Source organism: Suncus etruscus, chromosome 14 (assembly GCF_024139225.1).
Source record: "Suncus etruscus isolate mSunEtr1 chromosome 14, mSunEtr1.pri.cur, whole genome shotgun sequence".
Taxonomy (NCBI): Eukaryota; Metazoa; Chordata; class Mammalia; order Eulipotyphla; family Soricidae; genus Suncus; species Suncus etruscus.
In genome coordinates this window covers 93,124,377-93,262,007 of record NC_064861.1, presented here as the reverse complement: position 1 = coordinate 93,262,007, position 137,631 = coordinate 93,124,377, and the positions used below count along the sequence as shown (strand labels likewise).

General features: G+C 57.2%; 5 protein-coding genes and 1 non-coding gene across 10 annotated transcripts in view; 3 read left to right on the top strand and 3 right to left on the bottom strand.

Moving 5' to 3' along the window:
• Positions 1–13,694, bottom strand: part of POLD1 (DNA polymerase delta 1, catalytic subunit) — a 13,801-nt gene extending 107 nt beyond the window's left edge. The window contains exons 1-27 of the mRNA XM_049787121.1: positions 13,653–13,694; positions 8,444–8,643; positions 8,231–8,344; positions 7,562–7,708; positions 7,362–7,487; positions 7,117–7,285; positions 6,875–6,956; positions 6,662–6,791; positions 6,395–6,561; positions 6,072–6,176; positions 5,229–5,369; positions 5,024–5,134; positions 4,346–4,537; positions 4,176–4,264; positions 3,978–4,094; positions 3,771–3,884; positions 3,495–3,642; positions 2,798–2,893; positions 2,585–2,722; positions 2,207–2,382; positions 1,644–1,796; positions 1,457–1,559; positions 958–1,090; positions 754–867; positions 499–551; positions 322–419; positions 1–39 (exon numbers count right to left, since the gene is read on the bottom strand). The exon at positions 1–39 is cut by the window's left edge and continues 107 nt beyond it. Of these exons, the coding sequence (XP_049643078.1) occupies positions 1–39; positions 322–419; positions 499–551; positions 754–867; positions 958–1,090; positions 1,457–1,559; positions 1,644–1,796; positions 2,207–2,382; positions 2,585–2,722; positions 2,798–2,893; positions 3,495–3,642; positions 3,771–3,884; positions 3,978–4,094; positions 4,176–4,264; positions 4,346–4,537; positions 5,024–5,134; positions 5,229–5,369; positions 6,072–6,176; positions 6,395–6,561; positions 6,662–6,791; positions 6,875–6,956; positions 7,117–7,285; positions 7,362–7,487; positions 7,562–7,708; positions 8,231–8,344; positions 8,444–8,642 (3,254 nt within the window). The 5' untranslated portion in view covers position 8,643; positions 13,653–13,694. The remainder of the gene's footprint in view (positions 40–321; positions 420–498; positions 552–753; positions 868–957; positions 1,091–1,456; positions 1,560–1,643; positions 1,797–2,206; positions 2,383–2,584; positions 2,723–2,797; positions 2,894–3,494; positions 3,643–3,770; positions 3,885–3,977; positions 4,095–4,175; positions 4,265–4,345; positions 4,538–5,023; positions 5,135–5,228; positions 5,370–6,071; positions 6,177–6,394; positions 6,562–6,661; positions 6,792–6,874; positions 6,957–7,116; positions 7,286–7,361; positions 7,488–7,561; positions 7,709–8,230; positions 8,345–8,443; positions 8,644–13,652) is intronic.
• A 917-nt stretch (positions 13,695–14,611) lies between these two features.
• On the bottom strand, positions 14,612–20,264 carry NR1H2 (nuclear receptor subfamily 1 group H member 2). Its single transcript, XM_049787039.1, has 9 exons — positions 20,130–20,264; positions 19,212–19,272; positions 18,884–19,018; positions 18,383–18,676; positions 17,960–18,288; positions 17,622–17,801; positions 16,912–17,011; positions 15,272–15,480; positions 14,612–15,163 (listed from the first exon to the last, which is right to left on the bottom strand). The coding sequence occupies exons 2-9, from the start codon at positions 19,252–19,254 to the stop codon at positions 15,017–15,019; spliced, it is 1,437 nt and encodes a 478-aa protein (XP_049642996.1). The 5' UTR covers positions 19,255–19,272; positions 20,130–20,264; the 3' UTR covers positions 14,612–15,016.
• Positions 20,265–23,789: 3,525 nt separating this feature from the next.
• NAPSA (napsin A aspartic peptidase) lies at positions 23,790–32,268 on the top strand. The gene is made up of 11 exons (XM_049787572.1): positions 23,790–23,860; positions 26,110–26,251; positions 26,330–26,453; positions 27,021–27,139; positions 28,147–28,346; positions 29,143–29,265; positions 29,657–29,801; positions 31,314–31,412; positions 31,613–31,835; positions 32,023–32,146; positions 32,205–32,268. The coding sequence occupies exons 1-11, from the start codon at positions 23,790–23,792 to the stop codon at positions 32,266–32,268; spliced, it is 1,434 nt and encodes a 477-aa protein (XP_049643529.1).
• Positions 32,269–36,716: 4,448 nt separating this feature from the next.
• Positions 36,717–51,066, top strand: KCNC3 (potassium voltage-gated channel subfamily C member 3). Its single transcript, XM_049787007.1, is given in 7 exon segments — positions 36,717–37,427; positions 41,926–43,057; positions 44,126–44,317; positions 44,529–44,548; positions 44,550–44,654; positions 47,121–47,180; positions 48,275–51,066. Coding segments are annotated over 7 exon segments (2,190 nt in total). The 5' UTR covers positions 36,717–36,770; the 3' UTR covers positions 48,299–51,066.
• Positions 51,067–52,067: 1,001 nt separating this feature from the next.
• MYH14 (myosin heavy chain 14) lies at positions 52,068–109,023 on the bottom strand. 5 transcript variants are annotated; one of them, XM_049786995.1, is made up of 43 exons: positions 108,976–109,023; positions 102,506–102,889; positions 96,490–96,646; positions 95,900–95,927; positions 95,649–95,751; positions 95,323–95,346; positions 94,209–94,301; positions 93,644–93,707; positions 92,187–92,285; positions 90,710–90,850; positions 87,350–87,445; positions 83,984–84,102; positions 83,306–83,458; positions 82,367–82,540; positions 82,044–82,217; positions 81,277–81,391; positions 80,382–80,477; positions 78,897–79,084; positions 78,326–78,447; positions 77,123–77,192; positions 76,869–77,029; positions 76,414–76,522; positions 75,227–75,358; positions 73,759–73,965; positions 72,101–72,238; positions 71,580–71,703; positions 70,108–70,279; positions 69,143–69,355; positions 68,722–68,866; positions 67,602–67,808; positions 66,449–66,553; positions 66,213–66,365; positions 64,768–65,016; positions 63,261–63,473; positions 62,876–63,088; positions 61,471–61,632; positions 60,903–61,031; positions 59,794–59,882; positions 59,524–59,647; positions 56,884–57,092; positions 55,203–55,311; positions 52,940–53,112; positions 52,068–52,740 (listed from the first exon to the last, which is right to left on the bottom strand). In XM_049786995.1, exons 2-43 carry the CDS (start codon positions 102,884–102,886, stop codon positions 52,587–52,589), a joined length of 6,087 nt encoding a protein of 2,028 aa, XP_049642952.1. In that variant the 5' UTR covers positions 102,887–102,889; positions 108,976–109,023; the 3' UTR covers positions 52,068–52,586. The 5 variants fall into 5 exon arrangements, with proteins under 5 accessions (XP_049642952.1, XP_049642953.1, XP_049642955.1 ...); XM_049786996.1 differs by lacking the exon at positions 108,976–109,023 and adding an exon at positions 107,025–107,105; XM_049786998.1 differs by lacking the exon at positions 80,382–80,477.
• On the top strand, positions 70,907–71,009 carry LOC126029222 (U6 spliceosomal RNA). Its single transcript, XR_007502866.1, has one exon. It is a non-coding gene; the product is annotated as a U6 spliceosomal RNA (small nuclear RNA).
• Positions 109,024–137,631: the final 28,608 nt, after the last annotated feature.

Here is a 137,631-nt window from a genome sequence, read left to right as displayed (position 1 = left end):
CGGACCTTCTTGCGCATGTAGAAGATGGGGCAGTCGCGGCTGCGGGCGCAGGGCCGGGCGGGTCAGCGGGACTTTCCCAGGACTTTGGCCCCCATGGCCGGCGCCCACTCGAGCCCCTCCCGGGGCGGCTGTTTGCTCACGGGGCACTGGGGGGGGGGCGAGGCTGGGGTGCCACCGCCTCTCACCTGTCACCTGGCGTGGGAACCCGCCCCGCCCGCCCGTTCCCTGGGGAAAGGCCACCGCCCTGGGGCAGCGCGCAGTACCAGAGGAGGCCGGGTGGGCGGGCAGGGCCAGGGGTGCTACAGGGCAAGGGGGGGTCACCTGGTGCAGATGACGTCCTCGTGCAGGCTGCCCTGGCAGCGCTGGCACTGGGTCCAGAGGCGCGAAAAGCGCTCCTCCAGGGCGTTCAGGTGAGACACCTGTAGATAGCGGGATAGCGGGTCAGCGCCGGGCGAGGCACCCGGGGCCCCCCAGTATCTCTTCCCGGCACCCCCTCACCTCCTTCTGGTACAGTTCCGACTCCCGGGGCTGGCAGAAGCGGCACACGGCGCCTGCGGGTGGTCAAAGAGGGCATAGGGCGTAGGGTCAAGGCTAGAGTGGGGCTCACTGCCCCTCTGCTGGCCCTTTCCGCTTGCTGCCTGACTCCCCCTGGCCTGAAAAGTCCCGGGAGGCTGAGAACAAGGGATCGAGTGTGCACACGCGGGGAACCCCCGGCCCGGGACTCCCGCAGCCCCTGCCCTGCCCGGGGCTCACCCTGGTGGTTCAGGACCGTGCGGCAGCCGATGCAGCAGCTGCGGCGCTGGGCAAAGGCCAGCAGGCCGCCCACCTTGCCCGTGAGCACCGTCTTGCATCGCGTGTGGTCCCCGCCTGCAGGAGAGGACAGGCCGGTGGGCTGCGTGTCCCAGGTGTCTGGGGGTCCCCTGCCCCTGCACCCATATGGTCCCCCCCACTCCATACGCAGCAGTACGGCCTCGGCGCGGCCTTCACCCAGGATGGGCTCAAAGATGCGCAGGAGCGGCTTGGCCAGCTGCTGCTCGAGGTAATACTGCGTGTCGATGGGCAGGCTGTGCTCCAGCACGAAAAGAGGGTCCTGCAAGTCAGGGGGTACAAGCGTCATCCTCTAAGTGGGGCCCAGCAAGAAATGCAGCAGGACAGATGGGCACCTGCCTTGTAGGGTTCCCTCCCCGGCATCGCATGGGGTCCTCCGTGCCCTGCTAGCAGGGACCCCTGAGCACCAGCCGGTGTGGCCAGCAGAGGGCAAATGCTGCAGGACGGGACACCCAGGCGAGGGCCCGGGTAGGGTCCTGGGTGCAGGGAGGCCGGGGCTGCCTCACCTCACCTAGTGGGCTCCCAGCCAGGGCCGTGTTGGGGGTGGGGGCCTCCCCCCCAAGGGAAACACCCTCCCAGGGCTGGAAAGCAGAAGTGAGAGTGGGGACGGCGGCGCAGCTGCCCTGACCTCGGACTTCATGTAGGCGGCCACACCCTTGGCGGCACCGATAATCACGTAGGGGACCCGGTCGCCCAGGCTGGGGGCGCTCCCGGGGTCCCGCTTCCTCATCCTGTGGGGACACCGCAGGCAGGTCAGAACTGGGGGGCATGAGGGCCGGGCACAAGGCCCCCTGTCCCGCCTCCTGCTCCCCCACCTCTCGGCCAGCTCCACATGGGCCTGCTTGCCCGCGTAGTCGGCGGCCGCCCGGGTCAGCTCTTTGGTGATGACCAGCTGGGAGATGTCGATGCGGTTGCACAGCAGGTCCGAGATGACATCCTGAGCGTGGGCCACGGCGCCCGCGGGGTCCCTGCAGGCCGGCCAGGGGATTGGGGGAAAAGCGCTCAGCCAGGCGGGCCCCACGTGGGAAGGCCCAGGGCCCAGCTGGGCGAACCCACTTTCCACCCTGGGACCACAGTGGAAGGGCGGCCGACACCTGCCTCCCCAAGGGGGCGGGGTCTTTGCTCTGGGGCCAGAAGGAGGATTGGGGGTCTGATCTGGTCAGAGGGAGGAGGGCCAGAATCTAAGGGAGGAGGGTTGAGGAAAAGAAGCTGATCCAAGTCAGAGGGTGGAGGGACAGGGGTCTGAACTGGGTGAGAGAGAGGAGGGCTGGGGGCCTGATCAGGGTCTGAGGGAGGAGGGCCAGGAGTTAGGAATTGATCCGAGTCAGAGGTAGGAGGGTCAGGGGTCTGATCCAGGTCTGAGGGCGGAGGGCCACACCTGTCAATGAGCAGGCGGCGCAGCGAGGCGGTGACCAGGTTGGCCACCAGGGGACAGTTGTCCCTGCGCACGGCCTCCAGGCCTTTGCAGTCCATTCGGTCGTGGGCGTCAGGCCTCGAGGAGAAGAGGAGCCCTGCGTAGCGCTTCTTGCTGATGAGCAGGTACGGGAAGTAGACCTGGCCAGGGGGCACCCCTGAGTCTTAGGCCATCCCGAGCCTGGCACCCCAAAACAGGACCCGAGCCTGGCATCCCAGAACAGAAATGCGGAAAACTCCACACCAACTCTCCACCCTTGTAGGGGATGCGACGGGCTCCATGGGGTCCCCAGGATGAATTCCGAGCCAAGCCTGGGGGTGTCTGCATAGACCCCCCACTTACCTTCTCAAACTCCAGCCGGATGGGTGGTGGGAAGTGTCCGGACACCCAGTCTGCGGCCTCGCGGCCCAGAGCCATGGCCTCTGCCACTGAGGAGACGCCGAAGCGGCACATGACGGAGTCGGTGTCCCCGTACACCACCTGTGGGGGCGACCATGAGCTGGGGTGCAGGACCCCCCCCAGTCTGCCTCAGGCCCCCGAACGCATGGGACCCACCTTGGCATCTGCACAGTAGCCGTTTTCCCGCGTGTACTTGGTCTCCACCAGCTGCTTCGTCTTCTCGATCATCTGGCGCCCGAAGCCAGTGACGCTCTGGGGATACAAGGGTGGGGTGGGAGGCAGAGTGAAGACCTGGGGCCATCTTGAGGGGGGACATGAATCCCCCAATCAACCACTGTTTCCACAGCTGTGAAACGGGTTGAACCAGGCTGCCCTGAGTCTAGGTACTGGGGAGCAGATTGGGGTCAGGGCTCCCATGCAGAGGCTATTTATGTGACGTAGTCCTGGACGAACAGCCGGTATGCATTGGCGCATTTGGGGGTGCTAGGGGGAGATCCCTGGGGTCTGTGAGCACCCAAGGAGTCAATGTTGGGAGATTTGGGGGCATAGCACCCGATTTCAGAGTACTCCCATCCCTTCTTGTTTGCTGCCTCTGTCCTCACTATAATAAACTGCGACTGAGTTCACGCCCTTCTGGAGTTCTGAGTCCTTCTATGAAGCTGAGGATGGGGGGTCCCCAGAGCTGGGTGGGGGTGACTCCGTCTGGACTGGGCTCCCTCAGTCACACCCGGAGCTGCAGAGCACCCCTGGACTTATCCCTGAGGGACGTTGGGAGGGTGAAGGGCCCCTCAGCGGGGGCCGTGTGGGAGTGGGCATCCGACAGTGGTGATGGGTCGGGGCCCCCCCCATGCACCTGTGAGATCTCCAGGCAGGGCAGCCGGCCCACTTGGGCACCCGTGAATCCGTACACGGAGTTGGCGCTCACTTTCAGCGCCAGCTGTCTCCCGTCCAGCACCTGGCGACGCAGGGGGTCCTTCTCTTTTGCCAGCTCAGCCTTGGCCCTGTGGGGGAGAGGGGGTGGTGGTCAGAGGGAGGAGGTCGGCTAGTCAGAGGGAGAAGATTGGGTTGTAAGAGGGATGGGGTTGGCTAGTCAGAGGGAGGCAGCCAGGGGCCCCATGCACCCACCTACCTCTTGCGGGCGCTGAGCAGGTTCTCCAGGATCTGGGGGAGCAGCCCCTTGCGCACGGACGCCTTCACAAACTCGTCCCCGGTGGGTGTTCGGATGAACTGCTCGTCTGTCAGGCTGGGAGGGGGAGGGGAATCGGTCAGGCCAGCCCTCCTGCCACAGCCCCGACAACCCCCCCAGGGCCTCTTCTCACGCCCTGGGCACCCTCACCCCAGCTTCTGGGCAGCGCCAGGCCGCAGCAGGGTGGTGTAGCAGAGGTTGTGCGCCATCATAATGGACGGGTACAGTGACGAAAAGTCCAGGGTGGCAATGGGCACGTCGTAGTACCTGAGGGAGGGGCATGGTGGAGTCACACCCGGGACCCCCACCCCAGGGGCTCCTCTCGGGCCTCCCCTGGTCCACGCTCACCCTTTGAGGGGCTCAATGACGGTGGCACCCGTGTAGTCTTCGCCACCGTCCGTCTTCACCACGGGCATCAGCAGCCCTTGGCGCATGGCCTGGGGGCAGCAGAGGGTCAGGCGGGGCAGATGGGGGGGTCCGGGGGGGGGCACCCATCAGGCCCCAGTGCTGCCACTGACCTGCCGCAGCAGCTGTGACACCACCTTGACCTGCTGCCCGCGGCTGAGCAGGTAGCCCAGGGGCACGCCAGTGACGCGCGCCATCTCCACCGCATTCACCAGCACCATGAGCCGCTCCAGCAGGCGAAGTGGCAGGAAGGCGTCCTTGAGGCAGTAGACGGCCAGGCGGCGCCGTGTCTGTGCATTCCCGTTCTGGGGAGAGTCCAACGGAGGAGGCCAGGATCTGAGAATCCCAGTGGGGATCGGGAAGAGGTAGAGGGAGGAGGTCGACAGAGTTGGAGGCAGGAGGTGGACAGAGTCAGGGAGGAGGTCGAGAAAGTCAGCAAGAGGTTAGGAGCTGGAGGCAAGAGGTCAGGGAGAGGGGCTGGACAGATAGTATGGAGGTAAGGCATTGGCCTTGCATGCAGAAGGACAGTGGCTTGAATCCCGGCATTCCATAGGGTCCCCTGAGCCTGCCAGGAGCGATTTTTGAGCATAGAGCCAGGAGTAGCCCCTGAACGCTGCTGGGTATGACCCAAAAGCCAAAAAAGAAAAAAAAAAAAAAGAAAAAAAAAAGCCAGGGAAGAGTCAGAGTCTGAGAGTGGAGGCCAGGAGAGCCAGAGGGAGGAAGTCAAGAGAGCCAGAGGGAAAGAGTTGGGAGAGTCTGAGGGGGAGGCCGGCCTGAGGGCGGTGGCGTACCTGCAGGTCAGTGATGATGCTGTGTTGCACATCCTCCTTCTGCTCGCCCAGGAAGTGGAAGCTGACAGCGTTGAGCGTGTAGGAGCGGAGCTTGTGCTCCCGCAGGAGCACCTGGGTGGGCGGAAGGGCAGGTAGGCAGGAGCTGGTGGGGCAGGGGGACTGGGGGGACAGGGCGGGGACAGGGCAGCGCTGGGCTGGCTCGCACCTGCAGCATGTCCATCTGTACGCGGCCCACCATGCTGACCACTTTGCTGTCCCGCCGGCCTGTCTGCTTCGACTGGAACGACGAGTCCCGGATGTTGGAGCGAAGGTTGGTCACACGGCCCAGGAAGGGGAAACGGGTTACCTGGGCAGGGATGGGGGGGGGGGAGTGAGGCTGCGGCGGGGACCACGGGGAGGTGGATGGGAGCTGGGAGTGAGTGGCTCGGGGTACCAGGGAGTCAGAGGGAGGAGGCCCGAGGCTGGCAGGCACACAGGGGATTGCAATGAGCTGGGTTGATTTTCCACGCCCTTGTATCTGCTGCACCAGAAGGAAGGGGAATCATCTGTGGCGATGGTCAGAAGCCAGACCGAACTGTGGCCCCCAGCGCCACCCACTTGGGAAGCCCGAGTCCCTGCCCCAGAGGGGGACCATGTTTGTAAAAGGCTTCGCAAGTGATGGGGTGAAGACGAGTACATTGTGGGAAGTCCAAGGGCTCTGCGGCCCTCCAGAAGGAACCATGGGGGGCTGAGACAGGTGTGATGACCCAGGACTATGGGGGAGGAGACAGGCTGTGGCTGGAGGTTTTGAACTGTTCCCGGGGGCCCGGAGAGATAGCACAGCGGCGTTTGCCTTGCAAGCAGCCGATCCAGGACCAAAGGTGGTTGGTTCGAATCCCGGTGTCCCATATGGTTCCCCCGTGCCTGCCAGGAGCTATTTCTGAGCAGACAGCCAGGACTGACCCCTGAGCACCGCCGGGTGTGGCCCAAAAACCAAAAAAAAAAAAAAAAAGTTCCCGGATGAAGGAGGGCAAAGGTGCGGAGCCCCCTGAAGAACCCCGTGACCCACCTTGAGGGTCTCGGCCCGAGAGATGAGGTAGGGGAGGTCAAAGTTCTGGATGTTGTAGCCGGTGATCACATCGGGGTCTAGGGCACGGATGAAGTTGGACCAGGCCTAGAGGGGTGTAAGGGGTACAGGACAAGACCACCATTGGTACCTCCATACCAGATTCCCACTCCCAGAAGTTTCTAGAAGCCCAAGAACCTTCCTGCCCATGGAAACCGCACAGGGGTGCTCCAGACCAGAAACCACCAGATGCGGAGGGAGCCAGTGGTCTGCCCTGGATGTGGGGTGCCGGGGCGTTGTGTGTGTGAGGGGGAAGGGGGGCTCACCTGCAGTAGCTCCTCTTCCCGCTCGTAGCTCTGGACCCGAGCGCCCAGGATGGGGGCGCAGGACTGCAGTGTGAGTGCCAGGCGCAGGAAGGGCTCGGGTTCGCCCCAGCGCAGGCCCAGCGAGCAGATCTGGATAACGGGATCCCGCTCGGGCTCGGGGAAGATGCCTGGAGGGCCGGGATGGGGTGGTGGAGGACGAAGTCCAGGCACCGGCTTCAAGGCACCCCTGCCCACCCCTTACCCTTCCCTGCTCCAATGGGGACCCACCTTTGCGCCCGGCACACTCAATGTCAAAGCTGAGCACTCGCAGAGGAGCAATGCGCTGCCACTGGCCCTCTGGTGGGTGGCTGACCACATGGGACCACAGCACGTCGGCCTCCAGCTGGCACGATGTTGCCTACAGGGGGTGCCCGTGAGTCCGCCTGCCTAGGCCTGAGGCTCCCCCACATCCCGGCGCCCCCAGCTCCTCATGCTCCCCACCTTCCCCTCCGTTCTCAGGATATATTTCCCCGCAGGCAACTCCAGCCAGTTGCAGCCCACGATGTCCGTGTCCACCATGAACCTGCGGGCAGTCAGAGGGCAGAGTCAGAGGGTAGAGAATTGAAAAGTGAGACGAGGGCAGAATATGAGACGAGTCAGACTAGAGTCTGGGGCAGTGGGTGGAGAGTCTGAGGGCAGAGGCATAGAGGCTACAGGGGGTTCAGGGGCAAGCGGGGCCTTACCGGATCTCAAAGTCCACGTTGGCCTCGTAGGGGGCGAGGCTGACGGTGCCCAGCACCCCCACACGGATGCCCTGCTCCAACAGGCGGCGGGCTGGGGCCACAAGGCGCGGCAGGGCCAGGGTGATGCGCAGGAATGGGGCCGGGCCATGCCCGTGGTACCCAAACATGCCTGCAGGCAGAGGGAGCTGGCACCGGCTGGACAGGAGAGGGGGACGGCCCTTGTCCCCCACCCCAGTGCCACTCACTCTCCCGCTGGCAGAGCTCCACGCCCAGCACTGCCGGCCCCTTCAGCTCCTTCCCGCGCCGCTGGTCCCGGATCACGGCCGCGTTCAGCTCCCGCTGCAGCTCTGCCAGGTGCTCAGGCCCAAAACCTGGAAGGCAGGGGCGCTCAGAGGCGAACCCACTGACCCCTCGCCCCGGCCCGGTGTTGGGGTGCGGCACTCACCGGGAGGCGCCGGCGTGTAGAAGTAGGGTGCGAAGCCATGGATGTGGCAGCAGATGGATACGCCCTCGTCTGTGACCCCAAAGGCGCGGAGCACGGGCACTGAGTCCTGAGAAGCCGGGGGCGCCCCGGGTACTGGCTGGGCAGCACCTGGGGCGGGAATGTCGCGGGGGACAGATCAGTTGGGCCAGGGCCTCGAGCTTCCCCAGGGCACTTGGGTCACAGCCCTCAGTGCTCATATGCTCCACTTTTATTTTACACAGTAAACAAAAATTTCTGCCTTGGGTGGTGAGTGATTGGCCATCCAGACAGAGCTGGGGACTCAGGGTTCAGTCCTGGGGTACCAGGGCTCAAAGGTGGGGCCACCCCTGACCCCAGCCCTGTGCCATTCCTGCACACTGTTGTGAAGAGCAAAAGGTCCCGTGTCATTAAGAGGCACTATGGAGTGTGGCCTACAGCCCTGCCCAGGCCATTGGGGGTACACCCTGGTTTTCATTTGTAACCCCCCCCACTTCCATTGCCTCACCACCTTCCATGCGCCTGCTAATGTCCCTGGTGTCTTCTACCATCACCTACCACCTGCCGCCTCTCTGTTCTCATCTTCCCCTTAGCAGGAAGATGGCCCTCTCCTCCAGGAAGCCCTCCAAGACACTACCCATGCCCCACACTCACCTACATAATGGTCAATCTCCAGCTGCTGGAAGATGAGGGGCTCCAGCTGGGGGTCCAGGGGGCGTGGGGTGGGCCGGAGCCAGCGGGAGTCAATGGCAGACGGGGAGAAGGGACCTAGAAGTAGGGTCGGGGAGCACTGCTACATGGAGCACCACTGTGAGCCACTCAAGAACCGTCTCCCTACCCACCCACCCACCCATCCAGCCACCTCACCATCGGCATTGTCAGGGGCCGACTGCAGCATCTCATCCTCCTGTTCCTGCAGCCGCCGCTCAGCCTCCAGTTCCTCCATCAGAGCCAGTTCAGCCTCGAACTGTGAAGGCCGCGGCCCCTCATCGTCATCCCATAAGCCCCCGCGGGCCCGCTTCTGGGGACCCCCAAGATCGGAGGCTGGCCGCCGCTTGAACTCCATCCTGTGCGAGAGCGTGGGGGCAGAGTGAGGAACGCCAGGAACCACCTCCCGAGACCCCCCAAAGAGCCCCAGGCCGACCAGTCCCTGGACCGACAGAGCACAGCAGACAGGCCGAGAGACCCCAAGGTTTCATTTCCCATCTGTTTTGGGGGGGCCACATCTGGCCAGGAGCCAGTCTCGTGCTGTGCCCAGAGATCAACCCTTGAGGGGTTTGGGGGACCCCGAAGTGGTGCTGGAAATAAAATTTGGGGGCTGTGGTGTGCCAGGCAAGTGCTTCAACCTTTCTATATCCCCCAACCGGTGACCGGGTTTGGTTTGGTTTTGGGGCCACAAACCCAGCGGTGCTTTGGGGTCCCTCTGGGGTGCCAGGGTCGAAACCCAGGTCAGCAGCAGACAAGGCGAGCATTCTCCTGCCGCACCACCTCTGGCTGACCTTGTGCCCTGATAAAGCACCTCACAAGTCTGGAGCACTAGCACAGTGGGGAGGGTGTTTGCCTTCCACACAGCCAACCTGGGTTCAATCCCCGGCATCCCATAAGATCCCCGGAACACTGCCAGGAGATTCCAGAGCGCAGAGCCAGGAGTAACTAACTACTTAACACCACCATCATGACCCCTCCAAAAAACACCTCACTCTGGGGCCGTCCAGCAGAGAAGGCGCTAGTCTTGCATGGGGCTGACCTGGGTTCCATCCCTGGCACCACACAGGGTCCCTGAGCACTGAGCTGGGAGTCAGCTGGCGGTGCTGAGCCTTGAACCCAACCAACGCATGGGCTAGGGTCCTGCTGGAAGGTGACAGCTGTGGGGGAACGGGGAAAGGGGACTTGCCTGTAGTGTGTAGGAGGCACCCGGGATGAAAGAGCCAGGACATGCCAAAGTAGCCAGATGCTGGGAATCAGAGTGAAGGATGTAGATATGTGCGCCCTTGTGTTGGTGCAGGAATGGCAGCCACACAAAACCAAGGCTGCAGAGCTGTGCCTTCCTAGAGGAGACCCTGCCCTCCAAAAAAAAACCCATCTGGAGTGTTTGCCTCCCCCCCCCCCCCCCCGCAAAAAAAAAGCTCAAAATAAGGACATCAGGTTCCAGGCTGCTTCTGGCCAGATGGGAGAGACAGACGGGGGTGGGAGAGGGTGCTGAAGGGAAATCTCAGGGTGAGGGAAGGTGCAGTGGGTCCACCTGCCGGGCCCCCTCCTTTCCCTGAAATCCCGGGCTGACAGCCTGTCTAGCGGGCAAAGCTGTGCTCAGGTGATTTCCGGAAACACTGTTTGCTGTGTCCAAAGGCTGGAAACCACCTAACTGTCCTCCCCAGGGGACTGTGCCAACAGAGCGCACCAACTCCTGCCACCCCCCTGAAGTAGTATACAGCTGTGTAAAGGAATGAGGAAGCTTCTGGGTAGACTGATAGGAAGGGCCCTCAAAGGCTCATTGTTGGGCAGAGAAAGGAGAAAGGGAGAAGGAAAAATTTCCCCTGATCCCACCCTTAGAGACCAAACAAGCACAAGTCAGGGGGAGGAAGGGGGCAGAAAAGGGCCATAAACCTAACCTGGGATGAAAGGATGAAAGGCCACCTGAGCTCCCAGTTCAGTTCTGAATGGCACCACAGGGTTGAGCAGGAGCACAGCGGGGAGGGTTCCGGCCTTGCACGCATGCAGCCAACCCGAGTTTGATCCCCGGCATCCTATAGGATCCCCTGGGCCCTGTTGGGAGTGAACCCTGAGCACAGAGCCAGGAGTAAGTCCTGACACTGCTGGGTGTGAGCCCCCCAAAATACCCTGACAAAGCCAGAGAAAGTATATAGGACAGGACAGCAAGTGACCCCAATTTGATCTGTAGCTTCGTGTGGTCCCTTGAGCACTGAGCGAGGAGCAGCTCCCAAATGCTGTCGGAGTGATACTGTAGCAGGGAGGGCGCTTGCCTTGCACAAAGACGATCCGGGTTCGATCCCCGACATCCCATAGGGTCCAACTGAACCCTACCAGGAGTGATCCCAAGCACTGCTAGGTGTGGCCCCAAAACAAATCAGAGCATAACAAATAATAATAAAAAAAAAGGACTGGAGGGGCCGGCAAGGTGGCGCTAGAGGTAAGGTGTCTGCCTTGCAAGCGCTAGCTGAGGAAGGACCGCGGTTCGATCCCCCGGCGTCCCATATGGTCCCCCCCAAGCCAGGGGCATTTTCTGAGTGCTTAACCAGGAGTAACCCCTGAGCATCAAACAGGTGTGGCCTGAAAAACCAAAAAAAAAAAAAAAAAAAAAAAAAAAGGACTGGAAGTAGCTGTTCAACAGGACAACCTAGAGTGGGAGACCAGCTGTACCGGGGTGACAGTGCTCTGCTCACAGTGCTCAGCTGAAGGTGAGCCCCAATGAGCTAAGCTTTGTGTTCAATAGCTCTAAGTAGCCTTTTCCTCCAGGCACTAAGGACAGAGGCCGGAGCCCAGTGTGGGTTCCGCAGACGTCCCAGCACCGAGCAAGCCCCCCCCATTGTCATCTTCATTCTTTGCAGTGCTGGGGGTTGAACCTGCGGTCTCGCACACTCCAGGTGGGAGCCCGACTGGTGCCTCATCTCTCCCCAAAAGTCACCCTTCCGTTTGGGGAATAAACTCCCTCTCCTAGGCTGCTGCTTCCCCCTGCTGGAACATGGGCATTTTGCACCCCACTAAGGCCAGGTATAAAATGAAGGGCCATCTGTAGGAGGATAGGCAGCTTTCCTAGGGCTCCTTGCACTAGGCCTTGCCTGCACCCTGATTTTTTCTCCACTCAGAGACCAGGCCCCATGGCCAGCACGGTGGGTATGAAGTGTGCTCTGCATGCAGGGAGCCTAGGCTTACCTCCTCTCATAGCCAGGATTGTCTTATCAGCTCCTGCACCCCAAAGGCCTCTGCTTGATAAACACATTTTTGGGGGACCACATCCAGTGGTTACTTCTGGCTCTGTGCTCAGATATCCCTCCTTCTAGGGCTGCGGAGACCAGACAGGGGTGCTGGGGATAGAACCCAGGTCGCCTGCTGTACTGTCCGTTACTCAGGTACCTCGATACACCCTTTTTTTTTTTTTGAGGCCACACCCATTTGATGCTCAGGGGTTACTCCTGGCTAAATGCTCAGAAATTGCCCCTGGCTTCAGGGGACCATATGGGACACCGGGGGATAGAACTGTGGTCCTTCCTTGACTAGCGCTTACAAGGCAGACACCTTACCTCTAGCGCCACCTCACCAGCCCCCATACACCCTTTCTTAAGGGTGCAGGTCTTGGGGCTCACGACTAGGACCCCAGCCACTGTCGCTCAGCCAGTGAAGGTGGGCACAGTCGGTGGTGGTTCAGGACAGGCCAGCACAGGGTAAGTAGGTAATGGGGGCATGATGGGGGAAGGGAGAGACTGTGAAGACCCACATCTGCCTCTGGCCCCCAAAGCCAGAAGTTCCAAAGTTCGGAGGGAACCACAGTTAACAACCGCAGCTTCAGTCCCTGCAGCACCTAGAAAATGACACGCTCACCCCCTCTCAGGTCTCCACCCCCAAACTGGGCCCTAATCCTGGGCTAGGGACTCTTGTCTGGAATTGCTTGCTACATTCTGGGTTCCCTGCATTGCCCCACACAGGACCTGGGATGGGTCCTCTGGTTTCCTCACATCCCTATCTTTTACTTCTTTTCTTCTTTTTGTTTTTTTGGGCTATACCTGGGGTGGCTCAGGGTTTACTTCTAATTACACTCAGTAATTACTCCTGCAGGCTAGGGGACCCTATGCGATGCCAGGGGTGTAACCTGGGTCAGTCGCTTGCAAGGCAAACACCCTCCCCACTGTGCTATGGCTTTGGCCCCTCATGTACCTTTCTCTCATGAATTTGGTATATCCCTTTAGGGTCCTCAGAGGCACCAACAACCCGACCACTCTTCCTGGCACCTCCAGTTCTGTACTGTCCTCCCTAAGTTTGCCCTGTCCCAGTATCAGTGGTTGGAGTTCAGATCTTTCACCTCCATCCCACCTCACGACCAGAATCATCACCGGAGGAAAGAGGAGGACACCAGCGAGACAAGAAGGGCTTTTTAGGATGGGAGAGGCAGAGAAATAGTTGTTCCTCGAGGAGCCAGAGCAAGGCCTCTCTATTCTAGCCCTATTCACTCAGTGCTCCAAAGTGCATAAGGGGACGGGGGATAGCACAGTGGGATGGGCGCTTGCCTTGCACACACTGACCCAGGTTCCATCTCCGGCACCCCACAAGTCCCTGAGCACCACCAGGAGGGATTCCTGAGCGCAGATCCAGGAGTAACCCCTGAGCACCATGGGGTGACCCCAAATTTAAAAAAAATCCTCTGTGGGCCCGGAGAGATAGCACAGCGGCGTTTGCCTTGCAAGCAGCCGATCCAGGACCAAAGGTGGTTGGTTCGAATCCCGATGTCCCATATGGTCCCCCGTGCCTGCTAGGAGCTATTTCTGAGCAGACAGCCAGGAGTAACCCCTGAGCACCGCCGGGTGTGACCCAAAAACAAACAAACAAAAATCCTCTGCATCACAGGTCACCCCAAACTTAGACTCTTTCCCCTTCTCCATTGAGCTCCAGCTGCTAACCCAACTCTTCCTCCCAAACAAACTGACCCTGAAGCTCGCTCCACCCGCACCCCGACTCCCAGCCCCTGCCACTAGGGCTCCCCAGTTCCATCTGGACTCCACTACAACTTCCCCAAGGCTGCCAGCGGGGGTCCCCCGGGCTCCCCATTGAAGCCAGAAAGCCCGGTTCCACCTTCTGGTGCTGGGCTGTCCCGGATTCGCTTCCTTCCGCGTGAACCTGCCTGCCGGCCGCCCCAACTTCAGTCTACTCTGCTGAACCCCCAGAGGCCTCCCAAGATACCCAGAGGCCGCCCCCGACCCCCATCCGGGGGTGGAACGTGCGGCCTCCAGGCCCCGCAGCCGCTCCCCCACCAAGTCTAGTGCCCGGCGCCCCGAGATCAGATCCCGCTTCCCTCCGGGCTGGGGGACCTCCAGGCGCCCCGCAAGACCCCGCAACACCCACAAACCTGCTTCAAACAGCGTTTCCCGCCACTCGACGGCGCCGCGACCCCTGACCCCGGCGCGCGCAGGCGCAGAGCCTTGTCGCGCCGGCTCGGTCCCGCCTCCTGTGCCCATATATGGATCTAGCCCCTCCCACAATGCAGGCACTGGACCGCCCCGTGCGGAAATAAGATCCCGCCGCCTCTTCCTAATTTGGAAGAGGCCACGCCCCAGCGGGTAAATCCCAGCGAATCCCGCCCTCTCCGGATGAAGTCGCCGCGCTAAGGCCCGCCCCTTTCTGGAGGCTCCGCCCTCCGCCTCGCCTCGGCTGCGCGCAGCTCCCGGGGGGCGAGGTTTCTACTGTCTTGGTGTTGCGCGCGCATCCGCCCGCTGTCCTGGCACTTCTGATTGATGCTTAAGCATCGGCAGAGGGGCCGGAGAGACAGCCCAGCGGTTAGGGCGTTTGAAGGACAGGGGTTCGAATCCCGGCATCCCATATGATCCCCCGAGCCTGCCAGGAGCGATTTCTGAGCGTAGAGCCAGGAGGAACCCCTGAGCACCATCAGGGAATGACCCAAAAACAAAAACAAAAAAAAGAAGCATTGGCAGAAGCTGCTTGGTAGCGGCCTGGCCTTTTTTTGTTTGTTTGTTCTCTCAGCCTCAGTTTCCCCAGATGTCAACTGGAGCTTTGCAGGCGTATTTACGCCCGGGAAGGCGATTATGATCTTTTGTCATCCAGTGTCCTGCCACCCTCCCTTCCTGGCTTAACCCATCCCTCCCCACACTGCCTGGACCCTCTAGCCGGGCACTGGACCCTTGGGCACCCCGAAGGGCAGGCAGCCCCCTACCCGAGTCTCTTTGACCGTCCCCGAGGGGCTCTCGCTTCTGCCCCCGAGATTCTGCTCCGCACCAGACCAGGCCTCCCTCCCTCTCTCTCCCTGCCCAGCCAGGTTGCTCAGGTTGCAATGCTATTTTTCTGTTCTGGTTATTTTTTTTTTCCTTTTAGTTTTTATTAAATAAAAGGTGCAGAAGGAGAGGGGGGCCTGTGGTCTCTCGGGCTGTAGGGGAGAGCCAGGGGCCAGCCCCTCCATCTGCTCAAGGTGCAATGCGCGGAGGTTGGAGGTGTAAGCTGGGCTGGCGGGAGGGCAGGCAGCTGGGGTTGCTAGGCAAGGCCAGAACTCGGGGTCCTAGGAGCCATTCACCCTTTCCAGGAAGACTTAGTGGGCAGGAGGGGGCGCCTCCTGGACCCCGGCTGGGGGTGCTCCTCCTTAGAGCCACCCGCCTACCAGGGCCTGCTCAGGCCCCTTCCCGCGTCTCAGGAGGCCTGGGCTGCAGTGTCCGTGGGAAAGAGGGTGGGTGGGTGGGTGGCGGGGTCCCTGCCTGCCCACCCTCACTCGTGCACGTCCCAGATCTCGGAGAGCAGCGGCGGCAGCTTCTTGTCCTGGAGCCGCAGGGCGAAGACCTGCTCGGAGTGGACGGAGCTGAGCGTGCGAAGGCTCACGAGCTTCATCAGCATGCGCGGGAAACGCAGTTGGTCCTGCAGAGGGGCAGGGAGCAGGCAGGGCTGTGGGCTCCCCAGGGATCCTGGGGAGGTGAGGAGGGTGCACCCTCCTTCCCAGGCCCCTTTTCGCCTCCCGGCCAGTACCTGGGGCCGCTTGATGCGCGTGTAGGACAGCAGCGCCTCCACATAGGGCTGCTGCAGCGCTTCCACACGTCCAGGGTCCTGCACATTGGGCCGGTCGGCCGAGAAGATATTGATGGCGATGAGCAGCGCGTACTCGGCGTCGTCCAGGCCCAGGCGCCGCATGGCCCGCGAGAACTCAAAGATGGGGTTGATGAATTCCACCTGCAGGCCTGGGTTGGGGGTACGGAACAGTAGGGCAAGGCGTCAGCTCACCCCACCCACCTGCTGCAAAGGGGGCCTGACCCCATGACCACTACCCAGTGCCTGATGGGCCGAGGGTGGCACTTTTCCCCCCAAGTCTTCCCTCAGCTCCAGGCTCCTTGATCCCTCCCTGTGGGTGCCCAGCTCCGTGTCCCAGAGCCAATCCTGCGACCACTGGCAAATCTGAGCTGCAGCAGAGCACAGAGCTGTCTCTGAACCCCCCCCCATCTTAGGTTTGGGGGTGATAATTGGGAGATCTGTGCAGGCAAGTCAGTAACAGCAGGACAGGATGGGAGAAAGGTGCCATCTGCCCAGGAAGTCTCTTAAGGGGGCACTGGACCAAGCCAGGAGAAGGGCAGTGAAGTGAGCCCACGGTGTCAGGCTCAGAGCTGGGCTCCCCTAGTTGTTTTTGTTTTTGGGGCCCACACCTGGCGGTGCTCAGGGTTTATTCCTGACTCTGTGCTTAGGAGTTCCTCCTGTTGGTGCTCAGAGAGCCATAGTGGGTGCGGGAGATGGAATCCAGGTCAGCCACATGAAAGGCAAAAGCCTTCCCTACTGTCCTATCTCTCTGGCCCCAGTCACTGCTATTTCTGGGCAGAGAGAGCAATAGGCTGGATCTGGAGGGTTCTCTGGGGTACATGAGGTGTGGAGTTGTTGGCCTGCTGTAGCCTCAGATGCTGTGGGCACAACCCTGTCCCCAAAAGCCCATCGAGAATGAGGAGGCCAAAGTGGCCTCCAGCAGGGCCACCCAAATATTCTGGGAAGATGAGGCCTAGACATGGCAGCGGTGGTGGTGGTGATGTGGCAAAAGCATGACCCTGGGGAGGGCAGGGATGAGGGGCCCCTGGGAAATATGAGGCCAGAGTAGAAAGAAAGAGGAAACCCCAAGGCCAGAAGCATCCCCCACCCCATTCCTGCACCCTACAGGGCCCATATCAGGATTCACTCCTGCAGCCTGTGAACCTTTGCACTTCACCAGAGGGCCCCCCCCCCCCCCCGAGTGCAGATCATATCCTCCTCCTGGGCACAACATGTGCTGTCTGAGGTTCCCCCTTCCTGGGACTGGGCTCAACCCTCACCCCTGCTTTGGAGATATTCAAAATGCAGGCTCAGGGCAGGAAATACAGGTTAGAGGGAGTGGAGGGACCCCAGCTCTGCACACGGCTGGCTCGGGCTCAACCCCCAGCACCATAACAGAGTCCCCTGAGCATTCTCAGGAGGGGGACCCAGACCCAGGTCAGTTCATCGACTGATCAACTAGAGAAAAAGGCAAAGATGGTAAAGAAGAGAGGTTTTGGGATTCAGGGTGTGGCTCAGCACTGGAGAATGTGCTCAGCCCACAGTAGGCAGGGAGATATCGAGGTGCCCCCACAAGATGGGGAAGGGGCAGGGGGGCACACCTGCACGGTGGAAGTCATCCTTGCTGTAGGTGAAGTCCTTCAGGAAGGTGATGCACTCTGTCTCATGGTTGTAGCGCCTGGCGGTCTCCAGCAGCATGATCTGGGGGGGGCAGCCCAGGCGCTCACACATACGCCCCTTTCAGGCTCTGCCTCCCCAAGGAACCCACAGTGTGAAGAAAGCCAAGGGGCGAGTGCAGACTCCTGCATCTGCCCAAAGCTAGGCTGAGGCTCATAGCCCTGAGAATCACCCATCGTCCTACCCAATCTTCCCTCCAGAAGCACCTAGAAGAACATTCCTGGCTCTGCGCTCAGAAATCACTCCTGGCAGACTGGGGCTGGGGGAAGCATATGGGATGGGATGCTGGGGATCAGACTCAGGTTAGCTGCGTGCAAGACAGACGCCCTCCCCGCTGTGCTCTCACTCTGGTCCTAGCAGCACTTATTTTTTGTTTAATTTTTTGGGCCACACCTGGTGATGCTCAGGGGTTACTCCTATGTGCTCAGAAATCGCTCCTGGCTTGGAGACCATATGGGATGCTGGGGATCGAACCAAGGTCTGTCCTGGGTCAGCAGCGTGCAAGGCAAATGTCCTACCGCTGTGCTATGGCTCCAGCCCCTTAGTGCATTTCTGACCCACATCGCCTCTCTGGAGGGCACGTAGGGTTGGACATATGCTCATCACCACACCTCGATCTTGGGGAGCCCCTTACTTCAATGGTGGACGCCTTGAGGAGGGCGATCTGGTCCTCACGGCCCAGCTGCAGGAACCCGGGCACCTGCTTGGCGAAATCCACTATCTCCTGGACTGAGATGATGGCGAGTTCCGTAAAGTGGGCGAAGCGCTGTTGCCGGGCATCACGGGACTGGGGGTCTGCACCCAGTGGCCAGGGCTGCGGACATGACACGACACGACACGGTGCACTGCGTCATGCCCAAGGCCTGGTGGAGGGGGACAACCCCAGGAGACCCTCATCCCCAGCCTGACCCAACTGCCTTTGCACCCTGAGCCTTGGGAGTGCGGCCCAGCCCGGTCTCCCAGGCAAGGTACCGTGACTTTGGGCTGGTCGGAGAAGGAGCGCTTGTTACACTGCAGCTGGGCGGCCACGAGCTGTTGGATCATCAGTTCCTGGGCAGCGGTTAACTGCACCCCCTCGCCTTCCCCCGAGCCCTGGCTGCTGCCCTCGGACCCGCCAGGGGAGGCTCCGGGCACGGAGGTGGATCCACCCCCAACGCTGCTGCTGGTGCTGCTGCTGGTGCTGTTGCTACTGCTGGTGCTGCCACCGCCGCTGCCACTGGCCCCTGGGACCCCGGGGGACTGTGCCTGCTGCTCCTGCCTTCGGATCTTCTTCTTGCGGATCTGTTCTTCTGAGAGAACGCCTGGGGGTCCACACAGAGGACAGCACAGGCCTCAGTCGAGCTCAGGCTAGGCCGGGCCAGGCGGGCACTGCCACCCCAGGTCCCGGGCACTCACACTGCTCCTTCATGCCGGCCTCCTTGCATTTGCGCAGGCGACACTGCTGGCACTTGCGCCGCATGAAGGCGTCCATCTGGCAGGTGCCACCCCCACGGCAGGTATAGCGGCCGGCCCCGCCGCGCACCACGCTGCGCCGAAAGAATCCCTTGCAGCCTTCGCAGCTCAGCACATTGTAGTGGAAGCCGGAGGCCTTGTCCCCGCACACGCGGCACAGCTCGTGGCCCAGCATCTTGGGGGCCGGGCCCTTCTTGCGCTTGCGTTCCGGCTCCTCGTCGCAGGGTTCTGCAACGGCTGGGGAGAGGGGACAGAAGCCATGAGGGGCGACAGGTGACCCTGAGAAATGGGGATTCCAAGGGAAAGATGCGGGTGCCACTGGACTGACTCCAAAGAATGAGGCCACACTGGAGGTGTCCGGAGAAGGAAAAATCAAGACCTCTCTTTCTCCATCCCTAGATCCCACCCTGAGTCCCCCAACCCTGGTCCTGGGTTGAGTCTCACCCATGCTGGAGGCAGAGCTGGCCCCATCTGTGCCTGGAACATCGGGGTCCGGACCCCCAGGCACCGGCTCTGGCCCTTCCTCCTCCTTTACAACGGGTGAAGAAGAGGGGGCGCTAGGTGAAGGCGGATCATCTCCTGGGAGAGGGAAGGAAAGGGTCACAGTGAATTTCTGCTGCGTATTAGGATGAAGGAGAGGGGGTCACTGTGCTGGATATCGGGATGACTGGCTATAGGGGGTCACTGTGTGATGTCAAGAGGGGCTAAGCTTAGGGGGGGTCAATCATTGTGCAATGACATGGGGGCCTGGGCTGAAGGGGATGTCACTCACCAGGCAAGGGAGTATCTGGGGATTTCTTGGTGGGGGTGGACATGGTGGGTCACGGGTCAGCCTGCAGGACACAGGGGAACCGATTGAACCTTGGAGAACCCCAGCACTCACGACTCTCATCTCTCCCTAGCCCCCACTCCATCCACATGCGGGCAGCACCCCCACTTCCTCCCCTCCTCCAACTTAACTCATCTCCCAGCCTCACTCTCTCCCTCCACTGCTCACCCCACCTCCCCCTCACCCCAAACTAAGAAGCACCATTAGGACCCAGCTCCAGTCAGGTTCCACCCCCAGCCTCGCCTCAGCCCGCCCACTCAGACATCGTCCAATCACCGCCTCCATAAACCCACCCCTAGACTCCGCCCCAACCATGTCTAGAACTTCTCCGCCCACTCCCCATCCCAGCCTATCACCTCCTGCTATATTATGCACGCCCCACCCACTGCATCAGACCACGCCCACCCCAAATCCAGGCCTATTCCCTTAACAATCACACCGAACAGGCCCCTTCCTCTAACCTCACCTAAGCTCCGCCCACAGACACCGTCCAATCACGCCTCCAGAAGCCAAGCACCACCCCCAGACTCCGCCCCCAACTTAACCTCATCTATCACGCACGCTCCGCCCACTCCCCACTCCAAGCCTATCACCTCTTACCTATCAAGCATGCCCCACCCACTCCCCATTAGGCCACGCCCACTCCAAGTCCCGGTCGGTTTCCTCCTGTCAATCACACAAACCACGCCCCTTCCAAGAAGCCCCGCCCCATACACCGCCCATCCCCTCCTACCTGTCAGGCACGCCCCACCCACTTCCCAGAAGGCCACGCCCACCCCAAGTCCACGCCACCCTCCTGTCAATCACGTCTGTCACGCCCCTTCGCACGACCACGCCCCTTCCCTCAGGCCCCGCCCACACCTCGCTCCAGGTCCCGCCCCTCTCCGAACACCAGCGGGGCGCGGGGCTCATGGCTGCGCGCGAGGGTCTCGGGGTGTCTGGCTGCTCTCGGGGGGTCTCCTCGTCCCGGGGCTCTGGAGACAGGCGAGGGCGGCGCGAGCTGCAGAGGGACGGGGGTGGCAGGGGAGAAGTTGGGGGGGGTCGCTGAGCCGAGCGGCGCGGGGCATGCCGGGAAACCCTGAGCCCAGGACTCCCCCTGCGGGTCTCCCCACGATCAGTGCACCTGCCTCGAGCCCCTCGCTCTGCTTCTCCTCCCGGGCTTCTGCCTGTCCCAGCGCCTCTGGACCGCGGCTCGGGTCCCCTCAAAAGTAACTTCGCCACTTCTTCCGGCAACCCCGCGGGCGCGTCACTTCCAGTGGGCGGAGTCTTTACGTGACGTACTTCCGGTCATACGGCGCGACCGGGCGGAAGTGCGCCGGAAGTGGCTGATGTCAGGGGCGTCCGCGGGGACCTGGCATGCCGCTCTGGGCCCGGGAGGTCCGAAGCGAACTCGACTGCTCCTCGCCCGGTGCTCTGACACCATAGTTCATTCCTGCGCCTCCTGATTTTTCTTTTTTGTGTGCATGGTTTTTGGGTCACACCCGGCAGTGCTCAAGGGTTATTCCTGGCTCCAGGCTTAGAAATTGCTCCTGGCAGGCACGGGGGACCATATGGGACGCCGGGATTCGAACCGATGACCTCCTGCATGAAAGGCAAACGCCCTACCTCCATGCTATCTCTCCAGCCCCGCGCCTCCTGATTTACTTGGGATCTCTATGAGTGATCTCAGAGTCTGAACACAAGCTGGGTGTGCCTCCCCAAGCCAAGGGGAAGAGTCTAAACACTTATTGGGGTGCAGCTGTCAATCAGCTCGAGAGCTTGCATTGCAGGTGTACCTACTTTGCTTTGGGACCCAGGGCCATTTGGACAGGGAAGAATTCAAGCTTCAGGCCTGGAGACACAGGACAGTTTAAGGTTCTGGGCCTAACTTGCAGCCCATAGGGTCCCCTGAATGCTGCCAAGAGTGATCCCTAAGCACAGAGACTAGGGGTGATCCCCGAGCACACCTGAAAACAGCTCAAAAATCTAAATGGAAAAAGAAAAGAATTCAACCTCCGGTCAGAGAAATCAAGTCTAGATAAACGTTTATGAGAGCAAGTATCCGTTTGAGAAATAGGACCCTTGGCATACAACAAGAAGATATTAAAAGAGTGCTAACTGTGGGGGCGAGAGCAATAATACAGATGGGAGGGTGTTTGCTTTGCATGGGTTCGATCCTCAACATTCCAAAAGAGCCCCCAATCTTGTCAGCATTGACCCTGAGCACGGCCAGATGTGACCCCAAAAGAACAAAAAGACTGCTTGCTCAGGCAAAGCCTGGGCAAAGTCCAGAGAGAGAAGTGGCATTTCTACACAAATTCCTGGTGTATTTATACATAGAAATGGATTAATTAACTAACAGTCATGAAGTTTCAGAGAAGACGGAGGACTTGGAGCTAATTGTTTCCTAGCATAAAGGTGCCACCCTAATCCAAACCATAGTTGTTTTCTTCATGGGGTGCCCAGGGCAACTGTAAACCATAAATTGTCACGGGGCAGGCAGATGTGGCTTTTGACTTTATAGATGTTTTATTTGTTTGGTTTGGTTTGGGAACCACACTCAGCAGCTCTCAGGGGTTACTATTGACTCTGCTCAGAAATTACTCTTGGCAGGTGCAGGAGACCATATGGGATGGCAGAAATCCAACCTGGGTTTGCCTTGTGCAAGTCAAAATCTCTCCCTGCTGTGCTATAGCTCCAGCCCCCCCATTGCAGAACATTTCTGAAAGTCTACTACCAGAATTCCTGTAAAATAGGCTGATCCAAAAATACATTTCCCTTTTCCTGGATGCAGAGTAGTCAGTGGGAAGTCGGATTTCTACTTGCCAGGAATGTGGCTGAAAGAGTCTGCATCTCTGAAATGACAATTAATTTGTCAATTAATATGTCGACTAAATGTTTTATGATTTAGGGGCCGGAGAGATAGCATGAAGGTAAGGCATTTGCCTTTCATGCAGAAGGACGGCGGTTCGAATCCCAGCATTCCATAGGGTCCCCTGAGCCTGCCAGGGGCGATTTCTGAGCATGGAGCCAGGAGTAACCCTTGAATGCTGCTGGATGTGACCCAAAAAAAAACAAACAAAAAAAAGTTTTATGATTTAAAAAAAAAAAACAACAAAATCTGCATCTCTTAGATTTTCTAAACCACAGCGGACTGGGAAAAGCACTGACCCAGGCCTGGGCGAACAGCCCCAGGCTGCCACTGCATGGCCATCTGAGGATCTGCAAAGACCTTGCACAGGGGGCATTCTGGAGGGTCAAGAGGAAGCCTTTGGGGTGCAGAGAGAAGAGGGGGAGATGTGCGGGGAATGGATGATGAGGTCGAGCACGGTATAAGGGAAACCACCAAGAAAAATGGGTGTTTCAGGGCCTGGAGAGATAGCACAGCGGCGTTTGCCTTGCAAGCAGCCGATCTAGGACCAAAGGTGGTTGGTTCGAATCCCGGTGTCCCATATGGTCCCCCGTGCCTGCCAGGAGTTATTTTGAGCAGACAGCCAGGAGTAACCCCTGTGCACTGCCGGGTGTGGCCCAAAAACCAAACCAAAACAAAAAAAAATGGGTGCTTCATGTGGAATGTTATCCATGAGACAGCTAGCAGAAACTGTTGGGGAAGTGGGGGTAAGGGGCCCCTGAAACAGATCAAGATCTCTGCCGTGGTGTTTCTCACAGTGGAAAGAGGAAACCGGTACTGCAGTGACAGTTGCGGAATGAGCAGACGAGGCACGCAGGTGATTCCCTGGGAGACTGAGGTGCTGGCTGTGAGTGTAGCCCACACACCAGGGTCCATACAGCAGGGATGGAGCTTCTGACCTGGGTTCGAGTCCCAGCATCTCATAAGGTCCCTTGAGCTCCGCCACGAGCGATGCCTGAGTGCAGAACCAGAAGAGTAACCCCTGAACATTGCTGGATGTGAACCCACCAAAATAAACAGTGACCCCTGAGTGCAGAGCCAAGGGTAAGCCCTGAGCACCTTTGGGTGTGATTCCCCCAAAATTAGTAGGGGCCTGGAGGGACAGTACAATGGGAAAGGTGCTTGTCTTGCATGCAGCTAACGTGGATTTGATCCTTGGTATCAATGGATAAATAGGATCCCCCAAACACCACCCCCCACAAAAAAGAGTGCTGTGCATGATGTATGTCAACAGTTGTGTGTTCCAGTACTTGGAGTGTTCCAGGATTGGAGTGAGGTTGGAGTGGGATCTCTTCCCCGTCAGACTGCCCACCTCCCCCCGCCTCAGACTTCCTGCCCATCCCTCTGTTTGCCCCAGGAAATCCTTGTGGTTAATGAGTCCCAGAAAGTAAGTGGAAGAAAACTAGAGGTGCTGAAGAAGGGGGACAAGGGGTGTGGCCGAGCACCTCCTGATACCACCCCCAAACTGGGGGATGTGGAGAGCCGGAGATGATTGATGCTGACCACAAGACCAGCCCAAGACCAGCCTCCTCCAGTTCCCCATTTAGAAATGGGGAGGAAGTGAGCAGGGGGGGGGCACCTGGGGGAATAAATGAGGCCCCTGAACCCCGCACCCACTCCTGCGCCCAGACATGTGGCTGCTCTCGCCTCTGCTGCTGCTGTCTCTGCTCACTCTGGACCCTGCCCAGGCGGCGCTGATCCGGTACCGGGAACCCCCAAACTTAGGATGGACTCCCCATATCTGGGGCTGCCCGAAACCTTGATTCTTGTCTCAGGTTCTCAGGAAGCTTCGAAGAGTGGGCTCACTCGAAAGGAACCCCCCAAAATCCCCAGACTCAGACAATTTTTTTTTGCATTTTGATATTGGGGACACATCCAGCGGTGCTCAGGGCTGACTCCTGGTCTTGTGCTCAGGGAACACTCCTGGAGGGAATTGGGGGACAGGATACAGTACTGGGGTGCTGTGTGCAAGGCAAGTTCTTTGACACTGCACTCTCCCCAGCCTTAATCCTGAAACTGTCTTTTGTTGTTCTTTGGTTGGTTTGTTTTGGGGCACACCCAGCAATGCTCAGGTATGACTCCTTGCTCTGCACTCAGGTGTAGCATACACCACACTCAGGAATCACCCCAACAGGAATCACCCCAACAGTGCTCAGACCAGATGGGGGGTACTGGAGATCGAACCCGGGATGAGCATTGGCAAGGCAATCGCTCTCTCCACCATACTATTATGGCCCAGATGTGTGGCCTTAAACCACTCTAAATATTATCTTTTGGTCTCAAGAAGTCCAGTTTGGTAGGTTTTTTTTTGGGGGGGGAGGCAGGATGCCAGTGAAAACTGACAGCCTGAGTTTGATCGAAGGCACCACATCAGCTCCCCCAAGCACCACCCAGGGGTCCCTCCTGAGCACAGAGGCAGGAACAATCCCCTAGCACCTCTAGATGTGACCCTAATGCCCCAATATCCAGCTTGGGGGAATTCCATGCTCTCCCCCTCATCTGACCTCTAAAGCCTTCCCATCTACTCCTTCTTCCCATCTTCCTTCTCTCCACTCCCCTCCTCCTGCCCAGAACTGTCCTTGAGATGAAAGGGGTGCAAAGAGGAAACGACTCCCCCACTTCACATTCCTGAGTCTCCTGAGCCTGAGGAGGGGAGAGGCGGCTCTGAGTCAGGACTGGGATGTAAGGGGGGGGGGGTGGCAGGTCACTGCAGGCAGGAGCACATGACCAGCCCGGGCTCTCTGCCCACCAGCCTCCAGCGCAAGAGAGTGGCACTGCTTCCTAAACAATGCCAACGGTGGTGATTTTTCTGGCATTGGCTCCAAAGCAGCCGCTGACCGAAGCTGCAAATTCTTCACCGCCAGTAAGGCCGGTGAAGCATTTGCCTAACAAAGCCGATCTGGGTTTGATTCCTGGCACTGCTAGGAGTGAGCCCTGAGTCCAGCTGGAGGTGCCCCGCCAACCAAAGGAAGAAGAGAAAATTCTAGAGTTCTTCATTAAGATTCAAGCCACACTTCTACCCACTTCTGCCATCGCTAGATCTCAGACTTAGTAAAACTTTTTTTTCCCCAGGTTGCTTAAATATTTAAGCAACTTCTCACACTCTGCAGTTTAGGGTGTCCTTGATTTATCCGGAAGGCATTTCACTGTGTAGAGTAAACTTGGGGTTTGCTCCTTGCAGAGGGAAAGGTCTCCGGCAAGAATTGAAAGATGCAAAGCTATTTATTTTTTGCTTTTGCTTTTGGAGTCACACCCAGTGGTGCTCAGGGGTTACTTGTGGCTCTGCACTCAAGGATCATTCCTGGTGCTGCTCAGGGAACCCTATGGGATGCTGGGGCTCCAAACTAGTCAGCCCTGTGCAAAGCAAGAGCTCTACTCACTGTGTTAACCACCACCACCACCACCCCGGCCCTCAGATGCAAAGCTCTTTTGGCAGAAGCTAAATTTCATCTGAGGGTTCTTGGAAAGCTTTGTGAATCTTTGTGGGGTCCCCCCCCCCGAGGGGACAGATTTGGGGGGGAAGGTCTATGTAGGGAGGGTGGCTCATTCTTGAGCAAAATTGTCATCAAGATGCAGGGCGGGAGCAGGGGGCGACTGGAGCAATAGCACAGCAGTATGGCGTTTGCCTTGCACGCAGCCGACCCAGGACGGACCTGGGTTCGATTCCCAGCATCCCATATGGTCCCCCGAGCCTAGCCTGCCAGTAGCGACTTCTGAGTACAGAGCCAGGAGAAACACCTGAGCAACACTGGGTGTGAACCAAAAACAAACAAACAAAAATAGATGCCAGATGGGGTCCCCTGGGATCACTGCTGGGTTTCCAGCCCTGACTATTTATTATTGGGGTGACAGGTCCTGGGATTTACTTTAGTGAGTCTTTTTAGGGCAGGTCTGTTAGTGTCATGTCCACACAGAGCCACGTCTTGGGTACCATCAACTTCCTCCCCTCAGGGTCCCTCTTCGCCGACTCCACACTGGACACAGGGCCTTGAGTTCACTGAGGAGCTGGGGGAAGCCAGCAGTCCCTCCCAGATGGGGGGACCCATCCCCTGGAGACAAATCTTTCTCTGTGCCTCTCTCCAACTACATAAATGTGAGTTTCATACCCCAAAACCCCACCACGACTGCAGTTGGACACCACATTCATATTCTGTCCTGATGTTGCTTCCAGGCCCAGTATTTTGGGGTCGTTGGCCTGGGTACACCCCCACAAAACTTCTCCGTTGTCTTTGACACCGGCTCCTCCAACTTCTGGGTCCCATCCAAGAAGTGCTACTTATTCAGCTTGCCCTGCTGTGAGGTTACAGGGGGACTGGCGGGGGTTGGAGGGACAGAGGGAAGGAAACTACATAGAGGGGAAGGAGAAGGGGGGAAAAATCTTGCCTTCCCATCTTTTTTGGGGGGTTTTGAGACACACCTTGGCGGTGCTCAGGGATTACTCCTGGTTCTGCGCTCAGAAATTGGTCCTGGCAGGTTTGGGGGACCATGTGGGATGCCGGGGTTCGAACCCACGTCTGTCCTGGGCTGGTGACATGCAAAGCCAACGCCCTGCCCTACCGCTGTGCTTTCGCTCAGGCCCCCTTCCCACCTGTTTTTGTTCTGCTGGACGGTTGGCAGTGGTGCTTGGAGCTGGTGTTGGGGGTGCTTTAACTGGGTGCTCACACACGCTGGGCCTGCAGCAGTGCTCATGGGGCAGCCCTTGGGTCCAACCTGCAGTCTTAGGCGGCTAACAGGAGCTTTCAGCACTGAGCGACTCCCCTTTTGGGGGAAATGGTCGGGTCGGAGGGGCGTCAGGAGGAGGAGGTATCTGGGAGCACCCTCCGCCCAGTGGCCCAGTGACTCAGGCCCATCCTGCTCACTAGGGTTTCACAAACGATTCAACGCCGAAGCGTCCAGCTCCTTCCAGCCCAATGGGACCAAGTTTTCCATTCAGTATGGAACTGGGAGTCTGAAGGGAATCCTGAGCGAGGACAAGCTGACCGTGAGTGACCTTGGACCCCGGGAATGCGGGAGCCAAGGAGCACCCCGAAGTCTAAAAGATGAGCTGCAGGAGGGAGAAGACTGAGGAGCTGGAATTTGCAGGGCAGGGGAAGAAATGTCAGAGTGGCAGGGCCTGGGAGGGGAGGAGCTTCTCGCGAGGGCGGGGCCTATTACAAAGGGCGGGGCCTCTCGTGAGGGGCGGGGTTTCCCTGGATAGGGCCTGGGAGGGTGGGGCTTCTGCTAAAGGGGTGGGGCTTCTGTGAGCAGGGCGAGAGGGGAGGGGCTTCTTGTAGGGGCGGGGCTTCTTGATAAAGGGGTGGCCCTTCCCTGACAGGACCTAGGGGTGGAGCCTCTCATTATGGGGGCCCGAGAGGGGAGGGGCTTCTTGTGTGGGCGGGGCTTCCCTGAGCAGGGTTTGGGAGGGAGGAGCTTCTTGGAGGGGCGGGGCTTCTTAATAAAGGGGCGGGCCTTCCCTGACAGGGCCTGGGGGTGGAGCCTCTCATAATGGGGTGGGGCTTCCTGGGGAAGGGCCCGAGAGGGGAGGAGCTTATTGCGTGGGCGGGGCTTCTTGGTAAAGGGGTGAAGCTACCCTGGACATGGTCTGGAGGGAGGAGCTTCTTGTAGGGGCGGGGCTTTCCTGGGCAGGACCCGGAAGGGAGGCGCTTCGTGTATGGGCGGGGTCTCTTAATGAAGGGGTGGGGCTTCCGGTGCAGGGCCTAAGAGGGAGGAGCTTAAGAAGTGAGGGCGTGGCATACTGACAAAGGGCGTGGCATGGGAGGGAGGAGCTTCTTGCATGCTGGGCGGAGCCTGAAAAGATCCAGCTTCTTGTAGGGGCGGGGCTCCCTGACAGGGGCGGAGCTTGTAGGAAAGGGGCGTGGCTTTATAGAGTGGGCGGTGTTAGGGCGGGGCTCTCGGCCCATAAGCAAAGCTGTCCCAACACAGGTAGCTTCCAAAGGGCCCTGCATCCTGCCCTTCTGGAGTAACCTGCCGCCCTTGACTCTGCCCTAGATTGGGGGGATTCAGGGCGCCCCGGTGATGTTCGGGGAGGCCCTGTGGCAGCCCAGCCTGGTCTTTCTTTTCGCACACTTTGATGGGATATTGGGGCTCGGTTTTCCGGCTCTGGCGGTGGATGGAGTTCGGCCCCCATTGGATGCGCTGGTGGACCAGGGGCTTCTGGATAAGCCGGTCTTCTCCTTCTACCTCAACAGGTATTGGGGTGTGGGGGGTTCTACCTTCCCTAGTCCCATGGAGGAGATCCTTTTCCTTATAAAGAAAGTTCCGGCATCCGTTCACAAAGTTACTTGGTGTAGGGACTCAGCTGTCTACACAGGCGGGTGCTACCTCCATTCAGAAAGTGACTCCCTCAAAACGAGACGCACCCGGGCTTTTCCCACTTCCCGTGTGATCTGCTGAGCACTGCCAGGAATAAATCCTGAGTGCAGAGCCAGGAGTTAGGTGTAGCCCCCAAACAAAAAATTAACAAACGTAAAATGTTGGCCTCTCCCAGGTACCTTCTCCCACTCTTTCAGACCCAATTCACAAACCCCAATTCTTCACATAAATTTACCCCCAAATGTCTATCTTGATGGCCAAGTCAGCACATGGTGCAGGAAACCCCCCTGCACCATGAAATCCTGAACCCCACCAAAGAGCCCCTCCTTTCTCCTTATTTTTGTTTTGGACCTATACCTGGCAGCACTCAGGACTTATTCCTGGCTCTGTGCTCAGGGGTCACTCCTAGCAGGGCTCAGGGGTCCCTATGGGATGACGGGGATCAAACCTGGGTCAGCCGCATGCAAGGCAAACGCCCTCCTAAGTGTCTTATCTCTCTCTCTAGCTCCCTCCTTTCTCTTTGTTTCTGGCCTTGTGTTCAAGTCCGTGCATCAAGACTCTGTCTACACCCTTTGACCTCACCTAGCACCCCCAAAACCACTCTCCTCACAGGGGTTCCCTTTGCTGGATGTTCCCAGTGAAACCATAATGATCACAGTCTGCTTTTCCCAGGAACCCTGAAGCAGCCGACGGAGGAGAGCTAGTTCTGGGGGGTTCAGACCCCACGCACTACATCCCACCCCTCACCTTTCTCCCAGTCACTGTCCCTGCCTACTGGCAGGTCCACATGGAGCGGTGAGAAGGGGCCCCATCCGGGAGGTATATGGGGGTCGGGCACCCCAAATTCTAGTTGATGAAGAAGTGAGGGACCACCCTCTAGGCCTGAGTGACAAGGCTCAGAGAACGACCTTTGGGTCTGATGGAGGAGGCTGGAGGTTGGACTCCTGGGCCTAATGGGGGCCTGGATATTGACCCCTGGTTCTGAGGCAGGGGACGAGGGGCTAGACTCCTGAACCTGAGGGAGGAGGGCTGGGGGCTACATCCCAGGTTCTAGTGGAGGAGTTTTACAGGCTGGACCCCTGGGTCTGAAGGAGGAGGCTGGGTGCTGGATCTTGGGTCTGAGGGAGGAGGCTGGGACTGGACCCTAGGTCTGAGGCCGGGCCTGCTGAAGTCCTCTCACCTGCAGGGTCCAGCTGGGCTCAGGGCTGATCCTGTGTGCCCGGGGCTGTGCCGCCATCCTGGACACAGGCACTTCGCTCATCACAGGACCTACAGAGGAGATCCAGGCCCTGAACGAGGCCATCGGGGGCTTCCCCCTGGTGGCTGGGGAGGTGAGGCCCCATCGTCTGGAGGGGGAATGTGTGTGGGGCGCTGGAGGGCCTGAAGGTGGGTGACAGGCTCTGTGGGGACAAGGTCACTGTGTCCCCAATGCAGTTCCCTCAGGACCTCAGGGTCTTCCAGCTGGGATCTCAGGCACTAAGGCATACTCATTCTCGGGAGCTTCCCAGAGCCTGGTGGTGCCACAAGATACCAGGTGTTGGTGGGGTGGCCCCCAAGTGGTGCTCAAGGCTCAGTGATTTCCAGGGACTGGAGGTTGTATTGCTACTTGGCCACCCCAGTGCTGCTCAGGAGGTTGTGTGATGTAAGAGGGCCAGATGGACTCAGCTTGCACTAGCCACTCTATGATGAACCCTGGGGCCACACCTTGCGTGATCAGGGGGATCCAGTAATCCAACCGGGCCACCTGCAGGCAAAACTTGTCCAAAGCTCTCTCCTGCCCTCTGCTGGTCGTTGGCTTTTTCTTTTTTTCTTTTCTTTTTTTGTTTTTTGGTTTTTGGGTCACACCCAGCACCGCTCAGGGGTTCCTCCTGGCTCTACGCTCAGGAATCGCTCCTGGCAGGCTCGGGGAGACCATATGGGATGCTGGGATTCAAACCGCCATTCTTCTGCAGGCAAGGCAAACACCTTACTGCCATGCTATCTTTCTGGCCCCTGTTTCTTTAACAGCTTAGCGTGAGACAAGGGAAAGACACCAGGGGCACCCATTTTTTGGGTGGGTTTTTGTTTTGTTTTGTTTTGTTTTGTTTTGTTTTTGGTTTTTGGGCCACACCCAGCATTGCTCAGGGGTTTCTCCTGGCTGTCTGCTCAGAAATAGCTCCTGGCAGGCTCGGGGGACCCTATGGGACACCGGAATTCGAACCAACCACCTTTGGTCCTGGATCGGCTGCTTGCAAGGCAAACACCGCTGTGCTATCTCTCCGGGCCCTTTTGGAAAGTGGGTTTTTGTGCCACTCAAGGACATGGCCAGTGCTCTGTGCTCACGGATCACTCCTGGAGGTGCTCAGAGAACCTATAATGGAACCTGGGTCAGCTGCGTGCAAGTCAAACACTACCTACTCCCTATATACAATTGCTCCAGCCCCCAATTTTTATGCTTTTGGTGTATATTTTTTGGGGAGGAGTATATATTTTGGGGGAGGAGGGGATTTAGGTCACACCCAGTGATGCTCAGAACTTGCTCCTTTTGTTTGTTTTTATGCCACACACGGCAGCGCTCAGGAATCACTGCTGGTGGTACTCAGGGGGACATATGGGGTGCCGGGAATCGAACCTGTAAACCCACTTCTGTCAGTCAGCAAGTGCCCTACAGGCTGCACTATAGCTTTGGACCCCCAGGCCATCAATTTTGATCAACAATTAGAGGAAACAAGTCTGATCTCGGGGACAATTATAGTGGGGTGAGGAGAGTTAGACTAGAGGAGCCTCAATACACCAGGCCTTGGGAATCCCTCACCCCCCCAGCATTGGGGACCCCCAGGAATCTCTCCTCCTTGTCCCCCCAGTACCTCATCCAGTGCTCGGTCCTCTCCACACTGCCTCCGGTCTCCTTCCTGCTGGGCGGGGTGTGGTTCAACCTGACGGCCCAGGATTATGTCATCCAGGTTGGTGGCGGTGTGTCCCCCAGGGGGGCTCGGCAAGGTGAAGCCTGGTGGGGCTCATCCTCAGGGTGGAGGTGGTGGGGGAGCCTGGGAACCTTCCTGGAGAGCCAGGGACAGCGGGGTACCTGGGGGTGCAAAATCCGAACTCCAGGGTCCAGAGTGGGCCTGGTGGGCGTGACACCCCGGTTCTGGTCGCCTTGCAGATCACGCGTGGGGGCGTCCGCCTCTGCCTGTCCGGCTTCCAGGCCCTGGACATGCCACCCCCGGCAGGTCCCCTTTGGATCCTTGGCGACGTCTTCCTGGGTGCCTACGTTGCAGTCTTCGACCGTGGCAGCCACCAGGACGGGGCCCGAGTGGGTCTGGCTCGGGCCCGTCCCCGCCCAGCTGGACCGCAGCGGGGTGGGCTGGCGCAGGCGCAATCCCCCGGTGGGCGCCCCAATTAATCAGGCGAGGTTCGCTCCTTGGTTCCGATATGCTAAAATAAGAACCCCGACACCGGCCCGGCTCGCTTCCTTTGGTCGCTCTGTTTGCTCTGAGCTCACACCGTACGATGCTCAGGGGCTGCTCCATGCATTCGGTATTGGGGGGTCGCCCTCCATCTGGGTCCAAGCAGGTTCTAGCAATAGAATCGAACCGCTTGCAAAGCCTCTCCGAGCTCGCCGGGGCTTTGTGGAGCGGAAATTTCGTGCCCGGATTTCTGCGATCGAAGAAAAGAGGGAGGAGGAGACAGACGCCTGGTACCTCTTTTCTTTCTGGGCTCACACGTGTGCGGGCGAGAACTACGACTCCCATAAGGTCTCTCGCCTCAGAACTGCAGTCGGGACGCATCGGCTGCCGAAGAGCATCATGGGAGTTGTAGTCCACGGCGCGTTGACGTTTGCGCCGGGGGCGGGCACAGCCCAAACAAGCGTGGGAGGCGACAGGTCGCGACGGCAGCGACAGGTGGCCGAGGGGGGTGGGCAGGTGGGTGGGTGGGGTGTATGGTTTGGGACCGTGAAGGCTTTTCCAAGCCCGGTTTCCGCGGGTTCTCTTGCACCCCGCTGCCTCGATCTCCCCTGGGAATCTGCGGACGCCCCCCCCACAACTGGGTCCGCCATCAAGGCGGGGCCTGAAGCCCCCGATTTGGGGGGAGCCGGGCTGCCCCTCCTCTGGCGATGATGTCACTCCCCGCGCCCCCCTCGCGGCCTCCCTCTTGCTGCCCAGAGCTGTTGGGGCTGGGTCCCCCCGCCCCCCATCGCCAGCCCCGGATCCCCCCATCCCTGCCCCGCCTCGACTTGGGGTGAGTACGAGGGAGGGGAAAGCCCCCCCAAGGCTCGGGGCTGGTTCAGGGGGTGGGCAAAAGAGATCAAATACCAGCTTGGGAGGCGGGGGGAATCTTGGGGGAATAGGGGAACCCCGAGATGACAGCGGAGAGCACCCCCCAATAAGGAGCCATATGTGGTGGGTGGGCCGGGGTCAGATGCGGTGTTCAGGGGGGGATGGAGAGCCCCAGGATCTCGGGAAGGTCCCCCTATTTTCAGATCTGTGTCGGAGGGATTCCCCTTTACCGGGTTTGGAATTGCTAGGAATGGGGGTAGATGGACCAGGAATTGGGGAGTCAGAGTTTAGAAGGCAGGAAATAGGAAAGACCCTTCCTCAGTGCTCACCTTGGGGGGACAGGGACGGGGGCCTTGGGGCACTGAAGACCCTGACTTGAAGGGGACAGTTGTCTGTCAGGAATTCTGTGACTTCGGGATCTGTGCAAGGACAGATTGGGGGAGGAAGGGGAGGAGAAAGAAGGGGCCCTCTCTCCCACCATCTTCTGGTGTTCATCTCAGAAAATCAAGTCCATTTTTACAGGTCAGTGGGTGGGGGGAGCAGATGGACCTTTAACCCGGTCCCTGTCAGGTTGCACGAATCCCCTCCCCAACCCTGCTCCTGACTGGAATATTAAGTAAGGTTCAAAGATCCCCCCATAGGAGGCCATAGAAGGGATAGCACAGCGGGGAGGTGCTCTCCTTGAACAAGGCTGACCTGGGTTCAATCCCTGGCACCCACACAGTCCCGCCCCCTCCCCACTACCATCAGTAGTGATTCCTGAGTGCAGAGCCAGGAGTAAGCTCTGAGCACAGCCTGTGGCCTCTTTCTGTCTCTGTCTTTGTCTCTGTCTGACTCTCTCTGTCTCTCTGTCTCTGTCTCTTTCTCTCTCTGTCTCTCTCTCTGTCTGACTCTCTCTCTGTCTCTGTCTCTTTCTCTCTCTGTCTCTCTGTCTCTTTCTCTCTCTGTCTCTCTCTCTGTCTCTCTCTGTCTCTGTCTCTCTGTCTCTCTGTCTCTCTGTCTCTCTCTCTCTCTCTCTCTCTCTCTCTCTCTCACACACACACACACACACACACACACACACACACCCCTCTCTTCTGCCTGCCTCCTTCCTCCCAAGATCTCAGATCTTCAGGAGTCTCCAAATCTCCTCCCCATCACCCCCATTCTCAGCCTCCTCTTCCCAGCCCCCACATTCTGCAAAGTGGCTGATTGGTCCTTTGAGCCCCAGCTCGGCAGCTGTCAATGCAGAAAAGAAATGAGTATTAGGGGGGTAGATTTGGTGGAGGGTCACAGATTGGGAGGCTGTTCCCTTCCTACTGGGGGTGGGATCCTGCAGAACCAGACACGCCCCTCCTATCCTAGAACGACCCTCATAACCCAGACCCACTCTCCCAGCCTGCACTTGCACAGAATCTCACTCCATTCCTCTCCATTCCCCTTAGCTCAACATTTAATGCTTTATGCGGGGAGGCATCAGAATTGGGGTCGAGGGTGCAGGAAGCCGGGATATCCTTTTCTCTACCCTTTAGGGTTCTGGGGGGTCTTTAGAGGCAACTGAAGCCAGGGGTAGTATAGGAGCCTAGCGCCTGGGGAAAGGGGGGGGACACTACCTCCCCATGCTGCAGGACAGGTCCCCAGCTGCAACTCTGCAGTGACGCAGCCTTAGTCCTGGCCAGGATGAGGGTTAGAGGGGTGATGTGGGGGTGGGGTGCGGGGAGCAGAAGTGCAGAGATGAAGGACAATGGGGGACAGGGACTCTGCAAAGGGGATCACAGGGATTCAGGGGGAATGTGGTGTGTGTGAGAGAGAGGAGAGAGAGACAGACAGAGAGAGAGAGAGAGAGAGAGAGAGAGAGAGAGAGAGAGAGAGACAGAGACAGAGACAGAGACAGAGAGAGAGAGAGAGCAGAGTAAAACCTGGGAAGGGAGGTCATTTTAGCCTCGAATGGATGGGTAGGTATAGAGAGAAGGAAATAGGAGCTCCTGGTGGTGAAAGGGGGTGCAGAATGGACACCCAGGAGAAGGGCACAGAGATCAGGAGTGGGGGAGAGGTGTGTAGAGGTGGAGGGAACCTAGACACAGAGGAGAGGAGAAAAGTGGGACAAAAACTCATACAGAAGAGAATAGATTCAGGGATGAATTGCACAAAAAGAAATAAGAAAAAGAAAAATCAAAGGCAGGCAGGAGACTTTGCAAAGAGGGTTCGGGGTCAGGGTCTGAGGGTGGGATGGGATTTTTTGCAGACAGACATTCAGAGTGGGGGGGGGAGGAGACACAGAAACGAGGTGGGTGGGTGGGGGAAGCGATACAGACCAGCAGCCGCGGTGCCTGCCCGGGAAGGCTGCGGGCCTGGCCGCTGGCATCGCCCGGACACCCGCAGCCCCCGGCCCGCCCCCTCCGCTCCCGCAGGCGCCGCAGCCCCTGCGTCTGCGCCTGCGCAGTCTCCGGGGCTCTCCTGGGCCAGCCCTAGAAAGGGGTGGGGCCTCCCATCTAGTTGGGGGCCGCTCCCCCAAATTCTTCCCATTCTGACTCACACCCCAACACCCCTGATTCTCTCCTATCCCCCCCCACCTACTAGGCCAGCTCGGAATGGGCTTGGGGGGCTTGGGACGCGGGTGTCACCCTGTTCCTGGGGTTCAGGGCTCATCCAGGCCTCGGTGCTTCTCTCTGCAGTCCGGCCTGGAAGCGACGCCTGGTCCCCGGTCCCTCCCTCGGCAGCTGGAAGTCCTCGCCTGCTCTCTAAGTCCCCGCTTGACCCCTAAGCCTCTCTGCCAGGCTCTCTGGCTCCCAGAACCCCCCGATCGGTCCCTTTCCACCGCTTCCCCCAGCCTGGCAACTTTGCTTTTTTAATTTCTCTGATCAAATCCTTTTTATTTTATTTTATTTTTCCTGGTTCCTCCACCCTTCTTAACCCTCTCTCGTCCCTCCTGCTGGGCCTGGTGGCATTTAAGGCCCTGACAGCCCCGCTCCGGCATTGATTGGTGTCGCCTCGCAGGGCTTTTAATGACCGATCGGTGCTAATAATAGTTTTTATTGTTTTCCCCATCCCCATCCCCATCCCCACCTCCCACATTCCCATTCATTCTCTCCACCTCGCTGGGCCAACTTGCAGCTTGGAGCTTGCAACTTGCAGCTTCCACCTGCTCTTGACCTCGCCCTTTGAACCCTGACCTCCCCCATCTCCCTCCTTCACCACCACCGGGGTCCCTGCCTCGGCTCCCCTTTGCCTTTTTTCTTTCCAGCCGAGCTGTAGTATCCGCCACTTTTCCCAGTTCCCGCCCCTCTCTAGCCCCGCCCTCTAGCCAGCTCCAACCAATCAGGACGGTTCATCTCTCTGGCCCCGCCCCCCAGGGCCGCCCTCCTTCATCTGCGTACGGGTCTTCCCGGCCCAATCAGAACTCTCCCTCCGCCTCATGCCCCGCCCCTTCATTCCTTTAGCGCGTTCGGGCCCGGAGCCCCGCCCCACGCTCAGGCCACGCCCACTTTAACACCGTGCCCGGCCCCGACACCCAGTCCGCGTCTCTTCCCGGCGGCCCCGCCTCTAGGCCACGCCCCTGCCAGTTTCGTCCCCGGCCTTGTCAGTTTCGGCCCCGCCCCTGTCAGTTTTAGCCCAGCCCCACCTCCCTCCAGGCAGCCAATCACGTCCGCCGCCGCGTCCCCGCCCCCGCCCGTCGCCGCCTCCCGCCAATCCGAGGCGCGCGTTCCCTCCCGCGGCCCCGCCCCTAATCCCCGCCCCCTGAGGCCCCGCCCCCGTCCAATGCTGAGCTCAGTCTGCGTCTCGTCGTTCCGCGGGCGCCAGGGGGCCGGCAAGCAGCAGCCACCCCAGCAGCAGCAGCAGCAGCAGCTTCAGCTGCAGCAGACACAGACACAGCCGCAGCAGCAGCAGCAGCAGCAGCAGCCACCGCAGGAGCTGCAAGAGCCGCCGCCGCCGCCGGAGGAGGAGGAGCCGCCGCCGCCGCCCGCAGCGCCCGCGCCCGCCGCCGAGTCCCCGGCGGGCCCCCCGGCACCCCGCGGGCCCGGGGGCCGGCGCGCCGAGCCATGCCCCGGGCTGCCGGCGGCGGCCATGGGGCGGCACGGCGGCGGCGTTGGCGACAGCGGCAAGATCGTGATCAACGTGGGCGGCGTGCGGCATGAGACGTACCGCTCGACGCTGCGCACCCTGCCCGGGACGCGGCTGGCCGGCCTGACGGAGCCCGAGGCGGCGGCGCGCTTCGACTACGACCCGGGCGCCGACGAGTTCTTCTTCGACCGGCACCCCGGCGTGTTCGCCTACGTGCTCAACTACTACCGCACGGGCAAGCTGCACTGCCCGGCCGACGTGTGCGGGCCGCTGTTCGAGGAGGAGCTGGGCTTCTGGGGCATCGACGAGACCGACGTGGAGGCGTGCTGCTGGATGACCTACCGGCAGCACCGCGACGCCGAGGAGGCGCTCGACTCCTTCGAGGCCCCCGACGCCTCGGCGCAGGCCCAGGCGGCGGCGGGGGGCGCGGCGGGCGCCCACGACGCGGGGCTGGACGACGAGGCGGGCGCGGGCGGCGGCGGGCTGGACGGCGCGGGCGGCGAGCTCAAGCGCCTCTGCTTCCAGGACGCGGGCGGCGGCGGCGGCGGAGCCGGGGGGCCCGGCGGGGGCGCGGGCGGCGCGGGCGGCACGTGGTGGCGGCGCTGGCAGCCGCGCGTCTGGGCGCTCTTCGAGGACCCCTACTCGTCGCGGGCCGCCAGGGTGAGCCGCTCTCGGGACCCCGGCCCGCCCGCCTCCTCCCGGGGCCTGGGAAAGTTCCTTGGGGTCCCCCCTGGGCTTTCTCGGCGAGTTATTGCACGGTTCTCCACACGCACCCTGGATTCTGCGCCCCCCAGGCCACCCTGTCTCCCGGAACCCTCTCTCCAAGAACCCCTGGGCCCCCAAATCTTCGTCCCCTCCCACCCTCTGTCTTGTAATCCTCTCTCCAAAGTTCCTGAGATCCTCAAAGACACGCTCTGGGCCCCCAAATCCTTGTCCCCCCACTCTGTGTCCTGTAAGCCCATCGTTCCTAAACTCAAAGGCACCCCCTGGGCCCCCAAATCCTTGCCTCCCCAGCCTGTCTCCTGTAACCCTCTCTCCAAAATCCCTGACACCCTCAAAGATAACCCCTGACTCTCCAAATCCTTGTCCCATCCTCTCTCCTGTGACCCTGTCATCCCTAAAACTCTCAAAGACACCCCCTGGACCCCCAAGTCCTCTTCCTCCTACCCTGTGTCCTGTAATCCCGTTCTTGCCACTCTCCAAAATCCCCGAGATCTTCATGCACTCTTTTTTTTTTTTTTTTTTTGGTTTTTTGGGCCACACCCGTTTAACGCTCAGGGGTTACTCCTGGCTATGTGCTCAGAGATCGCCCCTGGCTTGGGGGGACCATATGGGACGCCGGGGGATCGAACCGTGGTCCTTCCTTGGCTAGCGCTTGCAAGGCAGACACCTTACCTCCAGCGCCACCTACCCGGCCCTCTTCATGCACTCTTAACCCTCCAAATCCTCTCCCCCTATCCTGTCTCCTGTAATCCTGTTCTCATCTCTCTCCAAAATTCCTGTGACCCTCAGAGACACCCCCTAGTCCTCAAATCCTCACCCCCATTCTGTCTCCTGTAACCCTGTATCCCAAAGATTCTCAAAGACACCCCCTGGGCCCACAAATCCTTGCCCCTCCACCCTGTGTCCTGTAATCCTGTTCTCGCCTCTCTCCGTCATCCCTAAAACTCTCAAAGGCACCCTCGCCCCCCCAAATCCTCCGGGAACAGACCTAAGATTGCTCCCTGTCTCCCCGTTCTTTCCCATCCCCTTGGGAGGCCCGGCTCCAGCCCGCCCCTCTCTGCAAGTTTAAGTTTCTTTCTTTCTTCTTCTTTTTTTTTTTTTTTTTTTTTTGACATGTCCTATTTTTTCCACCCTCAGAGGCTCGATCTGCCCTTTTCTCAGCCTTCTGGACCCTTCTGGATGCTCCCCACCCGCTTGCTCTGCCTTCCCTGCTTCCCCCAGCTGTGCCTCTCCAGTCTCTTGGGATCCTGCAGCCCCCTGAGTTTTTGTGCCCCTTCTTGAGCCCTCTCTGTTCCCAATGTCCCGGGACTTCCCCCAGCCTCTGCCCTCTGCATTTCCTCTTCCTCAGGCTCCTTCTCCCTTCCCTGTCCCGGGACACCCCCACCTGCCCCAGAACCTCCCTGTCCCTTTTCTTCTTCAGTCACATCCTGTTCCAGAATTATCCCTAACTGCAGAACTTGGGGTTCTGCATTCCCTCTCTTTGTTTTCCATCTCCCTAACTTCCTTCACCAGACAGCTCGCAACTTTCTCCTGAGCTCTGGTACCTTCCTTCCACCCACTACTTCCTACCCTGACCCAAAGCCTTGTTTCATCCCTAGTCCAGAGCCAAGACCGGGCTCCCCGAACCCCAACCTTAACGGGGGATGAAAGAGGTTCCCGCCCCCTATCTGCTTGCTTCTCCCCCTGGCCCGCTACCTCTCGGGGCTGCCCCAAGAGGACAGTTCGGAATTGAGGGTGAGGGGATTTGCAGGGCGAGAAAGCGGAGCGACTCCCGGGGCGCTCCCCCCCCAAGATTCAGGGGGCCCCATCCCCTCCCCCCACCGTGCCGCGTCCTGGGCCAGGCCGGGGAAGGACGCGGAGGAGCCGCAGTGCCGCATTCGCGCCGGGGGAGGGAGCGCGGGGGGGGGAGGGCCCCCCCCCCGCAGGCTCCCAGAAAGTTTGGCCCCCGGGAAGCGCTGAGTTGGCGAGATTTGGGGTGCGGTGGGGGAGGAGGAACGGAAGGGAAGCGATCCCGGATCACCCCCTCCGGGCCTGGGTCTCTCTCTCTCTCTCTGTGCCTCCATCAATCCCACCTTTGCAAAGGGGACTGGGGTTGAGTTTGGGGAGGGGGCTCCGGGACCCTCTCCGAGGATGGCTCCTGGATGCCACTATTTTTATTTTATTGTATTGTGTTTTATTTCATTTCATTTCACTTTTGGGGGGCTTTTCTGCGTGTCTGTCTGTCTGTCTGCGAGCCCAAGTGGCTAGAACTGCTGGATGAAGCGGGGATGCGAGGCCGCGCCAAGTGGTCCTACCCCCCCCACGCCTTCTGCATCCCCATCCTCATCCCCAGCCCCATCCTCTGCCCTGATGGCTCCCTCAGCTTCTGCCAGGGCGGGGGTGGTCCAGGCGTGTGGCCCGGCCCCCTTGCAACTTTTGGACCCCCGCGGGAGCTCCGGGGGCTCCCGCCAGCCCGCCCAGGCTCAGTCCAGCCTCCCCGGCGGCGGCGCACTGCGGCGCGCGCCCACCCTGTCCTCCCTCGGGCCCGGCGGCGCAAGGGTTAAGCGGGCCCGGCGGCTCTGCGGCTGCGCAGTGGCGGCGGGTCCGGGCCGGGCGGCTGCGCACTGCGGCGGGAGCTGGCCAAGGGGCTGGCCCCCGGCCGGCCCGCCTGCCCCCACTGCGGTGCCGCAGCCTGCGCGGGGCATGCGCCGTGCGGCGGCCTCTGGCCTCTCCAGCCACTGCTGGGGGTGGTGGTGGGGAAGCTGGGGAGGGAGAGCAGGGCTCAGGAGTGTGGGGTCTGGGCCTGGGTCTGGGGGTGCCTCTCTGCAGCCCGGCCCATCCCCTCTCTGCACCCCCTCTTCTCCACTCACTCCCCAAAGTCTTGCCCAGGCCCCATTCCCTCTCCAGGGTAGGATAATTTCCTCCAGGCCAGTTCTGGAAAAACCCAGAAGTTTCACCTCCCATGTCCTGTCCTCTGGGGGGGGGGGTGGGACCCTGGGGTCTTTGGCCTTGTCTCTGCTCTCATCTCTCTGTCTCTGTCTCCTCTCTGTCTCTCTCCCGTCTCTCCTTTTCTCTCTTCTCTCACTTTCTCCTCTTTTCTCTCACTCCTCTCTCCCCTCTCCTCTCTTTCTCCTTTCCTCTCCCTCCTCTCTGACTCTTTCATTTTTATCTCCTCTCCCCACCCCCCTTTCTCTCACTCTCTAGCTCTCTCATTTCTCTCTTTTTTCTTTTTTTGGTTTTTGGGTCACATCCGGCAGCGCCCAGGGGTTACTCCTGGCTCTAGGCTCAGAAATTGCGCCTGGAAGGCTCGGGGGACCATATGGGATGCCGGGATTCGAGTCACCGACCTCTGCATGCAAGGCGAATGCCTTACCTTCATGCTATCTCTCCAGCCCCTCATTTCTCTTTCTATCTCTCTCACTCTTCTCCCCTCCACCAATTCAGGCTCTGACCTCACCTTCCTCGCCCCTTTTCCCTGCCCTCTTGAACCCTGGATTTTTCTGTCCCTATAACCCTCCCTCTGATTCAGCCTGATTCAGTGGCTCCCTTTGGGGTGGAAGGAGTTGGTACATTGGCACCAAAGTCCTTCAAGTCCTTTCCGAGCCCTTGATCTAGTGCTCACCTCCCCGTACCCCCACATCCTAATTACACAACGGCCAGAGCTGGGGTTTTTGGAGCCAGGCACCTTGTATCGTCCAAGTCAGTCCTTAAATAACTCTGAAAAAAAAAAAAGTTTCCAGAAAGCTGATGTGGGGGGATGGTGGAGGGGAGCCGGCTTGAGACCCAAATTTACTTCCTCGTGTCCCCCTCTGACTTCTTCCTTGTTTCCCCTCTCCCTGCCTGGCTGCAGTCCCCCAGATATCTCAGACAGGGTGTGGGACCTGAGAGATTCCCTCTTTCTGTGAGCAGACTTTGGGGGGCACAATTGGGAGCTGGGGAGCCCTAAAATGAAGCCACCCAGGAAACCAGGGGGCTGTGTTAGGAATGGGTCTGAGAAACAGCAGGGCCCGTTCAAGGCAAATTCTACCCCTGTTCTTAGCCTCTTTTTTTCAAAGTGGGTTTTTTTGTTGTTGTTATTTTTGCTTTGTTTTGCTTTTGGGGCTACACCCGGTGACACTCAGGGGTTACTCCTGGCTTTGCGCTCAGAAATCACTCCTGGTTCGGGGGACCATATGGGACACTGGGGATCGAACCCAGGTCTGTCCTGAGTCAGCTGCATGCAAGGCAAATGCCCTACTGCTGCACTATCACTCCGGCCCCAAAGTGGGCTTTTCTTTTGGGGGACAGAGGGTACAGGTATCTAGGAAGCGATGGAACCACGGATGAGGGCCAAATGCATCTCCAAGTCTGGGAGGAGCGGACGGAGCAGGGAAGCCCAAGGGCCAGATATCTTGGTCACCTCTCTCTCTCTCTCTTTCTCTCCGCCTCTCCCCACCACCCCACCCCTGCCCCGCAGTATGTGGCCTTCGCCTCGCTCTTCTTCATCCTCATCTCCATCACCACCTTCTGCCTGGAGACCCACGAGGGCTTCATCCACATCAGTAACAAGACGGTGACGCAGGCCTCCCCCATCCCGGGGGCGCCCCCCGAGAACATCACCAACGTGGAGGTGGAGACGGAGCCCTTCCTGACCTACGTGGAGGGCGTGTGCGTGGTGTGGTTCACCTTCGAGTTCCTCATGCGCATCACCTTCTGCCCGGACAAGGCCGAGTTCCTCAAGAGCAGCCTCAACATCATCGACTGCGTGGCCATCCTGCCCTTCTACCTGGAGGTGGGCCTGTCGGGCCTGAGCTCCAAGGCGGCCAAGGACGTGCTGGGCTTCCTGCGGGTCGTGCGCTTCGTCCGCATCCTGCGCATCTTCAAGCTCACCCGCCACTTCGTGGGGCTGCGGGTGCTGGGCCACACGCTTCGGGCCAGCACCAACGAGTTCCTGCTCCTCATCATCTTCCTGGCCCTGGGGGTGCTCATCTTCGCCACCATGATCTACTACGCCGAGCGCATCGGGGCCGACCCCGACGATATTCTGGGTTCTAATCACACCTACTTCAAGAACATCCCCATCGGCTTCTGGTGGGCCGTGGTGACTATGACCACCCTAGGCTACGGCGATATGTACCCCAAGACCTGGTCGGGGATGCTGGTCGGGGCGCTGTGCGCCCTGGCTGGGGTGCTGACCATCGCCATGCCCGTGCCGGTCATCGTGAACAACTTCGGCATGTACTATTCGCTGGCCATGGCCAAGCAGAAGCTGCCCAAGAAGAAGAACAAACACATCCCCAGGCCCCCCCAGCCCGGCTCGCCCAACTACTGCAAGCCCGACCCGCCACCCCCGCCACCCCCGCCGCCTCCCCACCCGCATCACCAACACCACCACGGAGGAGGAGGCATCAGCCCGCCCCCACCCATCACGCCGCCCTCCATGGGGGTGACCGTGGCCGGGGGCTACCCGCCCGGGCCTCATGCGCACCCCCCCGGGCTGCTCAGGGGGGGCGCGGGCGGGCTGGGGATCATGGGGCTGCCCCCACTCCCCGCGCCCGGGGAGCCCTGCCCTTTGGCTCAGGAAGAAGTGATTGAGATCAACCAGGCAGGTGAGAAGGGGTGACTGTTGAGGGGAGGGTTTTTTTTTGGGGGGGGGACGGGGATTAGGGACCGAGGTTCTGGAGACCCAGTCTAGGAGGAGTTGACAGAAGCCAGAGGCAGCTTTTTAGGGGTGCGCTGAGAGAAAGGGGTTTCTTTCGGGTCGCAGTGGCCGGGCACTCATGGGATTTCCAAGGGGCTCGGGAGAAGGAGAAAGATGGGGGGCTCGTTCGGGACTGGGGTGTGGATAGAGGGGGTCCCTCCCTGGCCCAGACTCCGTTAAGCAGGGCCTTGGGCCAGGACTGGGGAGAGAGATGGCGCAAACTTGGGGACTCTGGGAATCCAAGATCCTGGCTGACCAAGTTGATGACTTAGCGACCTGATCCTGGGGCTCAGCTGGGCTCAGGCAGAAAAGGGGAGATCGTGGTTGTGCCCCCTGGGGTGTCCAGAACAGGGAGAGGCCGTGGGGGGGCCCTCACCCCCCCTGTGCTTAAGTAGGTCAAGAAAGGTAGCTGGGCCGCCTGGGCCCCCCCTCGCTCCCTCAGCTGCTGACCCAGTTTCTCACCAATTAAAAATAGCTGCCGCCAGAGCCTGGGGACCCCCGGCACCCCTCCTTTCTCCACCGTCACCTCAGCCCTTCCCCACCAGGACCTCCCGGACCTCCGCCTCACCCTGCAGTGCCCCCCATTTTCCCTCACGGCTGCCCAACACCCCTCAGCACACACCAGACCCCGCTCACCTGGTCTCAGGGTCCCTAAAACTCTGTCCCCACCCCCAGACCTGCACCCGGGGCTCTGGGCCCTCCATGCTTCGACCCCCCAGGCCCCAGGTCACTGGGCTGCCATGCCTTACTCTCCTTTTTGGGATGGGGGTTGGGTTACACCTGGCAACACTAGGGTTACTCCTGGCTCTGAGCTCAGAAATTGCTCCTGGCAGGCTCGGGGGACTATATGGGTTGCCGGGGATCAAACCTCAGTCCATTCTGGGTCAGCTGTGTGCAAGGCAAGTGCCCTGCTGCTGTGCTATCCCTCTGGCCTTCTCACTCTCCTTTTGTGTCTGTGTCTGACCCGGGGGCGCAGATCCCCGACCCAACGGGGACCCGGCCTCTGCCGCGCTGGCCCACGAGGACTGTCCGGCCATCGACCAGCCAGCTGTGTCCCCCGAAGACAAGAGCCCCATCACCCCCGGGAGCCGCAGCCGCTATAGCCGGGACCGTGCCTGCTTCCTCCTGACCGACTACGGCCCGTCCCCAGACGGATCCATCCGGAAAGGTGAGGCGCCTTTCCGGCCCCGGGACAACCCCCCACACGCACGGGGGAGGCCGGGAGAGGCGCATGGGGTGGGGGGGAGGTTCCCGACTCCCCCGACACACACCCCGTGGTCCCCACCCCTTCCCTCAGTCCCACCTCACCTGTCTTTATTCCATCTCCATCTCCCCCCACCCCAACCTTCTCGGACCCTCTGGCCTCTTCCCCACCCCAGTCACCGGTGCTCCCCCACTGGCCCCCCCAGACTGGCGTAAGCCAGGCCCCCCCAGCTTCTTGCCCGACCTCAACGCCAACGCTGCGGCCTGGATTTCCCCCTAAAGGACGAACCCCTCCCCCAGGGGTAAGTACCCCCACCTGCCCGACCACCCCTGTCCCCCCACCGACTAACCCCTCGAGAACGTGCACCTCCCACTGACCGAGACTCCCGTCACCACCTCCCTTTGCACCTCCTGACTGCTGGCTCTGCCCCTCACTCACCCCCAGAACTAACCCCCGGACCCTCACTGCACGCCCCAGTTCCACGACTGACCCTCATCCACCACCCCCTGCTTCCACCCCCCTCACCTCGCTCTTTGGCTTCATGGAGAAAAGGGGCGGGGAGGAGAAGCTCCAGACCCCCTAGACTGCTTGGCACCCAGCACCTCGTCTGTTTGGGCAGTGAACAAAGGCTGGGGGACCGCCCAGGAGCTCCCCCAATTGTCTCTGAAAGGCAGACAGAGCCAGAAGGTTCCTCTTTGAGGTGACATGAGCTCAGCTGGGAGGAGTAGAGAGGGGCTTTAGTGGTGCCAAGGCAAGGGGAGACCCACAGAGCTGGCAGAGGACGGGGCCTTGCCCAGCGGCCAAATCACATCCTGATGCCCATGGGCACAGAGAGACGCTGGGGTGGATGGACAGAGAGACAGATAGGTGATATTTGAGAGGAACAGGTATCCCAGGAGTTAGGGGCAAGTGGCATTAAGGGGATAACTTGGGGGGACTCCAGTCAACAGCACATGCTTCTACTCTGGGCTCTGTCCCTCTAGTACACCCGTCATTCCAGTCATTCACTCAGCTGCTCACTCTTCCACACACAGGCCCACTGCAGCCATAGTTGGCTTGGGAGCCCTGGTTGACCATCCAAGGGGCCTGGTTACCAATAAAACTTTATTGGAACACGGACACTATTTGACACAGGCCAGAGGACAGATGGACACACACAGACACACACACACAGACACACAGACACAGACACACAGACACACAGACACACACACACACACACACACACACACACACACACACCTCAAGCATCCTGGAGGATCAAAAATAATTCCTCTCAGAGACTGACTGGAAGCAGCAGAGTGAGTGGGTCACACGCCCTCAAGTGCTAGGACACAAGCTTGTCCTCAGGCAACATGGGGCCAGGCATGCTCATAGAGTCCACAACCCTGTCACTCCGACACACTGCCCTGTGGGGGTTGCCATGGTGGCCTGGGAGGCCTGTCCTTGCGCCCTGATGTCTCTTTAGGGATGTGTGATCGTAAAATAGTTTTGCAAAAGAATCGGGGTTCGGGATGACGGCGCTACCCGTGCAGGGAGCCAGCCTGAGTAGTGATCCCTGAGCACTGCTGGGTATGGCTCAAGCCGTCCCTGGCCCCCCAAAAGCCCAAAGTAGTACATCAATGAGGATATGCCTAGAACCAAGGAAGGGGGCAAGAACAGCTGAGAGGGGGGTGCCAGCCCATCCAGAGGGTTCAGGAGGAAAGAATTTAGCTCAGCACTGATAGAAACATTGATGACAAACATTCCTGGCCCCTTTGCATTAAGTGTGTATGTGAGGGCCAGAGTGATAGGACAGCACAGCAGGGAGGGCATGTGCCTTGCATGGGTTCAATCCCTGGCATCCCCTACAGTCTCCCAAGCACTGCAAGGGAGTAACCCCTGACCGCTGTCAGGTGTGACCCCCAAACAACAACAAAAAAATAAAATGGAAATGGACTCGTTTCCCTATGGAGCAGAATTTGGGGAACCTCCTGTCAGTTCCCCCCAAATCTCACAGATGGACGTGTGACCCCAGGCCCCGTAGCAGACGGGGATGAGCCCAGGAGACTGTCCGGCCCCGTGGGTGCATCCCTCCCTCCGTCCCTAAATCTCTCATCACCTTCCATCTCCATCTATCACCAGCCTGTTCCCCTCCCTCGTCCCCCTCCCTGCTTGTATCCAGTCCTGTTCCCACCCTCTGTCCCCCCCCAGTCTGGAGGGGCCCATGGAGAGGAGGGGAGGCTAGGGAGGGCTTTGAGGGTGCGGGCACGGGAGGAGGGGTGTCGGGGATATCTCCGCTTCTCTTGCCTCTGATGCCGAAATCCATCCATTGAACTCAAATGCTGGCGGAGCCGATGGGGTTGGCTGACTCGCCTGGACCCCTCTACCGCCTCTGTCACCCCCCACCCCCCACTGTTGAACCCCTTCTCCGTTCCCCCCTCCAGCACCCAAAGGCCCCTCCTCCCCTCCCAGACCTCCCCCTGAAACCCCCACAAACCCTCCCATCTTCCCCTCCTGGACCTCCCCCCCATATCCCTACAAACCCTCCCTTTTCCCTTCCCCATCCTCCCCCTGGACCCCCTTCCTCCCCTCCTCCCCCCAGGCACCCGGAAGCTCCTTCCACATTTGGAGTCTGGCCATCTCACTGCTCCCCCCTTTCCCCGGAAAACACCAGAGAGGAGGGAGAGATTCCGGCGTTTCTCCAGCCCCCCAACAGTGAGGCTGTGTTGGGGGGTCCCCCCGGCCCCCCACTCCCTGCCGTGACTCTGTGTATTTCTGTCCCCAGCTCTTGTCACCGCCTGAGACCGCGCGAGACCCTCGGTCCCCCCCTGCCCCTTCCCCCCAGGTTAGCAATTGGGAATGGCTGGGAGGGGGCCCCCACCCCAACACTGGGCTCCTGGCCCCCCACTTCAGGCCCCCACAGTGTCTCAGAGAGCCCTGGAACCCCTGAGATACACACACACACACACACACACACACACACACACACACACACTGTATACCATCTTGGAAGACACCTGGCCCCCCACTTCAGGCCCCCACAGTGTCTCAGAGAGCCCTGGAACCCCTGAGATACACACACACACACACACACACACACTGTATACCATCTTGGAAGACACACTGAAGGTTTCCAGGAACCCCACACCAGCTCCACGGGAGCCCAGAACCTTCTGGAGCCTGAAGGGAAGCCTGGAGGTCGTCCCCTTCCCATTCTGGCCCTTCTGGGGCCCCTTCAGGACACCCCGTGGGTGTCTTTAATCGAAGACTCAGGGCACAAGGCCCCCAGGCCCTTCTCCTGCACACCACAGGGTCCCCGAGTCCCCCCCCCCAGAACAGGGGTGAGTCCCCATCCCCCCTTCAGACACCCGACAGAGTCGCGGGTACTGCCATTGCCCTTCCCCACACCCCTGCAGCACCCCCATTCCACCCACCTGAGACCCTCCACCGGCTGCTCCCACTCGCATCCCACCGAGCTACCATAGCCCGCTGCGCCCCATCTGCCTTGCTGCCCCCCCCTGCCTCAGAAGAGGGAACCAAGGGTAGGGGGTGTTGGGGGTGGGAGGTGGGGTTGGGGGATTGGTGGGAGGCTATGGGGGTGCGGGGGGCTGGCGGGATCCCCCCTCACCCGCTAACCCTCAGTCTCTCTCCCCACCCCATGTCTGAACGTGTTCCCGATGCCGACTGACCGATCTGTTCGCCTCTCTCCTGTCTCCCCGACTCCCCCGTCTCCTTGGCTTCTGCCCCCCCATTCCATCTCCTGCCGTCTGTCCGTCTGTCTGTCTGTCCATCCATCCGTCTGCTGTCCACCTGTCTGTCTTGGTCTCTCTGTGTCTGTCTCTGCTCTCTGTGTGTCTTTCTCTCTCTCACCTTCCTGGCTTGGGGGTCCCTGTCTGCACCCCCACGCTCCTTTCCCCTCTTTCTGCTCCCCTCTCCCAGGTTACGAAAAATCTCGCAGTCTGAGCAGTATCGCAGGCCTGAGCGGGGTGTCCCTGCGCCTGGCGCCCCTAACCACTCCCCCTGGCTCTCCCAGGGCCACCCGCCGTGCTCCCCCCACCCTGCCCTCCATCCTCTAGCGCTCCCCGAAACCCCCCCTTGTAGGGGGCCTGGGGGGTGATGGGGAGGAAGGCCCAAGGAGCTGGGGGTGGGAGGTGGGAAAGGAAAGGATGACGGTTTTTTTTTAATATAGAAGAAAAAAGGTGAATAATATGCAACCGAGAGATGCCAGCAGACACCCCAGTTCAGCCCCCGGCCCTCCCCCACACCGGGGGCACCCCAAGATGGAGGGGGAGGAGCCAGGCCCCCTAGCCCACCCACCCCCAAATGAAGCTTCTCAGGTCTCCGCGAGCCATAGGACACCCGGTCCCGGCACCTCACCTCGTGTAAATAAGTCAGAATCACGCCCACCAACATCTTGGGGTACCACCCCCAGGCTCTGCATGTCCCCCCCCAGCCCGGGCACCCTTCAGCACACCTCAGCAATAAGCCGCCGGTGGGGGCTGCATGCTGCGCGCCTTCCTTCCGGGGACTGGCACTGGGCAGGGCACGGGGACCTGAGGGGGCCCCTTGGCTGGCCTTTCAGCTGGGGGGGGCTCCTCTGGCCTCCTCTCTTCACTCCCCAGGGCAGCCCAGCCAGCAACGATGACAGAAAAACAATAACATTTAGCAGCACTGGGGGAACAAGTAGCCCCAGAACAGCAGAGTCGAGGGGGGCCAGATCTAGGGGCTCCCCGCACGCGCCCTCTTGCTGCCCTCTGCATGGACTCAGAGCCCCCCCAGCCTCCGGGGTGATGGGCTCCTGCACACTAAGTCTCTCCCTATTGCCATGAGACCTGCACCCAGAATCCCGAGAAGACTGATCCTGGCACCCTGCTCCCCCCACCTCCCCACACCCCTGCACCCCGGGATGTCCCCCCTTCACAGCCCTCTCAAATATCTCCAAGACCGCACCCCTTCTCCCTTCAGCCTCTGGGATGCGCCAACCCCCCCCCCACGACTCAGACACCCCCCAGCTCCTCAAGCCAGCCTCACACCCCAAATCTCAGACGTCACCTCAGGTCTCTCTGCACCTCGCTAGAATTTCAAATTTCCCCCACCCCAGATGGGCTTGGCCTGTCTGCAATTCCAGGGAACCAGCCCTTCCCAGGGCCTCCCCAAAACCTCCTTCCCTTAAGGGGTGCTCCCAGAAGCATGCTTGAGCCTAGAGATGGCTGCTTAGGACCCTTGGAGGCCTAGCTTGGGACTTTTGGTGTTCCACACCAGTTCAAAGGTTGACACTCCTCAGCGCTTCATGGTGCATACCCAACCCAAAGGGAAGGGGGGCACTCTATGGGGGTGAGGGGGGCTGGGAGACCCTCCCACCTCCACTGGGCACCCCGAGGTTGCAAAATCACTTCTCACCCCTGCATCCGGGCTCACCAAATAACTCGCTACCTCCCCCACGCCCGGAGACTCCACTCCGAGTCCCCATGTTCTCAGAGGATCTCCCCCTTTTGGAGTGGGGGGGTCCCCAGAAATAGCCTCCTCCCTCCCTCTGCTCCCAACACCTCAGGACCTTCCCCTCCTCCCCACGAGACACCCCGAGGGTCAGGGACAAGGGGGGCTGTTACTGAGCATGATTCTGGATGCAACGATTCCTATGCAAGGGCCATTTCAAGGCTCCCCATCTCCCCTCGGACCCAACCCCCTGCGAATCTAGGGGTGTGGGCTCTGAGAGGGAGCAGGGGCAAAGGGCTAAGGGGGCTGCAGACATCAGGGTATAGGGGTGTGGGGAGAATTCTATTGCCAAAGGGTTCAACTTCTTTCCAAAACACAAGAATTCAAAGCCACGCCCGACCCTCGGGAGACCCTTGGGGATGGGGATGGGGTGGGTGGGTGGGTTGGAGGGTCTTTTTTCCCCCCAAAGTCTCCAAACACCTCGGATCCCTCACTATCGACTCCCCAATGCTCCTGCGTCCTGCGCAGGCCCAACCACAGCGAATCCCACTTCTGTTGGGTGTTTTCTTTGGGGGGCAGTTTTAAGTTCTGCTTCTTTCCACCACTTCACCACAGTCATTAGGAAGGAGAAGGGGGTGAATCCATGGCTCTTGTGGCCCAGCACCCCAACATTCAACCAGCGGCGTGGGGATGGGGTTTGGGAGCGCAGGGCCTGCCTGCCCCCTGCACGCACCTGCTTGTGCTCAATGCATGATGCGCCCCAACGCTGCGCTCCTGCACGGGGCGACTGGGGTGGGGGCAAGGAATTGGGGGGGGTCTTCCTGAGCTCAGCGGCTTCCCCCTAAAACACACACACAGAAACACACACTCAGCAATAAGTTTCTCCCACTCCCAACATGGGCAGGACTGGCCTGGCCAGTTGGCGCATGGAGAGGGGGGCACGACGTGGGGAGGCAGCGGCAAAGTGGGGGGTCGCTCTCAGGGATGTGGGGCGGGTGGGGGTCCGGAGTCGGTGTGGGGGAGGGAGGTCTGCAAAAATTTAAAAAAATCAAATCAGTCGCTCAATAAAACGTCCCACTCTGGTGCTATCGCGCGCGGGTCTTCCTAGCTCAACCCCAGGGCAAGGAAGGAGGGTCGCTGCGGCCCCCCCAGGCCTCCCCCAAAAGCCCACGCCGGGTGCATGAACCGCCCAACGCCGAAGCTGCCGCATGTCACCCCCCACCTGTCCCCAAAGGAAAAAGTGTCATGCCCCCCTCCCCACCCACCCCAATAAAAATTTCCTTTTCATTTAAAAACTCGTATCCCGTTTTTTTTTTTTTTGGAGGGGGATTGTCTTGGTTTTTGGTCAGGCTGTTTCCATCTGGGGAGGGGTGTGTGACCTTCAAGGGCTTAGGAAGCTGGGAAGCGGGGTGTACTTTGGGGGGGTATACATGCCTTTCAGGGAGGGGGCATTCTCATCGGGTTATCTGGAGCATCAGCCTGCCTCAGTTTCCCTGAGGAACTAAATAGGGATCTCTGGTAAGTTGGGCGCTTGGGCAGGCGGTGCAAGGCTGCGTAGTTCCTGACCTGGGGTCCCAGCCACTGGGTGGTTTCGGCTTGGAGAAGGTTTGAGATTGTTTCTATCAATGAGTTTATTTTATTTTTGGTTTTTGGGTCACACCCGGCGGCTCTCAGGGGTTACTCCTGGCTCTGCGCTCAGAAATCGTTCCTGGCAGGCTCAGGGGGGACCATAGGGGATGCCAGGAATAGAACCCAGGTCTGTCCTGGGTTGGCTGCATGCAAGGCAAACACCCTACCGCTGTGCTCTCTCTCTGGCCCCTCTGTCAATGAGTTTAAAGGGTGAGAGTGATGGTTCATCGGGGAGGGCACATGATTTACACCAGTGGTCCCGAGTTCAATTGCTGGCACATCCCATAGTGTCCCCCTGAGCACCGCTGAGTGTGGCAAATAAATGAGTGGTTGAGGTGGTGGAGTCATTTCACAGAGTGTGAAGGGTCCTTTCTGCTGGGTATTGTTGGGGGGAGGCTAGAAAACAAAATCTCCAGTTCCTGGGTGTGCTGAGAGCGAGGTGACACCCCCCCCCAAGTCCCGCATCCCGTAGCAGGGTGCCTGGGCAGACCGACCACACCCCCAACTGGATTGCAGAGATCATACCCACCTCCTCTGAGGGTGGCTGGGTGAGGGGAAGTGAATTCACACCCACCAGAGGCCAATGGAGATCGGGGTTCCCCTGGCCTATCAGAGCCCCCCACAATACCCTCACCTGCCCATGCAGCAAGACCAACAGCCACAAGGAGAAGGTCTGGAACTGAAGTTTATTTTTGCCAGAGCCAGACGGGGTCCCTGGAGAGAAGGGTCTGAGGGGAGACCCCCCCTTTAATTTACTCCTCTGCAAAAGATGGCAGAGCTTTGGGGGTGCAGACAGTGGCTGCTCAGAATTTTGGGGGTTAGAGATACCCAGAGGTGAAGCGAGGGGGAAGGGGCACGGGAAGCCCTGTTTGGGGGTACAGGGAATCTGTGCACCCTAATAAGAACCGTATTCATTCACCACGGAAAGGGAGCCAGAAGGGGAACCTCAACTTATCACCACACCCACACTGCCTCCCGAGAGGGGGAGATAATGAAACCCAGGCCTTGCTTCGTGACTGGCCCTTCCTCTGTGTCGAGGGGGGCACAAGGAGTCTTGGGGGGCCCAGCCGCCCTGTAGGGTGATAAGTGCAGTGGTGTTGGCCTGGCCCCGTTTCCGAAGTCCAAAAGGGCAGATGCGTAGAACAGGCCTCTGCACCTCCGAATGGGGCCCAAGCAGGGGGTACGGTCACTGGGGCTGGGCGGCGGGGGGTCCCTCAGGCTCTGGGGCTACTGGTGAGGCCCCCGGATTCGCCTCGTCGACCTCCTCGTCCGATGCTACGCCCTCCTCCAAGTGGAAGACTTCACGCACTGTGCGGGTGGTGAAGGTGAGAGGTCCGCGGCTGTGGGGAGACAGGGAAGTGGAGATGGAGATAGGGGACAGTAGGATAGAGGGGGGATGCCTCTAGGGAGAAAAGTCACCCCGAGAAATAGGGCAGAAAGGAAGAGAACCCGTGGTGTGTCTCGGGTACCTTCCCTCACCCTATTCTCACAGTCTCCACACCCACTCCCCTAACACACAGCTGCTCCCCTGGGCCCTACCGGAGCCGGTTTCTGAGCGTGACCACCTCTCGGTTCATGGACTCGTTGGACTCTGTGATGTCTTCCAGCTCCCGCTGCAGCCGCCTTCGGCCCGCCTGGGCCCGGGACGCCTCTTCCTCGGCCTCTTCCACCTGCCTCTTCAGCTGCTTCATCCGCAGGTTCCCCTTCTCCAACTTGAGGGGTCCAGGAGAGTGGGGTCACCCTTCTGGTGTGGACTTCATCCCCTCAGCGAGGGGCCCAGAACTTTCTACCCATTCACCTGCCCAGCCTCGGCCTCTCCACTTGCCTCAGACATTTCCACCCCCTTGACAGAAGATGGACCCATGTAGGACATGGACTGGTTCTGTCCCTCTGTTGTCCCTCCCGACTCGGGGCCCATTTGGGGAGTGATTCTCCCTGGTCTCTCATTCCAGGCCCCACAGAACCGAGCCCTGACATCACCTCTCCCTAAGTAGAACTTAAGTAGGAACCAAAGCCCAGTTTGGCAGCTTGAAGGCAAGTGCCCTCCCCGCTGTGCTATTGCTCAGGCCCCTCTGCTGAGCTTTTAAGGGCACAGAGTTCGGTCAAATCACCCCAGTAATCCATTCAGGGAACAATGTGGTACAAATTCTATTCCCTTTTTTTTTTTTGGTTTTTGGGCCACACCCTGTGACGCTCAGGGGTTACTCCTGGCTATGAGCTCAGAAGTTGCTCCTGGCTTCTTGGGGGACCATATGGGACGCCGGGGGATCGAACCGCGGTCCGTCCTAGGCTAGCGCAGGCAAGGCAGGCACCTTACCCCTAGCGCCACCGCCCGGCCCCTCTATTCCCTTTTATAGTTTCTGTTTCCTCCCATGTAAAATGGGGCTGATGTGGGAATGAGACCTTATTATTATTATTTTTTTTCAAAAGGGTGAGGGCATCTCTTTAGCTATGCTTAGTGGTCAACACCCCCATCCATACTTGAAAAACCAGACTGGATGGTTCAACACTAAGGTCTGGGGCCACCACCATCATGCCAGGCAGTGCTCAGGTCCTCCATGCTACATCTGGTATGTTGGGGAACTGAACTTGGGTTTCCTTTACAGGCATGACCTATTGATGTCTCCAGTTGTCCTCTTGGCCCCAAGCCACACTTTTTGTTGGTTTGTTTTGGGCCATACCCGGTAACCAAGAGGTTACTCTTGGCTCTGCACTCAAGGGTTATTCTTCACAGTGCTCATGGGACCCAATGGGTTGGCCATGGGCAAGGCAAATGCCCTCCCCGATGTGCTATCTTTCTGGGCCCACCATATCTCTCTCTCTCTCTCTCTCTCTCTCTCTCTCTCTCTCTCTCTCTCTCTCTCTTCTCTTCTCTTCTCTTCTCTTCATCTTTTTTTTTTTGTTGTTTTTGGGCCACACCCAGCAGTGCTCAGGTGTTACTCCTGGCTGTCTACTCAGAAATAGCTCCTGGCAGGCACGGGGGATCATATGGGATGCCAGGATTCGAACCAACAACCTTAGGTCCTGGGTTGGCTGCTTGCAAGGCAAACACCACTATGATATCTCTCCAGCCCCTTCATCTCTTATTAAATTGTTTTGAGATCATCACTTCACTTTGTTTAGGTTTTGATTTGGGGGCCACACCTGGTGATGCTCAGGGGTTCCTCTTGGCTGTGCTCTCAGGGATCACCCCCAATTGGCAGAGCTCAAGGGACCATAAGCTGCTGAAGACTGAATATGGGTTGGCCACATACAAGACAAGTGTCCTCCTGTTGTGCAAACGCTCCAGCCCTATTTACTTACTTCTCCTTTATGTGTCTCCATAGTTTCCCTTGAAGAAGGGGAGAAATCATGGGACCAATCTCAAGAACTGGCAGAAATCAAATTATTCTACGGGGCCGAGCAATAGCATAGCAGAGAGGGTGTTTGCCTTGAACTCAGCCAACACAGATTCGATGCCTGGCATCCCATCAGGTCTCCGGAGCACTACCAGAAGTGATTTCTGAGCACAGAACTGGAAGGAATCTCTGAATGCTGCTAGGTGTGGCCCAGAAATACCTCCCCCAATTTTATTCCACAGGGTGTGAGGCGCCATGTCTGCTGGATGAACAGGCTATTATTTTGCTCTGCACTACCATCTTTAGATTGGGTGTCTGCCCTTTCCTGGAGTCTCAGTTCCTAGCAGGATTTCCCCCGGATTCCCGATTTTCCAGGTCTCAGAGTAGCTTGGACTCCAGCCCCCTGGAAGCCCCTTGTTCTGTCCTTGGAGCACAGTCCTTGGGGAGTGGGCCCAGCTGCTCACCTGGTCACGGAGCTGGTCGGCCGCCCTCCGCTCCTCCTCCACCTGGAGCACCACCTCCTTCAGCCGTTTCTCAGCCCTGCGGACCAGCTTCCCGGAGAGGATGCGCTCCCTGGAGGGCACAGGACAGGCAGGGGTGAGGCCTCACTTGGCTGTTGTGGCAGCCCCATAGCTGAGTGAAGGTCTCTTTTCTTCCCTCTCTTTTTCCTTCTTCCTTTCTCTCTTCCTTCCCTCTTTCTTCTTCTGTTCCTTTCCTTCATTCTTTTTTCCCTGCTTTCCTTCCTTCTTTTGCTCCTTTCCCTTTTTCTCTCCTTCCACTTCCCTCCTTCATTGCTTCCTTATTTCTTTCCTTCCAGTCTTCCTTCCCTCCCTCCCTCCCATCCTTCATTCCTCTATTTCTTTCCTTCCCATACCTGGCAACAGTCAGGAATTTTTTTCTTTTTTTTGTTTTTGAGCCACACCCGGTGACGCTCAGGGGTTACTCCTGGCTATACGCTTAGAAATTGCTCCTGGCTTGGGCGACCATATGGGGCGCTGGGGGATCGAACCGCAGTCCATTCTGGGTCAGCCGAGTGCAAGGCAAATGCCCTACTGCTGCACCACCACTCCAGCCCCAACAGTCGAGATTTACTCCTGGCTCTAAACTCAAGAATCACTCCTAGCAGTTCTTAGGGATCATATGAGATGCCCACCAGCAGTGATCCCTGAGTGCAGAGCCAGAAGTAAGCCCTGAGCACTGTTGGGTGTGTCCCATAAAACAATAACAAATAAAAGAAAATGAAATAAGAGCTGCTGTTTCAAATCCCTAAATGTTGGGAGTGTTTGTTATGCAGCTATAGTGGATGGTTACACTCCTCTTCCTTCCTTCCTTCCTTCCTTCCTTCCTTCCTTCCTTCCTTCCTTCCTTCCTTCCTTCCTTCCTTCCTTCCTTCCTTCCTTCCTTTACATTTATTTCGAACCATCATGAGCTATAGGTACAAAGTTGTTCATGGAGTTTCAGTCATAAAATGTCCAACTCCCTTCAGCAGAGCACATTTCCTGCCGCCAATGCTCCATATTTCCCTCCCCCACTTCGCTTCCTCCCTGCCTGTCTCTATGGCAGACATTTTTATTTTGTTTTGTTTGGTGGTGCTCAGGAGTTACTCCTGGTTCTGCCCTCAGAAATCACTCCTAGTGGGCTCAAGGGACCATATGGGACATGGGGGACCAAACCCAGGTCAGCCACATGCAAGGCAAATACGCTATGTGCTGTACTATCACTTCAGCTTCTGGCACACATTTTTCTTCTTTCTCTCTCTCCTCCCTCTTTCCCTTTTATTTATTTTGTTTGTTTGTTTGTTTTGGGGCCATGCCCAGTGACACTCAAAGGTTTCTCCTGGCTATGCGCTCAGAAATTGCTCCTGACTTGGGGGACCACATGGAACACTGGGGGATCGAACCGTGGTCTGTCCTAGGCTAGCGTGGGCAAGGCAGACGCCTTACTGTTTGCCTCACTGCTCCGGCCCCTCTCTTTCCCTTTTAAATACTAGTTTGCAGTATTGCAACTGAAGAGGCATCGTGCCTACCCTTGCCCTTCTTTCCAGCACCCAGTTCTGGTCCAGAGTGGCCATTCCCAACCTCACGGTCCCATTCTATCCTCTTCCCATTCTGTACTCGCCCCGTTCATCCCCGTCTCCCCACCGACCTGGTCTCCTGCTCCAGCTGCTCCTCGGCCTGTGCCAGCTTGGACTCCAGCGAGGCGATGGTCATCTTCTGGCGGGCCTTGGCTCCCGCGTCCTCTTCACCCAGGCGCTCTCGGAGCTCTTGCATCTGTCGCTCCAGCTGCTGACGCCCGCTCTCCGCCTTGGCCGAGAAGCTGCGCTCGGCTGACAGCTCTGAGGTCAGGGACTCCACCTGCAGTGGGTGGGTGAGACTGGAAGTCAGTCAAGGTGAAGGGTGGGAGGGAGGTAGAGCCAGGTGCACCCCCCCCCTATATAGAATTAGGCGAGTTCCACTTAGCGGAAGGAATTTTTTTCCTTTTATTTGTGTGTGTTTTGGGCCGCAAGGCTCAGGCCTACTCCTGGCACTAAGCTTGGGGGATCCCTCCTGGGATCGCTTATGGGGTGCCAGAGATCAAATCCAGTGCTTTACCCACTGTACTACCTCTCTAGCCCCAAAGAGTGTTGTTTTGCCTGTCTTTTAATTGTTTTGTTTGTATGTTTTTTTTCGTGTTTAGTCTGGGGGGCCATACCCAGTGGCACTAGAGGTTACTCCTGGCTCTGGTCTCAGAAAGAACTCCTGGCAGGCTCGAGGGACCCTATGAGATGCCGGGAATTGAACCCAGGTCCTCTACGTGCAAGGCAAACTCTCCACTCTGCTTTTGCTCCAGCGCCATGTTTTGTTTTGTTTTCTGCTTTGGGGGTGTGTGTTATTATTTTTTGAGTCCACATCTGGTGGTGCTCAGGGCTGTGCTTAGGGATCAGTCCTGGTGGGAGTCAGGGGACCTCATACATGGCCAGGAATCAAACCAGCCACCCTTGGGGCTATCAAGGACCTACCTTGCTTGATATTTCAGCCACCATCCCTAGGCAAATGCCAACTTGTATTTTTTGTTTCTTTGCCACCCCCCAACCCACAGGTCACCAACAGCGTCACTCTTGGGTTCTAACCTTTCGGCTCGGGGTTTGCTATTTTCACGAGCCCACAAGACCGTCACCCGTGTGGCTATAAAAGGCACCTCTGGCTATTCTGAGGGTTCTCACACTTCCATTCTGTACCTCAATCACCTGGGAGCCTGTGAGAACAATTTGACCCGATGGGCCCTCACTGCACCCCACCAGCGCTGGTCCAGAGTCAGCCTCTAGGAGCTGAGTTCCCATGTCTTGTGTTTTTTGGTTTTTATTTTGCGCAAGCCTCTCTGTGGCTCTGGGTTGAGTCGGGGTGCGGGGGCCACCGTGAGAAAGGCAACAGCAGCTACGATGATGTGGGGGTGTGTTCCTGTTTGTTTACTGAACGGGATGGGGCGCAGAGGGGGGGCGCCGGGAAAATGAGTCACTAGGCCTGATTCACACTCAGAGCATCTGACTCTCACAGGAATGACTGATGAGCTTGGCAGGGACGCAGGAAGAGAAAGGGAAGGAGAAAAAATCCTGGGTGATGGGGAAAGAACACTCAGAATGTGGCTTAAGGGGTCACCGGCACTGGGTGAAGAATTCAGACTCCAGAGAACCTGTGTCTCCTTCTGCTAACAGCTCCCTAGCCCCCAAATGCCAGGCTACCCTGTTCCTCCTGATGTATATGGTGCAGCTGTACCCCAAGATTCTAGCATGGAATCCTCTCTGTAAAAAAACCAACAACAGGGCCTGGAGAGATAGCACAGCGGCGTTTGCCTTGCAAGCAGCCGATCCAGAACCAAAGGTGGTTGGTTCGAATCCCGGTGTCCCATATGGTCCCCTGTGCCTGCCAGGAGCGATTTCTGAGCAGACAGCCAGGAGTAACCCCTGAGCACCGCCGGGTGTGGCCCAAAAACCAAAAAAAAAAAAAAAACCAAAAACCAAAATAAAACCAACAACAACAACCATACACAGGTGGGGCCAGAGCGATGGTATTGTGGGGGGGGGGGGGTTGTACTTGCCTTGAACACGGCTGACCGGGGTTTGATTCCCGGCATCCCACAGGGTTCCCCCAGCACCACTAGGAGTAATTCCTGAGCTCAGAGCCAGGAGTGAGCCCCGAGGCCCGCTGGGTGTGGCCCCAAAACAAACAAGCAAAATCATACACAGGCACAATCCAGAGAGACAGCACAGGGGTGAAGGCACTTGCCTTGTGTGGGATCGAATAGACAGAGTTCCCTTGCCAGCACCAGCTGGGGTCTCCCAAGCCAGGCAAAATTCCCCAGGGCAGAGCCAGGAATCAGCTCTAAGCACCACTGGGTGGGTCCCCAAGAACAAAATAAAGTAAAAAGAGAGAGAAAGCGTAAAAAGGGACCGTTGCTTCATCTGATGATAGTCTGCCCCCTTGAGGTGTCTGGCCTGAACATGGCATTTTCTTGCCAACAGCAGAGATGCAGACTCTGTATATATGTGTATGTGTGACACAGAGACAGAGAGAGACAGAGACAGCGAGAGACAGAGAGACAATGACGGAGGGACAGAGACAGAGAGACACAGAGACAGAGGGATAGAGACAGAGAAACACAGAGACAGGGACAGAAACAGAGAGAGACAGAGGGGCAGAGACAGAGAGAGATAGAGACGGATGGAGAGAGACAGAGACAGAGATGGAAAGAGACAGAGATGAAGAGAGACAGAGAGACAGAGAGCCCCTGACTTTTGCAAAAGCTGACCTGCAGGAGCAGCTTGCGGTATCTGTCGCCCAGCAGCTCGGCGTTGCTCTGCTCCTCCTCCAGCTCCTCCTCCATCTGTGCCAGGCGCCCCTCCAGCTGGCGCTTCTCCTCCAGGAGGGCTGCCCTGGGGTGGGAGTCGGAACCGGGAGGGATCAGAATCAGAATCGGAACCAGAATCCGGCCGGGGAGGGGAGGGAGGTAGGGGGAGGCCGGCCAGGCCCAGGCGGGAGAGGGCCCCCCCCCAGGCCCCTCCGGGGACACGACAGGCACCTGCTCAGGCTGCCGTTGGCCACCTCGTCTGCGATCTCGTCCCGCTCCTGCAGGGCCTGGCGCCGGGCACGGTCCGAGGCGGCCAGTTCCTGGGGGGTCGGAGAGGCGATCAGGGGGTGGAGGCAGGAAAGGGGGGGCCAGGCGAGGGACCTTGAGGCCCGGGGTGGTCCCCACAGTCGCGGACCAGAGAACTGCAGCGATTCGGCCCGTAGGTGCGGCCTGTCTGGGCCTTACTGCTGCCCTGTGCCCACCTCCGGGATGCCACCTGGCAGGCCCCATCCACCGAGACCCTGGGCCTTGAGACTCTGCCCACCGAGACTCCAGACCCCAGAGCCCCATCCACTAGGTGTGCTCCACCCACCAACCCTTTAGACCCACCCACAAAGACCGCAAGACCACGCCCACTGAGACTCCAGCACTCAAAGCCCCGCCCACTGAGAAGCCAGTACCCAGAGCCCCGTCCACAAAACACGCCCACAAACCCTTCAGACCACACCCACCAAGACTCTGGGCCTTCAGACCAAGCCCACCAAGACGCCAGTATTCAGAGCCCCGCCCACTAACTCTCCAAGCCTCGGAGTCCAGCCCACAAGACCTTGACACCCCACCCACCAAGACTCTAGAACCCAGAGCCCCGCCCACAAAGCTATAAGGCCACGCCCATCGAATATCCAGACCTCGGAGCCCCGCCCACCTTCAGGCCACACCACAGACTAGGGCCTTGAGACCACCCACCAGGACTCCAGGACTCATAGCCCCGCCTATAGGACCAACAGGCCCCGCCCACCTTCTAGGATGCCAGAGCGAGCAGGGCCACGCCCACCAGGACTCTGACCCTGCCCACCAGGATTAGGCCTGGCCCCGCCCGCCAGGACTCTAAGTCCTGCTCCGCCCATCAGACTCCGGCTCTGGCCCCGCCCACCAGAATGCCAGCCCTTGAGACCCCATCCACTAGAACTCACGGCCCCGCCCACAGGGCCTACAGGCCACGCCCACCACGGATATTCCACCTATCAGGACCCCCAGACTCAAGAGCCCCGCCCACCAGGGGGCCTCCATGCGAGGCCACGCCCACAGGAACCCAGTCCGGCCCCGCCCACCGTCCTCACCTCCTGCAGCCGCAGCACCTCGGCTTCCAGCCCTTTGAGGCGCTTCTCGCCGTCCTTGTTGAGGGCGAAGATCTCCTCGCGGGACGTGCGCGTCTCCTCCACCTCCCGCCACAGCTCCTTCATCTGGGCCTGGGTGCGAGGAAGCATCGGGTGGGATGGAAGGAAGGGGCTATGGGCCTGGCCAGGCCTCCCACGCCCTCCCACCTCGACTTTCGACTTTCGGGGTTCACTCCCAACTTTGGCTCCAGGCTCCGCGCCCAGGGAGCATTCCTGCTGGGGCTCAAGGGACTATACGTTCAACAAGCAGGTGCAATCTCCATAATGGCGGAGGGACCCTGGCCTAGATTCCATTTCAAAGACTAAAGAAGATGGGGCCGGAGCGACTGCAAAGCGGGCGGGGAGAGCGTTTGCCTAATATGTGGCCGCCTCCGGTTTGATCCCAGCATCCCAAACGAACCCCCAAGCACCACCAGGAGCCAGGGGTCAGTCCTGATCACCACCGAGTGTGGCCCCAAAACCCAAGAGAGAGAACGACGGCCTTGGGGAGCGCGGGTGCCACCCAGCCCACCTGCATCTTGCGGAGCTGCTTGACGGCCTCCTCCTTGCCCTGCCCGGCCGAGTCCATCTGCGCCTTCAGCTCCTCCAGCTCCGACTCCAGCTTCTTGCGCGCCGCCAGGGCCAGGGCGCGCTGCTTGCGCTCCTCATCGCGCTCCACCTCGGCGTCCCGGAGCTGGGGGGGTCCCAAGGACAGGCTCAGGGGTCAGAGCTGGTCCTTCTGGGGTCCCCGCCCTCCCCACCGGGCCCCCTGCATCAGAGTCTGGAAGCGCCTTTCCCTTCTGAGCCGGCCCTGTCCAAGGCCCTGGGGTTGCTGGCCTGAGGCTGGCCCCAGGTAGTCCTGGGGGATTTATGGACGGAGCCCACCAGCACCCCCAGTTCCTCTCCCCCTAAGAAATGGGGGACACGGGAGGCTTCAGGCTAATGGCCTAGTGCACGGAGGGGTGTAGACAGGCCGGGGGAGGGAACAGCAGGGCCATGCGGACAGAGGGTGCAGCAAGATCTGTGTGTGATGTGTCTTGATTTGTTTGTTTGCTTCTGTGGTCTCCGGCCAGACCTGGCAGTGCTGGGGTGGGGGGGAACCCTATGGGATGCCTGGGATAGAACTCGGGTCGGTCACATGCAAAGCAAGTGCCCTTCCTGCTGTGCTCACGCTCCAGCCCCAATTATGATGGAAAAGTGGTGCAAGGAGCTGGGATGAGGAATGAGGGCATGTGAGCACTGAGTGGGGGAGCTTCCCCGAGGGATGGCTGAGATAGGAGGGAGGGGTGCTGGAGGCTGCGCACTACGCATGTCAGGGCGATGGGGGGGGGTGAGGGCGTCAGCGAACTGCGCATGTCAGGGTGAGGGCTGAGTACTACGCATGTCAGAATGCGGTTCTGGACGGTGCATGTCCGTGAAGACTGCACTGCGCATGTCAGAGTGCACGTTGTAGACTGCACATGTCCGGGTGAGAAAAGAAACTATACATAGCAAGTGCGGCAGTGTATACACTGCGCATGTCAGAATGCAAGGCATGGATTGCGCATGTCTAGGTGCGAACTGTGTAAACTGCGCATGTCAGGATGTGGGGTGCGGCTTGCACGTGTCCGGGTGAGGACTAGTACTGCTCATATCAGGGTGCGGGGTGTGGACTGCGCATGTCAGGCTGCAGGTTGTGCCCTGAATATGCCCGTGAAGACTGCACTGCGCATGTCATGTCAGAGTGTGGGGTTGTGGACTGCGCATGTCCAGGTGAGGACTCAGTACTGCGCATGTCAGGGCGCGAGGTAAGGACTGCATTGTCCGGTTGGAAACTGCACTGCGCATGTCCGGGCAGGCGCATGGTCCTGGGGGGGAGCTGCAAAGGGCTTTTGGTGGGTCCTCGGGGGCCGGATCTCGGGGTCCCCCGCCCCGATCCCTGCGGGCGGGGCCCCCACCTGCTTGGCCAGCTGGCGCCGTCGCTCCTCGCCCGCCTCGTCGCGGCCCTGCAGGTCCCGCTCGTGCTGCGCCTTGAGCGCCTGCACCGTCACCTCCAGGCGCAGCTTGGCGTCCTCGGCCGCCGCCAGCTCGTCCTCCAGCTCCGTCACCTGCGTCCGCAGCTCGCCCGCCGCCTGCTCGGCCACCCGGCGCGCGCGCTCCAGCTCGTGCACCTGCGGGGGGGGGGGAGCAGAGCACCCCGACTTCCGCCGCTGCCGCCTCCTAGAAGCCCTCCTGGGTTGGGCGGGGCCTCCCGCGCTCCTTCCCACCCCGCGTGTCCCCCTGTTCGCTGCCCTGCACGCGTCTCCCGCACCCCGGCCCACCCCGGCCCGGCCAGGTGCTCACGCTCTTGCCCACGTCGTCCTTGCTGCTCAGCAGCGCCTCCAGCTCGGCCCGCAGCGTCCGGTTCTGCCGCTCCAGCTCCTCCCGCGCCTCCTGCTCCTCCTCCAGTGCTCGCGCCAGCGACAGCGCCCGGGCCTCGCGCTCGCGGCCCTCGGCCTCCACGCGCTCCCGCTCCTCCAGCGCCCGCAGCGCCGCCGCCTTCTCCTCCGCCAGCAGCTGCGGGGTGGGCAGGGGGTCAGAAGAGGCCTGGAGGGGTGGATGGACGGGCAGACAGATGGACAGGCGAATGGGCGGAATGATGGGTGGACAGACAGATGCATGCACAGACAGGCGGGCAGATGGATGGACAGATGGACAAATGGACAGGCAGACGGGCAGATAGATGGATGGGTGGACAGTTGGACACACGAATGGATGGACAGATGGTGCACAGATAGATGTACGGACAGACAGGCAAATGGATGGATGGACAGATGCGCAAACGAGCAGATAAAATGGATGGACAGACGGATGGAATGGATGGACAGAGAGAAGGACGAACGGACAGAAGGATGGATGGACAGATGAAATATATGGGCAGATGGATGAACAGATGGACAGACAGGCAGATGGATGAATGGGGACAGGTGGATGGACAGACTGATGGGACAGATGGATGGAATGGATGAACAGATGGATGGGCAGGTGGATAAAGGATCAGGCGATGGATGGACAAATAGAGATGGACAGATAGACAGATGGGTGAGGCAGGCGCCGGATCAGAGGCCTGGAAGAATGAGACAGGACAACAAACAGACGGACAGATGGACAAACGGACAGGCAGATGGATAGACAGAAAGATGGGCAAATGGATGGACAGACGAACAGATGGACAGACAGCCAACCCCTCCATTACAGAGCACTGTGGTGTGTGACCTCAGAACCCCACCACCACTCACATATAAACAGATGCCCCTACATAACCTTTGGAAAGAGGAGGAGAGTGACTCCTGGCTCTGTGCTCAAGGATTATTCCTTTTGTTGTTGTTGTTTTTTGCCCACAGCCAGTGACAGGGTTTACTCCTGGCTATGTGCTCAGAAATCACTCCTGGCTTGGGGGACCATATGGACACTGAGGTTTGAACCAGGATCCGTCCTAAGTTAGCTGCATGCAAGGCAAACGCCCTACCACTGCATCACCATTCTAGCCCCTCAGGGATCACTTCTGATAGTGCTCCCGGACCATACCTGGTGGGCGTGGTGTACCCTATAACCCTCTGTCCTGCTGTCCTATTGCTCCAGCCTCTGTGATCTCACATTTTTTAAATTTTAATGTTTTTGTTTTGAGCCACACCCAATCATACTCTGAGGGCCAGCCGGGAGGCCAGGGACTGAACCCTGGTCATCCCTGTGCAAGGCAAACTCCCTGCCGTGCTCTAGCTCTAGCCGCTGTCACCCCCCACATTCACAGTAGCCGGAGCCTTCCCACCCATGAGCCCAGTGCCAGTGCTCGGGGATCCCCGGGGGGCACCTGGTCGAACTTGCGCTGCTTCTTCTCCAGGGAGGCCACGAGCTGACGCTGCTGCTCCAGGTCCACCGTGGCGTCGTCCAGCTCCTGCTGCAGCCGCCGCCGGCCCCGCTCCAGCCGCTCGGCCACCTCCGTCTTCTCGGTCAGGCGCTGGGCCAAGGTCTCGGCTTCGCGGGCTGCCCGGCGCCGGGCCTCCTCGCCAGCTTCCAGTGCGCTCGTCTCCTCCTCCTGGCGCCGCCGCCACTCAGACAGCTGGGGAGGACGGGGACAGTGGGGACACGGTGTCTGTGTCTGAGACCCGACTCTCTCACTGTCCCCGTGGCACTGAGTAACAGCACCCTCCGAGACTGGCATTACTGTGGGCAGCACCGAGGATGGTGCTGAGAAGCCAATGAAAGATTCTGGTTGAGACTTACTGGACAGAGAGGGGCATTTGAGGTGGGTCTTGAGGCATGCATCATAGTTTGCCATTTTTAGAGAAGAAACCACCATCTGTCCTGCAGCCACCATGTTTTCCCTCCATGGGTATTTCTCGGGGCACCTCCCCTCAGGGCAGCCTTTCACTGAGCTATGTCTTGGAGAGGGTCCCCCTTTTCAGAATCTCCCAGGTGGATGGGAGACTGGGTGGGCCAGCTAGGAGCAGGGACAGGGGAGGGGAAGGGCTTTGTGTGCCTAGCGGGCAGGGAACAGCTGAAGGCACAACTCAGGAACCTGTTTGTTTGTTTGTTTGTTTGTTTAGGGGGTCACACCTGGCAGCACTCAGAGGTTAGTCCTGGCTCTACGCTCAGAAATCACTCCAGGCAGGCTTGGGGACCATATGGGATGCCGGGATTCGAACCACCATCCTTCTGCATGCAAGGCAAATGCCTTATCTCCATGCTATCTCTCCGGCCCCCCGTTTGTGCATTTTTTGGGGCCACATTCGATGCTCAGGCCCCAGAGACCCTATGGATGCTGGAGCTAGAACCTAGGTGGGCCTTGAGCCAGGCAAGCTCTGCTGTACTATTAAATAGCCTTTTTGTTTGGTTGGTTTTTGGTTTTGGGGCCATAGCTGGCAGTGGTCAGGGGTTCCACTTGGCTCTGCACTCAGAAATCATTCCTGGCAGGTTTGGGGAACCCTATGGGATGCTGGAAATCGAACCTGGGTCCATCCAGGGTCTGCAGTGTGTAAGGTAAACACCCTTCTGCTGTGCTATCACTCTGGCCCCTGAAAATAGTTTTTTTGGAGGAAGGAAAAAGGGGAGCTGAGCCTTGTTTCAGCTAAAGGCAATGGAGAGAGCACCTCCTAAAGAGCACCCCGAGTTCTAGGCAGCTAGCCAGGGTGGGGCCCAACCACAAGGGAGGAGCATAAAGGCAGGATGTACCCGGGGATTGGGGAGGGGGCTGTGGGCGCACCCTGGGCCACGGGTGGCACACTTTTGGGGCTCGGCCCAGCTCCAGCACCTCACCTGGGCCTGAGCCGTCTGCAGCTCCCGCTCCGCACGCTCCCGAGCCGCTGCTTCCTCCTCCAGCTGCTCTCGTAGCCCTGTGGCCTCCGCACTCAGAGCCCGAGCCCGGGCCTCGGCTGCGTGCTTCAGGCGGGTCTCCTCGTCTAGCATCTCCTGCAGCAGGAGGGGAAAGTCAGGGTGCGGGGAGGATGGCGTGGGGCAGGACCTGGAGCAAAGGGCCTGCGGCGCGGGGTTACCTGGCTGTCCCGCAACTGGGCCCCAGCGCTGGTCAGCTCCTTGCTCAGCCGGATGGCCTTGGACTCCGCCTCGCTCAGAGCCCCTGTCATGGACTCCAGCTCCGCCTGCAGGGAAGGGATACCTGGCTGTCAGGTCCCCCACCACTGAGCCACATCCCTCTGCAGGCAGGGATCACTTCGGGCGGTGCTCAGGGGTCCCTTCTGGCTCTGGGCCCAGAAATCTCCCGTCAGGCTTGGGGATCATATGGGCTGTCAGGAATCAAACTCGGGTTGGCTGAGTGCAAGACAAACGCCCTCCCCACTGTGTAATCGCTCAATCCCAAAGGCCACTTTTGTTTTCTTTTTCTTTTTTTTTGTTCTTGTTTGTGTTTGTTTTTGGGTCATACCCAGTGGTGCTCAGGGGTTACTCCTGGCTCTGAGCTTAGAAATCACTTCTGGCAGCCTCAGGGGACCATATGGGATCCCAGGAATCGAACCCAGGTCCATCCTGGTTCGGCTACATACAAGGCAAACGTTCTACCACTGTGCTAACACTTTGGCCCCCAAAAACATTTTTGTTAAGTGTGTCTGTGTGTGCCTTGCAAACTCAGAAGTGCACATGGACTGTTCCTGTTGTGGTACTCAGGAGTGAACTCCTGGAGGTGCTCAGAGAAATATCCATGGTGAGGGGATTCGAACCTGGTCAGCCCCATGCAGGGCAAATGCGTTCTCTCCTTTCTTGTTGGCCCTGGAAACTGAAAAGTTTAATTTTCCTCTCAGTTCTCTGTCTCTTTGAGTCCCAGAAACGAAAAGGCGGGCCTGAGCGACAGCACAGCGAGGAAGGCGTTTGCCTTACATGTGTCCACCTGAGTTCGATCCCCGGCATCCCACATGTTCTCCGAGCATCACCATGAAATATTTCAAAGCCCAGAGCCACCAGGAGTAAATTCTAAGCATCGCCGGTGAGTTGTGGCTTACAAATAAAACCAAACACAAGAAATGCACTTTCTGGGGCGGGGTGTTTAGATTGTGGACCTGCCTGGCCTTAGTCTCCCCCCCAAGCACCAGGGAAGCTCTGAGAGCCCCGCCCCATAGTCCAGGCGGGAGAGATGCTGGCAGGGGTCGCTGAGCACTAGACACGGAGTCCCCACCACAGAGGGCCGGCCCCACTCACCTGGACACGCTGCAGCTTCTCCACGGCCTCCCCACGGCCCCGCTCCACATCACCCGCGCGTCCCTGTGCGTCCTGCAGCTGTGACTCGAGGCGCCGGCGTTTCTGCTCCGCTTCCTGCCGGGCTGTGTGTAGCGTGCCCAGCTCCGCCCGCAGCTCGGCCACCTCGGCCTCCAGTGCCCCACGGGTCTTCTCCCACGCGGCTCTGCCCTGGAGGTGCGGGACAGCGAGAGTGGGGTTCGGGGCACCCAGAGTTTGGGTTCGACCCTCCTTCCCCTCTCTGGGTTTGTGGCTTTGGTTTTCAGGACACACCCAGCAGTGCTCAGGGCTTGCCTCTGGCTCTGTGCTCAGGGATCACTCCAGGCAGGCTCGGGGGACCACATGGGATGCCGGGGATCCAACCCGGGAGCTCCCTCAAGTCTCTGGCTCTGAATAGGCTGTACCTTCTAACTTAACCACCTCTGAGCCTGCCAGAAATCATTTCTGAGCACAGAGCCAAGAGTAGCCGCTGAGCACTGCTGGATGTGGCCCCCAAAAAATAAACAAGAAATTCCTTAGCCCAGCCCCTTGAACCCCTCTGGTTTTATTGTTGTTGTTGGTTTTGGGTCAAACCTATCACCACTCAGGGATTACTTCTGGCTCTGCATTCAGAAATCACTCCTGGCAGGCTCAGGGGACTATATGGAATGTTGAGGATTGAACCTGGGTCCGTCCCAGGTCAGCCGTGTTCAAGACGAATGCCCTGCCACTGTGCAATTGCTCTGGCCCCTCCTCTTCCATTTTATAGCTCATACTGCCCCAGAGCTATGAATGTGGGTTCATCCTGTTTTCTCCTACTGAGAGGGCTGGAGGACATATTGGCAGGGTTTGTTCACTCTGGGTCTCCAGGAGGAGCAAAAGCGCCTGAACTTCATGTGTGCAGAAACTGCTCTTTGGAGCACTGTTCTCTCAGAGCACTTTTCTCAGATCACTCTTCCCTCTGGTCAAGGCTGTGATGAAGCCATCCAAGACACACAGATGACAGGCACAGCCCACATGTGAGGAGAGCGGTGGGACCAGACAGTTACTGCCACGCATGCCCCCACCCTACCCACCCCCCCGGTGCCACCCAGCCTCCACGTACCCTCCGAGCTTGCTCCAGCTGCTCCGTGAGTTCCCCAACTGCCTGGCCGTGCCGCTGCCTCAATTCCTGCACCGTCACCTCGTGAATGCGCGTCTCCTCCTCCAGAGTCTTCTTCAGTTCTGTCACCTCTTGCTCCCTCTTAGACCTTTGAGTGGGGAATTGGTGAACAGGACACAGAATTTCAGAGCAGAAGGCGACAGGGACTCCCGAGCAGGCGCCCGATTGTTGCTTCTGCCTCACTGGGGTGTTGAATAAAACTCCCATACATACTTCAAAACTCTATCTCAAAAGCCCATTCTGAAAGGACATCTTTCTGGCCCACCTCCTGAGAACATGGTTTAGGAAAACACGGATCACCCCGCCACAAGCGACTCCACTCTGTGCCCCATGCCAACTCGGGGTGCGTGTCGCCGGGCCTCACCGGAGCTCCTGCTGAGCGTTGGTCGAGTCCAGCGTGTCCTCCAGCTCCCCCCGCAGCGCCTCCAGCTCCTCGCCCAGGTCCCGGCGCTGCTTCTCCGCCTTGGCCCTGGCTGCGCGCTCGGCCTCCAGGTCCTCCTGGGTCTCGGCCAGGCCGGCCTGCACCTCCCGCAGCGACTTGAGCATTTGGGCCCTGGCCCCTCCTTCCTCTTCCACCCTGCGGAGAAGGAAGCATTAATGGGGTGCTCCTACCACTAGGAGACAGGAAGTGGGGCAGTCCTGGGATTCCATCCTCATGGCCTCCATAACTGTTGGCCGTGAAACGGGCCGGGCTGTGACTATGATCCCGGGATATCAGACTGAGTTCTAGCCTCATGCCGGCTCATTCTTGCAAAGCCAAATGTGGAAACTGAGGCACCGAAAAAAGAAGAACTGGCCCAGGTGCCAGGAGCGGAGTCTGAGCAGCTAGCAGAGCTTCCGTGAAGCCCGGTCTCAATCCACCCAAGCTGGGAGCAGCACTGACTGACTTGAAGCAAACCCCAGCCTCCCCCTGGCGCTTTGGGCTCAGCCACCCTGATTTTGTCTGTCTGTTTTAGTTTTTGGGGCCACACTCAGCAGCACTCAGGGGTTACTCCTGACTCTGCACCCAGAAATCACTCCTGGCAGGCTTCGGGGACCATATGGGATGCTGGAGATCAAACCTGGGTCCATCTTGGGTTGGCCGTGTGCAAGGCAAACACCCTACCACTATGCTATCATCCCAGCCCCAGCCACCCCTATTCTGGGCTACCGCTGAGAGGACAGAGGTTCTGGCGGTGCCTCGAGGGGCAGGAGCATTTGCATCAGTTTGCACCAGCTGCAGACCCATAATGCACCTTCAGATGCCTTAACTTCAGGGCAGCTCCAAGCTGTAGCTCTGCTGACCTGTGGGTGCCCTGGGGGTCCCCCCCAGTGTCCTGATGCCCCCACCTGGCCAGCGCCGCCTGCAGCTCGTCCTCCTTCCGGCCCAGCTGGGCCCGCAGCTCCTCCATGCGTTGCTGAAACTCAGCTACCTGCTCCTGCAGCTCCGAGCTCTCCCCGTCCATTCTCCGCTTCAGCTTCTCCAGCTCTTGGCGGCCCTTCTCCTCCTTCCGGAGCCGGTCTGGCGGGGGGTGGGGGGGCAGGGAAAGGAGGGTCACGCAAGCCCACCCACGTTTCATGCCGCACCCTCTCGGGACCTCCCTGAGCACCCCCAAATTCTGGGCCAGATCTTTCCCCCTAGCAGGGCTGTCACCCGGCCTCCAGTCTCCTCCTCCAAGACACCCCCATTTAGCTTTTGTTGGCCACACCTGGCAGTGCTCAGGATTCACTCCTGGCAGTGTTCCAGGGACTGTTATGAGGTTCTGGGGATCCAATTCAGGACAGCTGGGTGCCCTAACCACTGTGCAATCTTTCAGCCTCCCCCCACCCCATCCAAGTGCTGATGGTGATTCTGAATTGAGAGTAAGGAAGGAGAGAGACAGAGAGAGGCATAGGAAATACAGGATCTTTTGGGGGGTACGGGCAGCTGCAGAGAGACTCAGGTACAGAAGAAAGAAAACTGGATCTGATTTGCGGGCTACCTCTGGATATTATTACCGTAAGAGAGATAGCATGGTGACAATATGCAGAGACAATAGAGACGAAGGCCAGGATGACCTGTCCATGGGAGGATACAGGGAGGGCACGGGAGGGAGCACTGTGACAATGAGAGTTGAGATGGAGCACTCCGAACAAGAACTGGGTGCTTGTGCTCGCTTTGGCAGCACATATACTAAAATTGGAACGATACAGAGAAGATTAGCATGGCCCCTGCACAAGAACTGGTACTGAGAGGGGGGAAACACAGTGTGTAAAAATTAAAGGGAGGAGAAAGACAGAGACAGAGAGGAGGAGGAGATGTCTGTCCCAGAGGCAGGCAGTGGGGAGGGCAGGTGGGGAAACTGAGGGCACTGGTGACGGGAAATGTGACCTGGTGAAGGTGTTGGATGTGGTATGACTGAAAATCAATCATGAACAACTTCGTAACTGTGATAAAAACCCGACTTATTCTGAAATACCTTGTGTTTAAATATCACAATTATAATACCAATAATAATAGGGGTCGGAGAGACAACACAATGGTATGCAGTCGACCTGGGAGGGACCTGGGTTCAATTCCCGGCTTCCCACATGGTCCCCTGAGCCTGCCAGGAGCAATTTGTGAGCGCAGAGCCAGGAGGAACCACTGAGCACTGCCGGGTATGGGCCCCCCCACCAAAAAAAACAAAAACAAAAAATATAGTAATAAAGACCTAGACCTGGAGAGAGAAGACCCAGAGGAGGCTGAGGACACCCCATCTCGCTGCACCTCCATTCCAGCCCTCCCAGCACGCAGACCTCGGGATCCCAAGGCTCTGCCCAACCCCTCAGGCATCTCGCACCCTCCATGTCGGCGATGGTGGCCTCATATTTGAGGCGCAGCTTATTGAGGCTCTTGATCTTCTCCTCCTCCTCAGCCGCCTGCGAGGAAAACTCGGACAGTCGCTCCTCCAGCAGCCTCCGCTCCTGCGGGGGGACACGGGTTGGGACATGGGTCAGAGCAGGGTCAGGACATGGGGGTCTCTGCCCCCCATTGCTCACTTCTGCCCAGGCCTGTCTTTCCCTGTTGGCTGTGGCAGGACCCTGTGTTCATGGTAAAGTGGGGGAAACAAAAAACAAGGTCTGGGGATGTCTCAGGGACAGCACAGAAGGAAGGGCGCTGGCCTTGAACCAACTGACCCGGCCAAGTTCGATCCCCGGCATTCCAATGGGTTAGCTGTGTGGGCTTGGGGGCAGCTCAGGCTGTGAGGGTGTAACAGATGATGGGGGTACTGGGGCCCCCAGAGAGCCACCAGCAGGGGGCAGAGGCAGAAAAAGCCCCCTGGCTCCCTCCCCGCAGAACCCCATAATCAGTTGCCCCCACCTTGCTCAGCTTGGCGTTCTGGTCCCCCAGGAGCAGCAGGTCCTCCTCATATTTCTTCATCTTCGCCTCAGTGGTCACCTTCTCCAGCTGCAGCTTCTGCCGGGCACCCTCCTCCGCCTCCAGGTGGGCCTCCAGTTCCTGGGAGATGGGAGAGAGGAGAGGTGGTCTCGGTATTATGGGGAGCAGTGGCTTCCAGGGGTTCTCCCTTTCCACTCCTAAGGTGGGGAGGAAAGAGTAGCTTCTGCTTGGTTCATCCGAGAGGACAGAGGGGATGGTGTTGCCTTGTAGGCAGCCCACCCCACGTTCGATCCCAAGCATCCCACTGGGTCCTCTGAACAGTGCCGGAGTGATCCCTGAGCACAAAGCCAGGAGTAAACCCTGAGCACTGACAGGTGATGGACCTCATTAAAAAAAAATAAAAGGGGTAAAAAGGATTGGTTGTGCTGGAGCTAACATGTCTCCTGTCTGCCTGGGTTTTCTCGGGGTCACTGGTGGCCTCCCTCAATCTACAAAGGTGCATGTAACCATCTCTCTGGGTCTCCATGACCCAGGCGGAGTGTGTGTCCAAGTGTGTGGGACGCTGCGTCCAGGGTGGGAGGCATGCCTTGCATGTTTGTGGGGTCGCCCCGGTCTGGCTGTGCAGATGTGCAGAAAGTGGATCGGAACCCAGGAGAATAGAAATGAGAGCACCACAGATGTTGAGTTAGTGATGTGTTTCTGCAGCAACTGTTCTGTGCGCAGACATTGGCTCTGGGGCTTAACTCCTGCTCGTGGGGGTGCCGAGGAGGATTGAGGCTAGACCCAGCAGTGCTCAGGGGACCCCAACCAACACTGGTCAGGTGCCAGGTCTGAACCTCACCCCTCTGGCTCTGGGACACACTGATTTTATGACGTCACTTCTCTTAAGGCTGGACTGACTGCCCTGCCCTGAACCTTTAGCATCTCAACTGAGATGCATCTTAGTGCCCAAAGGTTAGGAGGGTGGCAGAAATGGGGCAGGGTTGGGGCGAAGCTGGCAGGCACAACTACAAGATTGGGAGTTGGCAAACACCTGGCAGGCCTGGGGGCGTGGCCTGATGGATTAAGGCTGGGCGAGGGGCGTGGCCTGCAGACATAGCAGGGGTGGAGGCGTGGCTGGCAAGCACAAGGCAGGCCTGGGCCGTGGCTTTCAGTCCTGGGGCAGGGCTGAGGGCGTGGCCTACCGGAATAAGGCAGGGTTAGGGGCGGGGTCAGAAGACAGGTTAGGGGCGTGGCCGGCAAGCAAGCCGAACCAGGGGCGTGGCCTTCAGCACATGAACAGGGCCAGGGCGTGGCCTGATTGGATGGGGCGGATCAAGGGACGTGGTCTGCAGCCACAGCAAGGGTGGGGGCGTGGGCACGGGCACGGCCTTCAGTCAGTATTAGGCCTAGGGGCGTGGTCTGCAGACACAGCATATGTGCTGGAGTGTGGCCTGCAGGGATAGGTGGGTCTGTGGGCGTGGCCAATAACACAGGGGCGTGGCTGGCAAGCACAGGGCAGGGCTAGGAGGCGCGGCCCTCAGACACCTGTAGGACTGGGGGCGTGTCCCGCATGTGCGGTGGGCGTGGCTTTCGGGCAGGGGCGGGGCGTGGGCGGGGCCCGCGGGAGAGGCGGCCAGTCAGCCCGACCACAGACGGACCTGGACATGCTGCTGCAGCCGCTTCTTCTCGCCCTGCAGCTGGCGGCTGCACTCCTCCTCCTCGCCCACGCGCGCCTCCAGCTCCGACACCACGGCTTCCAGCTCCTGCTTGCGGGCCGCCAGCCGCCCGCGGGTCTCCTCGGCCTCGGCGCACAGCTCGGCCTCGGCTCGCAGCTGCTCGGCCAGCCGGCTGCGCTCCTCCTCCACCTGGGTGGGGACAGGGTGAAAGGGCGATGCCGTGGTCAGCGTCCCCCAGGGGCGTTCAGGGCCATCGGGTGCCCCCGAAACCCCAGATTCGCTCTGCCCTTTGAGCCTCGGGGGCCCTAGTGTCAGCCTGCCCTGCTAGATACCACCCGAGTCTCCCCTCCACCTCTGACCCTGCTGTGCCTCCTCTCTCTGACCCTGTGACCAAACCAGCGCCCTCCTCCCGGGCTTCCCAGCTCCCGATTTCTCTCCCTTTCCAGCCACCCTCCAAAGACACTCGGAGTCCTTTCTCAGTCTCTCAAGTCACAGAACACTCCTTGCCTGCACATTGTACCCAAGGAAATAATTCAGGGTAAAAAAAAGAAAAAGAGAAAAAAAGAAAACATATGGGCCCGGAGAGATAGCACAGCGGCGTTTGCCTTGCAAGCAGCAGATCCAGGACCAAAGGTGGTTGGTTCGAATCCCGGTGTCCCATAGGGTCCCCCGTGCCTGCCAGGAGCTATTTCTGAGCGGACAGCCAGGAGTAACCCCTGAGCACGGCCGGGTGTGGCCCAAAAACCAATAAATAAATAAATAAATAAATAAATAAAAATCTCTGCAGAAGCGGCTGGCTGCGACATTATTTGAATAGGCCGAAAATTAAACCATAAAACAGGGAACTGTGTTGGGGCCGGAGAGATAACATGGAGGTAAGACGTTTGCCTTGCATGCAAAAGGTCGGTGGTTCAAATCCCATATGGCATCTCATAGGGTCCCCCCTTTGAGCCTGCCAGGAGCGATTTCGATCTCTGAGCGTAGAGTCAGGGAGGAACCCCTGAACGCTGCAGGAGTGACCCAAAAACAAAAACAAAACAAAAAAACAGGGAACTGTGAAAAGTGCGACTCACCAGGGGAGTCGGGAAAGTTTGCAGCAGAGCCAGGACCCTTGACCACCCCAGATTTTGGAGCATCTTAGATGCCCAGGAACCCCCAGATCCCCATCCCCTGGTTAGACAGCCTGGATGGAATCTGCTCTCATGACAACTCAATAAACCGCTTTCCAATTCCTGGGCACCCACTTTCACATCAGTTGGGCCAGAGGTAACTTCAGGCTCAGCCTGGGGACCCAGCCCCCCAGCCCCGCTCGTCAACGCCACGCCCACAATTTCCTTTCCTGACCCCGCCCCGACAAGACCACGCCCACAACCCCCTTTCCTGACCCCACCCCGTCATTGACCACGCCCCTCCGTCCGGGCCCCGCCCCTGGCCCGTCCCCACCCCTCACCTGCGCCAGGCGGCTCTGCAGCTCGCCCACCTCGCGGGCGCTCTGCTGCTGCAGCTCCTGCACCTTCTGCAGCTCCTGCACCCGCGCCTGCAGCACCTCGTCCTGCCGCGTCACCTGCAGCAGCGGCTTCACCTGCGGACGACGAGGGCCGTGGGGTGAGGGGATCCGGTCGGAAAGCCGCCTGACCCTCACGCCTGGGGCTCCCCGTCTTCACATGTCCTGCAACTCTACGCATTCGCTTCCCAAGACCGCTTTCCAAGACCGTTCAGGGAGAAGCTCCAGGCAAGGGACCCGAGGAGTGCAAGGGACAGACGCCCCTGGCTAAGCGGGTGACCTGGGGGCCGCAGACCATTTCTGCTCCACCGCTTCTCAAATTATATTATTGAAAAGAAATTGGGGGGAAGCACAACTGGGTGCGCCCAGGGATCGCTCTTGGAGGGCTAGAGCGCCGTCCGAACTGAACTGTTTATTGCTCCAGCCCCAGCTCTCCTTGATTTTAGTTAATCGAATGTAGTTTGGATTTCAGGCCAGGCCTGCTGGTACCCTGCACGGACTTCTCATTCGGTGTTCAAGGGATCACTCCCGGCGGGCCTGGGAGGACAATATGGCATGCTGGGGAACTGAACCTGGGTCACCGCTGTGCTATCTACCGCTCCTGCCTCCCCAATCCAGTTCGACTTTAAGATGCAAAACCAGACTCGACCTGGGGCGGAGCCCGGGAAGGCCACGCCCCTCACCGGCCAGACCCCGCCCATCACGGAGCAGCCCCGCCCTCACTGTCCAGACCCCGCCCACCTACCAAGGCCCCACCCCTAGCAGCTTAGGACCCGCCCACTAGGGAAATACCAACCAGCTCTCATTACTCGGGCCCCGCCCACTAGCGTACCAACCTGGTTCATAATTCAGGCCCCGCCCCTCGCTGCGCAGGCCCCGCCCACGAGGGGTACCAACAGGTTTCATTCATCAGGCCCCGCCTATAGCCAATAAAGCCCCGCCCCTCACTGATCAAGCCCCGCCCAACAGAGGCATCACCTGTTTCATTACTCAGGCCCCGCCCACCAGCGTACCAACCTGGTTCATTATGCAAGCCCCGCCCCTATCCGCTCAGGCCCGGCTCACTAGCGTACCAACCCGGTTTACTATGCAAGCCCCGCCCCTCACCGCTCAGGCCCCGCCCCAAACCTCACCTTGGTGAAGAGGCGCCACCACTGCCAGTGGCGCAGCTTGAGGTAGGCGGCGCAGTTGCGCTGCATCACCCTGAGCGCGCTCTGCTGCTGCTGCCGCTTCTGGAAGGCTCTGCGGGGCGCGGGGTTGGGGGGCACCGTGGGACGCTGGGCATGGGGACCCCAGCCCTTCCCGGCCCTGGTGCCCCTTGCCAGACTCAGCCAAGAGCCACCTGCACTCTTCTGCCACCCCGGAGGCCTGGCCTGTCGGGCAGCTAACTGGTCCTACCCTGGCCCCCACTTCTGCCAACCCACACCCCTCCACTCCACAGCCTACTTACTGGTCAGCCCCTCAGCCTCCTGAGCCCGCACCCCCGGTTACACGTAACCCCGGGTTGGATTCCTAGCATCCCATATGGTCCCCAGCTTCCAGGAGCGATTTCTGGGTGCAGAGCCAGGGGGGACCCCTCCCAGCTCACCTGCGGGCCAGGTAGCCCCTGGCGGCAGCCTGGAAGGACACGATGATGTCCGTGACCTTGAGGTCCCTCTCCTCCTCCAGCTGCGCCAGCACCCCGGCCCGAAAGAAGATCTTGCTCTGCCCCACGCGGTACAGGTTGGGGTCCAGCTCCAGGGCCTGGATCTGCGCGGCAGGGGAGAGGCGGTGAGGGGGAGCCTCCCCTGGATGGGGCCCTGCACACCCACCACCAACCCACCATCGAAGTACCCCACTTACCATCTTCTCGCAGGCCTGCTTCCCGTCCATGAAGCCTTTGGGAATGGCATTGGGGGTCAGGATCTCGTACCTGCGGGGAGGGATGGGGGGTCACACAGGGCCAGGGGGCCAGGCAGAGGACAGGGAGGACCAGAGCACTGGGGATGCCTCTGAGCCGGAGGTCACCAGTCCTGGCAAAGGACCTTCCTGTAGCTTCTTTAGCTTCCTTCCTCCTTCCTTACTTCCTTTCTCTTTCTTTTTTTTGGGGGGGGGTTAAGGAGTTGGGCTACACCCAGCGGCACTCAGGAGTTTCTCCTGGCTCTGCACCCAGAAATTGCTCCTGGAAGCTGGGAGACCATATGGGATGCTAGGGATCAAACCTGGATTGGTTATGTATAAGACGAACAACCTACCACTGTGCTATTGCTTCGGCCTTCCTTCCTTTCTTCCTTCCTCCCTCCCTCCCTCCCTCCCTCCCTCCCTCCCTCCCTCCCTCCCTTCCTTCCTTCCTTCCTTCCTTCCTTCCTTCCTTCCTTCCTTCCTTCCTTCCCTTCCTTCTTTTCCTTCTTTTGTTCCTTCCTTCCCTTCTTTTTTTCCTTCCTTCCACCACACACAATGTTTAGGGCTGACTCCTAGATCTGTGCTCCAAAATCACTTCTGTCTGTGACATATGGGGTGCCGGGGATTGAACCCGGCTCTGCCACATATAAGACGAAGTCTGTATTATTATCTCCAGCTCCTGAAACTAGTTTTTTTTTTCCTTCTTCTTAATATTTGGCCACACCTGGCAGTACTCAGGAATCCCTCCTGGCAGGCTTGGGGCCCTATATGGGATGCCGGAGATTGAACCCTGTGGGCCGCGTGCAAGGCCAACGCCCTCCTCGCTGTGCTATGGCTCTGGCCCCTTCTAGGTTTGTCTGTTTTTCCTTTAAGAAATTCGGGGTGGGCCTGGAGAGATAGCACAGCGGCATTTGCCTTGCAAGCAACCGTTCCAGGACCAAAGGTGGTTGGTTCGAATCCCGGTGTTCCATATGGTCCCCCGTGCCTGTCAGGAGCTATTTCTGAGCAGACAGCCAGGAGTAACCCCTGAGCATCGCCAGATGTGGCCCAAAAACCAAAAAAAAAAAAAAAGAAATGCAGAGTGTACTCTAGGCCCTTTTTCACTAATGGATGCACTCAGTAAGGATGGGGAGCACCCGTCCCACTCCGGTCCCTGCCACTCACCGCTGCCGGAACTCCTGGAAGAGGATGCGGTTGGGGAAGCCCTGGCGGCAGATGCGGATCCCTTCGAGGACCCCGTTGCAGCGCAGCTGCTCCAGCACCAGGCGTGGCTCCAGCTTCCCAGCCTGGGGACAGCGGGGAAGGGAGGACACGGGTGCGAGGGGCACTCAGCAGCAGCCACAAGGGGCCCAAACAGGGGACGGGGCTAGGGATGGGGCTTGTGGCTACCAAGTTCCCATTTAGTTTAGTTTTTTTGTTTTTGTTTTTGGGTCACACCCGGCAGTGCTCAGAGGTTCCTCCTCTGAGACTCCACTCACAAATCGCTCCTAGCATCTCCGGGGACTATATAGGATGTCGGAGATGGAACTCGGGTCCCCCCTGGGTCGGCAGCGTGCAAGGCAAACAGCCTACCGCTGTGCTACCTCTCGGCTCGCTTTTCATTCTTACTGATTTATTTATTGCAAAATGCATACATAGCACTGAAACAGAACAAACTCTAAGCTCAGGGGCTGTTCCTGGCAGGGTATCATGAGTCGAACCCGGAACCCTAGGGGGCCCTCCGCGCCGTGCTCACCCGCTTCTCGTGGTTGGGGACGATGCAGCGCACGAAGCTGGGGTTGGTGTTGCTGAGCGTGGCCATGAGGCGGCTCAGGGACTCCTTGTACAGCTGCCCCACGGTGCGAAACATGCCACGGCGGGGGCGGCCTCCGGGTGGCCCGTCCCCCAAGCTGCTCACCTGCTCCAGCCCCACGATGCCGTCCACTGCGGGGAGGGGGGGCAAGGGCGAGAGGAAGAGGGTTAGGGCTCCACCGGCAGTGAGGAGACGTGCAGGGAAGGCCAGGACGGACCCGGTCCCCGGCATGCAGGGCCCCATCTGGCCACTCCCAGGGCTGGCTCTTGGCTCTGTGCTCAGAGATCTCATCTGGCAGTGCTCAGGGACCGCTGTCCACCTCTGAAGCCCTTCAGTTTAAGGGGTCTATCCCAGGTGGAGGGTTCTAGGTTTAGGGGACCTGCTCTTCCTTCCCCCGATAAAAGCCCCAGGCCAAGTAGATGGCAAGGGGAAGATTATCAGGCAAACAGAGCCAGAAGGCCAGGAGGTCACAGCCTAGACACGGAAGATTCCGGATGGGACCCAGGAGGGGTAACACCCACAAACTCAGACACAGGCTCTTCATCCATCCATCCATCTCTCTCCGCTCAAAGGAAATCAATGAAATGCCTCAGCATTTCTGCGAGCACGGGGAAACTGAGGCACAGAGGGAGACAGGGTTTTATTTTGCTTTTGGTTTGTTTTTTGAGCCACACCCTGTGGTGCTCAGGGGCTCCTCCTGGCTCTGCACACAGGAATCATTCCTGGCGGGCCGGGGGGAACCCTATGGGATGCTAGGGATTGAACCCGAGCTGGCCGTGTGCAAAGCAGGCGCCCTCCGTGCTGTCTCATCGCTCTGACCCGGGGTCAGATTCAATGAACCAGTGCAAGACCAGAAGCCAAGGCTGGTTTTTAAACCAGGCAAGAGCCTTGGTGGGGTTTGGCTGTCTGTTATTTTTTTGTTTGGGGTTCACACCAGGTGGTGCTTGGGCCTCACTCCTGCCCCTGGGCTCAGGGAACTGTCTGTGGTGTTGGGAAACACACCCAGATCAGCCCAGTGCAAGACAAGTGCCCCCCCACGGTGCTCCCTCGGGCCACTAACGCCTGATTGTAATTGATCTAGGATCAATTACATTGTCATTGATCTAGGATCAGGCGAGCTGCTGCTTCTACCTTTTCTGTTTATTTTTGTCATTTGGGGGCGACCCTTTTGGGGGATCTCAGAGGGCTCCTGCGGTGCAAACGCCCTCCCCACTAAGGCCCCTCACTCGGTGGATGTTTTTACGAGCAGGGAAAAATCATGCTGAGTTGCTTGGGAAGCTGATGGATGCAGCCAGGAGGCCAGCCAGGAAGAGGAAGAGGGGAAAGAGAAGCAAGCCCCAGGAAAAGGGGGAGATAGAGTCTTCCAAAGAAGGTTCCAGGGCCCCATTGCAAGCCCCCTTCCCCACTCCCCACTGGCCCATCTCTCACCAGCAGACACACAGCAACAGGACCCCCCTGCGGATCCTGAGGGGGCCGCCCGTGGGAAGGAGCCCAGGAGGGAGAAATGCTGGAAGGCCCCGAGTTCTGGGCAGGAGGGCAAGGGGACAGGAGGGCAGACATGGGGCAGGGGGCACAGGGATGCAGGGGCCACAGAACGAGGACGGGGTGGCCGGAAGGCAGAAAAGGAGGAGAAAGTAAGATTTAGTTAACAGTAGGTGGGTTAAGTTTGGGTATGGGGGACACACGCCCAGCGCGATTTGGGGGGTCGTCCCCACAAGTGGAGGAACCCAGCAATGTCAGGGGCATTTCTGGGTGCCCTAAAAGCAGAGCCAGAGCTCTGGGCCTCAACCCCGCTGCTCCTCATCTGACTTTGGGGTTCCCTTGTCTCACTTCTGGGGCATTTATTTAATTTCTGTTTCTTTAAGTTTTGTTTTGTTTTGTTTTGATTACACCCGGAGGTGCTCAGGGGTTCCTTCTGGATCTGCACTCAGAAATCGCTCCTGGCAAGCTCGGGGACCATATGGATGCCGGAGATCAAAGCCAGGTTCATCTGGGGTCTGCTGCGTGCAAGGCAAACACCCTACACTGTGCTATTGCTCCGGCCATTTTTAAGTTCTTTGGCCACATCTGGTGGTGCTCAGGGGTTGCTCCTGGCTCTGTGCTCAGGAATCACTCCAGGCGGTTCTCAACCCTATGGGAAGCTGGGGATGAAATATTGAACCCGGGTCTGCTACGTGCAAGGTAAGCTGCCCTTCCAGCTGTGCTATCATTCCGGCCCCTGCTGACAGAGCTTGCTCAGGGCTCAGCCTCGGAAATACAAGTTCCCCGGGCAGGAGGAGAGAGCACGGAAATGGGGGTACAGACCCGGCTCAGCGCCCCTCACCATCTTTCCAGATCTCTGCCGTGAGCCGGTCCGTGCTCTGGTGCAGCAGGGCTGCCACGCTGTCGTTGAGCGGGTCCATGTTTTTCATCAGCCACTCGTTGGCCTTGTAGTCCACCTGCAGAACAGAACCAGGCCGTGAGCTGGATGCCCTGTTTTATTTCCCCCTGGGGGAGCACTGTAATCCCAGCAAAGGGAGGATTAGAGAGCGTGGCCGCCACCTGGTGTTCAGGGGCTGAACTGCACCCACCAGGTGCCCAGTGGCCTGGACTGTCCGACTGTCTGTCTGTCCATCATCCCTGACCGTCACCCCAAACACATGCCCCTCTGTGAGGCCGTCCCGGCATCCCCGCTCAGGGATTCGACCTTGTCCTGAGCTGCTCCGTGGAAACATCCATGAGCCTCGTGTCCTCTAACGGTCTGAGTGTCTCCACCCTTCTGTCGTGAGGACAGATGGATGCCAGGTCTGACGTGGGTCCCCGGCCTGGCTCAGCACAGGACTGAGTGCATGGAAGGCCTGGGAGGTTGCACGGAGGAGGGGGTGACAGGCACCAGAGGGCACTTTCTGGGGGAACTCCTATGCATCCCTCAAAACCCACCCACCTCAAATAACTCCATTTCCAGGCAGGAGCCTTTGCTGTTTTCACCAGGGTCCTCGCCCTTTCTTGGGCTTTCCCAGGTCCATCACGTCCCGGAGGCATCGTATCCGGGCATGTGAAGCCAATAGGTCTCCCTAGTTCCCCATCCCGGTGTCCGACTCAGCCTCCTACCTTGCCAGCGTAGTGCAGTACGCTGAAGTCAGCCTGGTCCCGCAGCTGCCTTGGCCGCTGGAACTTGGGGTGGCCGCCTTGCTCCTGGGCCACTTTCTCCACAAAGGACTTATCCGTGGCCTTGGGGAACCAGCATTCTTCGTCCAGCAGGGCCAGGAGGCCGGGGGGGTTGGCCTGGCGGAGGGAGGCAGGGTCAGGACCCCGAATTGGACCTCAGAGCACCTGCTATTCGCAGTTGGGTTTGGGGCCCCACCCAGCGGCGCCCGGGGTGGTTGACTCCCTGGTCTGCTCGGTGACCCTCAGGGGGGGAGCTGGGGGCGCACCGGGCGCTCGATGAGGTCGATGCAGGGCTGCAGGTCGAGCCCGAAGTCCAGGAAGGTCCAGGGGATGCCCTCGCGCTGGTACTCTTCCTGCTCCAGCACGAACATCGTGTGGTTGAACAGCTGCTGCAGCTTCTCATTGGTGTAGTTGATGCACAGCTGCTCAAAGGAGTTTAGCTGCGGGCGGGTGGGCGGGAAGGGAGAGGGGGTCAGGGCTGGGACCTCGGGAGCACAGTGGCCAGAGATGGGGGACAGAGACACAGAGATGGAGAGAGAGACCAGAGAAAGGGAACAGACCCAGAGACAGGCAAAGACCCAGAGATAGGCAGAAACCCAGAGACAGGCAGAGACAGGGAGACAGAGACACAGAAACAGGATGACAGAGACTCAGAGACAGACGGACAGAGACACAGAGACAGGCGATAAAGAGACCTAAAGACATGAAGACAGAGGCCCAGAGACAGAGAGACAAACCCAGAGAGAGTGGCACAGAGACCCAGAGAGAGAGAGATCCAGAGATGGAAACAGAGACCAGAGAAGGGGAACAGACCCAGATACAGGGAGACAGAGACCAGAGAGAGACAGAGACCCAGAGACAGGCAGAGACTCAAAGACAGGATACAGAGACCCAGGGAAAGGCAAAGACTCAGAAACAGATGGACAGGGACACAGAGACAGGAGAGACAGAGACCCAGAGACATGAAGACAGAGACAGGGAGACAAACCCAGAGAGAGTAGAACAGAGACCCAGAGAGAGAGTCAGAGGCCCAGAGACAGGCAGAGACCCAGAGATGGAGAGACCAAAGAAGGGAAACAGAGACCTAGAGACAGAGGAACAGAGACCAGAGAGAGACAGAGACCCAATGACAGGCAGAGACTCGGAGACAGGAGGACAGAGACCCAGAGATGACAGAGACAGGGGTGTGGGGACCCCGGGGACACCTGGAAGATCTCGAATCCGGCGATGTCTAGGATGCCCAGGAAGGAGGCGCCCTGCCGGGGGCTGCGGTCCAGGGCGCGGTTGAGCCGCAGAACCAGCCAGCGGAACAGCCGCTCATACGTGGCCTTAGCCAGGGCCTCCAGAGCGAAGTCAGCCTGCAGGATGGACAGAGGGCGGCCGTGAGGGGTGAGAGTGTAGCTGACGCCCCCCCAAGTGCCAGGACCACACGAATCATCATAATAGACAAACTGGATTAATTTTTCAAAAGCCCCTCATTGTGCCAAATGAAACTCGGCCGCCTCCTCACTCTAGCTCCTAAGACCTCAAGTGCTACAACCCTTTCCAACCTCCCTGATAGCTTCAGCCACAAGATCCCCTCCCCGGTCTGCTCCCCTCTACCCTGAGGCAAAAGGGGCCTGCCTCTCCTTTAGACACCACCCCTCAGGGAAGACGAATTCCCTCCTCTGGGACATCCCCTTGTTTGGAGCAGGCATCGCTGCTCTTTCTCTTTTATTCATGTGCCCTTGGATCAGTGAGAAAACCAGCAGGTTCCGAGATGGGGCAAGGCTGGGGTGTAGCAAGGGGCGTGGCTAGGCTCTGGCAGCAGGTGGCGGGGGCTGGACCCAAGGGGCGAGTCCAGCACCCCGATGCCCGGGGGGTGGGGGTCACCCACCACCTACCTGCTCCTTGGTCTGTGCCTTCTGCACATAATCTCGGCCGACTTTGATGCGGGGCATGAGCAGGGCCCGAGAGAAATCTGTCACCCCCAGTCCCAGGAGGCGGCAGAGCTTCTGTGCAGCTGTGGGGGGGGGGGGCAGTAGGGTGACCATCAGGGCAGGCCCAGGAAGTGGAACCACCCAGCCCCAGGGGGCAGATATGGGGGTCGGAGGCTTACTTCCTCCCCCAGAGGCAGCCTCTGCACAGGGGTTGGGCCAACCAACTAGAACCCTGAGTGGCAAAAATCCTGTCCTGCCCTGGAGAGGTTCGTGCTGAGAGAAATGAGGCAGAGGGAGAGGGATGGAACATGAAACGGTCACACGCACTCGTGGGACATCAAGAAAAAAGCAGGGCCCGGAGAGATAGCACAGCGGCGTTTGCCTTGCAAGAAGCCGATCCAGGACCAAAGGTGGTTGGTTCGAATCCCGGTGTCCCATATGGTCCCCCGTGCCTGCCAGGAGCTATTTCTGAGCAGACAGCCAGGAGTAACTCCTGAACATCGCTGGGTGTGGCCCAAAAACCAAAAAAAAAAAAAAAAAAAAAAAAAAGAAAAGAAAAGAAAAGAAAAGAAAAGAAAAAAGCTCCAGGGGCCGGGCGGTGGCGCTGGAGGTAAGGTGCCTGCGCTAGCCTAGGATGGACCACGGTTCGATCCCCCGGCGTCCCATATGGTCCCCCAAGAAGCCAGGAGCAACTTCTGAGCGCATAGCCAGGAGTAACCCCTGAGCATCACAGGGTGTGGCCCAAAAACCAAAAAAAAAAAAAAAAAAAAAAAAGAAAAAAGCTCCAGAGACCACAGAGATAGCAGGATGGCTCATGGTGGTGGGAACCTTGTTAGATCATGGGGGATGTAGTGAGGGCAGACAAGGGAGCCTGTGGCCATGAGAGTTGGGAAGGAGCACTTTAAACCACCATCCTTCTGCATGCAAGGCAAAAACCCTACCTCCATGCTATCTCTCTGGCCCCCCTCCTCTTCTTATTGAAATCACCTTCCCAACTGGAGGAGGAGAATGGAGAGGAGGAGGAGGATGGCTAGAGCAATAGTCCAGCAGGGAGGGCCTTCGCCTTACACATGGCCAACCTGGGTTCCATCCCTAGCACCCCACAGGGTCCCCCTGAGCACCTCCACAAGTGCTCCCTGAGCACAGAGCCAAGAGCAAGCCCTGAGCACAGCTGGGTGTGGCCCCTCCAAAAAAGAAAAGAAAATGGAACAAAGAGCACCATGTACAATTAAAAAAAAAAAACCCCAACAACAAACAACAATGGAGCCGGGCGGAACCGAGGGCAGCTTGGCAGGGCCTGTCTGCTTGGTCAGTGCAGGACAGAATTGGAGCTTTCAGCTCCCGGAAAAGGTTGCGGGGGGGGGGGGGGGGGGGGGTGGGGGGGGGGGGGGGGGGGGGGGGGGGGGGGGGCAGTTTTGCTGGGAAACACTGGGACAGAACAAAGACGAGACCAGGAAAGCCTGCAGACAGGGGACAGATATCCTATTTTTTTGGTTTTGGGACCACACCCAACGGCACTCAGGAATCACTCCTGGCAGACTGGGGGGACATGGGATGCCGGGGATTCTGTCCGAGGTGCCTGAGTGCCCGGAGCCCTCCTGAGACAGACCTTCCTTCCTTCCTTCCTTCCTTCCTTCCTTCCTTCCTTCCTTCCTTCCTTCCTTCCTTCCTTCCTTCCTCCCTCCTTCCTTCCTCCCCTCCTTTCTTCCCTCCCTCCCTCCTTCCTTCCTTCCTTCCTCCCTTCCTTCCTTCCTCCCTCCCTCCCTCCCTCCCTCCCGGAGCCCTCCTGAGACAGACCTTCCTTCCTTCCTTCCTTCCTTCCTTCCTTCCTTCCTTCCTTCCTTCCTTCCTTCCTCTTCCTCCTTTCTCTTTCTTTCTTTCTTTCTTTCTTTCTTTCTTTTCTTTCTTTTCTTTCTTTTTCTTTTTCTTTCTTCTCTTTCTTTTTTCTTTCTTTTCTTTTCTTTATTTCTTTCTTTCTTTCTTTCTTTCTCTCTCTCTTCTCTTCTTTCTTTTCTTCTTTCTTCTTTCTTCTTTTCTCTTTCTTTCTTTCTTTCTCTCTTCTTCTCTCTCTCTCTCTCTCTCTCTCTCTCTCTTTCTTTCTCTCTCTCTCTCTCTCTCCCTCTCCCTCTCCCTCCCTCCCTCCCTCCCTTCCTTCCTTCCTTCTTGGCTTTTTGGGCCACACCTGGTGATGCTCAGGGGTTACTCCTGACTATGCACTCAGAAATCGTTCCTGGCTTGGGGGACCATATGGGACGCTTGGGAATCGAATCACCAATCTGTCCTGGGTCAGCCCTATGCAAGGCAAAACGCCCTACCACTGCTCCATCGCTCCGGCCCCGAAATATTACTTTCCTGTTTTCCGGCTGAGCTGGAGAACCAGCCACTCTGGGGTACTCTCCTGAGCATGTCACTCTCCCCCTTTCCTATCCTCTCCCCTCCCTTGATCAGCAGGTCCACGCTTGGTGGCTGTTCACAGAGAAGTATAAGGACCGGAAAAAAACAAAAACAAAAACAAAAAAACAACAAGCCAGAGCGATGGCACAGCAGGGAGGGCATGTGGTTTGCACGCAGCCAAACAGGGTTCAATCCCCGGCATCAAATATGGTCCCCCGAGCTCACCAGATATAAACCCTGAGCACTCCAGGGTGTGGCTCCCCCCAAAAAAACAAAATCTGGGGAAAAAAGTCAGAGCAGAACAATGGTACCACAGGGAAGGCGCTTGCCTTGCATGCAGCTCATGTGGGTTCAATCCCCGGCTTCCCATAGGATCCCCGAGCCCACCAGGAGTGATTCCTGAGCACAGAGCTAGGAGTAACCCCTGAACACCGCCAGGTATGGTCCACAAAAAAAGAAGAAAGGAAGAAAGAAAGGAAAGACCTTCCATCACTTTCCAATTAAGCCAGAAATTCCTCTCCACCTGAAGGGGAAGGTGGTGGGGAGCCCAGATCTTTCTGAGATATTGCTTCTCCCACACAACAAAGTTGAGGGAGACACACACACACCCCATATCCTGAACCTAGGACCTCTAAGGAAGCTGTTAAGTTTGCTAAACTATTTCAGGGCTATTTGAACTGAACTTCTCAAACACTGAATTTAAAGTTCCACTTATAGGGACAGGGTTCCCTTTTGAGGTCAATAAAGATGGGGGGGTGCAGCTTTTGGGGGGCAGAAAGGGTTACCCCCAACACACACACAGAGCTCAAGAGAACTGGGAAACCACTATCTGGGGAAGGACTTAGCAAGGGCAGAACAGGGCAGGGACTGGGAGCAGGATGGGGGTGCAGAGCAGAGGGCTGTGGGTTTGGGGTTTGGGGGTACAGCCGCTTTCACCTGTGTTATCCGGCATAGAGGCTTGGTCCGTGTTCCGCTCTCGCTTCAGCTCGATGTTGCCAAACTGCAGCACAGCCGAGACCATCCGAAGCATGGCTGAGGGCAAAGGGGGACAGGGGTGGGGGTCACATGGGCCCCAAAGCTCAGACATGGCCCTCAGTTTAGATCACATACCCTTGTGGGGGTCGGGACTGCTGGCTCCCAGGAAAGTCCTCGCCTTGCAGGTGAGAGACCCATGTTTGGTCCCCCCATCACCCCTGAGACAGGTTTGGAGCCCCAAGTTTGGAGAAGTCGGTGAGCATCACAGGATGTGGCCCCCTCAAACTCCAAATAAAGTAAAGGAATTGTGACATCATATGGTGACAGGGGACAAATTCAAAGATAGCCAAAACTCCAATGTGTCTATGGCATGGTGTTATGTTTTTTTTTTTTTTTTTTTTTGGTTTTTGGGTCACACCCGGCGGTGCTCAGGGGTTACTCCTGGCTATCTGCTCAGAAATAGCTCCTGGCAGGCACGGGGGACCATATGGGACACCGGGATTCGAACCAACCACCTTTGGTCCTGGATCGGCTGCTTGCAAGGCAAACACCGCTGTGCTATCTCTCCGGGCCCGGCATGGTGTTATGTTTTTGTTTGGATTTTGAGACAGACAGACAGATACACAGACAAAGAGAGAGAAAGAGAGAGGAGGAAGGAAGAGAGAGAGGATGGAAGGAGGGGGAGAGGAGAGGGGAGAGAAAGGGATAAAGAGAGAGCAGAAGAGATTGTTCCTTGCATATATCCTTTGGGGGATCCCAGGGGTCCCACCTGAACTCAGAATCAGGAATAACACCCAGATCTCCTAGATATGACCCCAACCTCTCAACCCCCCAAAATCCAAAGGCAGAAAGAGGGGAAAAGCCAGGGGCCAGAGGGATAGCACAGTGGTAGAGCGTTTGCCTTGCATGTGGCCGACCAGGGAGGGACCAGGTTTGATTCCCGGCATCCCATGTGGTACGCCAGCCTGCCAGGGGTGATTTCTGAGTGCAGAACCAGGTGTGACCCCTGGGTACCACTGGTGTGCCCTCCCCATAAAAAGGGCAAGAACCAGAGCCTGTGGTCTGTGCCCATCATATGTCACACAGCGTGGTGGCAGCCCAGGGGGTCACTTGAGGTGACTCCCATTGGAGAGGCAGGCGGGGCTGGGGGGGACCCAAGGGCAAGGCCCCCATTGCGCTCGCCTGGATCTCTTTGCCAGGGAGGAGAGAGAGACAGTCAGGCCATGGAGGAGTTAGTTGGGGAGTTGCGCAACTGACTGGTGGTTGGGCAACCTCGGGGTGCTGGGAGGCTTGAGACCCTGTGTCAACACGCTCAGCAGGGATTCCCAGCAGGCTGGCACTCGAGCCCAGCAAAGGGGGGGGGAACAAAGGAGGGGGTTTGGGGGGCTCGGCTGTGCCAGAGACTAGAGGACAATTATAATCAGAGCAGGAAAAGCAGGATGTCACCCCCCGGGGAGAGGCAGTTCATCCAAACCACAACAAACACACCAAACCACAACACAGAACCCCCAAAGGACACAGAGAGGGGAGGGCGCCAGCCTTGCACACGGGTTCAATCCCAGGCATCTCATAGGGTCCCCTGAGCCCTAGCAGGAGTGATTCTTGAGTGCAGAGCCAGGAGTAAGCCCTGAGCACTGGGTGTAGCCAATTCACACATTTCCTACCTCCCCCAAAATAAAATCTGAGAAGCTGCCCTGGATGCCCTTAAGCGGTGTCTGCACAGCCCCCCCCACACTCACAGAAAATTGGGCTAAAGTCCTGACTTTCGGCCTCCTTAGAGTGACCTTGTTTGGTCCTGAGTCACCACTGCAGATGCGATCAGGCAAGTTAGGATGCAGTGCAGGCTCATTTGTGGGTATTAGGGAAGAAGAAAAAAAAAAAAAAAAGAGGAACAATAGCACAGCGGGTAGGACATCCCATAGGGTCCCCCTAGTAGTCTAGGAGTCCTCTCTGAGCACTGCCAGGTGTGGCCCATGAAACAAAAAGGAAAAAAAATAGTCTGGTTAAAAACACCAGAAGACAATAGAGATGAGGGCCAGAAAGAAGCTGAGGAGAGAGAGAGACAGAGACAGAGATAGAGAATGTCTGCCATACAAGCAGGAGAGGGGAGTGGTCAGGAGGAAAACTGAGGACAGTGGTAGCAGGAAATGTGCCCCAGTGAAGCATGTTGGACACTGTAAGACCGAAACTCAATCATGAGCAACGCTGTAACTGTATCTCATGATGATTCAATTAATTTTTTCTTTTTGGGGTTTTGGGCCTCTTGGCTCTGTGCTGAGAAATCGCTCCTGGCAGGCTCAGGGAACCATATGTTATGCCAGGGATCAAATTCAGGTCTGTTCTGGGTCAGCAGCATGCAAGGCAAATTCCCTACCATTGAGTTATTGCTCTGGCCCCTTTTATTTAAGTGTGGCCAAAAAAAAAAGAAAAGAAAAGAAAAAAATTATTAAAAAAAAAAAAACTGAGACTCTGTGCAGAGACAGGTGGGCACCACCTATTCCAGACACACTGGGGTCCCCACAGAAGGGCACACCCGGGGGCCATGAGACTGAAGGCAGAGATCCCGTGATGCATGGCCGTGCCCAGAAAGGCGCCAACCATCCCAAACCCACAGTCTGCATGCAGGCGTTAATGTAGCAGGTGGCGCTGCCCACAAACACAAGCCTGGAAGCCAAAAACCCAACAAAATAGCTTTCATTTTGCTCAGGGGTTTATTCAGGGTTTGGCAATGCTCAGAGGTTACTCCTGGCTGTGTGCTCAGGGATCAATCCTGCTGGGGCTTGGGGAAGCCTATGGGATGCCGGGGATAGAATCCAGGGTGACTGCATAGCCAGGCCTGGCTGATGGACATTCTCATTGTACATTTATGTCCGAGACAACCAGACTAGGCCCACTGCAACTCTTTTAGTGTTTTACTTTATTTTGGGTTTTTTTTTTTTGGGGGGGGGGTCACACCTGGCAGCACTCGGGTTCCTCCTGGCTCCACACTCAGAAATCGCTCCTGGCAGGCTTGAGGGACCATATGGGATGCCAGGATTCAAACCAATGACCCTCTGCATGAAAGGCAAATGCCTGACCTCTGTGCTATCTCTCCGGCCCTTTATTTTGGTTTTTATTTTAGGCCACACCTGGTTCCTCCTGGCTCTGTGCTCAGGAATCACTCCTGGCAGGCTCTGGCGATCATATGGGATGCCAGGGATTGAACCTGGGTCATTCATATGCAAGCAAATGCCCTCCCCACGGTGCTATCCCTCAGGGACCCCCCAGTCTCACTTTCAGCCCCAGGACTCCACGGCCGCCCCCAGTCCAAGGCCTACTCACAGGTGATCTCCTCGTGGGTGAAGCCCAGCACCCGCAGGGCCTCCAGCGTCTCCTGGAAGAGCTCGCGCTCCTGGCCCGGCGTGGACGAGGGCCCGTTGGTGAGGAAGCGGTAGGCGGAGAAGGGCTCCAAGAGCAGGTCGGCTGCGGGCCGGGTGGCAGGAGGCAGGGTCAGGGGTGCCCCTGGGGGTCCTCCCCTGGCTCAGGGGCTCAGCAAGCCCCCCACTACTTATCCCACTCCTCCAGGGGCATGGAAAGGCAGCAGAGGGGAAAGGGTGTGAGGGTCCCAGTTTGCAGGAGGCTGGGGGACAGCAGTGGTCTGGGAGTGGGTCCCTGGCCACCCTCCCGGGTGAAGGGGCCAGAAAGAGGTGCAGTGGGGGAGACCGTGGTGCAGAGGCAGAAGCAGGAGGCAGGAGGCAGGAGGCGTCTCAGGACCAGGAGGCTGGAGCAGCGGCCAAGCCAGAGGAAGCAGCTTTGGGAGAGAAGAGCGCGTGGAGGAGTCTCGCGTGGGCCCACGGGCCGAGGAGTGAGGCTGCCCAGAGGAGCAGGACGCCCAGAGGGGTGCAGGACCACCAGGGCCAGTCACTGAGCAGTGCTGGGGGGCTCTGGCCTCCAGCAAAGAAAGGGTGGAAGGGCCAGGGACAAGCCACGCCCCAGACCCAGGATAAGCCACGCCCCAGAGCCGGAAGCCACGCCCCTAGTTTAGGATAGGCCAGGCCCAGCAGTAGGAGAAGCCACGCCCAGAAAGGAAGCCGCACCCCTAGACCTAGACCAGATCCAGCTGTAGGAAGAAGCCACGCCCCAGATCTGGATAACCACGCCCTAAGGCAGGAAGCCACGCCCCCAGACCCAGGATAAACCAGGACTCATAAAGTAAGCCACACCCCCAGATCTAAGATAAAAGCACGCCCTGGAGCAGAAAGCCACGCCCCAGTTCTAGGATAGGCAGGATCTAGCAGTAGGGTGAAGCCACGCCCCCAGACCCAGGATAAACTACGCCCCAGATCAGGAAGCCACGCCCTCAGTCCTAGGATTGGTCAAATCCAGCAGTAGAGAGAAGCCACACCCCAGATCCAGGGTAAGCCACGCCCTGGAGCAGAAGGCCACGCCCCCAGATCTAGGATAAGCCAGGCCCCAGCAGTAGAGAAGCCACGCCCCAGAAGAGGGAGAAGCCACGCCCCCAGGCCCAGGAAGTCCCGCCTCAGTTCTAGGATTGGTCAGATTCAGCAGCAGGGAGAAGCCACGCCCCCAAAACGCTAAACCACGCCCCACAGCTGGGAGAAAGAAGTGAGTCACAGCCAGGATAAGCCAAGCTCTGTCATGGAGAAGCCACGCCCTTGGCAAAGCTAAGCCCCGCCCCGCCAGGGGAGGGGCCAGCCCCTGTGGTCTGGGAGAAGCGACGCCCCTAAGAGTCCTGTTGAAATCTGGCTCAGCCTACCCAATCCCCCGTGCCAGCATGGGTCCCCCCACCCACACTTACCTTTGAGCTGCTCCCCGGCACCACCCAGAAGCTGGTAGAAGATGTGGAAGCTGCACTCATCCTTGGCCTGGCGGATGGCCCGAGACTTCTCCAGCAGGTCTGAGTGCAGGGAGTCAGGGGCCACAAGCGGGGTGGGGGCCCTGCTCCCCCCATTTCCCAGCTGTGCCCAGAAAGCAGCCTTGGAGTCATCCGTTCTCAGTCCAGGCCGGTGGACTCCCACCCACTGGCAGGGCAGGCCTGAGCACATCAAGAGGCCCTGTGCCTCAGTTTCCCCACCTGTGCAAGGTTACTAAGTGGGGTGGATGTGAGGGCCAATGTGCCTGGCATCCCAACCGCACCTGCTTGTACTGAACCCCCTCTCCGATGGTGTGATCTCACCCTCACTACTCTGCTAGCCTCAGTTTCCCTGTTTGTCCCCTGTGAGGCATGCTATCAGGTCTGGACACCCTAAGAGATGGCCAGAACCCCGACTACCAGCCAGCTGCCGCACCCATGCCTGTCCAGAGGCCCCACAATTTGCAGGGATATTCCAATGAGGGAACAGTGGGAACCCTTGTCCAGGAAAGCATGAGGGGTTCTGCACATGGCCAATTCCACTCCAGAGCCTGGCGGGCACCACACAGGGTCCCCTGAGCAGAGCCAGGACTGAACACCCCAGGGTGGTGGGGGAGCCCAGGAACAGGGTATTCCTGGAAAGAAGTGGGAGGAGACACACACACACACACACACACACACACACACACACACACACACACACACACACCCGCTTCCTCCTGTTTGGGGACAGCAACCTCCAGGCAGATGACAGGGCAGAAGGGGTGACGGGACAAGGGCTCCAGAGCTCTTTGGGGAGGGAATGTGGAAGAGGCTGCAGGGATCCCCCCCAGCTCAGGAGAGCGAGATGGAGGAGGGAGGATGTGAAGGGCCAGGCTGGGAGCTCTGTGAAAAGGGGGCAGGAGGGACAAACCACGGATGGAACTTCGGTGTGAAGAAGGGACAGCAGTGAACAGAGAGTCCAGAGCAGAAGGGGTCCCTCTGGCCCCAAAGTCCTGAGCCCCCTGTACCAGCTACAGCACTCTCACACTTCTTTGGGATCCCTCACATCACCTTCTTTTTTGGGGGGGGGGTGTTGGGGCTGCACCCAGTGGTTCTAGGACTTCAAACTGGGGTCGGCTACACACATGGCAGAGCCTTAACCCTCTGACTCACCATGTCTTGTGAACCCTAGCACATTTTTAGGGGAATAGGGGCATGACCTCACACGCTGGGGGTCACTCTTGGGATGCTCAGGGGTGCCAGGCTGGCTGCAGAGAGGCAAGTACCCTCCCTATTGTCCTGTCACTCAGGCCGCAAGATCGATACACCCCAGGGACCCCACAAGATCAGAGTCCAGCCACATGAGGCTATGAGGGTGCAGTGCCCTCAAGGGACCCACAGTGGCACCCCAGGAAGGATACAGGTCTCAATGTTGGCGCCCACGATGTACCCGGCCACGTCAAAGTTGATGCGGATGAACTTGCCCTGGGGAGATGGGGGACAGGGTGGGAAGGAAGGCTAGAATTAGGGCCCCTTCCACAGCAGCAGTCCTTGTTACAGGGTCCCATGGGGGTCCTGGAAGCACCAAAGCTCGAGGCACCTTTCCCCTTTGATTTTGAGGGCCACACCCAGCTCTGAGTTTAGTGCTCACTTCTGGCAATACTGGGGGACACACAGCCCACGCAGATACTCTCCCAGCTCCAGGCAAGTAAGACTTTAATTTTTGGGGGGGTTTTGGGCTTGGGGCCACACCCAGCGGCGCTCAGGTGTTACTCCTGGCAGGCTCAGGGGACCACATGAGATGCCAGGAATTGAATCAGGGTCTTTCCAGATTGGCCGCGTGCAAGGCAAATGCCCCACCACCGTGCTATATCTCCAGCCCCCCAAGACTGATTTTTTCCTGCTGACCTGGAACCCAGCTCCTCCCTCAGCCCCAGGGAGGGGTCCAGGTCAAGCCCTCCCTCAGCCCGGCCTGGCCCAACTCACGAAGCGGGACGAGTTGTCGTTCTTCACCGTCTTGGCGTTCCCGAAGGCCTCCAGGATGGGGTTGGCCTGAAGCAGCTGCCGCTCCAGCTCCCCCTGCAGAAAGACATCAGGGTGTGTGTGTTTGTGTGTTTGTGTGTGTGTGTGTGTGTGTGTGTGTGCATGCGGGTGCGCACGAGGGTCCGTGGGTTGGGGAGACCTGGACACACCCCTAAGATGCTGCAGACAAGGAGGGGAAAGGAACCCAGTGACCCTGTCAAAGGGAGGAGGAGCAGGAGGGACCTCGCACCAGTCAGGACCCACGTCTGCAGGGACAGACACACAGACACACACAGACACACATGCAGACACATGCAGAGACACACACAGATACAGACACACACAGACAGACAGACACAGACACACAGACACTCCCCCACAACTGCAGCATCCATAGAATCCCAAAGGGAGAAAGATTTTCTCTGGTTGCTGCCACACACACACACATACACAAACACACACAGAGTGAATCTCTCGCAACACTGCAGGATTTCCATCATGAATCGACTCTACTCCATGTCAAAGCACCCGCCACATGCAGAGCAGCCCAAAAATGATGGTTCCAGAAGCCCTGAGGTGGGTCAGTGGCGAAAGCTTCTGCTTTGTGGGTTCGAGGCCCATAGTTGGACCCAGTACTGCTGGCATGCACTGAAAATGATTTCGACAGCTTGAGCGCCAGTGACTGTGGGCCACACAACAGCCATCGGATATGAACCCCACAACTAAAGAGGAAGCCTGGCCCTGCCTTACCACAGCAGGGAGGGCGCTTGCCTTGCACGAAGCCGACATGGATTCAATCCCATTGGGTCCCCACTGAGCACCACCAGAAGTGGTTTCTGAACACAGCGCTGGGAGAAAGCACCGAGCCCCAAAACCAAACCTTTCAGGAAATCGGAGTCTCAGCCCACAGAAACTACTTCATGCCATCCCTGCCATCTCCTGCCCAGCCCGTTCCTGCAGCTCCCGTGAGGCCTCCGGGGTTTCCCTGGGTTGGCTCACGCTCACACATATATACAGACACACACACATGACAAACAACGCCGGGGGACCAGGACTAGCTGAGGCTCCAACTACTCACATAAGACATGGCGCTGCTGGACGTCTGAGGAAGCCGCAGAACACGGGACACAGGACACGGAGCAGGCCACGGGCACATGGAGCGGGCACAGGCAGACGGACAGACAGACACAGGTGATGGGGTGCAGGGAAGTCAAGGGGCGAGGGACAAGGGGCTGTGGGTTTGAAAACCCCACTGGCATTTCCCAGGCGTGTGTCCCGCCGGGAGTCCAGGGACATGGGGAGAATTCAGGGGTGCATTCGCCTGTGCACCCCACACTCTAGGCTTGCCCACAGGGTGTTCGTGGGGGGCACGTCCCTTCCCCAAGGGACCCTTCGGAGACTCACCGGCACCCCTGGATCCTTCCTGCCTTTTGGGGATGAAGCCACGTGGGCCAGATACTGGATGACCTTCTTGGTGTTTTCTGTCTTCCCAGCCCCGGACTCCCCACTGCAGGGGCAAGGAGTGATGGTGAGGATGGGGGTGGGAGAAGTAAAAGGGGGTGTTTCTTGCCTTCCTGACAGGCAACCCAGCCCATTCCAAGCAGAGCTGGGGCCAGCCACCCTCCTTGTCCAGGAAGTCCTCCTGGGTTACTCACGTGCAGAGAATGGACTGATCCTCTCGATCTGTTGGGGGAAGAATGGGGCATGTCAGCCGGGAGGGTGTCTCCGTGAGGGACCCTTTATGCCAGGTACCCCTTTCTGGACAGTTATGGGACCCCCAGTACCTAAGGGGCTGCACACTATTGCCCAACCCGACAGCTGCACCCCCAGAGACCAGGGCCATGCTTGGCTGGAAGGCACAAAATTCCCCAAGAGGAGTCGAAGAGATAGCACAGCCGTAGGGCATTTGCCTTGCGTGTGGCCAACACGACTGCCGGGGCAATTTCTGAGCACAGAGCCAGGGGTAGTCCCTGAGTGCCGCTGGGTGTAGCCCAAAAATCAATCAATCAATAAATCAATAATTAAAAAAAAAAGAAAACTCCCCAAGAATCAGCACTTATATTTAGAGAGAGGTTTTTGCAGAAGCCAGGTACTCCCAGGAACCCCAAATGCTGAAGAACTGGAAAGCAAGAAACAGGGAGCAGAACATAGCCTGGATAGGAAAACCCAGCGTCCCCCTGACTCAGCCTTTGAGGGCTCGACGGCCCCATCCCCCCATGAGCCCCCACAATCACGGAGTCCTCACCCTGCAACATGCTACGGTAGGCGCCCTCAGTCACTGCGTACACGTGTGGCGGCACTTCATGGCGCTTCTTGCCCCGGTACATTTCCACGATGGCCTCCGTGTAGATGGGGAGCTGCTTGTAGGGGTTGATGACCACGCAGAAGAGGCCGGAGTAGGTCTGCAGGGGGCCAGAGCAGGGCAAGGGGGTCTCAGCCGCATGCCCTGGATGGTGGCCTGGGTTGCGCACTGCACCAAGTGGGGACCCTGCTCTGGGAGCTGCTGGAAAGGGCAGGGCCCCCTTCAATGTGCAACAGTGATGGGGTGATGGGGGTTCAACCTCTAGAGTGAAACTCGGGACTTGTCTCGGGCCTGCCGCCTGCCCCGCTCATACATGCAGGAATGACCAAGTGCAGCCCCCCTATGTCTGGCTTTAAAATAACGGAGGCTGGGCCCAAGCAACAGCACACGGGGGGGTGGGGGAGGGAGGGTTTGCCTTGCTCGCAGCTGACCTAGGTTCGATTCCCAGCACCCCATAGGGTCCCCCGAGCCTGCCAGGAGCGATTCCTGAGTGCAGTGCCAGGAGGAACCCCTTCTCGCCACCAGGTGTGGCCCAAAACCCAAAAGACTGAATCAAAGAACAGAGGCTTCAAGTGACCTGACTCTTGGGGACCCGAGTAGTTCTGGGAAGCTTCGGGCTCCAGATTCAGAACCCAACCACACTGCCAAGAGAGAATTAACAGTGTTAGGGGAGGATGTGGAGAAAACCATTTGCCCTAGAGGTGGAGGAGGTAGGACACCCAGTTACTCTTGGGGTGAACCACACCAGGACCCATTCAGGCAGTCTCTGCAAGCACTAAAACAGGACTAGCTTGGGGGGATATCTTTTTTGCAGGGGGCACACCCAGTTATGCTCAGGGCTGACTCCTGGCTCTGCACTCAGGAATCACTCCTGGCAGAGCTCGGGGGACCCTAGGGGATGCTGGAGATTGAACCAGGGTCAGCCACGTATAAGGCAAAGGCCCACCCTGCTGTGCTATGGCTCTGGCCTCAAGCAACAGGAACTTTTTGAAGACACCCCAGAATTCAATTTTATACTCCAGGAGCATAAAAATTAAAATAATAATAATGATGATGATGATGATAATAATAATAATAATAGTTTAAAAGTTAAGGGTTTTTTTTGAGGGGGGGATGTTTGGGTTGCACCTGGCAGCACTCAGGGGTTACTACTGGCTCCATGCTTAGAAATCACTCCTGGCAGGCTCAGGGACCATATGGGATGCCGGGATTTGAACCACCATCCTTCTGCATGCAAGGCAAATGCCCAACCTCCATGCTATCTCTCTGGCCCCTGAATTTTTTTTTTGTTTTTTGTTTTTTGTTTTTTGGGTCACACCCAGCAGCACTCAGGTGTTACTCCTGGCTTTATGCTCAGAAATCGCTTCTGGCAGGCTTGGAGGACCATAAGGGATGCCAGGATTTGAACCAATGATCTTCTGCATGAAAGGCAAACGCCCTACCTCCATGCTATCTCTCTGGCCCCTGAATTTTTTAATGCAATTAAGACTTGTTTTGTTTTGTTTTGTTGCATCCAAGCTCCCTGACGCCATGAATTCGATCACACCCCTGGGGCCTGGGATTTGGGCCCGGCAGAAGACAGTCTACACCCCCAGCGTGAGAGCAGCCAGACAGATGGGAAAGGCAGCTGGTCACCGCGAGAAGCCAGAGGGGGGGACTGAGCGGGTGAGTTGCTCAGGGGCGTGGCTGAATGCGCAGCAAGCCAGCCAGTTATTTACTGAGGCAGCTGTGGGGGTGACAGAGGGGGGGTCCCCTGCCAGGAGGCCACTAAGCCCCAGTCTGCTTGTCCCACGCAGAGCCGAGCCGAGCAGAGCGGGTGTGGCTGGCCCGTCTTGCCAGTGCCAACCTCTTGCCGGTGGACGGTGGGTGGCCCGGAGCTGAGCAACCGGTTTGCTGGGTGTCTGCCCGCCTGTCTGGGGGGGCCGTGCTGGCTCCCGAGGGTGGGGCGGCTGGGCCACATTCCCTGCGCGGGTATCTCATGGCCAGGGGAGGGCAGGTGCCCCCAGCCCAGACTCTCAGCCGCTGCCAAGGCTGGGGGTGGGGGGGTGCAGGGCAGAGGCTGGAGGCTGGGGAGGCCTGAGTGTTGGGGTGTTTGTAGCTAACTCAGGAGACCAGTCTGGCTTTGGGGTATGCAGCTAGCCTGACAACCCCATGCTGGGGGTCTACTGCCTCATCTACCCCTTAGTTCCCCACTTGAGGAGCCAGGAAGGATCCTGCCTGCTTGTGAGGCAGCTGTTGGGGAGATCTGGGCTGAGAAGGGGTGCAGAGGCGAGACCCCAGGCTGCAACATTTCCTACCTACTGGGGTGCTCAGAGTTGGGCAGGACCAGATGGCTGTGATGCCTGATGCAGCACCTCAATTCCCCCAGGAACTAGACTCTGAGGGCCAGAGAGAGAGCACAGTGGGGAGAGCGTTTGCCTTACACATGGCAGATCCAGGTTCTATCCCTGGCATCCCATAGGGATACCGCCCCCCCCCCCCCAGCACTGCTGGGACAGAGCCAGAAGTCAGCCCCAGGCATCACCAAGTGTGGCCCAAACACAAAACCAAACAAAACAACCAAAAGCAGAAACTGGGCTTTGACCCCCGTTACAATTGGACTGGGTAGTCTAGGGCCAAGGTGCCATGTTCTGATGTGCGGTTGACTGCAGGTTCGAGCCCAGCACTGCAGAGGGTCCCCCGGTGCAGTTGGGAGTGGCCCCCAAAACAAACACAAAGTTAAAGCACCTGAGCCGCTTCCCCTGACTAATCTGAGGGTGAACCAGCCTTCAGGGGGGCCTCAGGGGGTCCGTGCTGGACTCTGGGGGTCTATTCTATTTCAGTTCACCCCCCCCAGGGAAGGAACCCCAGGCCTGGAGGGCGGGAACTGGGTTTTGGGGTCTCGGACACCCGCTCTCCACTGGGTTGGTGAACTGACAACTGGGCTGGGCCAAGCAGGGAGGGAGATTTGTTCCCCAAGGCCACTCTGTCCCACATGCATAGAAGAGGTGATGGGGGGAACCCCAGGAACACAGGGTGCTAGTATCCGAGCACTGACCACTGGGCCCGAGAGCCCAGAGAGCAGGGAAGGCGCCTGCCTTAAGGTGTGACCCCCAGCACTGCACGGGGTACCTCAAGGCCGGGCAGGAGTCAGCTCTAAGTACCGCCAGGTGTGGCCCTAAATCCCAAACCCCAAACAAGCACTGGCCCAGGGAAAGCTACCTCAGTGCTGGGGGGGGTCAATGATTTTTTTTTTTTTTTTTTGGTTTTTGGGCCACACTCAGTGATTAAGGGTGACTCCTGGCTCTGTGATCAGAAATCGCTCCTGGCAAGCTCAGGTGACCATATGGGATGCCAGAGATCGAACCCAGGTTTGTCCAGCCCGGGTCAGATCGGCTGCATGCTAGGCAAATGCCCTCCTGATGTGCTATTGCTGTGGCCCAAGGGTCTGACGACTCTTAGCATAAACCCTGGAGGCTTCTAGAATCTTCCATATTCTTGCCCCCAAAGTTTCTCAACCCTCTTCCTCCTGTCATTGGCAGGACCCAGGGACAGAGTCAGGGGGGTCAGGTTCAGCCACCCCCAGGTTAGCTTCCAGGAAGATTTGGAGTGTTTGTTCAAAGGCCAACGGGTGGCCGGTACATGCTGTGTCCTTCCGGTCAGCCTGACCCTTAGTGCAAAGCCAAGTCAGGATGAAGCCAGCTGGAAGCGGGGATAACCCGTGGGGGCCCCACATAACCCGCCAAGCCTTTGTCCTGTGACCCCCCCCAACACAGCCCATCTTGGGCCAGTTGATGTTTTAAATATAATTTATTGTGTTTTTTGCTCTCATTTAAAAATAAATGTTTCTTTTGGGGGAGGTAGAGTTCAGGCCACACCTGGCCGTGCTCAGGGCTGACTCCTGACTGTGCCCAGGGATCACTTCTAGAAGGGTCCATGGGACCCTATGGGATGCCAGGGGTCAAACCCAGGTTGGTGGGGTGCCAGGCAAATGCTTTCCCCTGCTGTGCTGCTGTGCCATTGCTCCGGCGGCTACACATTGAATAGTTTTCTCTTCACCCTTTTGGGGGACCAGATTCCCTTCCTGGGGGTGTGCAGGGGCACTCCCAGGAAGTTATGGGGTTGGAACAAGGATTAAAGCCAGCTTGGTTACTGCAACACAAGTGACGTCCCTCTGGCTCTCTCTCCAGCCCGTTTCCTTGTTTGTAATAAAGCTCTGGATTTCAACTTTCCATTGTCCTATTGTCTCATTTAAGCTAATTATTTTTTCCTTGATTTTTGGGGCACACCTGGAGGTGCTCAAGGATCATTCCTGACAGTGCTTGAAGGCCTATACGTACGGGATGCTGGGGATCGAACCTAGGTCAGCCATGCCCTCCCTGCTATGCTGCCACTCTGCCCCCCTCCCTGTTCAAGCTATTTTGGTGTTTTTTTTTTTTTGGGGGGGGGGTCACACCCGGCAGCACTCAGGAGTTCCTCCTGGCTCTACACTCAGAAATCGCCCTCAGCAGGCTCGGGGGACCATATGGGATGCCGGGATTCGAACCACCATCCTTCTGCATGCAAGACAAACACCCTACTTCCATGCTATCAAGCTATTTAACATAGAAAACTTGCACCATTTCTTGTATGGTTGTGGCTAGAAATATTATGGGTTGTTTTTTGCTTCTGTTTTGGTTTTTCCATTACCCCCTACTCTGGGGATTGGACCACAGCTCGTGCACCAGTAACCTGAGTTCGAATCCACCCACAACTCCGAGGCAGGGGCCCATTGCCCATTGCCTTGCATTCGGCTAACCGAGGACGGACTTGAGTTTGATCCCCGGCATTCCATATGGACCCCAAGTCTTCCAGGAACTATTTCTGAGCGCAGAACCAGGAGGAACCCCTGAGCACCGCCGCCGGTTGTGACCCAAAAACCAAAAAAAACAACTCCGAGGCTGACAGTGACCTTGGCCCGGGTCACTGCACATTCCTGACTCGAGTCCGGGGCCATTCACACCCTCGACGGGCACTTGGCCCTTTGGAAGTGCTTGGCCAATATTTGCTGGTCCCTCTTATTGTTATTATTTTGCACGCCTGTTGGCATTCCGTGCCCGGCTCTCTAATCCTGTTTGCTCCCTGCGAGCCTCGGGGTGCCCCTGAGGAAGGCACTGGGTGCGGATCAAAGATTCCAAACTCCAGGCCGCACCCCCGGTGCCTGATTTCAATGGGTCTAGGGTGCAGCACACGGGTTGTCATTTTAGAGAAATATTCCGCCGTGACGGGCGCCAGGAGGCAGGGCACTGGGCAGCTGTGTTGGCTGTAAAGATGGCATTAGGTGAGGGAGGGCACCCCTAAACCTCCGGTTTAGCTGGACCATATTCCCAGAGCCAAGTTTGTTCTGTCAATCATGTACAGAGGCGGGACTAGGGGGCCCCCACCACGTGTCCTTGGTCAAAGGACTTGAACTTTCTCTCTGGTCTGAGTTTCCTTATCTGTAAAAATGGGGACAGAATTGTTGTATGTATGGGGGTGGGTGGGGATGGAGTGACAGCGCAGCGGGGAGGGCGTCTGCTTGCAAGTGGCCAACCTGGTTCAATTCCAGGCACCCCTGAGCACTGTCAGGAGTGATTTCTGAGCTCAGAGCAAAAAGTAGGGGCCAGAGAGATAGCATGGAGGTAAAGCATTTGCCTTGCATGCAGAAGGTCAGTGGTTCGAATCCTGGCATCTCATATGGTCCCCCGAGCCTGCCAGGAGAGATTTCTGAGTGTAGAGCCAGGATTAATCCCTGAGTGTCTCCAGGTGTGGCCCAAAAGCCAAATTAATAATAATAATAATAGAATAAAAATAAACTAAAATGCTGAATCCAAGCGTAGAGAGGGAAGGTGCCAGCCCTGGCAACGATGCTCCAGGATCTGCTCGCCCCAGCTGACCCTTACTTGGGGAGCTGACACCCCCCATCCACCTTGCCCCACACTGGGGTGCCCCAGACACTCACGTAGATGAGCCCTGAGTAGTAGCGCTCGCGGAGGTTGTGCAGGACGGAGGCCTCGTTGAGGCAGGTGAGCTCGGCCATGTCCTCGGCCTTGCTGAATTTGGGGGGGTTCATGCGTTGCACCTGGTCCCGGGGCAGCCGCACCCGCCGGCCGCTCTCGGTCAGCTCCACCTCGGCCTCCTCATCGCCCTCCTCACGTAGCGCCGCCGACTCGAACCCGTGCAGCTCCGATGGGACCCACACCAGGCGCCTGGCCGTCCACTCCACCTGTGGGGGGCCACCCCCGCCAGGCCCGGGGCTTCGGGGCGCATAGAGGAAGGACTGCGCGGCGCTGGGTACCCGGCCCGCCTTCCTCCCGGGCATGGTCAGGGCGGTGGCTGCCATGGTCTGCAGAAGAGAAGAGAGGGCAGGGTACAAGGGGAGGTCACCCTTAGGCCCACGAAGGCACCCCCAGGTCTCCCTCCACCACCACCCCCGTTGTGGCTGAGGGTGGTACTTGGGTTCTTCACCAATGCAAGGCCTGGACAAAAGCCTGGGAGCACAATTTGGGAATGGCTGAGCAATAGCACAGTGGGGAGGGCATTTGCTATGCATGCTGCTGACCCGGGTTCGATTCCCCGGTACCCCAGAGGGTCCCCCCCCAAAGCACCGCCAGGAGTGATTTCTGAGCACAAAGCCAGGAGCAACCACTGAGCACCGCCAGGTGTGGGACCCCACCACAGAAACTATGGTGAGTTCTTGTACGTATCCTAGTCATTCACTCGCGTCTTCATTCATTCATTACTGGACTATGATTTCACCAGCCACTACAGCCCAGATTTGCTCAAATCACAATACAAAAATGTCAGGAAAAATGTGCCTCCTTCTTTCTCCTAAATTTTGTTTTGTTTTGGGTCCACACCTGGAGGTGCTCAGGGGTTACTCCTGGCAGGCTTAAGGGACCATATGGGATGCTGGTGATGAACCCAGGTCTGTCCTGGGGCTGTCCTATCACTGTACTATTGCTCTGGCCTCTATTTTTTGTTTTTTGGTTTATCTGGGGGCCACACAGGGTAATGCTCTCAGTTACTCAGTTATTCAGGGATCACTCCTGGTAGCCTCTGGGAACCTTAAGGGAGGCCGGGGATCGAACCCAGGTTGGCTGTGTGCAAGGAAACACCCTCCCCACTTGCTCCTACCCCTATTCCCACCTTCTGAAGCAGTTTACATTCCAGCCCGAGGCGCTGCCCGCCCCATAACTGAACCTGCCATAACAGCACACGCCCCCCCCCCCACCTCCGTGCAGCCTCGTGTGGCTACGAGACCCTGGAAGGGAGAAGCCCCAAAAGACGAGCCGCAGAAACAGCGCAGGGCTGAAGGCATTGGTGCTGCACACGGCTCATCCAGGTCCTCTGAGTACCCAGAAGTGATCCCTGAGTGCAGAGCCAGAAATAAGACCTGGGCACCGCCGGGTGTGACCCCAAAATAACATAAAATGAAATAAAATCAAGGTACAAACTGGAAAGATAACTCGGAGGCTACGTGCTAATCTGGCAGCCCGGAACCATCCCTGACCTCACATATGTCCCCCAACATTGGGATGGGTCAATCCTGAGCACAGAGTTCCCCTGAGCAAGGGGTGTGGGGAGAGGCAGTGAGACCCACCCCCAAAATAATAGCCCATGAAAACCAGATACACCCCTGATTGAGAAGCCCTAGACCAACAAAAAGCCCATTCATAATTTTTCTTTTGCAAGTGATAATAATATTTTTGAACTATTTTGGGTTCACCAAAATACAGAATCAGCAATAATATTGCCGTTCCTTTTCTATCTTTCTTTTCTTTTCTATTTTTTCTTTTGGGGCCACACCCAGTGATGCTCAGGGCTGACCCCTGGCTCTACAAGGCTTATGAATCGCTTTCCAGGCGGTGCTTGGGGAATCCTCTGGGATGCCGGGGTTCGAACCCGGGTCAGCCTCAGGTAAGGCAAGCATCCCACCTGCTCTCTGGGCCCCAGCTGCCTTTGCTTAAAATGAAAATACAAGTGTTTGAACGTGATTGCTAGAATGTTCGAAATTACACACTGGACTTTTGGACGCTTCTCCGGGCCCAGCCGCAATGCTGATCCCAGGAGAGAGATAGAGAGATAAGTGGGAAATTACACGGTGAGTTCCCTGGAGGAGAAAACCCAAAGACAAGAAGAAAGAGGAGATCAGGATCAGGAGGGGGGCCAGGCTTTAATTGAGGCCGCTCTGATGTGGGATCGGAGTAAAGACCTGAGGGAGAGGAGGGGTGTGTGTCCTGGGAATATTTAAGAAGAAGCTGGGGAGGGAGGAGGTGCAAAGGGCCTGGGGCAGCAGTGGGGCCCAGTGACTGTGGCCAAGTGCCCGAGGAGTGGGGAGAAATCAGGGACCAAGGGGGCCCTCCTGCAGGTTCATGACCAAGAAGATACGGACCCTCGGAGGGTCCACTTTGTCAACCATTTATTGGTCCTCTGGATCCACACCAGGATCACAGACTGAGCCCAAATTTACAACCCCATTCCTGCCTCCTCTTCTGGGGGTTGGGGAACCGTGGCCCATCCCCTCCCTTCTCTGTCACTCAGCCTTCAGTACCAGGTACCAGTTTCCCCCCTCCTCCAAAGTGGGGTGAAAGGCAGGGATGACTCAAACAGGGCTTGTTTGGGGGGGGGGGGCTCAGCTCTCAGAACCTGACAGACCAATGACGTGAGCTCAGGGCACCTCCAGGGGAGCCAAAACTTGCCAAGTACCCCCCCCCAACCTCTACCTCACAGCTGTGGGGGACCCGTTGGTGTTGATTTCACTGCCATTCCAGCATCTTCCAGGATGACAACTTTCTCCTGGTTCCAGAAGATTCTAGATGTTTCTACCACCTCGGCTAGTCTCCCATCTCACTCCCACCTGGGACACCCCAATTTTTCCATCTTGCCCACCTCAGACTCTGCCCTCTAGGCCCAAGGCCTTGGCAAGAACCCTCCAAAACAGCTCCCCCAGAAACACCCCCAGATTGGGTCCCTGAGGGCCCTATTCTGAACCCCAGAGCTTCGTCCTCCCTCGGTAACCCAGAGTCTGCTCAGCAAGACACCCCACTTCCTCCCTCAGGTCCTGATGCTCTGGGGGCTCTAACCAGGGGTCCCCCAACTCTCAGGCAGAAGATGGAGGCTCTCTGCCCCTAGGTCTCCCCACAGGCGTCCCCCCAAGGCCCTGCCAGGACTTTGTTCCCCCCATCCACCCCACTCCAATCACTTCCTCCCCAGCCCACGGCCTTTGACCAGGAAGCTTCTAGAAGTTTCTGCAGCCACCAACCCTGTCCCCTTCCGACTCTCAGGAGTCTCAGCCTCGCCTTGCCTCACCTCAGGCCACCTCACCTCACGAGAGCAGGCCAGAGGACGGATGCCCGGGATCCCCGTGTATGTTGGGCACCGGTGGCAGGAGGCCTCGAGGGCAGGGCCACCTGAGGAGTCGCTGCCACCGGTTTCCCAGCGGCGGGGACGCTGCCCAGGCTCATTCCTGCCACTCGGGCGGGAGGGGCACCAGGGTGGCGCAGAAGGGGACCCGCCCGGCCAGGGGTTGGTGGCCTTGGCGTGCAGCCCTCTGACCTCAGCAGACAGACAGACAGACGGAGATTAGGGAAGCTTCCTACCCCACCCCAAAATCTGGGCCCTGCCTCTCCTCTCACACCGAGTCCAGGCCCTCCTCCCTCAGGGTCCCTTGACAACCCCTTCTCCTCAAGGCCTTTGGGTCCACATGCCCCGGCCTCCTCCCTCAGACCAGGATGCAGGCCCCCAGCCTCCTCCCTCAGACCCAGCAGTGCAACCCCAGTCTCCTCCCTCAAACTCAGGAATCATGACCCCTGTTTCTTCCCTCAGATCCAGGAATCCAGCCTGCAATGTCCTCCCTCAGATCCAGGGGTCCAGACCCTCGGCCTCCTCCCTCAGACCCGAAATCAAGACCCCAGCCTCCTCCCTCAGATCCAGGGATCCAGACCCCCCCCCCCCAGTCCTCTTCCCTTGAACACAGAAGTCCAGACCCCCAGTCTCCTCCCTCAGGCCCAAAATCAAGCCCCCAGACTTCTCTTTCAGACCCAGCACTGCAGCCCCCCAGCCTCCTCCCTCAGATCCAGGGGTCCAGACCTCCCAGCCTCCTTCCTCAGACCCGAAATCGAGCCCCCAGCCTCCTCCCTCAGATCCAGGGGTCCAAACCCCCCAGTCCTCTTCCCTCAGATCCAGGGGTCCAGACCCCCAAAGCCTCCTCCCTCAGATCCTCAGATCCAGGGGTCCAAACAAACCCCCCAAACCTCTTCCCTCGGACACAGAAGTCCAGATCCCCCAGCTTCCTCCCTGAGACCCAGGTGCCCACCAGCCTCCTGCCCGGCCCAGCTCGGGCCCTGCACCCCACCTGCCCTCCTCTCCTTCTCTCCCTCCCCGGCCCGGCCCGGGCACCCCCGCACCCTCTTCCCTGCCTGGGTGCGGGATCCGAGCGCGGCCCCCACTCCCCGGGACCCCCGGCCCCCTCCGGCTACCTGGGCTGGCTGCGCTGGGCCGGGCGCGGGCGCTCTCGCAGGTGCCGGACGGTCCAGCGCGGCCGGGCGGGGCGTCGGCGTCGGGGCGGGCTCTGATGTCACCGCACCTGGCGCGGGAGGCGGGCAGGGCCGGGCCGGGCCGGGCCGGGCGGGCCGGAGCCACCAAGGGGACGGGCCTGGGCGCTCCTCCCGGCCCGCGGGCAGAGGTCAAGGGCCGCCGGCGGCGTCGCCCACTCGCCCTGGGACTCAGTTTCCCCAGAAACTTAGGCACAGAAGTCCAGACCTCCCCCACCTCCTCCATCAGACCCAGCAGTGCAGCCCCTCAGCTTCCTCCCTCAGATCCAGGGTCCAAACCCCCAAGTCCTCTTCCCTCGGACACTGAAATCCAAGCACCCAGCCTCCTCCCTCAGACCCGAAATCAAGACCCCAGCCTCTTCCATCAGATCCAGGGGTCCAGATCCCCAAGTCCTCTTCCCGCGGACACGAAGTTCAGGCCCCCAGCCCCCTCTCTCAGACTTTTCAAAATCAAGACACCCCCAGTCTCCTCCCTCAGACCCAAAATCAAGACCCCAGCCTCCTCCCTCAGACCCAGGAAGGTGGCTCAGGTGTGAGGCCAATGCCAGGCACGGTCTGTGACTTGGGAAGTGCACCAAGGTTTCAGCTATTGGATGCCCATGAGCCATGGGAGGACCTTGGCACCCTGGTGGGGTGGATGGGGAGAACAGATCAGCTGAGTTTTGCAGCATGAAGGGGTTAGGGATCCAACTCGACCCCTATGTCCTGCCCGCCTGCCATAGGCCCAAGGCACCAAGGCCCTCCGAGACCCCCTGGGTGGCATTTCACAGCTCCGGGGCTTTCTGCTGTTGTCCCCTGTCCCAGTGTTCTAGTGTTTTCCTAGCTGTGACACTGAGGGACAGCACAGCAGGGAGGGCAGTTGCCTTGTATACAATGGACCCGATTTTGATCCCCAGCATCCCATCATAGGGCCCCCCTGGAAGCCTGCCTAGAGTGATTGGCTCCTGAGTGCAGAGTCAGCCAGGAGGAACCCTGTGTGTGTCCCTCAAACCAACCAACCAACCAACCAACCAAAAACTTGGGTTAACATATATATTTTTGGATTTTGGATCACACTCAACAGCACTCAGGGGTTCCTCCTGGCTGTACACTCAGAAATCGCTCTTGGCAGGCTCAGGGGACCATGTGGGATGCCAGGATTCGAACCACCGTCCTTTTGCATGCAAGGCAAAGGACCTATCTCCATGCTATCTCTCCGGACCATCTCGGGTTAACATAAAGTGCGTGTGCCAAAAACTAGGGGATCCCTCTAACAACACCCAAGCCCACCCCAGGGGCTCAAACCCGTCTCTGTGGGCAGCTGCTGGGGTGCAAAGGGGTCAAGTGTGGCCCAAATGTTTTGCAAACGCGAGGCGCTGGGTTCGATCCCTAAGCACTGCGCCTTGGAGTAGTAGCAACCAACCCCTGAGTGTCTCGGGACGTGCTCTTGATCCAAATCCCCATTTTCCCTCCAAAATCACCCTCTCCCGAGCCCTCTGGGCCCTGCCAGTCACACCCGACCCCTCTTTGCCCATCGGGAGGCTGCTGTCATGTGGACGGTGGAAAGCAATGACTCAGGTCTTAAAGCGCCCAAGGTCTCCGGGAGGAGCCTCAGTTTCCCCACTCTGCCGAGCACCCCCGGGGCCTGCAGCCAGGACGCCCCGATCTCGCGTGGCGCGTCGGAATAACTTGGGGGGCCAGAGCAAGTGTAGACGGCGCCCCTCTCCCTGCCCCTAGGCGCCCAAGGTGAGTCCCCGCGTCCCCGCGCCCGTCCCGGCCGCCCGCTTCGGCCCCCCAATCTCCGTCCCTGGAGCCCCGAGGCCGGGGATCGTCGCCCCGACAGGCGCTGCCCCGCTCCGTCGCCCCCGGCCGGGCAGCGGGTCCCCCGGGCACTCACCGAGCTCGCAGCGCGGCCCGAGGCTTTGGGCCTGGGGAGAGCGAAGGGGCGTGGCCATATAGAAAGCTCCGCCCCATGGGCTCCGTACGGGCCAATCAGCGCCCGCTCCTGTCTGTCCCAGTCACGCCCACAAGGGGAGGGTCTGCGTCCACCAATCAGAAGAAGCGGTCCGGAAAGGCGGAGCCAATCAGAAGTTGCGATGTGCGCCCGGCGTGGGAAAAGCCCAGGGGGAGCGCGCGGCGGGCCCGGAGCGCGGGTGGGCGGAACCCAAAAGTTGATGAACAGGAGGTGTGACCAATGGTGAGATGCAAAAGGCCCCGGCGAGCGGGTGGGTGGGATCAAAGCCTTGATCGATAGGAGGCTACACCAATGAAGAGGATCGAGGGGGCCCGGCGAGTCGGTAGGCGGGATTAAAGCCTTGATGGACATGAGGCGCCGCCAATGGCGGGGCTCGGGGGCGGCCGGGGACGGGAGGCCCAAGGGGAATGAATGAATGGGTCGCTTTGTACGCAGAGCCTGAATGGGGGCCTTTGTGAGGGCCGGTGGGAGCGGGCTAAGGGGGCGACGGGCGGCCGGAATGGCTGGGTCCCCCGGGAGCAGGAGGGCAGGAAGGACCCGGTGAGAATTCATGACTGTAGATCTTCCCCCTTCCACCTCCTGGCAAGTCCCAGGCCCCCCTCCAGGGCTCTCTCCCTTGCAGATGGTATTTTGGGGGTGCCCCAGCTATGCCAAGAGCTGAGCTCAGCGCTTTCCCTGCATGAGCTCATTTTGCATCAGGACAACGACGCCTAGGAACTGATGCTATTAGGATCTGGGTCCTGCAGATGAGGTAAAGCCAAAAGCTTACAGGCCCAATGTCCTTGCCAGGGAGTTCTGGGAGCTGCAAGGGTGGCAGAGAGAGCTGGTGGCTCGTGCCAGCTGTGGAACTTAAGCTCTTACCCCACAGGGCTCCACCCCAGAGCCGGTTCTAGTGCTCCCCAACTCTCCTCCTAAAGGGAGGCGGGTGTGAGACTAGCCCAGAGCTGGTTAACCAGTCTTTTTTGGCTAATGGTCATCTGCTGCAAGCTCTGGGGCCCTTGCTGGCTTTTAAAGGTCCTGTAAAAGCAGGAGGGTAAGGGCTGGAGAGATGACACAGCAGGGAGGGTATTTGCCTTGCACATGGCTGACCCAGGGTCGATGCCCAGCATCCCATAGAGTTCCCTGAGCCTGCCAGGAGTAAACCCCTGAGTACTACCGGGGGTGGACAAGAAAAAAAAAGGCTGGGTATAATGATCTTTCCTCCTCTCCTTTGCCACCCACTGCCCTCCTTCCCACCTACTGCCAACAGAGCCCTGGAAAGTTTTATTTGAACTCAGTCGCTCCTCTGCTCAGAACCTTCACTTAGTCTGATGCATCTAAAATCCAAATTCCAGGGCCGGGGAGATAGCACAGTGATAGGGCATTTGTTTTGTGAACTGCTGACCCAGGACCAATGGTGGTTCGAATCCTGGCATCCCATATGATATCCCGTGCCTGCCAGGAGCGATTTCTGAGCACAGAGCCAGGAATAACCCCTGAGTGCCACCAGGTGACCCTCCAAAACAAACAAACAAACAAACAAAAACCTCTGAGCATTGAGACACCAGCATTGTGGCACCGAAACAAAACAAAACAAAAAAAGTGGGGTCGGAGCGATAGAACAGTGGAGATTGGATGGCACTAACCTTACACAAGCCAACCTGGGTTTGATCCCCCAGCACCCCATAGAGCCCCCTGAATCTCACTAGGAATGATCCCCGAGCAGGAGTAAAGCCTGAGCACTGTTGGATGAGCCCTCCCCAAAGAAAAACCAAGTCCTGGCATGTTTGGAAGTGAGTTCAGCACGGGCTGAGATTTGGCTGGATGGGGGAGCGTATGTCCCCATGTGGACCCTGATTCCTTATGGGCACCGGAAATCAGTTAACCCCAAGACAAGGCACCCCAAGAGCTGGGCAGGGCCGACCTGTGTGCTGGGGGACAGAACGTTCATCACTGTGGCTCTGTTTGGCCCCACAGTGTGGGAAGGACAGAGGAGGGAGTCGAGGACAAGGCTCAGGGGTCAGAGGGCAGATGGATGAGGTCAGAGATGGGCGTGGGAGGGGGGAGGAAGGAAAGACGGGGGTGGGTGCAGTGTCCGGCTCCAGGCATTTGTCCTGCATTGGCACAAAAAGGCCCTGAAGTCACGTGACATCTGTCACCTTTGCACAGTGAGCCCAGGGGACGGGGAACCTCGCCAAGGACAACGTAGCAAGAAAGTGGCTCATGACTGAAGCCTTCTCTGCTGCGCATGCAGCCCATAAATACTCCAGCGTGTGACGTCATGCCTATGATGTCATACCTATGATGTGCTCTCATTGCATCGTGACGTCACTCCTATAAGCCCATCCAGCGTGGGAATCCTGCCCAGTGTTCTAGGGGCTCCCCGGGACTCAGATAAAACCTGGGGTCTCTCAATAACCCCACAAGATTGTACTTTTGCTTTTTCTTTTTTTTCTTTTTTTTTTTTTTACTTTTGCTTTTTCCATGTTGTGGTTTCGAGGATGTGTGAGGTGTGTGGGGTGTGGCTTTATCAGTTTGTGTGTTTGGAGAACAAATTTTATTGTTGCTTTACACACAAATTCAGTCCCCCCAAGCACCCCATATGATCCCCACCTGCGCCCTGCCAGGAGTGGATCCTGAGCACAGAGCCAAGAGTAAGCCCTGAGCACCGCTGACATCCCCTGAGCACTATCAGGAGTGATGCTGATATTCGAACCCAGGTCAGCTGCGGACAAAGGAAAGCACCCTTCCTGCCTCTGGCTCCATTATGTGTGTCTGTGTGAGTGTGTGCGTGTGAGTGTGTGTGTGTAGGGGAGACTATTCTGTTTGTTAGTTGTTTTTTGTTTTTTGTTTTTTTTTTGGTTCCCACCCAGCGGCACTCAGGGGTTACTCCTAGCTTGGTGCTCAGAAATTGCTTCTGACAGGCATGGGGGACCATATGGGATGCCAGGGATCAAACCACCACCTTTCCTGAATAGGCTGCTTGCAAGGCAAACGCCCTACCGCTGTGCTATCTCTCTGTCCCCTCATTTTGTTTTGTTTTGGGGCCCCACCCAGCAACCTGAGGGATCACTCTTGTTGATACACAGGGAACCCTATGAGATACTTGGATGGGACCCAGATCAACCGCATGCAAGGCAAACACCCTCCCTGCAGTCTGATCACTCTGGCCCCGGGTTAAGTATATTTAAGAGAAGAAAAAGAAACAGAAAGTCTAGTTTAGGGGCCACAGAGATAGCATGGAGGTAGGGCATTTGCCTTGCTTGCAGAAGGTCAGTGGTTCGAATCCCGGCATTTCATATGGTCCCCTGAGCCTGCCAGGAGCAATTTCTGAGCATAGAACCAGAAGGAACCTTTGAATGCTACCGGGTGAGACCCCCCCCCCCCAAAAAAAAGTCTAGTTTATTGGGACACAGTCACTCTGTGGCTGGATCGTGACTGTCTTCTGGATAATTTTTTTAACCAAGATGCAAAGGATTTCATCGATTTTATGTCTGCATCATTGACCCTTGTCCCAGCTGGCACAGGGAGCTGAGTTCGGCCCAAGATCAAGCTGGCACCCCCAGTGTGGGTCACTCCTGGCTGGGGGTAGCCAGAGATGGAATCCAGGGCTTTCCACATGAGCTCAGCCCAGTGTCCGGCTCTCCGGTCTTCAATAAAACTTTATTTACACACATAGCCAATGAGGGGGAGTGGAATAATGAGCATGCAGTTCTGGGGACCAAGAAAATGGGAGGAACAAAGGCAGATTCCACCCCCCACAGAAGTTAGAGACTCCCCAAATCCAACCCAGGCTGGCAGCAGAGCAAAGTGTTCACAGCCAAATTCAACCACATCTTCCTATGCTCTGGGGTCACCCAGACATACAGCAACTTCTTGCACACTCTCACCCCTTCACCCCATCTCTGGGCACCTATTTAGACCACAGCAGACTCCAGGCATCCTACTCTGCTGCCCTGCTTCCTGTTTCTGTCTTTCTGGGACTCCCTTAAACTTAAGCTGGAGGGATAGCACAGCGAGAAGGGTGATTGCCTTGCACACAGCCTACCTGGGTTCGATCCCCAGCATCCCACAGGGATCCCCATTGAGGCCCAAAAAACAAACACACATCAGAAAACTTACAACATAGGATATGATTTCTTTCTGTATTCTTTTTTTTTTTTGGGGGGGGGGAGAATACACCTGGTGGCAATCAGGGGTTCCTCCTGGTTCTATGCTCAGAAATCACTCCTGGCAGGCTCTGGGGACCATATGGGATGCTGGGGATCGAACCCGGGTCCATCCAGGTCGACTGCATGCCAGGCAAACGCTCTACCCCTGTGCTATCTCTCCAGCTCTTTCTATATTCTTTTGTACTTATTACCTGAGTTTGTTTGTGTTTTTGTTTTGGGGCCACACCCAGCAGTGCTCAAAGATTTCTCTTGGTTCTGAGCTCAGGAATCATTCCCGGCGGTGCTCAGGGAACCATCTGGGATGTTGGGGGTCGAACCAGGGTCCCCCATGTGCCAGGCAGATGCCCTCCGTGCTGTGCCATCGCTCCAGCACCCTTGCCAAGGCTGCTTCCCTCGGGGAACATTCTCGGCCCAGAGAGGCTGAAGGGTCCTTCCTGGTTTCTCTCTCCAGCACCGAGGACAGTTCCAGCACAGCATCCCCTGGAAAAAAAATCCTCCTGAAAACTGCTCCAGCAGCTTAGGAAAAGGACAAAGGGCCACATCCAGTGGCACTCAGGGGTTCTTCCTGGCTCTGTGCTTAGGAGTCATTCCTGGCTGCCTCTGGAGCCCCTCTGGGATGCTGGGGATCGAACCTGGGTCAGATGCGTGCAAAGGCAAACGCCATTCCCACTGTACTATCATTCTGGGCCCCTGTTTTGCTTTTTAAATTAAAACAATTTTAAGAACAAGGGTGATTTTTTGGGGGGGGGGGGTTTGGGTCACACATGGCAGTGTTCAAGGGTTACTCCTGGCTCTGCACTCAGAAATTGCTCCTGGCAGGTGCGGGGGACCTTATGGGGTGCTGTGAATCGAACCTGGGTCCATCCCAGATCAGCTATATTCAAGGCAAACACCCTACCACTATGTCATCTCTCTATCTCCCTACTAGGGTGAAATTATATCTTGCTTTGCATACAGTGGAACAGGATTCAATCCTGGCATTTCATAGGGTCCCTTGAATCACACCAGGAGTTATTCCCAAGCACAGAGCCAGGATAAGCCCTGAGTGCCGCTGGCTGTGGCCCCCCAAAATTTACTTAAATTTCTTTTATTTTGATTTTTGGGCCACACCCAGTGATGCTCAGGGATTACTCCTGACTCTGCACTCAGAAATCGCTCTTGGGGCCTGGAGAGATAGCACAGCGGTGTTTGCCTTGCAAGCAGCCTATCCAGGACCAAAGGTGGTTGGTTCGAATCCCGGTGTCCCATATGGTCCCCCGTGCCTGCCAGGAGCTATTTCTGAGCAGACAGCCAGGAGTAACCCCTGAGCACCGCGGGGTGTGGCCCAAAAACAAAAACAAAACAGAAATCACTCTTGGCTTGGGGGCCATATGCAATGCTGGGAATTGAACCCAGGTCTGTCCTGGGTCAGCCATGTGCAAGGCAAAGGCTCTACCCACTGCGCCATTGCTCTGGCCCTTCACTTCAATTTTTTTCAGGCCACCATAATATTCCAGAGTCTAGCAGGGGTCCTCAAACTTTTTTTTTTTTTTTTTTGGGCCACACCCGTTTGACGCTCAGGCTATGTGCTCAGAAATCGCCCCTGGCTTGGGGGGACCATATGGGACGCCGGGGGATCGAACCGCGGTCCTTCCTTGGCTAGCGCTTGCAAGGCAGACACCTTACCTCCAGCGCCACCTACCCGGCCCCGGGTCCTCAAACTTTTTAAACAGGGGGCCAGTTCACTGTCCTTCAGACTGTTGGAGGGCCAGATTATAGTAAAAACAAAAATTATGAACAAATTTCTATGCACACTGCATATATCTTATTTAGAAGTGAAGAAACAAAATGGGAATAAATACAATATGTGGCCCGAGGGCCGTAGTTTGAGGACCATTGGTCTATAGGAACATGAGTCGTAGAGTGCTGAGTACCCCAACTGAGAACCACGTTGCTAGGTGACTCTGCTCTTGTGTCACCCCACGGTGCTCGGCCACGCAGCAGAGACTGGCTGCCCGCCCTGAGACTGCCCTGCACGCGTGGCCCACCATGGGCCCACCTCCTGCATCGCCTGTCATCAGGACGCTCTGGCGAGGCGCCCACGAGGGACCTTTTAATTGTTTTGGCTTGTCACCTTCACAAAGGCTGGTCCTGGAAACACCGTCTGCTTCCTCCTGCCCAGGTAAAGGGCACAAGTGACTCACTGTCGAGACTCGAATAGGCCGTGCCAGGCTCCACCCGCCAGCGGGCAATTTTCCTTTTAAGGCCTGAGAAGAGAAAAAGAAACTCGAACTCCACTGGGGTTTATGAGGCAGCAGATCTGGGGACAGTTGGGCCCTCGCCCCAGGACCGCCCCTGGACTTTCTCCACTGGGGCAGTTGCTTCCCCCCCCTTTGCTGCTCCCAGGGGTGGAGATGTCCCTGAGCCTCCTGTCCTCTAGCCTCCTGGGTGCCGTGACAGTGAGTGTCACCCAGAACATTCTTTTTTTTTTTTTTTTTTTTGTGGTTTTTGGGTCACACCCGGCAGTGCTCAGGGGTTACTCCTGGCTCCATGCTCAGAAATTGCTCCTGGCAGGCACGGGGACCATATGGGACGCTGGGATTCGAACCGATGACTTCTTGCATGAAAGGCAAACGCCTTACCTCCATGCTATCTCTCCAGCCCCACCCAGAACATTCTGTTGTGAGGGGAGACAGTGAGGAGAGGGGAAACAGCTGCCCACCCAACAGTGGTTAGCCTCAAGATGGGAGTGTGCAGAGAGTTTGCTGCTGCTGAGGGAAACTAGAGAGTTGTTCTTCCCAAGTGAGAGCACAATGGGGAGGGTGTTTGTCTTATATGCAGCTGATCTGGGTTCCCTCCCCGGCCTCCCATAGGGTCCCCTGAGTTTGTGAGGAGGGATTCTTTAATACAGAGCCAAGAGTGACCTCTGAGCATTGTAAGGTGAAGAAAGAAGGAAGGAAGGAAGGAAGGAAGGAAGGAAGGAAGGAAGGAAGGAAGGAAGGAAGGAAGGAAGGAAGGAAGGAAGGAAGGAAGGAAGGAAGGAAGGAAGGGAGGGAGGGAGGGAGGGAGGGAGGGAGGGAGGGAGGGAGGGAGGGAGGGAAGGAGGGAGGAAGGGAGGGAGGAAGGGAGGGAGGGCGGGAGGGAGGGAGGGCGGGAGGAAGGGAGGGAGGGCAGGAGGGAGGGAAAGCAGGAGGGAGGGAGTGAGAGAGAGAAAGAAAGAGAGAACAAGAGAGAAAGAAAGAGAGAAAGAAAGAGGGGCCAGAGAGATAGCACAGCGGTAGGACGTTTGCCTTGTAAGCAGCTGACCCACGACTGATGGTGGTTCGAATCCCGGCATCCCATATGGTCCCCCCAGCCTGCCAGGTGCAATTTCTGAGCAGAGCTAGGAGTAACTCCTAATTGGTGCCAGGTGTGACCCCAAGACCAAAAGAAAAGAAAAGAAAAGAAAAGAAGAGTAAAAACAAACTCAAGAAGAAACTCTTGATATCCTGGGGTCAGATCAATGGTGCAGCAGGTAGGACGCTTGCCGGGCACCACACAGGACCCCCAGAACACCTCCAAGGACAGCCTTTAAGTCCTGGGAGCACAGGAAACACCAGATTCTTAGCCCCTCCCACTGATTCCTCACTGCTTTGGGAGCCCAAATAAACAAATACATCATAAATAAAAAGGAGGTGGATGTGGTGGAAGAGACGAGCATGGGGGTTAAAGGCAAGACTAGAGCCTGGTGCTCACCCCACCAGGCCAGCGATCTCCCCCAAATTCCCGAATCCCATTTCTTCCCAGAGAGAAGAAACCCCAGGTCTCACACGTGTAGGGCAAGGGCTAAGACAACCTCAATCCCGTGGGAATTTTGATCCTGGGCTTAGTGCCATGGGCATGATGCTTGGTAAATATTGGCCGCTAGTGTTATCATTATTAACATGTATTATTGTTGGACTTGACCTCTGATCAGTGTGACAGACCACCCACACCCATACGCACATGCACACGCAAACACAAACACACACATACACACACACACACACACACACACACACACACACACACACACACGCAATGCCTTTCTTCCAGGAGGCCTTCCTAATTTCTCCTGAGGAGTCTTGCAGAAGCCATGAGGGCCGCTTCCCCAGGGCTGGGCACCCCCCACTCTCCTGTCACTCACCAGGCCTGGGCTGGCACCTCCTCAAACACTGGGGCCTTCGCTTTCTTGGGGCTCTGCAAAGCAGCTGGAGCTCCCCAGGGCCTGACAGTAAGAGCAGATAAGGTGGATGTATAATTAACAAAGATCTGGTGGGCGGTGGAGGTGGATGAACAGCCTGAGAAGGGGCCCCACTCACCCCACTCGCCCTGGAGGGTGCCACCATGTGCCCAGAGATGATCCATCTAGCCTCAGGAAACAATCCTGCCCACCCAGTGAACAGAGGCCAGGTTGGTGTCCTGGATGACAGGCTGGCACTGAGGGTCTGGACATAGGATGCTTGTTGGGGGCCGGAGCAGTAGCACAGTGGAAAGGGCATTTCCCTTGCACACGGCCGCTGACCTGGGTTCAATTCCGCATCCCACATGATCCACTGAACACTGCCAGGAGTGATTCCTGAGCACAAAACCCCTGAGTACCGCCAGGGATGGCTCAAAATATAAATAAATAAAAGTCAGAATAGTCGGATTTTTGTTTGTCTGTTTTGGGGAAATCACACCTGGCAGTGCCCAGAGGTTACTCCTGGCTCTGCACTCAGGAATGACTCCAGGCGGTGCTCTGGGGATGATGAAGACTGAACCCATTTGGCTGTGTGCAAGGGAAGCGCCTGCACCCCCTGCTTCTGCCCCCCTGAAAGGTTCCTGAGCTGGCAGGTTGGTGTCTTCTTCAGATGCCGCAAGCAGACAAGGTCGCTCACAACCCTGAGCCCTGCATGACTGACCCCTGACTCCTGACTGGCCACTGTAGAGTTAGAATCTTGGGGTTCCAGACTGGAGGGGGAGGTGCGGGTTCCTGGGAACAAAGGCGGGTTCCCCCACTCCCCCCCACTCCCCTCAGCAAGTGTGCCTGGCTCTTAAGTCTCTTTGTTTGGGTTGTCTTTGTTTTGGGGGGAACCACACCCATCAGTGCTCAGGGGAGACTCCTGGCTCTGTGTTCAAAAGTGACTCCTTGATCTGTGCTCAGGTCTGACTTCCAGCTCTGTGCTCAGGCATTGATGATGTTCATCGGCAGCTCCTTCCCGGAAGCAGCATTCTCTCTCTCTCTCTCTCTCTCTCTCTCTCTCTCTCTCTCTCTCTCTCTCTCTCTCTCTCTCTCTCTCTCTCTCTCTCTCCCCTCTCTCTCTCTCCTCTCTCTCTCTCTCTCTCTCTCTCTCTCTCTCTCTCTCTCTCTCTCTTTCCTCTCTCTCTCCTCTCTCTCCCCTCTCTCTCTCTCCTCTCTCTCTCTCCTCTCTCTCTCTCCCCTCTCTCTCTCTCTCTCTCTCTCTCTCTCTCTCTCTCTCTCTCTCCCTCCCTCTCCCTCTCCCTCCCCCTTTCTAGTGAGGTCCCTCACGCCCGCCCGCCCACAGATGCCCCAGGAATCGCAGATGCACAAAGCTTGGCTTACCTTCACCTACCACAGGCATGATGTCACCCCCTGGCCTAGCCTGTCCCCACAGTTTTGATTCACAGGCAAAAGTGGGGATGGCAGGACAGATCTTTGTCCCCAGTTCTCTCAGCCAGTGGGGAGAGAGGGAGAATGCCCCAAGATGCCAAGGGCAGGCCAGCTTCTCCCTGCAGCTCATGACACCCACCGCTGCAGCCTGCCGGGCACCCTTATTAGAGGTACTGAGGACCCCGGGGCCTCCTGCCAGCTTCGATCCTGCCACCCACATTGACAGCGCAGCTCAGGGGCGGTTTCACCGGCTTATGTCATTTTTTTTTTGTTTTAATTTTTGGTTTTGGGGCCACACCCGGAGATGCTCAAGGCTTATCCCTGGCTTTGTGCTGAGAAATTACTCCTGGCAGTATTTGGGGACCCTTGAACCCTTATGGGATGCTAGGGATCAAATCTGCGTTAGCTGTCCTCAGATTGTGCCTTTTGGCAAACTAATACCTCACCCTACAGAAAAATCAAACCAGGGATCAGAGCAATGTAGAAAAGGCATTTGCCTTGTAAATGGGAAATCCAGGATTGATCTTCGGCATCCCATAGGGTCCCCTAAACCCTGCCAGGAGTCAGCCCTGAGCATCGCAGGGTGTGGCCCCAAAACAAATTAACCACAACCAAAAAAATAAATAAATATGGGACTGGAACGGTGGCACAAGCGGTAGGGCATCTGCCTTGCATGCTCTAGCCTAGGACAAACCTTGGTTCAATTCCCCAGCATTCCATATGATCCCCCAGGCCAGGAGCAATTTCTGAGCGCATAGCCAGGAGTAACCCCTGAGCATCACCAGGTGTGGCCCAAAAACCAAATAAATAAATAAATACATAAATAAATAAATAAATAAATAAATAAATAAATAAATAAATAAATAAATAAATAAGAGGAGAAACTTGGGGTTGGAGAGATAGTATGGAGATAGGGCGTTTGCCTTTCATGCAGAAGGTCATTGGTTCTAATCCCGGCATCCCATATGGTCCCCCGAGCCTGCCAGGAGCATTTCTGAGAATAGACCCAGAAGTAACCCCTGAGCGCTGCTGGGTGTGACCCAAAAAAACAAAAAAAAAAAGAGGAGAAACTTTCAGTCTCTTTCCTCGTATATCCAGTGTCTTTTCCTCACTCCCACAGAGTCTTCTGCTTTTGTGGGTGCTGAGTAAATGGGTGATCCGGCTCCCTCCCAGCTGGGCCCTGAGTCCCGGCTGAACCCCCTGGGCATGGTGCCTGGCACAGCTCCAGCTTGGGGCTATTAGGAGCAAAGCCACTACCCTGTGCTGACTCACTCTCGTGTCAACACACATTTTCACCGCTCATGAGCAAATCCCCAGAGAGTGGGGCTTCTCAGGTGTTAAGGGGTGCGGTTTGCATTTACCCAAAAAAGGACAGAACTGTCCCCTACCCATCACCCCCCCCCCATTGACTCTCCTCACCTGCTCATCTGATTGGAATGAAAAAACATCTTTGAGCTCTAGGGGGTCAGAGACCAAAAAGGGCTCTTAAAAGTCAATTAGCAGGAGAGGCTGGAGGGATAGCACAGCAGGAAGGCGCTCACCTCGCACACGGCTGACCTGGGTTCGAAAACCAGCATTCCACAGGGTCCCCAGAGCTCATCAGGAGTGAAATGCAGAGCCAGGAGTAACCTCTGAGCACAGCCAGGTGTGGCCCAACAACCAAAAAATAGAATAAAATTAGGAGAGAGAGAGAGAGAGAGAGAGAGAGAGAGAGAGAGAGAGAGAGAGAGAGAGAGAGAGAGAGAGGCTCAAACCACCCTCACCCCCTGGCAGGCTCGGGGACCGTATGGGATGCAGGAGGTCAAACCCGGGTCTGCCCTGGGTCGACTATGAGCAAGGCAAACGCCCTACCACTGTGCTATCTCTCCGCCACCTCATAGTGTTTACTTTTCATCTTCAGCTGCTTGCATTCCCTGGGCCGCTTTCGCTTCCCTGATGACTCAAAATATTAAGCTTTAATTTTTTTTTTCTTTCCTCAAGTGCTTAAATGTATTTTCTCCTTCACAAAGTGTCTGTGGAGAGCTTTAGTTCATGTTTGAAGTGGATTGTCTGTCTTTAATTGGTTTTTGTTTTGTTTGGGGGCCGCACCCAGTAACACTCAGGGGTTACTCATGGCTCTGCACTCAGGGATCAGTTTTAGTGGGCTCAGGGAACTATATTAGATGCCGGAGATCGAACCCGAGTCTGCCTCGTCCAAGCTTGCTCTGCACTATGCTATCACTCCAAACTTTGGTTTTCTTAGTGAGTTAGTTCCAAAGGACATTGAAGCCTTTTCTTGGGACAGTGACACCCCCATCATCCACTTGGGAAGTTTCCTGCTGACCTGCTTTTCCATTCTCTCTCCTCGTCATACCCACAGCCCCCCAACCTTGATAGTTTTGCCACTGAGAAATGAGAGGGTAATTTATTACACTTTTTTTTGTTTCTGGTTTTTGGGTTATACTCTGTGGGTTTCAGGGGTTCCTCCTGACTCTACACTCAGAAATCGCTCCTGGCAGGTTCGGGGGACCATATAGGATGCTGGGATTCGAACTACCATATGTCCTGGATCAGCTGCGTGCAATGCAAATGCCCTACTGCTATGCTATATCTCTCTGGCCCCCGAAGTACATTTTTTGAGGGAGTAAATTTGATGAGGCCCTGGAGGGTGCAATCAAACCACAGGAGGCTGGTTAAATGCTTTTGTTATGTCTATTTTATTTTGGGGGGGTCTGTATAGGGGCCCTCAGCAACACTAAGGTACAATTTGGGGCCCAGGATGCCACTCAAATCTCCTGCATATGAAAAGCCTGAGTTCTTTCCAGCCCAAAGCTGTTCAGACTTAGACAACCTAGTGTATGAGGCACCACACACACACACACACACACACACACACACACACACACACCAAAATTGAAATTTCAGCCCTTCAGTCCCACTTACCATATTTATTTACATTTGGGGGGCCACACCTGGCTGTCCTTGGACCTTCTCCTCAAGGATCACCCCTGGGAATGCCTGTGGGACATATTGGGTGGCAAGGATCAGATTGGAGTTAGCAGGTGCAAGGCAAATGGCTAAATCGATGTACGAGCTCTTCAGTAAAACATAATTTCTTGGGGCCGGAGAGATAGCACAGTGGCGTTTGCCTTACAAGCAGCCAACCCAGGACCTAAGGTGGTTAGTTCGAATCCCAGCGTCCCATATGGTCCCCTGTGCCTGCCAGGGGCGATTTCTGAGCAGACAGCCAGGAGTAACCCCTGAGCACTGCCGGGTGTGGCCCAAAAACAAATCATAATTTTTTAGTTTTTGTTTTGTTTTTAAACATTTATTTATTTATTTTGTATTGTGGGCCACACCCAGCAGTGCTCAGGGGTTACTCCTGGCTCTGAGTTCAGAAATCACTCCTGGCAGGCTCAGGGGGGCCATACTGGATGCCAAGAATCGAACCCAAGTCCGTCCTGGGTCAGCGGCTTGCAAGGCAAACGCCCACCCCTGCACTATTACTCCAGCCCCTTAGTTTTAGTTTTTTTTTTTTTTTTCTCCTAAGCAGTGCTCAGGAAACCTGATGGCCTCTCCCAGCAGTTTGTCAGAAAACCAGGTTGTATATCTGTGTGAGGACCTGAGAATGTGGAACTCCCCACCATCACCCCAGTTGCTTAGGGGACATGTGGTGCTGCTGGCTCAGCCATGTGCAAGACACACATGTTAACCCCTGTATTATAACCCTGCCCCCCCACATTAACCAATTTTTCAAGGACACAGTCACCACGTGAGGCAGGTAGCTCCCATGTCAGTCGCAGAGATGTGTGTGACATTTTCGTAGCCATGGAAAATTCTAGAAAGTTCTAGTTCCCGTTCCTTTGCAGTAGCGACTGCTTTTCCGGTGAGTAAGCATCTGTGTGGCTGGGCCAAACCACCACCTCCCCACTGGAGGTGAGGACAGGAGCAGGCTAAGGAGAGGAGGCGAGAATGAGAAAAAGTCACTTGACCGTAATCATAATTGCCGGGGTGTTGTACGCGCTCATTACATTAACTAAAGTTGCCTGTAACCACCATTAATGAGTGTTTACGGCATCCCAGGGCTTCTTAAGTGCGTTATCTGACATGTGTTTGTTTATTCCCAGAGTAGAAGCAAGAAAGGAAGAAAACTGGGCCATTCCTTCTTGTCCCAAACAGCAAAGGGGCTCATTCTTTTGGTTTGTTGTTTGAGGCTCCCCTGGCTATGCTCTGCTGGGGTTTATTCCTGGCTCTGTTCAGGAATCCCTCTTATTATATTTTTTCTTTTTTGGTTTTTGGATCACACCCGGCAGCACTCAGGGCCTACTCCTGGCTCTGTGCTCAGAAATCACTCCTGGTAGGCTCAGGGGACCATATAGGATGCCGGGGTTTGAACCTGGGTCCTTCCCAGGTCTGCTGCATGCAAAGCAAATGCCCTGCCACTGTGCTATCTCTCTAGCCCAGGAATCCCTGGTAGAAGGGGATTTGGTTGTGTGCCCAGAAGAGACAGAGAAAGGGAACAGCTTCTTCACATAGTGACAGTTTTTCAGGAAACTCATGCATATGCATGAAGGACAACTGTGAATGCAAAACCCCCAGGAACTTACAATCAACATATGTCGCAGGTACCGAAAGCAGCAGGAAAACACCGCGGGGGCGTGGCTTTGGCATGCAAATGGCCTCCAGGCGGCTTATTTACATACTAATTGGGAGGGGCCTTCCTTGCCTTATATGCAGCTGACTCGGGGGCGTGGTTTGGGTATGCAAAATAAAAATCCAGACTGCTTTGTCTGTATATAATAGGGTCAGGTCTTGCCTTATATGGTCTGTCCTGTGTGTGGTTTCAATATGCAAATGAAGAGATATGTGGCTCATTTGCATGTTATAGGGGCGGGCCTGCCTTACTCACTGTCAAAAGTTTGGTTCCATTCTCCCCACCATCCCATATGGTCCCCAAGCACCGCCAGGAGTGATGCCTGGGGCAGAGCCAGGAGTGTGACCCACACAGAAAAATGCTACTGGGGACAGATTGATAACACAGCAGGGAGAATGCTTGTCTTACATGACCCGGGTTCGATCCCTGGCATACTATAGGGCCCCTGAGCCTGCCAGGAGTCATTTCTTTTTTTTGGTTTTTGAGTCACTCCCGGTAGCACTCAGGGGTTGCTCCTGGCTCTACGTTCAGAAATGAGGGAACGGGCCCGGAGAGATAGCACAGCGGTGTTTGCCTTGCAAGCAGCCGATCCCGGACCAAAGGTGGTTGGTTTGAATCCCGGTGTCCCATAGAGTCCCCTGTGCCTGCCAGGAGCTATTTCTGAGCAGACAGCCAGGAATAACCCCTGAGCACCACCGGGTGTGGCCCAAAAACCAAAAAAAAAAAAAAAAAAAGAAATGAGGGAACATATGGGAACATAGGGGATGGAACCACCGTCCTTCTGCATGCAAGGCAAACACCCTACCTCCATGCTATCTCTCCGGTCCCTCTTTTTTTTTTTTAATTTTTGGTGAGGTCACACTAAGCAGAACCGCCAGGTGTGACCCCAAAACAAAAACAAACAAATAAATAAAAATTGCTAAAAGCATTCAAACCAGGTGGCTGGCTGATATACATGTGTTTGTTCTCAGCTCAAGGACACAGCAGACCTCCCTGCTCTGGGGGGACACTGAGCTGATTCCAGGGAAGGTTCTGAGGAGAATTTGCCCCCAGAATTCTCCTCTGGCTTCTCAGAGCCTTGGATGGTCCCCGACTTGCAGGCAATGCTTCTCATCCTGTTCCCTCCACATCTGTCTGTACCCAAGTTTCTCCTTCTTCTAAGACCCCAGCAGGAGAACAAACCCCTGAGGTCTGACACCTAAAAAAAGGCCACACAGTGCCTCATGGTCCAGAGCTCACGTTCACCCCCCAACACATTGGCAGAAAAATAACGGAGACAGGAAGGGATGGGGGACAGGGTGGGGTGGTCAGCTGGTCAGAGCTGGTCAGCATCCCCCAGGCAGGCTCCTCCTCTGAGGTCTCACCTGAGGGAGATGGAGGCGGGTGGGAAGGCCCCCACACCTGGGTGGGGCGACTGTCCCTTTGTTTTGCTCCTGCTGGGAAAGCGGAAAAATGAAAAGAGAGTCTCAGCGGGAGAGGAGGAGAATTTTTCCACCCTGTCAGGTTTGCTCAAGTCTGATCCTGGGGTGTACCCTGTGAGGAGGAGGAAGCCAGTGCCAGCAAGGGAGCAGAGGGGTCTGGGCAGGAGGGGATGGGGGTACACACAGAGACTCAAATCTCACACAGGTGTCTGCAGTCGGGGTGAAATCCAAAGCACTGGAGGGCAAGAGTGAAAAGACAGTGGGGAGGGCATTTGTTTGGCAAGCAGCCGTCGGGGTTTGATCCCCAGCATTCCTTAGGGTCCCCTGAGCACCCCCAGGAGTGATTTCTGTGTGCAGAGCCAGGAGGAACTCCTGAGCACCGCTGAGTGTGGTCTAATTTTCCTTCCCCTAGATCCACCTGTCTGCCCTGCCATTGGCATAAGGCACCAGAGTGACTGGGCACTAAAAGCTTCACGCCTGGCTGGGAGGCAGATCTGCCAATGGTGTGTCTGTTTAAATAAGTTTTATTGGCTCCAAGCCACGCCCCTACCTTCTGGTAATTGCTGCAGATATGACTGAAACAGAATCAATATATGAGGTGGTGGGGGATATCGGAGTCTCTACCCAGGGTCACTGAAGGCTGACCTCTCTCAGGGTGTGGGGATCAGTGTTTTTATATATATAAAGATTATATATTTATTTAAGCACCAGTGTTTCTTATGCTCATGGCTACAGGGTCGCTGGACAAAGAACTGTTCACTTTACCAAGTATTTTGTTGTTTTACTGTTATGTTTTCTTTGTTGTTTTGGGGTCACAATCAGCAATGCTCAGGGCTGACTCCTGGCTGGCTCTGCACTCAGGGATCACTTCCAGTGGTGCTCAGGGGACCCTACGGAATGCTGGGGATTAAATTCAGGTTGGCCATGTACAAGACTAAACTATCTTCCTGACCCATCTACTAGTTGTCTTAGTTTATTTTTGTTTGTTTGTTTTTGGGCCACACCCAGCTGCATTCAGGGGTTACTCCTGGCTCTGCACTCAGAATCGCTCCTGGCAGGCTCAGGGAACCATATGGAGTGGCGGGGATCGAACCCAGGTCCAGCCTGGGTTGGCTGTGTACAAGGCAAATGCCCTACTGCTGTTCTATGGTTCCAGTCCTAGATTGTGGGGGTTTTTGTTGTTGTTTTGTTTTTTTATCCTGTGGGTTTGGGTCACACCCAGCTGTGCTCAGGATTTACTTCTAACTCTATGCTCAAGGGTCACCCCTGGTGGTGCTCAGGGGGCCCTAGAATGCTGGGGACCAAACCAGAATCAGTCTCTTGCAGAGCAAGGGCCTTCACTAACCACCGGGCCATCTCCTCTGCCTTCTACCTCTTCTCAGACACAGGGCGTAGCTGACTCTTCCTTCCAGAAGGCTACATGGGGACTCAGCTCTGTCCAGCCACAACCTCTACTTCTGTCTCTGATTCTGATCCCACGTCAGGCCTGAGGCCTGCAAAGCTGTATCTGGGGTCCCTCTCAGGGCCAACTTGAAGCCTGTCACCCAGAATCCAAAGCTCACGTCACCCAAAGGCCTTTGAGCCATTCCCAGGATCCTGCAAGCATAGCTTCGGGGATCACAAGGGCCCTGCCCTGTTCTCTTGAAGACCTGCATGACCCTGGGACAGGTGAGTTCAGGTAGGTTGTTGAGGTCACACAGCAGGGCAGGGTGAGGCAGGGCTGGCCCCCAACATTCCCCTCCGGGGAGCACCCAGGCTAAGTGCAGGCTTGGGACTGGGGTGGTGACGTCCCTTGGGAGTGTATTCAGGGAGCCAAGTTCCAGGATTGGAGTTTCTGGGTCAAAGGCCACACAGCGGCAGGAAAGCAGCAAGGGATTGCCAGAGAGCACAGAGGTGCCCGTGAAAGCAGTGAAAAACATACTTTTAATGAAAGCCTTAAAATATGACATGAATTTATTAAACTCCAGCCATAAGTTGCTTTTCTCTCCCGTTTCATTTCAACTAATTATAAGATGTTCTCTTTAACTGCCTGTCTGCATATTCCTTATCTGCCAAGTTACAGAACCTCCCTGCGGCCTCCCTGCTTCCCGAAGCTTTACAGCCCCTGTGTGACCCACCTGCCCTCGAGCTCCTGTATGACCCACTCGCCCTAGAGATTTGAAGATGCTGCCACCCTGCCCCCCGGCCTCCCTGCTTCCCGCTCCTGTGTGCCCACCCACCCTAAAATCTTGAAATTTGAAATCACCTTTATCTCACAACCCCGGGCGCAGCTCTCCTACGTCAGTGCTCATTCCTGTTTCTTTTTTTTTTTTTTTTTTTTTTTTTTTTTGGTTTTTGGGTCACACCTGGCAGTGCTCAGGGGTTATTCCTGGCTCCAGGCTCAGAAATTGCTCCTGGCAGGCACAGGGGACCATATGGGGCGCCGGGATTCGAACCGATGACCTCCTGCATGAAAGGCAAACGCCTTACCTCCATGCTATCTCTCCGGCCCCTTTTCCTGTTTCTTTTAAGATTGTGCTTTGATAATAAGAATGAATCAACCTGTCTAAATTCTGTATAAAAAGAGACTGGCACCCAGAGAGATAGCACAGCGGTGTTTGCCTTGCAAGCAGCCGATCCAGGACCAAAGGTGGTTGGTTGAATCCCGGTGTCCCATAGGGTCCCCTGTGCCTGCCAGGAGCTATTTCTGAGCAGACAGCCAGGAGTAACCCCTGAGCACCACCGGGTGTGGCCCAAAAACCAAAAACCAAAAAAAAAAAAAAGACTGGCTTAAGGTTTCGGGGTCCGTAAACCTCTACTCTGCCACGGGTATGTTTCGGACCTCTGACCAGTCAGATAATATATGGAACTTGCTTGCATCATTGCTGGGCTGAGTCTTTTTCATTACTCTACGCCGGGCAGCTGAAAATCGGGTTTTCTGGACCCTGCACTTATTGGGCTTGGGTCTCTGAGGAAAAGGGGGAGAAACCCAGACATGGGGAAGCAGACACAGGAGGCAGTGGCAGCCAGAGCAAGAGCACAGTGGGGAGGGTGCTTGCCTTGAATGCAATAGACCCAGGTTTGATCCCCAGCATTGCATATGGTTCCCCGAGTACTACCAGTTGTGATTCCTGAGTACAGAGCCAGGAGTAAGCCCTGAGCACTGCCAGGTGTGGCCCAAAAAGCAAAATAATGAAAATAAAGGAGGTAGCGGTCAGGCGGCTCCCAGGCCTGGCGCTGGATCTGTCCAGGGTGCGAGGACCCAGGGAGAGCTGAGTTTAGGGGGAGTCACGGGCATCTTGGGGGCTCTGCTGGGACGGACAGGAGTGGGTGGTAAAGACTCCCAAGACACTTTCCATACCCACCAAGTTTCCAGCCAGGGACACTGAGGCAAGGGAGGAGACAGGGAGCTGCTGCTGGCCACCGCCTGGCTCAGGCCATGCCCAGGGATTGTTGGGATGTCACAGGGAGTCCTGCTGCCCCGTGGGGTCTGGTCCAAGTCCCAGGGTCACATTCCCCAGATGCACCTTCTCTGCGCTGAACCCTGTTTGGCTTGTCTCCAACCCTCACGAAGCTGAGAAATCAATGCTATCATTCCAGAACATTCTCTTCATTCCAGAGAGAAATCCTGCACCTGTCAGCACCCTGAGCGTGCGCACCACACACACACACACACACACACACACACACACACACTGTTGATCCACTCGCACCAGGGTAGCCCACTCGTGGGGTGTGCAGGTATCTGGTTGCTTATGTCCGATGGATTCAGGGTCTCCGTTTATTGAGGCTCCCACATGTTGGAGCTACTAGCAACAGCTTCTTTTTTTTTTTTTTTTTTGGTTTTTGGGCCACACCCAGCAGTGCTCAGGGGTTACTCCTGGCTGTCTGCTCAGAAATAGCTCCTGGGGCCCGGAGAGATAGCACAGCGGCGTTTGCCTTGCAAGAAGCCGATCCAGGATCAAAGGTGGTTGGTTTGAATCCCGGTGTCCCATATGGTCCCCCGTGCCTGCCAGGAGCTATTTCTGAGCAGACAGCCAGGAGTAACCCCTGAGCACCGCTGGGTGTGACCCAAAAACCAAAAACAAAACAAAACAAACAAAAAAAAAGAAATAGCTCCTGGCAGGCATAGGGGACTATATGGGACACCAGGATTCGAACCAACCACCTTTGGTCCTGGATCGGCTGCTTGCAAGGCAAACGCCGCTGTGCTATCTCTCCGGGCCCGCAACAGCTTCTTTTATCGACTGTGAATATTCCAGAAGCTGGGCCTTAGGATCAGCAGGATATAACAGATAATAATAATAATAAACAATGATGATTATGATGTGGGTTGTTTTCACCTCTTGTGAATAAACATGGCTGGTGCCAAACCGCTGTGTGCACTGTTATTTTTTTGGTTTTAGGGCCACACCCAGTGGCACTCAGGGGTTACTCCTGGCTCTGCACTCAGAAATTGCTACTTGCAGGCTCAGGGGACCACATGGAATGCCAGGGAGGGAATGTGGGTCTGTCCTGGGTCAGCCACATGAAAGGCAAATGCCCTACTGCTATGCTACCAGTCTGGCCCCCAAAATGTACTGATTTTTTTTTTTTTTTTTTTTGGTGTTTGGGCCACACCCGGCGGTGCTCAGGGGTGACTCCTGGCTGTCTGCTCAGAAATAGCTCCTGGCAGGCACGGGGGACCATATGGGACACCGGGATTCGAACCAACCACCTTTGGTTCTGGATCGGCTGCTTGCAAGGCAAACGCCGCTGTGCTATCTCTCCGGGCCCAAATGTACTGATTTTTTTTTTTTTTTTTTTTTTTTGTGTGGTTTTTGGGTCACACCCGGCAGTGCTCAGGGATTACTCCTGGCTCCATGCTCAGAAATTGCTCCTGGCAGGCACAGGGGACCATATGGGACGCCGGGATTCGAACCGATGACCTTCTGCATGAAAGGCAAACACCTTATCTCCATGCTATCTCTCCGGCCCCAAATGTACTGATTTTTAAACCATAACAAGTGGGAATCGCTCAGCACCTCCTCTTCCCCACCCTGCAGGTGCCATCTGGAACTCGGGACAGGAAAGGGCTCTCCGAGCCTGTCTCACAGGGTAGGGGTCAGCAGACTACCACCCCTCAAATCAAGAACTTGTCTTGAAGCAGAAGCAGAGTTCAAGTCCAGGCAGGTTGACCCCGAGGTCCCTACAACCCATCCCCAACCCCCACACAAGCCGGAGCACATTTCATTGGCTCTGCAGTGAGGATCAGTTTGGGTCTCTGCATGTTGGTGCATCTTAAGTACTTCAGTTTGAGGGTGTGGATTTTCAGGGCAGGGTACCTGCTTTTTTGTCTGGCTTGTTCAATTTTTTGTTTTATTTTTCTTTTAGTTTTTGGACCACACACTTGGCTGTGCTCAGAGGTTCCTCCTGGCTCTGCGTTCAGAAATCTCTCCTGGCAGGCTCGGGGACCATGTGGGATGCAGGGGATCACACCCGGATCTGTCACAAATGTCCTATCGCTGTGCTCTCGGGGGATGGGGGGGGGGGCTCTTTTGTCTATTTATACACTGAATTTTTTCACACACCCTTGGAAGTGCTTGGGAAGGGGGGACCCTATGGGGTGCTGGGTTGGCCTTATGCAAACACCCTCCCCGCTGTGCTATAGTTTTCTTTTCTTTTCTTTTTTTTGGTTTTTGGGTCACAGCCAGCAGCGCTCAGGGGTTCCTCCTGGCTCTATGCTCAGAAATCCCTGCTGGTGGGCCTGGAGAGATAGCACAGCGGTGTTTGCATTGCAAGCAGCCAATCCAGGACCAAAGGTGGTTGGTTCGAATCCCGGTGTCCCATGTGGTCCCCCGTGCCTGCCAGGAGCTATTTCTGAGCAGACAGCCAGGAGTAACCCCTGAGCACGGCCGGGTGTGGCCCAAAAAAAGAAATCCCTGCTGGCAGGATTGGAGGACCATACAGGATGCCTGGATTTGAACCATCGACCTTCTGCATGCAAGGCAAACACCCGGCTTGTCCCTGACCAGGTTACCTTTGATCTCTCCCCCCAACCACCACCACCACCACCACGAAACCCAACACTGCCCTGCAAGATGGAACCTTCAGGCTTAAGTTTTCCCCAACTGCACCTCAATGGGCATCAAAGGAATCAACTTTGTGACACCCTCCCAGCCTCCCTCCTTCGCACCTGGGCCCAGAGCTTTGATTTTCGGCTTAACAGCTGAGGAATGTTCAGCCTTTGTTCCCCACCCCACCTTTGTTTGGGGCGCCACCACCCAATTTAATTCCTTCTTGATTGTGATGGGGAGTTCAAATGTCAAGCCTGGCCTGGCCTAACCTGGCAGGCGGCCGATGGTGCGAGCGCCCATGGCGGTTGGGTCGCGTAATTACACCCTGAGAGATTCCAACAGCCAACCCCAAGGGAGGGAATGAATAAATAAATGAATGATCAGGGATTGGGGGGGTCCAAGCCATAGCACAGTGGGGAGGGCGTTTGCCTTGCACTCGGCTAACCCGGGACCGACCCCGGTTCGAATCCCAGCATCTCATATTGTCCCCTGTGCCTGCCAGGAGCGATTTCTGAGCGCAGAGCCAGGAGGAACCCATGAGCATCGCTGGGTGTGACGCTCAAAAAAAACAAAACAGGGCCGGGCGGTAGCGCTGGAGGTAAGGTGCCTGCCTTGCCTGCGCTAGCCTAGGACGGACCACGGTTCGATCCCCCGGCGTCCCATATGGTCCCCCAAGCCAGGAGCAACTTCTGAGCGCATAGCCAGGAGTAACCCCTGAGCATCACAGGGTGTGGCCCAAAAACAAAAAAACAAAAACAAAACAAAACAAAATAAAAACAAAAGTCCAATCACTTAGTAACACCACATTGGAATTGGGACTTAGATATTAGACAGCACAAACATTGGTTTATTGTATCTCACCTTTGGGAGAAAGCAGTCACTTCTATTTAGGGGCCAGTCTTTTTAGGGGCTGGACTTGGGGTTTTCTCTACACTATACTCAGGGAATAATTTCTGGCAGTCGTTATGGGATCTCATGCAGTGCAGAGAATTCAACCTGGGTTGGCCAGATGAAAGGCAAATGCCAGGACCAGAGAAATAGTATAGTGGTAGGGCGTTGCTTCACACACGGCTGACACAGGATGGACCTGAGTTTGATCCCCAGCATCCCATATGGTCCCTTGAGCCCACCAGGAGTGATTTCTGAGCACAGAGACAGGAGGAACCCCTGAGCGCCACTGAGTGTGGCCTAAAAACAAACAAAGCCAAATGACTTAGTCTCTACCCTCTATACTATCTCTCCTGCCCTACTATGCCGTATTTAAATTTTTGGATTTTGGGGAGGAGGGAATTAGATCTCATTTGGCAATACTCAGAGGTCACTCTTGGCTCTGAATTCAGCAATTAGTCTTGGTGGTCCTCAGGACATCATGTGGTATATACGTGAGACTGAAGCTAAACACAGCAGGAAAGGCACCTGCCTTGTACGTGGTTGACCTGAGTTTGATCCTTTGTGCCCTATATGAGTTCCCAAGCCTTCCAGGATCAATCCCTGAGCACAGAGAACCAGGAGTCCCTGAGCACTACTCAGTATGGCCCCAAAACAAAACTTTGTGGGATATTGGGGCCAGAGTGATATAACACAGCAGTAGGATGTTTGCCTTGCACACTGCCAATCAGGAACCCACTCGGATTTGATCCCTGGTATCCCACATAATCCCCCAAGCCTGCCAGGAATGATTTCTGAGTGCAGAGCCAGGAGTAACCCCTGAGCACTGCCAGTTATGGCACAAAACAAAACAAAACAAAAGGGGCCGGAGAGATAGCATGGAGGTAAGGCGTTTGCCTCTCATGCAGAAGGTCATCGGTTCGAATCCCGGCGTCCCATATGGTCCCCCATGCTTGCCAGGAGCGACTTCTGAGCCTGGAGCCAGGAGTAACCCCTGAGCACTGCCGGGTGAGACCCAAAAACCAAAAAAAAAAAAAAACAAAACAAAACAAAACAAAAACTATATGGGATATTGGGGATCAAACCCATTTACAAGGCAAATGACCCCTTCCCTATTGTGCTGTCACTCTAGCCCCTCTCTGGGCCCTAGTATGTCCATATATATATAAGCAAATCATAACACAGGAAGAGAGATTGACTTTTGTCCCTTGACAGATGTTTATTTTATTTTATTTTTGATTTGGGGGCCACGCCTGGCAGCGCTCAGGGGTTCTTCCTGGTTCTGCGCTCAGAAACGAATCCTGGCAGGCTAGGGGGATCATATGGGATGCCTGAGATCGAACCTGAGTCGGTCAAGTGCAAGGCCAACACCCTCCCCAATTGTGCTATTACTCCAGTCCCTTGACAAATGTTTATTGAATTCTCTCATGCACGAGGGTCTGGGGCCACAGCACTGTACATCATATCTCTACTGGCTGCCTTGAAAAGATTTATTAGTTGATACAAGGGAGGGAGAGAGAGAAAAGGGGAAAAAAGCATGCCTGTAATTAGCAGTGGGATCAAGAGTTCGAGTTAATGGCAAACTTATGGCCCCGAGCTGTGGATAATTTGTCCACAGTCCAAAGTGGTTTATGGCATAGAGAGAGAGGCCAAAGGCCAAACATATCCAGGGCTCAGGGCTAGATTCTTGTGGCCTCCGAGTCCCCCCTGGGAGAGCCCTCAAAAGAAGCATGGGGGGGCCCAGAGCGATAACACAGTGGTAGGGTGTTTGTCTTGCACACGGCCAACATAAGACAGACCCAGGTTTGATCCCCAGCATCCCATATGATCCCCCAAGCCTGCCAGGAAGAATTTCTGAGCGTAGAGCCAGAAGTAACTCCTGAGCACCGCTGGGTGTGATCCAAAAATACAAAAAGCAAAACAAACAAACAAAATAAAACAGAGCCATGGGAAGGCAGCCATAGATAATGGGGAGGGTGCTCGCCTTGTACGTGACAGACATGAGTTCTATACCTGCCACAACATCTAGTCCCCAGAGCCTTGCCCAGAGTCAGCCGTGAGCACAGCCAGGTGTGGCCCAGAAACAAAACCAAAAGAGAAAAACAGCTGGAAGCAGCCCTGGAGGGCTGCTGAGCGAGACCAACAAGCAACAACCAACAGTAGTGAAGCCCCAAAAGGCTGTGGAGTTCTAGTCTGAGCAGTTGAAATAACATTGATAGCACCCACAAATCAGTCTCTGGCTGACAGTATAACGGTGAGGCTCTTGCCTTGCATGCAGTCAACCCGGGTTCATTTCCCAGGTTCATTCCCCGGCACCCCTGATGGTTTCCCTGAGCCCGCCAGGAGTGATCCTTACATGTAGAATCAGGAGTAACTTTTGAGCATCGCCAGGTGTGGACCAACCCCACAAAAAGAAATATGTCTCGGGGTCGGAGAGATAGCATGGAGGTAAGGCATTTATTTGCCTTGCATGCAGAAGAATGGTGGTTTGAATCCAGGCATCCCATATGGTTCCCAGAGCCTGCCAGGAGTGATTTCTGAGCATAGAGCCAGGAGGAACCCCTGAGCGCTGCCAGATGTGATTAAAAGGAAAAAAAAAAAAAAAACCATGTCTCAAAGCCTAGTGTACGTACATTTTGACACTTTATATGGAATTTCCTGGACAAGAAAATAACAAATGACACTTGGGGGATAACCTGGGTGAGGTCCTGGAGAAAGGAGGCAAGGAAGAAAGGGAGGGAGGGAGGAGGGAGGGAAGGAAGGAAGGGAAAAGAAAGAAATGAAAAGGAAGAAAGGAAGGAAGAAGGAAGGAAAGGAGGGAAAAGAATAAAAGGAAGAAAGGAAGGAAGGGAAAAGGGAAGGAAAGAAAGGAAGGAGGTAGGAGGGAAAGAGGGAAGAAAGAAGGAAAGGAGGAGGAAAGGAAGGAGAAAAGGGAGAGAAGAAAAGAGGGAAGGAGAGAGGAAAAAAAGGGAGGGGGAACAAAGAAAAGGAAAAGGGGGCCGGTGAGGTGGCACTAGAGGTAAGTAAGATGTCTGCCTTGCAAGCGCTAGCCAAGGAAGGACCGCGGTGCAATCCCCCAGCGTCCCATATGGTCCCCCCAAGCCAGGGGCAATTTCTGAGTGCTTAGCCAGAAGTAATTCCTGAGCGTCAAATGGGTGTGGCCGAAAAACCAAAAAAAAAAAAAAAAGAAAGAAAAGAAAAGAAAGAGAAAGAAAAGGAAAAAGAAGGAAGGAGGGAGGGAGGGAAAGAGGAGAAGCAGGTGACAGTGAAACTCTGGATTTTGGGTCTAGCTCACAGGGCTTCAGCCCCCCTTTCCGCTCTCCATCTCCCCTGGAATCTGGTCCTACGGGTGGAATTTTCTGGTCACCACCAATAAAATCATCTTTTCCAGATCCCAAAGCGAACAGAGAGCAGGGCCCCCCAAGACCTGGTTCCACTGCCTAATTCTGAAAGCATCCCCGACCTGGTGTGCGGTGTCACCACGGCCCAGCCTTCCACCCCTGGATACTTTTCCTGCACCGCCCCCCCCCCCCCCAATCAACCACTGCCCTGGGCCCATTGTAGGTCCCTTCCTGCAATGATGGCTCAAGTGAGCGCCTAGGGATGTGGGTGCAGCGCCCCTGGTCCCATCTAGGTCCTGGTCCCTAGCATCCTAGGATCTGACACAAAACACTCGACCTGGGGTGGAGGCTCCATTCCCGCCACCAAATCATGGGCCCTGGCCAGCCAGTCCATGACAGGGTGCCCGGTCCAGCCCCAGCGTGCTGTGGGAGCCCCTTCAAACTCCCACTTCAGGCTGTGGCTCACCCATGCCCCTTGGAGCTACCAAGGACCAATTGAGGCCGTAGCACTGCACACAGTGTTGTCGGGGTTTTTGTTTTTTTGATTGGTTGGTTTGGGGGCCACATTTGATGGTGCTCAGGTGTTACTCCTGGCTCTGCGCTCAGAAATCGCTCCTGGAAGGCTCGGGGGACCATGTGGGATGCCGAGGATCGAACCCGGGTTTGTCCTGCGTCAGCAGTGTGCAAGGTAAACACCCTATTGCTGTGCGGTCGCTCTGGCCCCTCAGCGCGGCACACAGCGGGACTGCACTGACACCTGCTGGCCAAGTGGTAGAAGCTGGTAGGATTTTCTAAGCAAATTGCCAGGGAGAGTCTCAGGTTTGGAGTGCAGGGCAGAGGTTCCTACTGTGCCTGAACCTAAAACTCAATTCTCTCCCACAGAGGGTGTGGGAGTCGGGGCAGAGGTAAGATCTTGCCTTGCATCTCTGCTTGTCCTGGTTCCAACTCCTGAGCATGGTGCCAGGAGTAACCACATCTTTGCCCCACAAAAATCCTTTTCTCTATTTTTTTAGGGTAAAAGGTGAAGAATTTGGGCTACAACCACTGTATTCAGGGCTTACTTCAGGCTCTGGTGCTCAGGAATGAGGCCTAAGTCCAAATGATAGCACAGCAAGGAGCACATGTGTTTGCCTTGCACACCGCTGACCAGGGTTCAATCCCTGGCTTCCCAGAGGATCCCCGAGCACCTCCAGAAAGAGTTCCTGAGCACAGAGCCAGGAGTAAACCCTGAGTGTCCCCCGGGTGTGGCCCAAAAATGAAAGAAAAAATATAATGTTGAGGCCGGCTGACCAATGGTGTGCTCAAGGAAGATGCCAAGCCACTCTCTCATGCAAATGCAAAGAGTTTATTATCCAGCATGCTGGGGCTCAACACAAACTGAGGCAAAGAGCCACAAAAAGCAAGGAGTCCCGGACCAAGATGTGAGGGTCTTTTATAGACTTTGTTAACAAAAGGAGTTATTAACCGTCAAACAGAAACAGAGTAAACTTGACATACATATCTCCAGGATTTACAGGCTGTTACATATCTCCAGGCTGTTAAGGGGGGGGGGTGAAGGAACAGGGTATCTCTAGAATTTTTGTTTTGTTTTGTTTTTTGGGCCACACCTGGCAGTGCTCAGGGGTTATTCCTGGCTGTCTGCTCAGAAATAGCTCCTGGCAGGCACGGGGGACCATATGGGACACCGGGATTCAAACCAACCACCTTTGGTCCTGGATCGGCTGCTTGCAAGGCAAACACCGCTGTGCTATCTCTCCGGGCCCGTATCTCTAGAATTTGAGGGATGGATTTTTGGCTTCTTTTTCAATATATTTGGGCCAGGAGTGAGGCCTGAGCACCCCACCCAAAGCAACCCCCAAAATTTGCTCTAATCGAATGGGTGGAGTTCCCGCTTTGCTTACAGCCGACCCAGGTTCTCTCCCTGACACCGCAGATGGTCTTCTGGACCCTGCCAGGAGTGACTCCTGAGCACTGTCAGGTGTGACCCAACCCCCGAAAAAGGAATTCCAGAATCCTGACCAGTGCCCACAGTCCACATGAATGAAACTGGTTCCGAACCAGTTTCTTAGCCACATGGTGACCAGGAATGTTTTGGTTTCTAGCTTGACTTGCAGAAAACTCCCCTCAGTCTCTAGCCCCCATCAGACTGGGATCCCGCCCCTCCAGACTCCCCAAAACCTTTCTAGAAGGTGAGGCCTTAATTGGACTCAAGACACCAGGGGGCTCAAGCACTCCACCGTGAACGTTTTGCTGCCATGACCCAACCTGAACCCGGGTTGGATCCCCGGCATCCCTCATGATGCCTGGAGCCCACAAGGACGGATTCCTGAGTGCAGAGCCAGGAGTAACCATAACCCCTGAGCTGCCCCAAGTGTGGACCAAAGACACCCCAAAAAATAAAATGAGCCCTGCTGATTCTGAGAGTGCAGGGATTGTTACTCAAGGCAAATGCTCTGCCCTCTGGACCCCTGACATCTTTTTTTTTTTTTGGGTTTTTG

Coding starts and splice junctions, on each gene's coding strand:
- NR1H2 (XM_049787039.1), bottom strand. CDS start 19,254: ATGTCCACCCCCACCAAGAAATCCCCAGATACTCCCTTGCCTG. Junction 18,289..18,382: donor GGCCGGCATGAAGGAGCAGT/GTGAGTGCCCGG, acceptor GTGGACCCCCAG/GCGTTCTCTCAGAAGAACAG. Junction 15,164..15,271: donor CGCGCATCAAGCGGCCCCAG/GTACTGGCCGGG, acceptor GCCCCTCTGCAG/GACCAACTGCGTTTCCCGCG.
- NAPSA (XM_049787572.1), top strand. CDS start 23,790: ATGTGGCTGCTCTCGCCTCTGCTGCTGCTGTCTCTGCTCACTCTGGAC. Junction 26,252..26,329: donor CTCTCTCCAACTACATAAAT/GTGAGTTTCATA, acceptor TGTTGCTTCCAG/GCCCAGTATTTTGGGGTCGT. Junction 32,147..32,204: donor GAGGAGGAGACAGACGCCTG/GTACCTCTTTTC, acceptor GACTCCCATAAG/GTCTCTCGCCTCAGAACTGC.
- MYH14 (XM_049786995.1), bottom strand. CDS start 102,886: ATGGCAGCCACCGCCCTGACCATGCCCGGGAGGAAGGCGGGCCGGGTA. Junction 87,446..90,709: donor CACCCACGAGGAGATCACCT/GTGAGTAGGCCT, acceptor CTTTGCCCTCAG/CCATGCTTCGGATGGTCTCG. Junction 68,867..69,142: donor AACGCTCAGCAGGAGCTCCG/GTGAGGCCCGGC, acceptor CCCCACTCAAAG/GTCTAAGAGGGAGCAAGAGG.